The sequence below is a fragment of the Zootoca vivipara genome, chromosome 2 (assembly GCF_965207765.1).
Source record: "Zootoca vivipara chromosome 2, rZooViv2.hap1.1, whole genome shotgun sequence".
Lineage (NCBI taxonomy): Eukaryota > Metazoa > Chordata > Lepidosauria > Squamata > Lacertidae > Zootoca > Zootoca vivipara.
In genome coordinates this window covers 93,183,003-93,327,181 of record NC_142584.1, presented here as the reverse complement: position 1 = coordinate 93,327,181, position 144,179 = coordinate 93,183,003, and the positions used below count along the sequence as shown (strand labels likewise).

Sequence of the window (144,179 nt, the reverse complement as noted above, 5' to 3'; positions counted from 1 at the left end):
AAGAATGATATTAAAAAGAAAAAAAGAAACAAACCAGCAGCTCTGAAAAGTACCCTTCATAAAACATTTACAGATCCTTATAAATAGCCACTTGCAAAAGGATTGGTTCCTGGCTTGAGAGAGATGTTGATGCCTTGTCAAGACAGCCAGCATGCAGAACTCAGCTGCATACCAGTGAGAGTTCCCACCGGTGCCATAAATCATCCAGAATTGTCTATCACATTCACTGTGCAAATATTCTGCTCCTGGTTCTCCAAAACCAGTAGCCTTTTCCAAATCGCGTTGCTTCCTCAACAACGGACACAAATGCAGAGATTTGGTGCTATGACAGCATTGTGTTTGTCATCTGGTTGGTGTCTGGCAAGCCACAGCAGGCCTCCAAGGAGAGTTCAAATGAGTTTGAACTGTGGGCAAATCAGAATTAAGGAAGCTATTGGGATGATTGCCTAGAACCATATCCGAATCTATAAATGGATCACGTAAATAAGGCTTGGAGTTTTAGAAAGTCCTGTGGCAAAGGTCCCGCCATCTTTATTAAATCATTATTCATTTATTGTTCTTGTATACATGCACACACAAAAACTTGTGGAGAATGACAGGAAGTCTGTTACCTCTACAACGGAGTGCTAATGTTGTTGTTGTTTAGTTGTTTAGTCGTGTGCGACTCTTCATGACCCCATGGATCAGAGCACGCCAGGCACTCCTGTCTTCCACTGCCTCCCGCAGCTTGGTCAAACTCATGTTGGTAGCTTCGAGAACACTGTCTGACCATCTCGTCCTCTGTCGCCCCCTTCTCCTTGTGCCCTCAATCTTTCCCAACCTCAGGGTCTTTTCCTGAGATACATGCACACACAAAAACTTGTGGAGAATGACACGAAATCTGTTACCTCTACAACGGAGTGCTAATACCTGGTTGTAAATCCAAGTGGTCTGAAACCTAACCTATCTCTTCCCCATATTCTTTTCTGGCTGGATGCTAGCAGTCTCCTCTTATTGATGAAAAAAGGGACGCAGCTAGTCAGCATCTTATGCCTAACCAGCAATCTATAGTCGGTCATGCTGCAGCTTTGACTCTGCATGTGTGCTTCTTTCCACTCACTGTCGTTTCCTTTTCCCACCTCCTTTTTATTTCATAGGCACGTGGGAGCCAGCGAGTCTCTGACAAAATGTGTTGTACGCATGAATTGTTGGTTGTCACCTCTGACAAAACAGAAGTACTGTTTTTGGAGGCCAAGGGGCAGCGGGTGTGGGGGACTCCCTGGTACTGAACAGGGTAACTGTGCCCCTGAAGGACTAGGTACGCAGCCTGGGAGTCATTTTGGACCCTCAGCTGTCCATGGAGGCACAGGCGATTCTGTGTCCAGGGCAGCCGTCTACCAGCTCCACCTGGTACGCAGGCTGACACCCTACCTGTCTCGCAACAGTGGTGCATGCTCTGGTTATCTACTGCTTGGACTACTGCAATGCGCTCTACATGGGGCTACCTTTGGAGGTGACTCGGAAACTACAACTAATCCAGAATGTGGCAGCTAGACTGGTGACTGGGAGCAGCCACCGAGACCACATAACACCGGTCCTGAAAGACCTACATCGGCCCCCAGTACGTTTCTGAGCACAATTCGAAGTGTTGGTGCTGACCTTTAAAGCCCTAAATGGCCTCGGCTACCTGAAGGACGTCAGGGGACGTCAGAGGACAAGATGGTTGGACAGTGTTCTCGAAGCTACGAACATGAGTTTGACCAAACTGCGGGAGGCAGTGGAAGACAGGAGTGCCTGGCGTGCTATGGTCCATGGGGTCACGAAGAGTCGGACATGACTAAACGACTAAACAACAACACCTGAAGGAGTGTCTCCAACCCCGTCGTTCAGCCCGGACAATGAGGTCCAGCGCCGAGGGCCTTCTGGTGGTTCCCTCACTGCAAGAAGTGAGGTTACAGGGGACCAGGCAGGGGGCCTTCTTGGTAGTGGCACCCCCCCCCTGTGGAATACCCTCCCATCAGATGCCAAGGAAATAAACAACAACCTGACTTTTAGAAAACATCTGTAGGCAGACCTGTATTGGGAAATTTTTTATGTCTGATATTTTACAATTTTTGATATATGCTATAACCACCCAGGGTGGGGTATATATTATTATTATTATTATTATTATTATTATTATTATTATTATTATTATTCATGGTCATCTTCTGCTGAGATTTCTTAGGCCTTGGCACTTGGTACTAATCACTTGGTACTAGTGATGCCATGTGGTTCCAGCATTGTACTGGCATGAGATTGGGCTGTTTATGTGTGGGGTGGTCCTGTTGCCTTGGACAGTCCATGGTCCTTCTTTCTGCCCATGTACACATTCTCCCTCTGTCCACAATGTAACAGTGCAAGGTCTTGCTATGTGCAATGGGCAGTAGTCAACTATGTGTTACTCAGAGCAGAATCATTTAAATTAATTGAACGTGACTATGTTAGATCACTGGACACGGGTGGCTCTGTGGGTTAAACCACAGAGTCTAGGGCTTGCCGATCAGAAGGTCGGCGGTTTGAATCCCTGCGACGGGGTGAGCTCCCGTTGCTGGGTCCCTGCTCCTGCCCACCTAGCAGTTCGAAAGCACGTCAAAGTGCAAGTAGATAAATAGGTACCGCTCTGGCGGGAAGGTAAACGGTGTTTCCGTGTGCTGCTCTGGTTTGCCAGAAGCGGCTTAGTCATGCTGGCCACATGACCCGGAAGCTGTATGCCGGCTCCCTCGGCCAGTAAAGCGAGATGAGCGCCTCAACCCCAGAGTCGGTCGCGACTGGACCTAATGGTCAGGGGTCCCTTTACCTTTATGTTAGGTCAATTACATTCAATAGGTTTACTCTGAGTAAAACTTAGTAAAATACCAACCGTGGTCCTGAACTGGTATGATAAGTCACTAGGTCCCTCTAGTTGAGCATTGAGGATTGCTTCCAACAGCAGTCAATCAGACGTATCTGGCAGCTGAGAAACAGGGTGGGAAGGTGATGACTATATAGTACACTATTGTTATATCCAGTGGAGTAATACTGCCTCTCAGAATGGATATCTCATTTAGCAATTACGAGTAATCATCATGACGATATCTAAGTTCTTAGCTTGGACCATCAGTTTTCTAGGAGTCTGGCATTAAGGGTTTCTGTGGCACCAGCCAAGGCTTGGTTTGAAGACGCCATCGACAGCTCAGCCACACATCAGCCAGCATAACATGACATTACATGGGCATTGTGGGCAGATGTGGTGGTCTTTTCAGTGCTCGGAAATGTAAAGCCTGTCATGAGAGTCCGTTGCACAGTCATTAATAAGGCTTTCCAGACAAATCCCTTTGGGGAGATAATAGGGTTATAACAATTAGCAAAACATTTTCTACAACAGAACATTTTTCTTGTCATATTCATTGTAATTATTTCCTAAATGTGGATTGCTTTATATGACAGCAGCAACAATGTTGCAAAATTAATCAGGCCATATGTTTTTGCACTGAGAAATTAAAGCTTTCCCCCCTTTTTCTTGGTGGTGGTGGTGGGGGAAGATGTTTAAGGATGACTATTACCATCAGAGTTCTGAAGATCAGTGAAAGAATCCTCTAGGAATGTATACATTCATTGGCCTCTGTCTTCTGTTTTTGGAATTGTTCCTGGCAGAAACCTAAAGGAATATGCAAACCAGATGTAAAAGGAAATAACTTCTTCATTGCAAAGAGGAGGTAAACCTCCCTCTATGCCATTTTTTTCAAACCCTTTACATTATTTACATTCTTAGCTCGGTGTGTTTGGGGATTATGTAGGTTTTGTTCCTGTTTCTCTTGTTTTATGTTCTTCCTTTGGGGGAACTTTATCCTCACTCCCTGAGCTTACAATTAATAAATTAATTGCAGCTGTGTGCAGTGCGAGGATGGGAGGGAAACATGAGATCTACTTTCAGATAAGTGTGTGTTTGGGATTGCAAACCCAAAAGGCTTAGATTGTGACTGTGGAGAAAACAGGAGGCTGGAATGGAGGTTATGAGTTGCCGGAGGGAAGGCTGAGTGCATTTAGTGTGGACTGTACTGATGGGACATAGGGACATGTAAAGACAAAGTCAAGTTATCTAAACCAGAGGCGAGGAGCTGCCCAGGTGCTGCCCAGGAACTGTAGCTCTCATCATCCTTGACCATTGGCTGTGCTGAGGCAGATGAGAGTTTCGGATTAGGGTTGCCAGCCTCAATAGAGGACAGGACTTCTGTGCCTTTAATTGCCCTGCTCTCTTTTGAGTCCGGAAACCTTAAAGAGAAACCAGCAGACCCTTTGCTTGGAAATTAAACAATTCAATTTGCTGGTTTTCAAATGCCATAAACCCGGAAGAAGTGTGCATGCACACGAAAGCTCATACCAAAATAAAAACCTAGTTGGTCTTTAAGGTGCTACTGAAAGAATTTTTTAATTTTGCTTTGACTCAGACCAACACGGCTACCTACCTGTAAAGAGTCCTTTCTGTTGGGGATAATTCAGACCGAAATTCCCAGGTGTCAAAAAAAGTTATTTATGTATGCTACTACTGCGTCCCATGTTTTATTAGCTCAAAAAGGGAAAAAGAGAGAAGTCCCAAGAATGGCAACTTAAGTTGACAGAATATATAATTCACAGAATTAACATATAGAATAAGAGAACAAGAAGAACTTACCTTTAAAGAAGATTGGAAAACATTTATTGAATACAAGGGAAATAATTGTGTACAGCTGAAAACACTGGCAGCATTAAGATAAATTCAACAGTGTAAACAAGTTTTGTTGGATGCAATAAAGGAATACTGAATGGTATAGTTTTTGTAAAATATGCAGAGATTTATGATATGCAAAATGAACCATGGAAAGAGGAGGAGGGTAGTCATTGATATCTTAAGGATGTAAAACATATACAAAACAACAACAACATTTGGTAGTGATTTTGTTAACTGCAGTTCTATTCGTGAAAATCTGGGCTGATATCTTTCAAGGATGCTTAAGTAAAAACACCACTTCAGCCAGTAACATAGGGAAGGGGTTATATGTTGCGAGAAGGAAGCCTTTGAGCAGAAAAACTCATTGTCATGAGCTGGCCATTCATACATTTGTACTGTAGATTAAAAGAACGTGTCTTGCTTATTGTTGTTGTAAAAAGCAAATTTCTGGCTGCTCACAAGAACCTTCTTGTTTTATCTAGCAGTCCATAGGGGTCCCCCTCAGTCTCTCCCTCCTTCCTCTGAGCATCAGAGATGGCCATAATTAGTGATAAAAGAGACTGTTCTTGTGAAAACTTAGTCAACAATTAGATCTAATTTGCTCATTCAGATTCAAGAAAGATCTGTACCATGTGATGTCGCACCAGTGAGTGATAATGGAAGCCTTCCCACCTTTTTTTTTTTTTACTGTGTGCTTTATCTTGTTCATATGAGTTTCTCTTTAATGGGTGGATTTGTAGGCTTTTGCCTCAGGTTACAGGGTTTAAACTCATGGCCTTGAGCCCATTTGTCTGATTCCGTGATTGAACCCAAATCTTGATTTTACTAACACTTATCAAAACCATCTAATTATCCCTGCTTCTGGGCAACCCTGTTCTTTTTTTTTTACAGCAATTTCTTGGGGCTGTAACTAGAAGAATTACATAAGCACATTTTAAAAAACTGTCTCTTTCTCTGTGTGTGCCCCCTAATGAAATTGCAAATTAAGTATAAAATGGGAAGCAACAAATAGACAGAAGGTCACAAAGCAACAAGGAGACTTTTACAATGGGGGTCAATAAGCAGCCATTGGCTGCTCAATTACTGCCGCTTTTGTTTTGTTGTAAGCATTATGACAAAGCAGAGACAATGCAACTGCTCTTGGCCTCTTTATAATGTCCACCTCCCATGAGCAAGTGGTTGACACGGTGGAAACTGCCAAGGTACCTATTGAAAAATCAGACAGATGTCTTCTATTCCCAGCCAGCTGTTGCAGGAGATGGGAGTGAAAGGGAGGTGTGGGGAAGCAGGAAAAGATTATCTGATTGAAAAATTGGTTGTCACTAAACCTGTACATTATTGATGCTTCTTTAGTAATGGGAACAGGAGAGGTGGAGGGCCTTTTAAACCCTTCAGCAAAGAAAGAACAACCAAGTTCTGCTTAAGTCAATTAATTGAAACCAGCCACGGACTTTACAGAAGAACTTTTGGAGAAAGCAAGACAGCGCTTGCAGAATCCTTACAGTCGAGTGTGGAAATCTCCCCTGCTTACATTTACGCTTCTGTGGCAAGAGTGAAGGGATGTTTCTAACTGCAAACATAATAGAACAACTTATACCAGCCGTTGACCCAAAGGTTGGAATGCCAATGACAAACTCACTCATACACTGTGTCTGTGAGAGGATGCACAGAGGTTGCCGGCAATGGCTCTGCAGTTCATGAAATCCTTCCCTGCAAGGGAAAGTCAGAACTTGAGCATTTCCCAGAAAATCCTCCTTGATCAGGCTGGCTTTTCATTGATAAAATCACAGGCAGTGGGATGGTGATGCCATTTTACCTCTCTGAGAGTCCCTTGGATGACAAGCAGGTTTAAAATGTAAATAATGTAGCAGAGAGAAATCTCCACTCATTCCCCTCTCTTATGCAACAGTGTGAATTCTAAATCAAGTGGAGACAAAATATTTGGGCCAGTCTTCTGTTCAGCAGCCCTATGCACACACCCTCATAAAAGCTCAATCATTTACCCTTCAGTTCCCCCTCTGGTATCCTTCTACAAAATTCCATATTGTCACAAGTACTTCAGTTCCCAAAGCACTGAGAAGTTTCAGGGGCACAATGCTAACCAGGGCTTGGTTTTGTTTGACAAAGACTTTGCAGCAGAAGTATAATATATGAGTTTATTGACAAATATATAGATTGAACATTAATGGAGACACACAGCTTATACACTCCAGCAGCAAAAGAAACCCACTGCCCCATATCAGATCTCCAGAGAGAGGCAACTTTCTAGTGCTCAAACCTAGAGCTTTCCCTCCCTCTCTCTCCCAACTTGTGGGATGGGTTTTAATAGGTAGCAAAAGAGCTATTAATTGCAATTTATCCCTCCAGGCACCCACCAGTGTGGGTTGGACAGAGTTTTTAAATCCCACCCTTGGTAGCAAAATTAAAAGCATAGGAATTAGGCTATAAAACCTTGTTTTGAGCACACCCAGCTAGCAAAGGAAGCTGGCTTCCCCCTTCTTACCTCACTTTGTAAAGAATCAGGCAACAACTTGGGAAGTAAGTTTAAAAATAACATGTACTTACTTTATAATCATGTATTGGTTCATAGCAACAGTAGCAGTAAAAGCTATGCAGGCAAAATACTTATATTTACAGCTTCAGGCAGGAGCCAGCAGTTTGCATCCAGTGATGGTCAGAGGAAGAGAGAGAGAGAAATAGGAATTATGAGGACAACAGGAAGTACTATATGCTCCTTCCTCTCCAGGGAAGGAGGGAAATGACATCACATAGAGCCCTCTCTACCAATTGTATTTCTATACGGCAATATGGCTCTGTGGTATTGGGCCTTTCTCATGCCAACTAGCAAGAACATGCATTTGTTAGGTTTGGCTGCTAATCTCCCACATAACGGAGGCCTGTCTCCTTTGTTTCCTTTACCTCATCCACCTCTCTTGTCTTCTTGAAATGGGGGGGATACAAGAACTGGGAAAGAAAGGAACGTGAGTCAGGCGGCTCTGGGGTCTGCATACAGGATGGTGACTAGTAGACATGGCCAACTTTGAGGAGTTCTTCTGGCCTGTTAACATTCCCCTGCCCATTGGCGCCCATTGGGATTTGTAGAGCAGAAAACAGGGGAGCCAGCAGTAGGTGGACCCAAAGCCAATGAGAAGCAGTCAACTAATTGTAGTTTTGTCCTCAATCTCCTCACTGCTGAGTTCTGTAAGGGCAACACTGAGATTAAGGAGGAAGAAGCTGGCAAACAGTCTTCCTACCCCCTGGACTGGTTGTACGAAAGAAGGAAGGCAGGTGAGGGTTGACTGAGGGTCAACTGAGGATGATGAAACAGTGGCCCGTTTGCCTGATGGCCAAGCTTCCAGTGTGCCTGTCCACCGTGCCTTGCAACAATATTTATTCTTAGCAGTGGGACCTCCTCCCCCTGTAACTAAAGTCCTGGATTTGAACCATCTGAAAAGCTTAATCTCTGTGATGCTTCCGTTCAAGCTATATATTTCCCCCCCCATTACCTTGTGCTCTTGTTTGCTTTTGCTGGCCTCTGGGGCTGTTAAGGGAAGCGGAGGGTGCAAGAAAGACTACGGCTGCCATTTCCCAGACACCTGTCCCGTCCTTTATTGTGAGAGGTTGTAAAGGACTTTGTAGGCTGAAAGAATGCAACGGGAATATAGCATGGTGGGGTAATCCAATCACATTGCTCTTCCATTCACAGAGAAGCAGATGTGCTTTGTCTTCTTTCAAGTGGCTCGTCAACCACGTTGCCACCGTGAGCTCCACAGAAATGAATGCGTTAGTGGGGTGCTTCAAAGGTCGGGCTCTGTCCTCATGCCTCACTCCTTTTCCTACTAGAGTCTGCTTCAAGTCTTCCTCCCTCCCTCCACCTGCCTCCCTCCCCTCCAGGGGCTGCTTTTCAGTTATATCTTTATGGAATAACATTGGTTGGAGTCAAATGTTAGCTCACTGTCTTTAAATGGGTTCACACAGCTGGGCCAAGGAGTCTTCCCTCTCCCTGGAAAAAAACAGCCACAGATTAACAGAGACAGTGGGGAAAACAGGGAGGAAAGCAGCTCTCCCCAAGAGAGGTTTTTACCACTTTGGAGGGAGACAGCCAAGTACACTGGTTTCCTGTGTTTTTTAAAATAAACACACACACTCACTCACACACACAGAGTTTCTTTCCCTTTTTCTAATTTCATTTAGTGTTTAAAGCAATGCATATGGGGAGGGGGGAGCATGTTAGCTCATGCATTTTGCATAGTGATTGGCAAATTATCAGATAGCTGCTCCAAAATTTCACAAACGTTGCCTGCTGGCCAAATGTGATAAAAATGCAGGTTTTGCTCCCAGGAGCCTCGGAGAGACAGTTTAACAGGGTTCAGAATCACTAGAAGCAGCTCACTACAGCTCCGCATAAGCACTGAGGTGTTTAATTAGAATTGCACAGACGCAGCCGACTTGTCAAGTCAATCACAGGAATCAGTAAGGTTGTCATCGCAGTCAGCAAGGGATGCTTTGCTTAGGCTAGCTTAATTCTGCAAAGCATCAATTTAGTTCCTTTGGGGTCAGGCAGCATCAAGCACTACACTGAGGCCCCAGGATGGAGGGATGGAGGCTACCCAGGGCAAAGAGGGTAAAGATATGTTGAGTTGATTTGAGTGATGAACTGCTGGTGGAGCAATCATTCAAGCTGCAAGCAGCCATGTTTCAAACAGGGAGTTTGAGGCTACATGAGGAATGATGGTCTGAAAGGCCAGGAGCTGCCACTTCAGCTTGCTTGGGGTGAATTGGAGGCTTCATTTGCAAGTGAAGCCCTATCTGTGGGTAAGGTGATGTGAGGAGTAACAAGTAACCAAAGAGTTAACTGTGTTCTGTATAGCACCTGACCACTGAGGAATATCATGTTACAGAATGTACCAGAAGTGTTTCTGTATGTTGCAGTTGGTTTCGTTTCTGCCTGGGAGACGGTCGCAAGATGTCTGCGCTCTCACCAGGTTGTTTGTTATTTTCTCTCTAGAATAAACTTAAGTAGTTATTAGAACACTTTGGACTCTGTGTGTTCTTAAGAGGCTTTTTATCCAACGGCTATACAAGCTTTCGCTGTGTGAGAAGAAGAACTCTGCTGTGTGTGTTTTACTGCCAGCCCGGGTCTACGGAAGCAGAGAAGCGCTAGAGAAAGCGCGCTGGGCAGATAATGAGTGGCTCCTAATTGAGTCATAAACAACTCAACGGAGCCCTATACTCGTCACAGGTTATGGGAGATAACAGGTCATGGACTCACCTGTCACAAGTTCTGGGTGACAGGTTATGGGTCATAGAACCTAATCAATCACCAAAGCAATAAAAGGTGATTGTAGCTGTAAAAGCCGTGGAGAAAGCCGGTGTAAAGAGCTAGCTGGGAGAAACCTGTTGTTTTGCAGTCGGCAATCAACAGATGCACTCGCTAGCAGAAAGACCCTGTACCAGAAGGCTGGGATCCGCAGTCTACCCGGAGGAGCAACGTGAGCTATTCTGAGTGAGTACAAGGACACGGAGCCCGGGGGTGGACAAGATGGCGGAGCAGCTACAGGAGTCATTTGTCGTGCCGTTCCAGAGGTTGAATGGCGACAACTATGCAGAGTGGAGAGAAAGGGCCAGAATGTGGTTGCTAGGAAAGGATTTGTGGACTTGTGTGTTAAATCCTCCAAACCCTGTCGCTGATAATTCAGCAGCTGAAGCACAGAGGTTTGCAGCAGAAACCAGGAAAGACAATAAGGCTCTATGTGCCATTGCCATGAGCTGCGATGCTACGCAACTGCCCTATGTGCAAAATGCTGAAAATGCCAAGGAAGCCTGGGACAGTTTGGAAAGGGTCCATCAGAGAAAAACAGCTGGAGCTAAGCTGCATGCTATGAGGCATCTCTTTGAGTTGAGACTGAGACCAGGGCAACCCATTAAGGAGCACATTGCCAATGTGATTGATGCATTCCATAAGCTGCAGCGGCATGAGCTTGTGTTCAAAGAGAAGGAAAAAGTTTATATTTTGCTGTCTAGTTTGGGAAACGCCTATGAACATTTGTGTTTAACATTTGAGTCAATGCCTGAAGCTGAACTCACGATTGCTTACGTTTCTGGGCGTTTGGCGGATGAGGAACTGAGACGCCATAAAGAATCGGCTGAGAAGGGGGGCCATGGGCGCAGAGAAGCCAGTGGGGGTGCAGTAAAAAGCACTGAGGAATCCACTGTGAGTGCGTGCGCAACAAGGCTTTGCTATCGGTGCCAGCAGCCTGGGCACGTAGCGAGATTTTGCCCAGCTCCGGAAGCAGCCAAGGTCACTCAGCCAGGTGCCAGGCAACCCAGCGGACGTGGTCGTGGGACCAGCCAGCAGCGCCGAGGCAGAGGACGTGGGAAAACTCCAGATAAGCCTGTCAGCCGTCTTTCTGCTGCCTTAGCAACGGTTCGAAACAGAGGACAGGACAGTTTCACTTTTATTATCGACTCAGGCAGCACCCATCATCTTGTACCTCCTTCAGGACAGATCCTGAACTGCAGGCCACTTGAAGATGAAAAGAGCCTGCATCTTGCTGATGGTTCTTCTGGAACAATAAAAAGCAAGGGTGTTTTTTATATGCAATGCTTAGACACTAACCTTGATGTTTATGTTGTACCAGGCATGGAAAATGGTCTTTTAAGTGTGTCTTGCTTATTGCGTGAGGGCTTTGAAATAAGTTTTGCCAATAGTGTTTGCAAAATTGCCAGAGATGGGGCTGAGCTGGTAAGCGTTACTGTTGGGTCTGATGGTCTGTTTGTCCTAGATGGGAGGGGGCAAGCAGGTGGAAGTAACACTGGTGATGCTCAGGCTAAAAGTGCCAATACCCCAAAGGGCACAGAGGGCGCTATCCATAAGGATTGTATTCATGCTTGGCACAGAAAATATTGTCACATGTCTTTTCCTTATGTGCAAAAAGCCCCTGATTTAGTCAAAGGTTGCAGGTTCAAGCCATGTCAAAAACACCTGCAATGCCGCGCATGTGCGAAAGCGAAGACGAAGAGATGCTCTTATCCTAGGTCTGAGAGGAAGAGCACAAAACCATTTCAGTTAGTTCACATGGATATTTCTGGGCCTATGGCAACGTTAAGTTTAGGTGGTTCAAAATATGTTTTGTGTCTTCTGGATGATTTCAGTCATTTTTCCTGGGTCATAACACTGAAAGAGAAGGGGGAGGCTGCCAGAGTGATACAGGAGTGGGTAGCCGAAGTAGAACTACAGTTCTCCGTCACTGTCCAGTGTTTTCAGAGTGACAGGGCAGGAGAGTTTTTGAGTGCAGAACTACAAGGGTTTTTCCGCAGCAAGGGAATTAAGCACAGAAAAACCGCTCCTTTTAGTCCACAGGAGAATGGTTTAGCTGAAAGGAAATTTAGAACGCTGTCTGAACTGGTAGAGGCAACGTTGTTTGATGCAGGACTACCCCAGAAGTTTTGGGGGGAATGCTATAAATTTGTGAATTATTGTTCAAATCGCGCTTTTAATTCAGTTGTGGACAACACACCCTACTACATGTTGTATGGCAAAGTTCCGAAGGTGCACTATTTCAGAACTTTTGGGTGTGAGGCTTGGGTTCTAATTCCAAAGCAGAAGCGCAGAAAGGGAGGATCAAGATCCAGAAAAATGATCTTCTGTGGTTACGAACCAAACTCAAAGGCTTGGAGGTTTGTACCAGCAGAGGGGGACCAAACCCGCGTTCACATTAGCAGGAGTGCTACGTTCTGTGAACAAGAGGGCTGGAGACGCATTCATGCTAACCCCGAAGTTCTTCTTGACTGGTCTTCAGGTTTTGACCAGGAAGAGGAAACTCAGGTAGCTGATGCTGGAGTTCCAGGTGCTGCAGGACCAGATCCAGGTCAGGCAGCTGGTCCAAGTGGTGTAGCTCCTAGGGAAGTGAAGCAAGTAGTCAGAAGCGCACCGACTTCACCCCAGGTCAAGCCTGGGAAGTACAGCAAACGTGGTAGGTCACCCACTTCACCCAAAGCAAGCCCAGAGGGGGCTGCAAAGCGTAGTAGGTCTCTTGACAGTGCTGCTAGTCCGAGAGAGCCACAGTCAGAGACAAGCAGTTCGGATTTAGAGGGGGAAGATGTGGGACCAAGGCGTTCAAAACGCACCACGAAAGGTATACCACCTGAAAGGTTTTCAGCTGTCAGTGTATGGGCGAACCTAGCAGTGTGTGAGCCTGAAAGTTTTGAAGAGGTGCAACAGTTGTCAGTGGAGGAAGCTAGTAAGTGGAAAGTTGCAATGGAGAAAGAGTTGAACTCCATGCAATCTCTTGGTGTGTATAGCCTAACACAGTTGCCAGAAGGCAAGAAAGCAGTCAGTTGTAGGTGGGTCTACAGGCTGAAACCCACAGTGACTGGAGAGCCTCAGTACAAGGCTAGATTAGTGGCTAGAGGTTTTACTCAGAAGAAAGGAATCCACTACACAGATGTCTTTAGTCCGACTTCGAGAGCGGAATCTTTCAGGATGCTTTTAGCGACTGCAGCGCAGAGAGGCCTAGTGGTCAACCATTTTGATGTGGACACCGCTTATTTGAACTCTGACCTCCAGGAGGAGTTGTACATGTTGCCTCCTCCAGGGTTTGAGAGTGACGTGCCAGGTCAGGTGTGGAAGCTGCACAAGTCGATCTACGGTCTTAAGCAATCCGCTAGAAACTGGAATTCGTGTCTTGATTCTGTTTTGAAGAGCCTAGGTTTCAGGAAGAGTCTAGCTGACAGTTGTCTGTATCTCAGAGGTGAAGGAGAACAGCAAGAACTGTTGCTTGTCTATGTTGATGACCTGATCTGCTTAGCAAAGAGCCAGATGCAAGTGCAGAAGTTTGCAAAAGAGCTAGGCAAGAGGTTCAAACTCAAGAATCTAGGTGCAGTGAATGTTTATCTAGGTGTGCAGATAGACAGAACTGAGGATGGAAGTTTCTTGCTCAGTCAGAAAGGCAAGATTGAACATTTGCTTGAGAAGTTCAGAATGTCTGATTGTAAAGGGGTCAGAACACCCATGGAGACAAACTTTGTGAAAGATTCACAAGTGAAGGACAAAGTAGCGTTTGAGAGTCCTGAAGTGTTTCAGTCAGCGCTAGGGAGTCTGTTGTATTTGTCACAATGGAGCAGACCAGATATTGCTTTTGCAGTCAATTTGCTCAGTAGAGAAGCATCGAAACCTAGCGTGCATGCTTGGAATGGCATTAAGAGAGTGCTTAGGTATTTGCAGGAGACCAAAGAGTATTGTTTGGAGATGTCAGCGCAAGGTGAGCCACAACTCACTTGTTTTGCAGATGCTGATTGGGCCAATCAGGAGGACAGGAAGTCAGTGACTGGTTTGGTAGTCAAGTTTGGAAATGCCCTGATTGGTTGGCGGTCGCGCAGGCAAAGCCTAATAGCAATGTCTTCCACGGAAGCCGAATTCTGTGTGTTGTCTGCGACATGCACTGAATTGGAGTACTACAGATGTTTGGTCCAGGAAATCTGGGGTGATTGTAGCCAGCCCATCACTGTTTGGGGCGACAATCAACCATCTTTGAGACTGGCGGAGTCTGGACAGTTCAAGGCCAGAACCAAACACTTAGACATCCGCTTCCGAAACGTATGTCAGAGCATACAGGTAGGCTTGGTGAAGTTGAGGTATTGTCCAAGCCAAGAGAACCTAGCAGATGGGTTCACAAAACCCTTGAGTTTCCAACGGCATGGGGAATTCTGTGAAGGGTTGGTTTTGGGGTAAGTTTGGATACCCGCTATCCCCAGTGTTCAGGTGAGAGGGGGTGTGAGGAGTAACAAGTAACCAAAGAGTTAACTGTGTTCTGTATAGCACCTGACCACTGAGGAATATCATGTTACAGAATGTACCAGAAGTGTTTCTGTATGTTGCAGTTGGTTTCGTTTCTGCCTGGGAGACGGTCGCAAGATGTCTGCGCTCTCACCAGGTTGTTTGTTATTTTCTCTCTAGAATAAACTTAAGTAGTTATTAGAACACTTTGGACTCTGTGTGTTCTTAAGAGGCTTTTTATCCAACGGCTATACAAGCTTTCGCTGTGTGAGAAGAAGAAGAACTCTGCTGTGTGTGTTTTACTGCCAGCCCGGGTCTACGGAAGCAGAGAAGCGCTAGAGAAAGCGCGCTGGGCAGATAATGAGTGGCTCCTAATTGAGTCATAAACAACTCAACGGAGCCCTATACTCGTCACAGGTGATACTTGTGAGAAGGAACATGGGACAGGAAATGGGTGTGTCCTGAAGAGCTGCCTCTGAGGTGGAAAGGAAGAAGAAGAAGAGTTTGGATTTGATATCCCGCTTTATCACTACCCGAAGGAGTCTCAAAGCGGCTAACAATCTCCTTTCCCCTCCTCCCCGACAACAGACACCGTGAGGTGGGTGGGGCTGAGAGACTTCAGAGAACTGTGACTAGCCCAAGGTCACCCAGCAGCTGCATGTGGAGGAGCGGGGAAGCGAACCCGGTTCACCAGATTACGAGTCCACCGCTCTTAACCACTACACCACACTGGCGTAGGGGAGGAATAAAGTGAATAATCTATTTGAGCTCTTTGCAGACCAAAGATGGAGGCAAGGAAGGGAAAGTGTGTGAGTCCCCCCCCTCTCTGTGTGTCAATTCCTTCCCTGAGGCCTTAGGCAACTTACTAAGGAAGTCTAGAGAGAGAGACTCCAGTGAGGGTGCACAGGACTTCCTTTGGATGGTTTTGAACAGCAGAAAAATTGAGATGCATGAAGACCCAATGATCAATTAGCTTTCCCACCCCTAAAAGTTCACTCACTGTATATATAGTATAAGGCTTGTCCACACTGGAGTTTATCCGAGATTAGAATTTGCCTGTCTCCCCATTTGTGTAGTGTCATCTACATAACACCAATTTCACTGTTTCTTTTATCTGTAAATTTGGGTCTCTCCACCCCACCCCACCCCACCCCACAATTTGCAGATAATCTTAAAAAAGGGGTGGGGCTGCACATTCAAATCACATCTGTGTTGCCAGTGGGCATGTTGCAGCATTATTTTTACTCTCTGGGAAAAGCCACTGCCTGGATGGGTTGTAAGTAAGAAGGCAAGCAGGTGGGGGAGCTGGCTGAAAGTAGACTGCGGTTGGTGGGGCAGGTTCCCATTTGCCCAAGAGGGCCATCCATTGCTTGTAGGCCGGTCTGCTTGCTGTTGCTGAGATCTTAAAAGCATAACAGGACTGGAAAGAGCTAGCATGTGTGCTTTGTGCAGATTTGGTTTCAGGCTCTTCAGGGACTCAAGGTGCTCCTGAAAACATTGTTGGCTTTAATATTGTCATTTCCTTTCTAGCTCCTAGTCCAATATTTTAGCCGTTCGGGTTTTTTTTTTGTTTTGTTTTTGTTTACAGCCAGCCTTCTATAGCCATATAACATCCCTCAAGACATTTTTTTTTGGGGGGGGGGTTGTAGCAGGCTATCATTCTTTTCTTTTTCTAATCCCTTCACAAATTTGTTGGAGCTGTTCAAATCCACACACTTACTTTTCCTTGTTCACTTATGCAGGGATGTTTTCCAGTTTGTTCTGGGATATTAGCCCACTTCTGATTCAGGGTGAAGGCAGGAAACGTTTCCAAAGCAGGGACGCTCTTTGGAAATATCCTTGTATATAGTATAAATGTGTTCTTCTTGCACACACACACACACACACACACACACACACACACACACACACATTTTAATCAATTCTGCATGTTGATTCCATTTGAATTGCAGAAAAGCTAACTGTGGAAGGCCCTGATATGCAATTTTGCAATTATTTTCTAAAATTTGCTTGTAAAGGCCAGCTAAGAGTTGGTCTCCCTTTTATATAGCACTGCAACCCAAAATCTGAGTCTGAAGGGTGCAGAGCAAGCATCACTAGTTCACTCCTTGCTTTGTCACGCTTGCTCCTAAGGGGAATGTGGCAGCATGGTAAGAACACTTGCTCTTGCAAGCTCAATCAAGGCACAGGGTCTTCGATGGTGGTGGCATGGCAACTGGCAGAGGGAATAAGGTGGGGTGGGTTGGACTGTAAGAAGAGGGACTTCTTTCCTGGCATTGCCCCAATGAGTCGGTACTTCATAGCGCTCCCAAATGATTCCATTGCACTTTGCGGCTAGGAACATCTGGTCCGCTTGGCACCTCTGCTTTGGTAAAAAATAGCAGACCATCTTGTGCATGGGCAGGGTGCCATCTGAACAGATGGGCATGAGCAACGGCAGCCAAGAGGCCTTGTATCGGCATAAAAACGCATTTGCCGAGGGCAGGATTCGCAGCCAGAAATGTCAAAATACCTGAGCTTCCTGTCACAAGGGGGGCAGGGAGGGAGGAAAGGGAGGCCGCGTCGTCGAGCAGGATTAGCTCTGTAAAGGGGGCAATCTCATTTCTGCAGCTCTGTACGACACAGCTGCGGTCACGTAGAATTCGATTAGGTGCCTGCCGTGGAGGCTGTTAGTTACCTGCAGAATCTCTTGTTTCAATAAAGGGCTGAAACAAAGTTTGATGTTGGAAGACACACGCCCCCTCCCCCCCGCCACACACACAAAGCAACGCTTGACGATTTTTTTGGAGTTCACAATGCAAACGAGATGACACTGCCCTTATCAGCAGATCCACAGGTAGTTGAGTTTCACGGCTGTGACTTCCATGGCAAGAAAGAACCCCAGCTGCACTTTTCATCTTTCCAAACAACAGAACACAAGAGGACCAGCTGTGTACAGTACGGCTCAAAAGGATAATTCTCTGAAGTATCCGTCCCTCTTGAATGCAAGGGAAGGGACCATACAGGCATCGGCAAGCAAGTGCCGAGTTGAGGTAGAAGAACGGGGTCACTTCCTCTTTGTGATTTCTCATACTAGAAGAGCACCTGAAAGCTCAACTCATGTACTTCCTGGTATGGCAAGCCAGGGCCCCCAGAACACTTGATGGCAGAGATGGCCCTACTCTTAGGCAGAGCGGGGGCAGCGTGGGGGAATTGATGAACTGGAAGAATAAATATATGATCCTGTTTAAATCAATGGATTGATGACATGATCACACTTGCAACCTATGAATGGACTGCTATCAATGTATACTTTGTTTGAAGAAATATTTTGATACTTTGAATGAATGTACTGTACAGTGGTACCTCGGTTTAAGAAAAGTCCGGTTTGAGAACGATTTGTTTTACAAACTCCGCAAAACTGGAAATAGTGTCTTGGTTTGAGAACTTTACCTCGGTCTAAGAACAGAATCCGAACGGTGGAAGGGCACCGGTGGCGAGAGGCCTCATTAGGGAAAGCGCACCTCCGTTTAAGAACGGTTTTGGTTTAAGAACGGACTTCCGGAACGGATTAAGTTCGTAAACCGAGGTACCACTGTAGTAGGGACAATGATTCTATGAAGGCTGCCAGCCACATACGCCTGAGTTTCACATCCCAGGTGGGCTGTGGTTTCTCCCCAGCCAGGGGTGAACCTTGGGAGCAGTGGCCATCCTACGAGGGGGGCAGCCTCCTTCTCCTCCTGCGCAGGCCTTTGAGTGCCAGCAGCCAGGCATCCTTCATCATTATCAGAGGAGAGAATGCCAGCGCAGAGAGCCAATAAAAAGAGCCGGTTCTCCCAGGCCACGTACCCTGCTGAGAACAGTGTGCTATTGACTACCCGTTCCTTGTCTACACCAGCTGTAATGAGCTCTCTCTGACAAGTGATTGACTCGCCCATTATAGTCATCGGTAGCTGCAGAAACAAACACACTTCATATAAAAACTCAGCATTGTTGTCTGGAGGGTATTCCCTGTGGGAAAATTTCTACCATCATTTGGAGTGGCACTGAGTATTTACTATTCAATAATGTTAGGTGGAGCACTCGCTCACTGTTTGCCAGAAATCAGCCCAAAGACGGTAATTTCTCTTTGCAACATCCTTGTTTTGCTCCCTTTATTTATTTATTTTTAAAGGTAATGGTGGGGTGCAACCCCCCCCCGACAAGCCTAATGTAAGTCAACAGGGGAGTTGGTGGAGGCAGCACTCTTGTTTTATGTTCATATATTTATTAAGAAACTCACAGGCATTCCAGCCCCAGTTGCCTTCAAAGGGGAATAAATTAAACTTTATGTTCAGCAAAAGCAGGCAATGCAATCTGTGGTGCCACTCAACAGGAGGAGTTGGCTGGGGAATTGCAACGAAACCTACAAAATTGATATTTTAGGATGAAGGTTACCAAATTTTGAACTGTCATAAAGTTCTTCCTATTGTTTAGTTGGAATCTCCTTCCTTGTAATTGGAATCCATTGGTCCTACTATCAAGAGCAGCAAAAAAATTGATCTTGCTCCATCTTCCATGTGAAAGCCCTTCAGGTATTTGAAGATGGCTATTATATCACCTCTCAGTCTGCTCTTCTCCAGACTAAGCATACCCAACTCCTTCAACCATTCCTCATAATGCTTGGTTTCCAGACCTTTTATTTCCACACATTCCAGCCTGTCATTATCCTTCTTAAACTGCAGCGCCCAGAACTGGACACAGTATTCCAGGTATGGTCTGACCAAGGCAGACTAGAGTGGTACTATGACTTCCCTTAACTGGAACACTATACTTCTGTTGATGCAGCCTAGAATTGCATGAACTTTTTTTTGCGGCTGCATCTCACTGTTTGACAGAATACTCACTGCAGAGCCACACTATACATTTAAAGGGCATCCATTGCACAATTAAAAGTCATGATTCCCCCCTGCCCCCCCAAAAAAAATCCCTGCCACTGGTTTAGTTAGAGCTGCCATATTTCAAAAAGTGAAAATCCAGACCAACTTTTTGGCAAAGTTGTAGAGGTGGTGGTGGTGGTTGTTTTGCAAAATTGGATGTTTTTGAGCTATTTTAGAGGGAAATAGTTTAGAGGGACATTAGTTGCCAGATGTCCGGACTTCCCCAGACATTCAGCCGATTTCCCCATGGACACTGCTTTTGACTGCATGATTCCTAAGGTAGCTACACTTCCCGACTCAATTTGCTTAACAAACTACAGTGGTGCCTCGCAAGATGAATTTAATTCATTCTGGTTACAGGTAGGTAGCTGTGTTGGTCTGGGTCGAAGTAAAATAAAAAAAATCATTCAGTAGCACCTTAAAGACCAACTAAGTTTTTATTTTGGTATTGCATGCACACGAAAGCTCATACCAAAATAAAAACTTAGTTGGTCTTTAAGGTGCTACTGAAGGAATTTTTAAAAAAATTCGTTCTGTGAGTCAATTCGTTTTGCGAAAAATTCGTCTAGCGAATCCCATAGGAATGCATTGAAAAGAAATTCCCCCATAGGAATGCATTAATTGAATTTCAATGCATTCCTATGGGAAACCGCGATTTGCTAGATGAATTTTTCACAAAACGAATTCGTCTAGCGAGGCAACCTCCGCTCGAAAAATCTATTCGTTAAGCGAAAAATTAGTCTTACAGGCCATTCATCTAGTGAGGCACCACTGTACAGTACCAAGGATTATTATAATTATTTTAGGGCCAGTTAAGACATTGTGTGATCTGCAGCAACTTGGCTTAACATCGGGAGGGAAGGATACATTTCCAGGCAGGGAGGCCTGCTCTCTGCACCTCCCCCCCCCTACTATGAATTCCCAATTCTTCCAACGAAAATAAAGCACAGCCCCAAAACAGGACCCACAACACAACAGCACTTTCCCCTCCTGTGGTTTTCAGCAACTGGTATTCAGAATAATTACAGCCCCGACTGTGGCTAGTAGTCACTCATAGTAGCCTTATCCTCTGTGTTAAGCTAATTGGCACAGATGCTAATTCTGCAACGGGTCACCATAGATAATCCCTGCAGCTCAGGTTGCTTCACTTTCAGACAACTTTTAACTGCTCTATCTGAATTCAAAATCCAGAAGCTGCCTATTTCTCTTTCTGCACAGGTCCCAGCCTTCCCCCCTACAGGTAAATTGCCCTTTTAGTGGGGGGAATCCAGAGTCATTGAGAACCATTAGGCAACACTTCAGAGAAATCATCAGGATATAGACCTATTCACAGAAATCAAGATACCCAAACTTATAGTATACCTCCATTTTCTCAGTTTCTTTCTTCTATTTTCTTAGGTTGCTGGTGGTGGCAACCTAAGGTTGTGACCTACCTAAGGTTGTTTGAAGACTAATGATCTAAAGCAGTGGCTCCACAACTCCCCACTGGGCATAGCTGCCAAGTTCTCCCTTTTTTTAAGGGAAATTCCCTTATGCTGAATAGGCTTTCTCGCGAGAAAAGGGAAAACTTGGCAGCTATGACTCCCCACCCCACCCCGCCATGGACCACTTGAAAATTGGAAAAAGGATCTCGGTGGACCATTCAATGCCTTTTCTGCCTGCTGCAGATCCCATAGATTCCAAGGTGTAATGCAATTAAACACAGCATAAGAAATGAAAGAAACAACAATTAAAAATCAATATGAATGTCAAACGCAATGGGTCTCCCGTTTTTAACCACAGAATTGCCACAGACAGGCGGGGCTTGCAGACCACCATTTGGGAACCCCCTGATTGAAAGCATTAACAACCGTGTCACGTTTTCTCTCTTTGCTCTTTTGCCCAGTCCAGGGAAATATCAGCACCGTGCAATTGATTCATCACGGCTAGATGGACTTGCTCAAGCAAGCGCGGGAAAGTGTGGAGAGATCTACAGCAGCTTCCAGAAACAGCTGGCATAGACCTTGCCTCGAAACCCTGGTGTGCTGCCACAGGAAGACGGAATACACAACTGACATTCCTGCGTTTCTTTGAGTTGAACCGAAGTCACTTCATTCATGACAGAAAACTCCAAGGGAATAGTCCCTGAGACCAAGGAATCTCACAGGGTTGCTTGAAATGCATTCACATAATCTTTATTCTTTTCCCCAAACTGGAAACATCCGCCAGCCATGCTACTTAAATCCGTCTACAAAAGCAGCCAATTAGGCTCAAGCCCCTGTTCCTTTCTTGGGAACAAACCTGCATCCAACTGGCAGAGTGGTTTGGAGCACAGCCCCGTAGGCAGGGGCAGAGAGAGCAGCAGGAGCGACAATTGGAAAGGTTAATGCAGGGGTGCTGCCCAATTATCCACATGCCAACTCCTTCCTCGCCCTTTTCCCTCCCAGGCAGCTGGCAATGGTCCTTGGGAACCCCCCACAATGCTTCTTTCTTCCCTCCGGCAGCCTTGGGGAACTACCAGTCCTGGCAGCATGTAAATGGCTGGACAACTGTAGCATTTTAGCACATTTTAGTTCTTCTGGCATGCTCAATTGTAGGCAGGCTCGTGCTGGCTTGCTTGCAGCAGCAGCAGCAGCAGCAGCAGCAGCAGCAGCAGCAGCAGCAGCAGCAGCAGCTTGAGAGAGGTGAACTGGCTGGATGAGATATAAAGATGTTTCTCTTCAGTGGTGCTGATTGGAATCGGTGGGTGGCTAAAGGCGCTGGAGGAAATCAGTCTCTGATATCAAAGCCACAGAGTGATGTGGCAGAGAGAGAGAGAGAGAGAGAGAGAGAGAGAGAGAGAGAGAGAGAGAGAGAGAGAGAGAGAGAGACCCTCCTTGAAGCGCTTTGCCAAAGTGGGCTCAAGGGAAGCAGTGCAACGGTGTGCATTGAGGAACTGAAAGAAAAATGAGCAAGGAGAGGTTTAGCGTGAACAGGAAGAGAAGAGGAGATTGAAAAACGGGGCTGCCATCCTGCACTCCATGTGCACTGCCCGCCCTGGGGTAAAATGCATAGGGGGTGCTGAACCTTGCAACACGACACCTGACCGTTCTGCACGGCCCTTGCAGTTGCCTAGATTGGCAGTGAGTTATCATCAGATACCAAGAAGTCTGTGTGGCATGTGTTGTTAGACTACTGTGGTGAAGACCCTGCTGTGGCTGCAGAGACCGGTATGATAACACAAGATAAAGAACAAGGAATTGGTGGGTCCACTGAGAGGAGAAGAGGGAGAAATGCTAGCAGGTGATGGAGAGATGCTGGAACTTCTCAAATCCCACTTTGCATCAGAGGAAATTGTTCTAAACCTGGTGAAAATGGATCAAATGATCAAATGGAGGAGTTGTATCCCAAGGAAGGTAAAGTGGTGGTGTGAGAGCTCTCAGCTTCTCTACATTAATTTGAATCTTCAGATTTTGATGGAATGCATCCCAGGAAACTGCAGATGTGACCTCAGAGACTCCAGCTGTGTACATGTTGCTGTTTACTCTGGCTCAAGTGTGCTCCCACTGCTGGTGTTCGAAGCCATGCACAGTGCTATTAGCCACAATTCATACCTACCCTATAGTTTCTTGAGAACTACTGTTGTTTGGTGCGTTTTCCTTCAAACCAGCTTCCATTGAAAATTTAAGCCGCGTTTACTTCATGGTCAAACTGAGGTGTGTACATTTGAAACCACAATTACATATGTGCAGATGAGCAGGAGTTCAGAGGGTTGTGGACACAGGGAAACCAAATGGGCAATATACATCGGGTGAAGACATTCCCGCCCCTGTCTTGGCAAGGGGCAAGGGGTTCTTTTTGAATTCAGGTTGGCAATAAAAGAAACACCAAGCGTGAGCTTTAATAGATTTGGGATTTTTAGGTGAGAATACAAGGCTCAAAGCGTATGAAAGCTTTGTCTTAAGCCTCTTTCAGTTGCTGGCAAATTCCCTCCTGTGTAATGGTACCAGACTCTTGATAGTTAAGTCACATTCTCTTATGTGGTTAGTGGAGGGTTTGACCCTAAACAACTGCCCAGTGTTACCAACAATACCGTTTTTCTTCTTCTTTGCCTCTTTGAAATATTGAAATACATTGAAATACTGAAATAGAATATTGAAATACTTTTTTGTCACTTGTACAACTTGTATACAGTCTTAATTCCCCTCGTTTACTGACGCACACCCACCAAACCCAAAAGTCAGTTGCCCTGTTGTTATCTTTTCATTCAGCAGCCTAACAGCCCACGGATAGAAGCTGTTCTTTACCCTGTTGGTGCAACTAATCATGCTTCTATATCTTCTGCCCGAGGGCAGGAGATCAAAAAAGTGCCAGCCAGGGTGTGAATCATCCCTAAGAATTTCCCTCACTCTCCTGAGGCAACGGTCTCCCGCAATGTCATCCAGCGGATTCACAGGACAGCCCATAATATCTTGTGCTGTATTCACCACCCTCTGTAGGCACTTCCTATCTGTTGATGTCAAGCCAGCGTACCACACCGTGATGCAGTATGAAAGGACACTTTCTATTGTGGACCGGTAGAAGGAGATCATCAAATGTTGATTGACATCGTTCTTTCGCAATACTCTAAGGAAATGGAGTCTCTGTTGGGCTTTCTTAACCACCTGAGTTGTATTGATTTTCCAAGTAAGGTCTTCACAGAGATAAACTCCTAGGAATTTAAAGGAAGAGACTCTCTCCACACAGCCCTTCCCGATGTATAGTGGGGCTAGTTTTCCTCTCTTCCTCCATCACCATCTCCTTTGTCTTGCTGATATTAAGGTGCAAGTTGTTCCCTAGGCACCATGTAGATATTTTTTGGGACCTCCACTCTAGATGCTGATTCGTCTCCACCTGTTATTAAACCCATTATGGTGGTGTCATCTGCAAACTTAATAATTGCAGTAGATGGGTAGATGATACACAATGAATACAGGTAGGGACTTAGCACACATCCCTGTGGTGTGCCAGTGCAATTTTTTAAGGAATTAGATGAGCAGGTGAGCTAGCCTTTTAAGAACACACCGAGCCAGGAAGAAAGAGAGCATACCAATGTAAAAATAACCCATTGAAGAAATAAAACTCATGACAATTACAGTGGACGCTTGGATTGCGAACGTGATCCATGCGGGAGGCACGTTCACAACCCATGTCTGTGCATGCACAGGTCGCGATTCGGTGCTTCTGTGCATGCGCAAAGCGTGATTTAGCGCTTCTGCACATGCACATGCACCAAAACCCGGAAGTAACCCATTCTGGTACTTCTGGGTTTGGCACGGAGCAAAACCCGAAAAGACGCAACCTGAAGCGGCTGTAACCCGAGGTATGACTGTACAGGAAAACTATTTAATTCGTAGGAAAGAAGCCAATGCAAACATATACTGTTATGCTTTTAAAAACCACATTATCAAATATCATGGCATGCATTTCGTTACTTGAATGCTGCAGTCTGTCTCACGAGGGATAATCCTTTGTTCCTTGGACCTTCCCAATTCGGGTTGGGCTAAGCCCTCTTGTGCCTTTGTTTTCCCATATAGAGGGAAAGCCAGCCAAGTAAAACGAAGCCCATTCTCCAACAAAGCTTAAGCATAAAGTGTGTCTTCTCAGGCCCCCTCGGTGGGGCAAGGGTTGACTTGAATACAAAGCTTTAATCCTTATTCTCTTTAAGAATCGGGGGGGGGGCAAATGAAGGCAGGAATAGTTCTCTGAATGCCGCAGTGAGACTTTTAGAGGTCCATAGGGAGATGGAGTGAATTTTTTGTTGTTTAATCGTTTAGTCGTGTCCGACTCTTCGAGACCCCATGGACCAGAGCACACCAGGCACTCCTGTCTTCCACTGCCTCCCACAGTTTGGTCAGACTCATGCTCGTAGCTTTGAGAACATTGTCCAACCATCTCGTCCTCTTTCGTCCCCTTCTCCTTCCGCCCTCAATCTTTCCCTACATCAGGGTCTTTTCCAGGGAGTCTTCTCTTCTCATGAGGTGGCCAAAGTATTGGAGCCTCAGCTTCACAATCTGTCCTTCCAGTGAGCACTAAGGGCTGATTTCCTTCAGAATGGATAGGTTTGATCTTCTTGCAGTCCATGGGACTCTCAAGGGTCTCCTCCAGCACCAAAATTCAAAAGCATCAATTCTTTGGCAATCAGCCTTCTTTTTCGTCCAGCTCTCACTTCCATACATCACTACTGGGAAAACCATAGCTTTAACTATACGGACCTTTGTCGGCAAGGTGATGTCTCTGCTTTTTAAGATGCTGTCTAGGTTTGTCATTGCTTTTCTCCCAAGAAGCAGGCGTCTTTTAATTTCGTGGCTGCTGTCACCATCTGCAGTGATCATGGACCCCAAGAAAGTAAAATCTCTCACTGCCTCCATTTCTTCCCCTTCTATTTGCCAGAAGGTGATGGGACCAGTGGCCATGATCTTAGGTTTTTTTTAAAGTTTTTTTGATGTTGAGCTTCAGACCATAGTTTGCACTCTCCTCTTTCACCCTCATTAAAAGGTTCTCATTAAAAGTGAATTAGTGCTCCGATTTAACCAGCACCTAAATTCCTAGAATCGGAGTAATGCGCTTTCATGGGAAGAAGGGGGGGGGATATTTTGCAACCAAACAGGACCGGAACACATCTTGGCACATGGTTGGGTTCTTTCAATTTCTTCCCTTTTGAACTGCCTGTACCCTATAAATCACGATAAACCTGTTTTTTTGTTTTTTTTAATGGATGTTTGGAGGAGCCTGCCAATTTCTCAGTGACTAATCAACTAATAATTTGCTGTGAGCCCTCACAGAGAATGAATTTATGTAAAGCCCCCAGTTATTTATTAATTTTTTGTCAGAAGAGGAAGGACTGGGTGCTCCCTCCATCAAGCATGCAGCCAGTTGCTCTGCTGCTTCAGAAGGGCAGAGCATTACTATAAATTTTGGGATTAAGTACCAGGTGAAGTGCTCCCATTTAGGATTCCAGCCAGCCATGTTCTTTTCTCCGACGTTCTATGCCATTCTCCTCACTTTCCATTTTCTCCACCATCCAGCATTCTGTGCCCTGAATGTGCTCAGTCTTCATTGAATTGTTTGGGAGATTTACTTCCCCTTAGGGTTCCCTCCTAATTATTGCACTCCTGTAACCCTCGAGGTTTCCAAAGCCTGCTGGTGCCCCCCTTCCCTTGGGCACAGAGGGTCCTGTTTTGACTCCACAATCAGACTGCACAATCAGATACAGTACTGTAATGAGTTTACTATTAGTGTGTGGCAAATGGCTCCCATACTGGCCCACAAGCTTCATTCAGGTGATGACGTGGGCTAGTTGGATGCAGAAGAATGATGGAAGGAACCAGCTAGGGAACCACCAAAGGAGTTGGTGTGAGCCCTCAGAGTTCGGGGAATGGTGATGGGACAACAATGAAGTGGCCACAGGGATAAGACTGGGAATAGGAGGTGTTCAGAAGCTGGAGAGGTAACAGGGCATAGTGAGCTGGGAGAATCTCTGGCAGAATTAGAACCAGAAACTAAAGTAGGAGAGGGGCGCAGAAACAGAGATGAGTTAGGCTGGTGAGAGATAAAAAGATTGGTTTGAGCCCCATGTTGGGTGAAAGATTCCTGCATTGCGGTGGTTTGGACTAGAAGACCCTTGGGGTCATAGCTGCCAAGTTTTCCCTTTTCTCGCGAGGAAGCCTATTCAGCATAAGGGAAAATCCCTGTAAATAAGGGATAACTTGGCAGCTATGCTTGGGGTCCCTTCCAACTCTACAGATCTGTAATTCTGTGAAAGAAGCGCTCTAAACCAAAGTGCTCACCTCTTTCTGATCAAATTTCTCTTGGTTTCTGAGCTAAAACTCCTTGGGATTTTCATTTTCTTTTTAAACGACCTTGATTAGCCACCTGATCCCCACAGCAAGGGCAGATGGTTTATGATAGAATTAACACAAAGCCCTTCTGCTCCTCAGAGAAGTATTTTGACAAGCTGGGCGGTACTTTTTGCACTATTCGTACTATCTGCTCACTTGAAAACAGAAACTTTTTTTTTTGTATAGTCTGTGTGATGTGTCATTTGCAATTTTGCATTTTTTAAAAAGAACCATGTTGTGCCTTTGTTCTTAAAGAACATGGAGTTCTCTGCATATGTACAGGTTGTAAAAGGGAGTGTTGCTGTGCGAGCTCTTGCTTGGGGCATGATTGAACCATTTAGGAGCAGCAAATTTGGGACAGCGTCAGATTTTGTCCCAGCTGACATCCTCAAACCCCACCTCACCCACTGCTGATTTCTTGCTCTGCTTCTACAGGATGGGAAAGAGTCCCTGAATGGCCAAATTTGATGTATGTATACTCAGAAGAAAGTTCTCTTATGTCCATGTGGCCTCATTCTGAGGTAAGTGTGTGTGTAGGCCTGAAGCCTGAGATAGTGCTAGTCACCTAGACGAGCTAGTGACATTGTGGGAAACTGCAAAGTTAATGCTTTAGGACATCTGCCATCCCTTGCTCTAGGGCAGGGTTTCCTCAAACTTGGGTCTCCAACTGTTTTTGAAATACTACTCCCATCATCCCTAGCTAGCAGGACCAGTGGTCAGGGATGATGCAGACTGTAGTCCAAAAACAGCTGGAGGCCCAAGTTAGAGGAAAACCTGCTCTAGGGTTTCAATGTCTTCTTGGAGAATCTCCCTTAGCTCATAAAGGAATACGAAGGGCGGAGAAGCTGTGCCTATGGCCGGTGGATGGGAAGGGGACTCTCCTAAAGAGGAGACCTTTGCCTCAGATCTCAATGAAATTATTGGTGCCTCTGCCTCTCACAGGTAGGAACCTAAGAGCATCTTCACGTGTGTGTTCAAAGGAGCACTTTTATCCAGCGCAGTGCCTGGAAGCACGTTACTATGGCAACACCTGGTAATGTTGTCTGTACTTGCTTCCAGCCACACTGAGAGAAAAATAGTGGCTAGTGGCATATGGGACATGGGTCCCATAGAGGGGATGCCTTCACTTGTTTCATCGTAGTTGCCTTCTTATAGGCTGACTACACACACACACTGAGTGACCCACCATTCCAATCTGATGCTTCAGATAATAGAGGAATCTACATGCTTTTTAGGTCTGAGGAAAGGTCTGCGTGTGTTTTTAAAAAAAAGCCAAATTCCTGCAAGGCTTTATGGAAAGGGCACATTCTACATTAAATGAAAGAATCATAAATTACGGCAGTCCCAAGACAGCTGTAACTTGCTTCCCTGCCAATGACTTGTGCATGTTTATAGAGTGCTAGCTTTCTCTAGCGATTAATAAAACACTTAATGTGGCAACCTTTGCATCCTGGACCCTCCAGGCCCAAGAGGCTGGAGCAGGACAGCGCCACCGTTAGTAGTCAATAGCTCTCAAGATGAGCAAAATAAATCTTGTTGCAATTGTTCGGAGGATGGGGGTGGGAGCTCCAGAAACTGCTCCCCCCAAAAAACCCATTAAGAACACAAGGGAAGCCGTGCTCGATCAGGCCAGGGGTGCAGAATTGTGTTCTCACAGTGGCCAACCAGAGACCCATGGGAAGCTCATAAGCAGGACCTGAACGCAACTCACTCTTCCCACCTGTGACTTCCAGCAACTTGCGTTCAGAGGCACGCTGCCTTCAACGGGGAGGCGCAACATAGCCGTCATGGCTAGGAGCCACAGATAGCCTCATCCTCCAAGAATTTGTCTATTCCTCTTAGGAAGGCATCAAAGTTGGTGGCCATAACGGCCTCATGTGGGAAGGAATCCCACAGTTTAAACTGTGCGCTGCATGAAGAAGTAACTTTCTTTCTCCTGCCCTAACTCTTTCAACATCTAGCTTCATCGAAAGTCCTGGAGTTCTGGGGCTTGTCCACACTTCCACTTATTCTGTACCTAGAAAACACATGCCTGAGAAGTTTTCCACGTATCCCATGCTTTCTAGGCTGGTGGGTCTGAACTGTTTTCCCTTTGCCCCACCATTTTCCCTGGGAAAACCTGCTCTCTACCACTGAATCAGAGCAAAAGTCAATCTACAGAAACCCCGGTTGATGTTTGGTCCAATTCAGCAATAAAGAGCGGGCATTTCCTGGGGGACAGTGGCAGCACAAGCAGAAGTGCTGTGGGAAAGGAAGAAAAGCTTTTCTCTCTGCTTTCTCCATACCATACATAACTCGCTATTGTGTCTCCTCTTACTTGCATGTTCACCAAATTAAAAAGTCCCAAATGTCATACTTGCTGGAATGGAATACCAAAGATGAAGCAGTTAAAAATGTCATGATCCATTGGGCCATAGACCTGGGCCACAATATTGAGTTTCAAAAATGGCATAAACTCTGGAACACGGGAATATAATTTACGGCAAGTGTATTGTTGAAAGAGAACCTATTTAAGATGATGTATAGGTGGTATTTTACCCCGACCAAGCTTGCAAAGATGTTTAGGACAGGTGATAAAAAATGTTGGAAATGTGGTGTAAAAGATGGCGATTTTATACACCTGTGGTGGAAATGCGAAAATCTTAAAGTATTTTGGGAAGGCAAAATAATGAACTGAAAAAAATACTAAGATATACTTTTAAGAAAACACCGGAAGCATTTCTTTTGGGGATGGTAGGGGAAGATATTGAGAAGAATGACTATAATTTTTTTCTGTATGCAACAACGGGGGCAAGACTGCTTATTGCAAAGTTATGGAAACAGAAACAACTTCCAACTATAGAGGAATGGCAGCAGAAAGTGCAAGAATATGCAGAAATAGCCAGATTAACAGCAAGAATCAGATATCAGGGTGATGAAACGTTTCTGAAAGAATGGAGAAAATTTATGGAATATATTGATAAAACGAGTGGCTTACGCACTTACAAGTAGATTAGGCTAATACCTCATAACGGAAAGCAAAATTCTAAAAGAAGGAGAGTTGATACTATTTTTATTTAATATTAATTTATTGATTTTATTTATATAAAAATCTAAGAGATATACTATAGCTATAATTAAGGCCAAAATTTGGATAATATGAGAAAATTATTTGAAAGCGGAAATGAATAACGCAACCATAAGGAAGACTAAAGAAAACAGAAGAAAGAAGAAGTGAAGCTGATTGGGGGGGGATAAGAGGGGAAGGGGAAGGGTTATATCTTATTTTCAGGATGTATAAATTAGACAATACAAGTATAGATGTAACATCAGCGCTTTATTTGTTTTGACATTATTTGTAAACAAATGAGTTATAAGTTAACAACTGGGAAGTAAAATGGATTCGAATTGTTTGTTGTCATTTACGTAATAAATATAATAAAGATTATATTTTTTTAAAAAGTCCCAAATGTTGTAGCCTTTCCTCATGGGTGTGGGTGTGGGTGTGTGTTGCTCCATTATGGATCCTATAGGTGCAACGTCTGCAGCGCTGGCGAACAGTTGCATTTCTGTCTGTCTTGGGTGCAAGAGCCCCAGCACCGTGTGTTAGCCAACATCTCCACATGTCTGTAGTCAGTATCAAAATGAGTGCAAGATAGGCTGGCCCATAGTTCCTTAGAAGAATGGGCCACAAATGTAAGAAAGGAGCGAGCAGCTTAATACTGTTTGCATTTGACACTAGTGAAAGCTCACAGGTATCTGCAATGCAAGGACTTGATGTAGCAAAAAATGGGATGATGCTTTGATTCCTTTTCATGGAATTTTGCTTTGAAATAAAGTTTAAGAAAAATGCAGGCAGCAGCAACAAAAAGGAACACCCCCCCCCCTGGAACAACATGATCACTGAAGGAATAAAGAAACTCACTGACCCTAATCCTTAGAATGTGGAGCAGGCTTTGGGGGCATTATTTAATTATTGGCTAAAACGTATGGGAATGACAGTGCATCGTCTAGCTAAATCATGTTAGCTGTAACAATTGACTTTTAGTCCATTGAGGGAAAAGCCGTGGCATAAAAACATGACTTGCTTGCTTAAGAAATGTGGCTACGCCCCCTACACCCACCCACCCCCCCGGAAGATCTTGTTTTAGCCAAGAAGGGGTATGGATAATGTACAAAGGATGTGCTGATGACGAAGATTTTTTTGCATCTCTTAAGGCAGTAAAGATATCTCCCTGGTAGAATTTACTCAAATATAAACCAGGCCCAGAGGATTGCTTACTTAAATTCAGTTAGCTTTGTTTGAGGAAGGGAGCAACAGCTCTTGCTAGGTTCCAGTTACCAGCTCAGCGAATTATTTGCCTACAGTTAAATATCCATTGTACCAATTTCTCATTTCGGTTTGTAGGTAAACTATTGGTCATAAAGAAACAAAGAAAAATAAAATCAAACTGATGTAGACAATCAAGCATCTCCACAAATATATTTTACATTTGCCTTGTAAAATTTGATCCATGCCTTGGGTAGTGTAATTACAAAGGTGGCTAGTCTTCTCAGAATCTTAATATCCTTGCTAAAAGATCAGAAAATTATCTTTTGAGATATTGACCAATTGGTCCTATTTTGTAAAACAACAGAACAAATATATTCTTTTCTAATGCCTTTTGTATCAGCAAGCCACAACAATGCAGATGATCCCAAACCACATGTGGACCACAATGGCAGAAGCAAATGTTGTACGGTATCCTGGCTAATCTGACTTCAAGAACTGTGGAAGGCATTATCTGGAGGGAAAAGGCATCTCAGGGTAATAGCTTTCTCTCTGAGTATGTTTGGGCTTCTGGGGTGTGGGCGTTCCTAAGCTGGCAAACTGGTGATGCCTAGCTACTGAAGCCAAAGATCTGTCAACAGCAGGGCCCCTCCCTTTGGCGGCCACGTGGCTTCCCAAATACCTTAGGGGAGGTCACACTATTGTCTATCAGCGTAAGATCCTGGGAAAGCCTGGCACATGCCAAATCATGAAATGAGAAACCACAAAATGTCAAACTGTGGAGCCACTGCCAAACTGCTAAAAGCCTTGACTGCGCAACACACCCAGCTAGTAGCTTGATAACTTGTTCTTATAAAAGGACTATCCAATCAAGACTTGGAAGGCCCGCTGGTGTGAATGGAAGAGTTAAAACACATGCCTTCCTTTCTTCTGCTGAAATCAACAAGTGCGTTGTTACACTGGTTCGTTAGAAATAAATCCCATTGGGTTCAATGGGACCCACACCCTTGTAAGTGTGCATTAATAGAAAGGAACCTAAAGAATGCTACACTTTGACTGAATTGTGCTCTAGGTCTGCTGTAGGTTAGACATATTGTTTAGTCGTGTCCGACTCTTCGTGACCCCATGGACCATAGCACGCCAGGCACTCCTGTCTTCCACTGCCTCCCGCAGTTTGGTCAAACTCATGTTGGTAGCTTCAAAAACACTGTCCAACCATCTCGTCCTCTGTCGTCCCCTTCTCCTTGTGCCCTCAATCTTTCCCAACATCAGGGTCTTTTCCAGGGAGTCTTCTCTTCTCATGAGGTGGCCAAAGTATTAGAGCCTCAGCTTCAGGATCTGTCCTTCCAGTGAGCACTCAGGGCTGATTTCCTTCAGAATGAATAGGTTTGATCTTCTTGCAGTCCATGGGACTCTCAAGAGTCTCCTCCAGCACCAGAATTCAAAAGCATCAATTCTTCGGCGATCAGCCTTCTATATGGTCCAGCTCTCACTTCCATACATCACTACTGGGAAAACCATAGCTTTAACTATATGGACCTTTGTCGGCATTTTAAGATGCTGTCTAGGTTAGACATAATTGTCCCCATTTTACAGATTTGTCTGGATTTCTCGTACCGGTATATGTTTTCTTTAACAACTGTTTTCTAAGCCCTGAGTTTTGTGCATTTTGCATTTAAAAAATAATTCATTGCAAGAAAGAAGCATACCTCCCATGACTTTAGTGGCAAGTCATCATTAAACAACAACAGCATCTGGTGCTCCCAAGTGCCATTCCTTCTGATTCAAGTGCTTTTTGTGTTGATGTGGAGTTCTGTACTTACGCTTGCCTCCTTCACGTTTCCTCTGAGAGCTCCTGAGAGCAAACGGCTTGGCGGCAACGCTGTCTCCAGCTTCCATCAGCAGCCGGTTTTGTGGAGGTCAGGAGCAGAAATATGCCCAATTTTATCTAAATGGATCGGTAACTATGTCTGATTGAAATTGTTCCGTAATTAAGGTAACGCACAAGAGCTTGCTTTGAAAGGATTAATGGGGCTCCTTGGTCATCTATCACAGGGCTTAAATGAAAGTAAGGAACGAATAATACAAAACACATATTCATAGGCTCGGGGGCACTGGGAGGGTTTCTATCAAATGCTTTGGGGGGGGGGGAAAGCATTTAAACTGGTGACTTCCAACTCTACATTTTCCCTGCTATGGAACAAAACGCACTCCATTCAGTTGCCAGTTCAGATATACCACAAATGTACCATAATTACTATGCAAAGGGATTTGTAATGGAATGGGGATTTGACCTGTGTAATGATTTTTTAGGTATATAAAAATAATAATAACACAGTAGTCAAATGGCAACTTCCCAGGGACAGGTAAATCAGTCTGGAAAATAGTGCAATTCTGAAAGGGAAGAAATAAAGGCACTTTACTATAAATCAATATATTTATAAGTCCCTCCCGTTTAAAAGCCTTTCTCTTTCTCCTGGCCCAATAATACTTCCATTTCTCAATACACGCAGTGATAATATCCAAATACAAAATGCTAACTTTTGTTAAAAGACTGCTCTCATATTTCAGTGTATATTTAAATGATGCCTCTAGGTCTTATTAATTGCGTCATCCTTCCTTTTTTGGTCCCTGTTTACTAGGGTCCTCACCCTACCACAGCAACTCCATCATTAATGCAGTTAAAATCCTTAATTAGTGCAGACTCCTTTTCTTAATGGGTCCCCTCTATTTCCTGTCACTCTAAACTTTTGATCAAACAAGGTGTGATTGGGGCAACCACAATCCCTACACCAGTCTGCCTATGTGTTAAGGGCAGGCCCTTCTTGAGATCCCACCACTGGGTGAAGCTCACATCAAATAGGACCTTCTCTGTGGTGGCACCCTGCTTATGGATCTCCCTTCCCTCAGAGATATAACTGGCAGTGATGCTTTATGCTTTTCAGTGCTTGTGGAAGACTTGCTTTTTAACCTAGGGCAGGGGTCCCCAGACTTACCGCGCGGCGGGCCGGTGCCCGCCGCACCGACCGCGCGGTGGGCCGGAGGGCAGGGGAGTGCGCGCGCAGCGGGCCGGAGGGCGGGGGAGTGCGCGCCCGTGCGCATGCGCACACGCACACGGGCGGGAAAAAATCGCCAAAAATCGCTTGTGCGCATGCATATGGGCCTCCCCCGACCCGGAAGTGCACCAGAAATGACCTCTTCCGGGTCGGGAGAGGCCCATACGCATGCGCACAAAGGATTTTCGGCGATTTTTTGCCGATTTTTTAGATCGTCGCTGCGCCGTGCGCCGTGAGAGCGGGCGGCGGCAGCGGGCGGCGGGGGTCGTCGCGGGCCGGATTGGAAGGCCGATTGGGCCGCATCCGGCCCGGGGGCCGTAGTTTGGGGACCCCTGACCTAGGGCTTTGACAGAATGTGTGGTCAGCTGTGAAACCATGTGTCATCGTCCCCCCCCCCACCGTATTGTTATATCTGATTTAATTTATGACGTTATTTTATTGGGATTTTGAAATTGATGAAGGTCAGGTTAGAAATGGAACAATCAACATTCCCCAACACACACATCTGCCCATCTTTCCTTTTCAAGGGCTTTTATTTTAACATGAAAAGGATTAAGGGGAGGTAAGGAGAGTGGAACCTCTCTCCCTCCCCGTCTTACTTCTCAGCTTCCTGTCACTTTAGCCAGGTGAATGACTCACTTTATCAGAGCCCACCTGAGAGAAAGGTGCCTCGGACAGCAAGGCACAAGGAAGGGATATATCCGAATGGGTCCTAAGTTCAGTCCTCAGCATCACCAGGTAGTGGATAAAAGGTCCATAAAATCATGAAGCATTGTTGCCAGTCAGTGTAGAGTAGACAGCACAAAGCTAATGTCTCTTTCACTGGCCTCAGTGCTCTATGTTTTAAACGATGGGGAGCAGCAGGTCCTTTCTGAAACCTACAAGTCCCAACTCCACCCCTGGCTCCTGCCAAATTTAGCCAAATTACGCATACCCTGTAGGTTTTTATTTTAAAAAAACCAAAAGCATTACATTGAATTTCTTGACTATTACTATCGCCAGTACCCAAATCACAGAGAAACGCATTAAAAAACTTTCCCCAGATTACTTATCTCTAGATCTCACCCAGTAACATATGTGGGAGTCATTGCACCTTTCATTGTTTCATTCCGCTAAGATCTGGACAAAGTCCATTTCCTGACAAATCTATTATCCTGTTGTGTCCCTTCTCTAGCCCTGATTATCTCCTGTTAGTTTTATATCTATATTAAGTCATAGATCTAAGTCAGCCAAATTTCTAATCCAGGAGGGTCTGATTTCCCATCCCCTCATGGCCAACAGATGGCCATATGAGTGGCTGTCAAAAGATGAACAGCCATTTCTTGATCTTCCTGAAGCACCAGATATTTAACATAGCCAAATAATATTATTAGTGTCTCTCCTGGTAATTCACAACCCATACTTTCTCTTACTTTATTATCTCTTGATCCTGATTATTTAATTATTGTGTAGGAAGAAGTTGCTCCCATTCCTGTGGCCTTTTAGCAGTAGCTGAGGATGCCATCGCAGAAGGTAATGGCAGGCAGATCTCCTCCGCCTCCCTTGATAATTTGAGCTGCGCAGAGACTGTGCTGTCTTTATGACATATGGGGCTTTTATTACAGATATATACAACCTGTGCCTGAGATGGAGGGGTTCGCAGCATTAACACCCCCAAAGGGTCTTGTTTCTCTCATAGCCACAGCCTTGGATTCAAGCAGAAATCAAGCATTGCTCTCAAATTGCTCTATCTCCACCTTGGTGCGTTTATTGCCAGATCACATCACTGCAACTTTCAACTCTAAACTCGGTCTTTGTCCTTCTAACTCTGCTCAAGCTGAGGGTGGGGCCCCTGGGGGCCACCCATTTGCCATCTCACACAGAGCTCCTTTCCTTTGTTTCCCTTAATGGCCCATCACCCAGGTGATCGCCTCGACACGGGAAGCTTGCCTGCCTTATATTTACCACTTGCTGGATCCAGGGACAGCTATTATTATTACCATTTTAATCTAATAATTTGTTTATTATCCCCCCTTTCTTTTCCCCTCCCCACAAATGTATTGCAGAGTTACTGGGAAATTCTCCATGTTCAAAGCTGGATATCTGCAAGTCCTCTTACATGCTGGCTTTAGGGTCAAGCCGAGAAGAAACAAGATCTACTTCTCTCTCCCTATTTTGGCTGCACATTGCCATGGCTGTCTTTTCAATGCTGGAGTCAGGTAACTTGGGCCACACCTGCACTGCAGATGAACTTGCTTTCTTTCCAATCCCAGTGCTCTGCTGCTCTTGTATCAAAATTTTGTTGTTTAGTCATTTAGTCGTGTCCGACTCTTTGTGACCCCATGGACCATAGCACACCAGGCACTCCTGTCTTCCACTGCCTCCCACAGTTTGGTCAAACTCATGTTTGTAGCTTCAAGAACACTGTCCAGCCATCTCTTCCTCCGTTGTCCCCTTCTCCTTGTGTCCTCCATCTTTTCCAACATCAGGGTCTTTTCCAGGGAGTCTTCTCTTCTCATGAGGTGGCCAAAGTATTGTAGCCTCAGCTGAAGCTGTATCAAAATTACAATTACAAAAGGGGCTTATTTTTAGGGCAATTGGAATTATAGAATCATAGAGTTGGAAGAGACCACAAGGTCCATCCAGTCCAACCCCCTGCCAAGCAGGAAACACCACAACAATTGAAGTGTCCATAAGACGTGTGGGTATGTTTCCAGATTTCCTTCTCCATCCTCCTCTCTCTTCCCCTGCTTAGATCTCATGCATTGCAGAATCCCTGATATTTCTATCACACACTATTTATTACTGAGGGGGAAATCTGAACAGGTATGGAAATGGCAATCACAGGCTGTGGGGGGGGGGGAACAGGGGAGAGAAGAATGATAGTGCTAATCTTGAATTCCTGGGATTTGCTTTCCATCCAAATATCTTTCGCATTATGCATGTGTCACTGGTACAGGGAGATTTCTGTCCTCTCTCTGTTCTAGACAGGGCCAGCCCGAGATAATTTGGCACCTGAGGTGAAACACAAAATGGCGTTCCCCTCCACCAAGCAAGAAGGGGTGAGTAGAGATCTACATCAGGAACAAGGGGGAGGGAGGAATAAAGATTTACATCATGTTCAAGGGTGGGAAGAGGTCTCCTGTTCACCAAGAGGCTGCTGTAGAGGCAAAGCTGCCAAGGAGGTGACAGATCCAGTCTTCAAAGAGTGTGTTGCAGCCATCACTGCCAACATGGCAGCAGCAGTAGTGAGCAAAGCATTCCTTAGAGGCTAGTTTTGCTGCCCCTGTGGATCATGCCTCCTGAGGCAGTTACCTCATCTTGCCTCATGCGTGAGCCAAACCTGGTTCTAGAACATATTTGGTTTGTGTCTATACAAACACACACACACACACACACACACACACACACACACACACACAGAGGTGGTACTGTGGTCTAAACCACTGAGCCTAGGGCTTGCTGATCAGAAGGTCGGCAGTTTGAATCCCCACGACGGGGTGAGCTCCCGTTGTTCAGTCCCAGCTCCTCCCACCTAGCAGTTCAAAAGCATGTCAAAGTGCAAGTCGATAAATAGGTTGTAGCTCCAGTTGTAGACGACTCTGGGGTTCCGCGCTCATCTCGCTCTATAGGCATAGGGAGCAGGCGTTTCTTTGCAGATAGCTTCCAGGTCATGTGGCCAGCATGACTACCGTAAGCTGCTTCTGGTGAACCAGAGCAGTGAACGGAAATGGCGTTTACCTTCTCACCTGAGCGGTACCCATAGCTGCCAAGTTTTCCCTTTTCTCGCGAGGAAGCCTATTCAGCATAAGCGAATTTCCCTTTAAAAAAGGGAGGACTTGGCAGCTATGGGTACCGCTCAGGTGAGAAGGTAAACGCCATTTCCGTTCACTGCTCTGGTTCACCAGAAGCAGCTTACGGTAGTCATGCTGGCCACATGACCTGGAAGCTATCTGCAAAGAAACGCCTGCTCCCTATGCCTATAGAGCGAGATGAGTGCGGAACCCCAGAGTCGTCTACAACTGGAGCTTTAACCTATACAACAGCAGTGTTCGGGGCACCTGTGGCCCTCCAGGTGTTGTTGTCGGACTCCAATTCCCATAAGCCCCAGCTAGCATGGCTGAATGGTCAGGTTCCCTATCTCTAACTCAAGCCCCTCTTCGTCTCTTCTGAACTCACAGAACAAACAGTTTGATCTGGCAGTCATTCCTCAACAGGGCTTCCTATTAATAGTCCCGCTCGTCGCTTTGTGCTCACGCCGCAGACGCATTTGCTTAGCCTTTGTTATCTACACAGAAGGACCTCGCTCACTTCCATCCATATCTGGAGATAATTGCATTTTTGAAATGGTGTATTAATTGCGTTTTTGAAAAGGGAAACCAAAAGAGCAAGCCTCGGAAGAGGCGGCAGCTGTCGTGACACATTGCTGTGCAAAGTACAAACGAAACGCAAGATCCAAACGTGGAAATTGGATCCACGACTGTGACATCATGATGTAATTTGTGAATAATATTCTTCTGGCATTTCAGAGTGCAGGTTAGGGAAAGCAACGCTGACTGTTTCTCCACCCCAAAATGACAACCTTCCCTGGAGTACTGGGGAATAGCAGCGGTGCCATTTTGATCTCAATATGTCTCATAATTTCACACATCCCACTTAATCTGCATAGTGATTTGCAGTACCCTGTTCACTTGCTTTTTGCCCAATCACCAACATGCAAAGCTAGGTTTTATGCACGTGTCAATGCATTCCCACGGCCACCACTGTGCAAGGCAAGCGTTAGGCAACGTGTTCTAATTTGGCATTTGGCTATGTATTTGCACTCTTACAGTAAACAGGTGATCATGCTGGCACACCCCAGGTCAATCTGTTGTTCTGTTTTGAAAATGCAAGTTCTCTGAAACCTAATGTCTGCATTTGGAACTGCCAGGTTTCTGCCACCTTAATATGAACTTGAGCCGTCAAACTCGGGGAACCTTTTCCCAAATGTGTATTTGATAGTTATTTGTTTACCTGAAACATCCTGTTTGGATTTCAAGATGGTGCCTGATCAAAATTTATATCATAGTATAAAATAAAACAATTAAAAGAAGATGAGAGCAAATAACTCTTAAAGGCAGACTGCAGAACTAGAAACATCAACTGATAAAAATATGTTATAGTATGGCACCAAAAATATTGCTGAAATAAAGGTACCAGGTAAGCCTTCATGGAAAGCATTCTGCAACTGGGCTGAAAAGGCCTTCAAGTGTTCCTTACATTTAACTTGTAAGTACTGCACAAAGTTTGTTTGCACGGATAATTCAGACACAGTGAATGAAAGCTCCTTAACAGAAGGTTTGGAATAAGAGGGTTGGTTCCCCCCCCTTTTAACTCCTGGTCTTTTCAGCAAATGTGAAATATATTTACATATCATACAGTCAATAAGCTTCATGAATAATATATTGGCACAGATGTGTACAGCCCATCAATACAAAATAATCAGTGGTGCTTAGAAAGACTATTTCTAATAGTGATGCTCAGCATACTGCGCTTTTGCTATGTGGGCTTCACATAGAGCAATGTTAAGGAAGCGTAAGATCCTGCCGTTCTTGGGAAAAGAGAAAGCAAACTTCTGAGGGCTACAACAAGCAGAATTCTAAAACGGGGCCTTCCCTTTGTAGCAAAGGGCTGATTTACGCAACCCTTTTGCTGCGTCAGAGAAAACGAGGCTACCTTTATTCAGGTTACGCTTGCCATATGGGGGGATGTGCTCCTTCACAGACCCAGCAGCCCAGTCAGTGCCCCCCCCAAGCACTGTCACAAGCCCTGATCCTCCTCAGAAGAAGGTTTCCAGATAAACGGCCCTTTGTCAGAAATAGGGTGGCCACATGTCCAGGTCTACAGGGGGCAGTCCTCTTTGGAAGGCTGCCCAGTCCAGGTCCAGTTCAAAGGCAGAAAGTGTCATCCAAACACCTTAGGGACTCCACTCCAGATTTATGTAGCCTCCCCCCCCCCCACCGAAGTTGTCCTGCAAGGTAGCAGATTGGGATTTTCCTTGAGTTTTACTCCTGAAGTCTTTCTCACAAATGAATATAGGCAGTGGCAGAGGAACCCTCTCTGGCACCCGGAGCAGCGCAGCCCGTACGGACTGTGCGTGTGCTGCATCCCACGCACGTGCACTCCATACGGAATCCCACACATGCGCAGTCCGTAGGGGCTGCCGCTCATGTGCAGCAACCGTATGGACTGCGCATGCACAGCAGCACATACGGCCGCAGTGCGAGAGGCAGCCCGTACGGACACCCATGTGGACGGTGCGCAAGAGCGGCACCCCGTACAGACGCCACACGCCCTCGGCCGCTCTACAGCTGGGGGAAGGCAGGAGCCATCTTGTCACCCCTCCCAGAGTGGCACCCGGATCGGACCTCCCACTTCCGCCCCCCCCTTCCTACACCCCTGAGTATAGGCATAAGGCAGAGGAGGTTTAGGATCAGAGTTTTCCTTCTCCTAGATGGACTACCTTCCCAAAATGATGATTCCCATCTGCCCTTTTACCTGATTGTTTTTTAACAGGAACATAGGCATGGGCGTAGCCAAGGGGGGCCAGGAAGGGGAAGCTGACTCCCCCTACATAGATAAAAATCAATAAAAAATACTTTTAAAAAATTAATATTAACATATAACAAAAAATCAATAAACATACATAGCTAACTGAGGTTCTGCTCCCCCCCTCCAACAAAAGCCCTGCCCCCCCTAACAAAAATCTTGGCTTCGCCCATGAACATAGGAAACTGCCTTAATAATGATGATGATGATGATGATAATAATAATAATAATAACAATAATAACAATAATAACAACAATAATAATTTATTATTTATACCCCGCCCATCTGGCCGGGTTCCCCTGGCCACTCTGGGCGGCTTCCAACAAAACATTAAAATACAAAAATCCATCAAACATTAAAAGCTTCCCTAAACAGGGCTGCCTTAAGATGTCTTCTAAAGGTCTGATAATTGTTGTTCTCTTTGACCTCTGGTGGGAGGGCATTCCATAGGGTGGGTGCCACTACCGAGAAGGCCCTCTGCCTGGTTCCCTGTAACTTAGCTTCTCGTAGCGAGGGAACCGCCAGAAGGCCCTCCGCACTGGACCTCAGTGTCTGGGCAGAACGATGGGGGAGGAGACACTCCTTCATTGTCATTGATGACAATGACAATGATAATAATTTTATTATTTATACCCCGCCCATCTGGCTGGGTTTCCCCAGCCCCTCTGGGCGGCTCACAACATATATCAGAACATACTAAAACATCAAACGTTAAAAACCTCCCTAAAAGGGGCTGCCTTCATATGTCTTCTAAAAGTCAGAGAGTTGTTTGTTTCCTTGAAATCTGAAGGGTGTTCCACAGGAAGGCACCACTACCGAGAAGGCCCTCTGCCTGGTTCCCTATAACCTCACTTCTCACAGTGAGGGAACCAGCAGAAGACCGTCGGAGGAGGACCTCAGTGTCCAGGCTGAATGATGGGGTTAGACCAGGTTAGACCTTTGGTCCCTCTACCTCAGTGTTGTAAACACTGACTAGCAGTGTGTCTCTAGGATTTCAAGCAGGAGTGTCTCCCAACCCTGCCTGGAGATGCCTGGGTTTCCACCTATGTAGGACCTAGGTCCTAAAGCCCTGGCAGGGCCCACAGCTGATGCGCCCTCACAAAATTGCTTTGGTTCTCCTGTGTCTAGCTGCTATTTTAATTTCCTCCAATTGCAGGATCCCTCTGGGACGCTGTAGGAAACGACAACGGCAGCTCTCTGCCACTCCTGCCGAGCAAGTCCTCCACGACCCATTAAAGAACACTTTGCCTGTGGCCCCCTCAAACTCGAGGCAACTGGGGTGTTTGTGGGGAGAGGATGTAATTCCACAAGTGCACACAGGGGGCTTCCTTCGTTGGGTTTCTGCGGAAGGTTTGGCAAGTATAGTTTCCGCTGCTAAAACGTTATAACAAAAGGCACAGGGACTGCCAAGTATCTTTTTTGCTGTTAAAGACATGCGGGTCAGAACACTTACTGTGTCAAGAATTGGCAGCACTACAAGGGACCTCACTGACAATTCTCAGAAGTTAAAACAGTTTTGGAGAGGGCAGTTGGAGATGCCGCTTATCTTTCCTTTGCAATTCCTTGAACAGCTTCCTGTTAAAATGCCGAGGGAATTGTCAAGGGCAATAAACTTTTCATAAAGGGCACTGTCAGTGCTTGGAGGGCCAGAGAGCATCTTGGTGATGGGCTGTGCTTTGCGCAAGAGAATCAATCCGAATTTTATTGAGGTAAAATAAAAACAGGTGAATGGACAATAAGTGTTCCATATTCCCACACCAATAAAATTATGGGCATGAACCAGCTGGACCTAAGCCTCAGTATTGAATGGCAAGTCCATTCAAAATACTCGCCCGCCCCCCCTCAGGAAAGTGCATTGCGCTCATATTTTGGACTAACAGAATTTTTTAGACAGACACATACGAAGTGCAGACATTGCACTGCCAGTTCTCACAATTGTGACATATCTTATAATATTTGAAGCTTATCTTTTAGGCTCAGCTGCTGAGAGTTGGGCAACCACACGAGGGGAAATTGTGAGAATGGCTGCCAAGAAGAAGAAAAAACACGAGAATGTAAATTGATTTAGCTCTAAAAAGCTTCAAAACAGAGTGCAGATAAAACGAAAACAAACAACTTCTTTAAACAAACAAACAAAACTCTCTCAAATCTCATAAATGTTGAATTCAAGGAAGGAGCTTTCACAACTCCAGACTCGCCCTTGCAGAAACCCCATGTTTTCCCTTGCAGAGAGAAGAAAGAAATTGCTGCTGCAGCTTTCCCCCTTGTTCTACCGGTAGCTGCTGCTGGTGGTGGCTGCACTTGACTGCAGCTGGGAGCGGAAAGAACACAATGATTGCCAAAGAGGAAGTGCACCAGTTCCCTTGCTTTCCTTGTAAGTAAATGCCAGATACTGCTTAATGGGTGTGGAGACAGAAGCAGGGCCTCTGTCCTGCATGGGCCTCAAGCCACAATTGCCTGTGCTGGTTTTCATAAAGAGAGACCATGACAGGCACCAGGAGGCTTCCTTACAGGAGTTCCCTCCTTTGACGGGGTAACGTGAATTGGCCCTATGATATTCCAAATGTTAGTTTAAACTTTAATGCATACACTTCTAGACCTGGGTTCAAAATGACAAACTTCTCTCCTCTTTGGTATGCAAAACAGATATGGGTTGGGAAAAGACTACGCCTTTCCTAGTCAAAATCTCTCCTCAACCAGCTTGCTTCTCCCATAGGATGGCATTACTTTGCAGGCAGGGATAGGGGCCAGGCTAATTGACAGAGAATATGCGCATGGTTGCCTACATGTTCTGGATTACGGAACACCTTTCTGACTGGCTTCTAGCCTGAAGGTACACAAAAGCGAGCTTGACTACCCAAAATAACCTACCTGAGTACATACTCCTTGTATGTATAGGTTTGTGGCCTTGCAGCCTGATCCTAAGGTGTCAGAGGAGGCATTGTAAAATGGTGGATTACCCACCATTTCCAAAGTCCAACCTGCTTGTGCCTATGAGGGCAGGAGAGGGAACTTACATTTCCCTCTCCATGTAGTTTCATTTTTTATCCAGTTTCCCCTCATTGGTTCCAATGAAAGGAAGTTGATAATACTGACTCAAGGCTGGTGTAGAGAGAGGGTCCAATCCTGGCACCTCCCAGTGAATGAAGAAGACCCTACCTCTGCCCTGGCCCCAGAGTGCTCTGCTTTGTGGCCTAATGCTTGTTACCTCCAACAAAAGAGCCATAGCTTCTCCCCTGCACGGCTTTGCTGACAAAGCACTTCTCCACTGCCACAGAGACATTCTCGCTTGATCCTAACCCTTCCAGACAGCAGATCTGGGAGGTAGGACCGCTCTGTTAAACAATCTGCTACAGCATTTAATTCATCAATTTTGTTATATTTGTGATCTCACTTTTCCTCTTAAGGAGCTCAAGGTGGTGTGCATGTCTCTCCCTTTTCTCAACACAACAACCCTATGAGGTAGGTTAGACTGATGGGTCCAAGGTGAGTATCATGGCTAAATCGGGATTTAAACCGTGGTCTCCCAGGTCCTAATCCAACACATGAACCACTACATCACACTGACTATTTGTGGAGGGTTTCCTCTATTTTTTTGGGTGGGGGGGTTCGTCCGTGTGCTTGGGTTCTGATCATTTAAGAAGTCATCATTTTCCAATGGACATGTTCCCACCCATATATATATATGAGGGAGTTATTTTCTATGCTAAATACACATCTATTCCAGCTGCCATTAATGAGCTTTGGCCGGCTCATGTAAAGTGTTGACAGGCCTTGTTGAAGTAGTGCCAAGAAAAGACGAATGTTTTGCTTGGAACAGCACAATGCAGTGTTTGTTTCATTGTTATATTTGAAGTGTTAGCAAACTAATGTGACAGGATATAGAAGAATGTGCAACTGAATGATGCTTGAAAATATAGTCCCACCACATCACAATGACTTCTGATAGATTACTTTTTTATTTTTAATTCGCTTTAGGAGAATCCTCTCTTTTAGAAACATTAGAGCAGAAATAAGTTGATCTGGGGGCTGGACGGGATAATGAATTCAACAGCAACTGACATGTGATCTTTTTATACTCTCCTATTGACCCCCTTGAGATTCCTTTCTATTCAAGTGGCTATCAAATTGCTTCTCTTGCTTATTGCCTTAAGCTTTGCTTTCTTACCTGTAAGAGGTATAACTAAGGAGAGTAAAATGCAGGGAGGGACTGAGCTAACAGACCGGAGTTGGACAGACGGAAAAAAAAGTCCTCCTTCATGTAGCACATAGTTAAACTGTGGAACTCTCTGCCACAGGAGGCAGTCACGGCCACCAACCTAGATGGCTTTAAAAGAGGACTGGACAAATTAATGGCTGTCTACTAGCCATGATACTTATGCTCTGCCTCCACAGTTGGAGTCAGTAATGCTTCTGAATGCCAGTTGCTGTAAAACTGCACAAGAAGGCTCTTGTGCTCATGTTCTGCTCCCCGGTTTCCCACAGGCATCTGGTTGGTCACTGTGAGAAAAAGAATGCTGGACTAGATAGGTCATTGGCCTGATCCAGAAAGCTCTTCTTATGTTAACCCAAGCAGTTTCTTAAAGGGTCCTCCCCACCCACAAAACAAGCAGCTAAAATCATCCAGAAGTAATACAAATGGATGGGCCAAAAAATTAAATTTGGCACTATTTCAGATCTAGTCATAGTATTGTTTTTATCGCTCGTATGACTTGCCGCTTGCATTTTAAAGAACATGCAGAGTTGTTACTAAAAGACCAAAACTAGACGATATATGCACGGTTGCATTTCCTGTGTCTGTTTATTTTTTAGTTACACAGCGGCTATGAAGGGGATTGAGATTGGTGCTGTGTGGTGCAGAGGGAGCTGGAGTTTAATCCTCTCCCTCCTGGCTGCAGCCTTGCCCAAGAAGCCCCCCCCCCACTCCTCTCCTCCCCAGTGGCGGCTGGTGCCCATTGTGACTGATAGGATGGAAGGCGGGGAGCCCAACAGTAGGTGGCGCCAGAGCCAATGACAGGCAGAGGCAACTAATTCTAGTTTAGTCCGCTTCCTCCTCCCTGCTAACTTCCACAAGGGCAACACAGAGGCTGGGTCAGGAAGCTGACAGGCAGCGCAGCCTCACCCACCCCCAAGTGGTTATACTAAGAAGGCAGACAAGTAGGGTCTGGTCAAGGGCAGACCCCCTTGGTCCCCCTTCCAGCTGCTCTTTGCTGCAGGAGGAATCTGGGCCACAATCTGGAGATTTGTGAAACTAGCTTCATGCTTCTTCACGTCTATGGCTTCAAGGGAGGGAAAAGTTAAAAGCACCCCTCTAGGGAGCAGCAAGCTAAAGTAGTTATCTGGCTTCTACCCTAATGCTTGTCGCCATTATGCATTTAGCAGAGGTCAGTGCCGAACTGATGCTGATTGAACCAGCAGCCGACCTGCAGCAGCTGTAATGAAAGCATCTGGGAGTAAGTGCTGGCAGCAACAGGAGTCGCATTTGTCTGAGACGAGCTGTGTCACTTTTGAAGAAAGGCAAATATTTGACATAAGCTTGAATAGGGTGCTCAAATGTGCAAGTGACTGACAGGCAGTTTAAACCTGAGTGCTTGGCCAACGTGGACAATGGTAAGGAGCTACCACTGCTCTGAACTGGTGCCCCCCCTCCAGGCCCCCCCTTCACCATTATTACACTTTTTGGCTAACAGGAAAAGTGATCCCAAACACCACGTTCATCTGCAGCCAGCCATTAGCTACAAAAGTGTTATCTGTGAGTGGTTCCTTGCACTACTTATGTGTAGGAAATATAAGAATTGGTCAAGGATTAGTGTCCAAAGATAAGAAATATATACCGGTAATCAGGCAGCAGGAGGGGAATCATATAATCCCCCCCCTTTGCCGTTATGTTTCCAGCTGAAAATTGGCTATATGGGTGAGCAAAGTAAAGGTCACCTATGGCAGCGTTTCTCAACCACTGTTCCGCAGCACACTACTGTGCTGCGAGATGCTGGCTGGTGTGCCGCGATGTGAGGCGACGCGAAGGGCGATTTGCGGCTGCCAATAGGCAGCGCTGACCCGCCGGAAAGGAAGCCGGCCGGGTCAGTCTGGAGGGCGCAGGGGCGCGAAGGGTGTTTCTCCGTCATCTCCTGGCGCTCGCTCCCTGAGCGAGGCAGCGCTTCATGGCCGCGCGCCTGGGCTGAGGGGCCGGGCTTGGAAGCGGGAACATCGAGGGACGGGGCAGATCTCTCCGCCGCCGGACACAAAGCGCCGCCGACGCCGCTGCTTTCCGCAATCCCGGGAGGAGGAGGAGGAGGAGGAGGTGGTGGAGGCTGCCCCTCGGGTCTCTCTCTCCGGCCCTTCCTCTCTCCCTCCTTGCGTATGAGTCAGGTATTTCCCAGCCCGCCGTCGGCAGCCGAGGCCGCCTCCTCGCGCTCTCCCCGCGCGCTCCATGGAGAAGGCAGCGGCGGCAGCGGCGCAGGGCGGCGGGGACTCCGGAGCAGCAGCAGCCCCGTCCAGCGACGGCAGTAACAGCAGCAGCCTCAGCAGCAGCCGCCCCACCTCGGCGGGCTCCTCACCGTCCTCCTCCGCCAGCCGGGGAGGGCTCTCGGGCTGCCAAGGAGCAGCAGCGGCGGCGGCTACACCAACGGGGAGGCCGGAGGGAGGTGGCGGTGGCGGCAGCAGCAGCAGTCCCAGCTCAGCCGCGGCCAGCCCAGGAGGGAGCGGGGGGCTGGCGGCAGGCAGGACGACGGAGGCGATGCTCGAGGGCTCAGCAAGTACACCAACCTCATCCAGGGCTGGCAAAGCAGGTAGATGTTGTGGGAATGACCTCTCTCAGTCTCGTTTTTTGGGGTATGTGTGTGTGTGCCAGTGGGTCGACCTACTTCCTTTCCCCCCTGTCTCCCCACCCTCCCTGCACAGAATCAAAGTTAGTGTGGTGCAGTGGTTAAGAGCGGTAGTCTCATAATCTGGGGGACCGGGTTCGGGTCTCCGCTCCTCCACATGCAGCTGCTGAGTGACCTTGGGCTAGTCACACTTCTCTGAAGTCTCTCAGCCTCACTTTCCCCACACAGTGTTTGTTGTGGGGGAGGAAGGGAAAGGAGAATGTTAGCCGCTTTGAGACTCCTTCGGGTAGTGATAAAGCGGGATATCAAATCCAAACTCTTCTTCTTCTTCCAGGGGTCTACAAAGGGAAGAAGAGAGGTAGAATACGGGAAGACAAAAGAAGGAAGAGACGTGAGGCAAGCCCTGCTGGGTGAAGTCAGAAACTTACCACTGTGGTGGTAAGTTGCTTTCAGGAAGCTGAAAGCAGGGCATGAAGGCAAGAGGCCTGCCTTTCTGCAGTAAAAGGATCACTCTGGTTGAAGGAATCACAATCTGGTATTCTGATTCCTTTCTCTTTGTGCCATTGCTTAAGTAGCCAAAATGACAACAGCAGTCACACACAAGAGACAAGTGTCAGTGACCCAATGTGCATAGCAACAAAGGAAGCTGCCTACTACCGTTGGTCCATCTTGCTCAGTAGTGAAAACACTGACTGGCAGCAAAGCAGGTGTTCTTCTGCTAAGCTGCAGCCCTTCTGCTCAATATAAACTCAATGTCTGCATAAATCATCATCGTCATCATTTTGTCATGGGCCCCCACTTGTAACTGTCTAAAGTTCTTCTTGAAGAGCAGGAGGGATTTTTTAAAACTTATATGGCACAAAGGGACGTGGGTGGCACTGTGGTCTAAACCACTGAGCCTAGGGCTTGCCATTCGGAAGGTCGGCAGTTTGAATCCCCACAACAGGGTGAGCTCCCGCTGCTCAGTCCCAGCTCCTGCCCACCTAACAGTTCGAAAGCACGTCAAAGTGCAAGTAGATAAATAGGTACCACTCCGACAGGAAGGTAAATGGTGTTTCCGTGCGCTGCTCTGGTTCGCCAGAAGCAACTTAATCATGCTGGCCACATGACCCGGAAGAGGAGTTGAGTATTAAAGCACTATGGGAATTGTATCTCTGTGAGGGAATAGAGGGCTTCTAGCATCTCTCAGCACCCTTAACAAACTACAGTTCCCAGGATTCTTGTGGGGTGGGGAGTGATCCATGACTGTTTAAAGTATTATGATACTGCTTTAAATGTATAGGACAGATGGAGCCTTAACTTAACTCCTGGGGCAGGCGGAAGTTAGATTAAGATCTACTGGTAGATCTATGTGTAATTTGCAGTGGATCACCAAGGATTTCTGACTCCCAAATGTTTAACCATAGCAACAACACCTCCCCCCTACCCCACCCCAGATTAGACTGCTGAAATGAAGCAAGCCTGAGGAGAAACTAGGAATTGATTTTTGCATGAAATGACTGTAGGCTCAATTCTCACACTGAAAACAAATTCCTGGGCTGAGATGTAGTCAGGGGAGTCCTGTTCCTTCATTCAATGTCCTCCTCTCTTTCTAAGCCACTTTGGCTCCAGCCGGTGGACTTTGGGGTTCTAGGAACAAAGCAGATCCCACAAGCTCCCTTGATCTACTCTATCATTTTAGCTGCCTCTAAATTAGCCGTGGGTTGCTTTTTTCCTGAAGGTTTTGTCTTGCTGTTTTACTGTTTATATGTTGTGGTGTGGTTAATTAAAACCATGGTTATTGTACACCACCCTGGTATCTGTGTGGGTGAAGGGCAGCCTGAAAATATCTTAAATGAATGAATAGCACATGGACCTTAACATGCACAAGTTGCGCAGAGCGTAAGTCAATTAAGCAGAACTGCAGATGAGCAACAGTGGGTTGTTAGGTGACCCAGAGATAACTCTGCTGCAGGTGTTATGTATGGCAAGCAGATGTTGATTTTTGCTTTATTTCTGAAGAGCCTTTTTAAAGAGTGTTTTCAGAGTGGCAGCTGGCCAGCACGGATGGCTGCTGGAAAGAAACCTTTCTTGCAGTCCAAGAGGTCACTGATCACAGAACCCTAGATGTTTAATGAGGGAAGATATTGCTCAGTTGTCAAGGCTTCGTTTACTTTACAATTTATACCCTGCCAGACTTAGCTCCACGAAGGCCTGAGGGCCAATAACAATATTGTGCAAAAAGAATAACCATTTAAGATGACACACGTTCGGAATGAAGCTTCTGGAGCTTAGATAGGCCTAGTTCTGAATCTTGGAGAGGATGCTGCGATTGACAGTATTGAGCAAGTGGGGCTGGGCAGCAGGCAGCCCTCACCGGCTGGATTCAGGACAAACTATGCCCCCTCCCCGACTTCATGGACAAATAGCGCTGGAGGCAAGGGGGTCGTGCTGAGCAGGGCCGTCTTTAGCATATGCAGCACTGGGGTGCAAAAACTGCCTAGTGCCCCCATTTTGGGGGAGCAGGCCAAAGTTGTTGAGCTTTTTTTAGGGTGGCAGCTCAGAGTTGAATTCTCTCCCATACCACTGCAGGAGGAGAGCATTTCCTGGAGAAGCTTGGGAGGGAAGCTGCGTGCCCTTCAGCTATCTGGCACCCCGCAGAATACCCCTTGCGCTCCCGGGTAAAGAAAGCCCTGGTGCTGGGCGCGTTTCTTCTGTCTTCCTCATTTTTCCATCATCCACAACCCTGTGATGTAGGCTAGGCTGTGTGTGTGTGTGTGTGTGTGTGTGTGTGTGGCCGGTCCAGATTATCCAGTGAGCTTTATAGCGGAGCTGGCATTTGAATTCGGGTCTCCCCACCACAGACTTTTTGTACTGCCACAGACACTGTGGTGGAAAACGCAGCCGCCATGTTAGCGTGAGACACAGCCCTAGAACAGAGAGGCCTCCTGTTGCACTGAGCCTCATTGGCTGATCTGCACTAACCTTTCTCCCAAGCCCTGGAAGGTGTAGGTCTCTCCACCCAAGAAACATACACAGCAGCACATCAATGCTCTACCCACTTTTCTGATCTGCATTCTGTACCTCTGTGTGTGTCAATGAAATGGTGTATGGGAAGCTGGCAAGGAGGGGGACTTCTCTAAAATGTAAGGCTTTTATTACTCCGGGAACGTACGGAGAACAGGCTTGCAAATGGATGATGGATGGACACCATTGTAAAATGCAAATATTTTCAGCACTGCTTCCCCATGTTTTATGGAATGATAGGAAAATGCAAAGCGACAAAATGTATGTCTCGCCGCGTCCCATTGGTTTATGCATTATTCCGAAGAGATTGCCATGGCTTTGGCTGCCTGTTTTCCAAATGACTTTTTATTGAGGCAAGCCTGATCTGGAGCAGCAACATAACATCCCTATTTTGTTATCCCACCCTTTTCTTTTAATGCCTCCGTCCTGCTGATATGTTTGTGGAACTAAAAATAGGCAGAATGCACCACGTGACAATCCTCAGGGTGGGAGAAAAAGTGCATAAAAAGGTACGATGTCTCAGCCCTGGTTTCCTTGGAAATAATAGTAGTAGTAATTCTTGAATGTGATGCTGTAAAATTGGCAAGATCTAAAAATGGCCCATTGTTCTCCAAAACATTCCAGGAATATCCATGGGCAGCATAAAAATTGGCTACAAAGAAAAACTAACTGCTTTAGTTCCCCATGAGCTGGTTTAGTGTTAACAGGAATACAACGCAGCCAGAAAGGATTGCTTTTATTGGGCCAACTTGTTGATAGGAGGAAAAATGAGAGAGAGGGAGAGAAGGAGAAAGAGAAAGAGAGAATTCAGGCGCACATAATCTGCTTGAATTTGGGATGCATGAATAAAATAAGGTGGCTTTAAAAGGAAATAAAAAGGGAAAGGCTGGAATGAGCCAGAAGAAGCTGTGCAGGTGTTGTTGGCCCTGCATGCTGGAGGTAACATGTAGATGGGCAGACCATGAACATCTTTAATGTAGGCTGATTTTGAACATGACAGGTAAGGACTACTGCATCCCAACTGAGCATCATGCAAGGGGCACATATCAGTTGTGCCAGCTGCACTGGTCTGTTTCTGGGCACAGGTGAAAGTGCTGGTTATGAGCTATAAAGCCCTATATGGCTTAGGTCCATCCTATCTGAAAGGCCACCTTCAAAGGTAGCCCCATGTAGAATGCATTGCAGTAGCCCAAGGGGGAGATAACCAGAGCATGTACCACTCTGGAGAGACAGTGCGCAGGCAGGTAGGGGCTCATCTGCCCTGGAATTAGGTAGCACGTGCTGTGAAAGACCCCTTCCTAACCCCCTGGAAGGCCACTGCCAGTCAAAGTAGACAACACTGGGGGAGATGCAGCCTGACCTATGTTTCCTGCAGGGCTTTGATATCCTTATTGACTAACTGGATTTATCTGTGTATGGGGAGGGGGGCAGCTCCCTGCAGCCACCTGTAAATTGCTCTCGTTTCTCACGCTGAACACAGTTGATTCGGGGAAGGATTTATGGCCCTTCGAGGGAGCGTGCATTAAGGATACAGTCAAGCCCCTATACGTATCACACCTATGCCCTGTCAAATTGCATCTGCTTCAGTCGGAACTCAACAGAGAGCTTTCCTTTCGCCACATGCCCCGTTTATCCTCCACAGTCATTTGTCACCACTGTGCTTTGCTGCCGAACAGAGCAACTCATCTGTTTCCAGATCCCCAGTGACTTCAGCACTGTCTGCTATAGAATTAAGTTCAGAAGCAATAAGTGTTCCCCAGATATCTGGACAGCTTATACAACTGAGCCGGTTTGGTGCTGGCGTTTACAGGCCCACATCTCCTCTCCTGTCTGAAATCCATTCCAGATACGGTAGATGACCCTAAACTACCTTCTTGACACAAGGTTCTCTCATAGAAATGGAAAGGGCCCCATGGGTCATCTAGCTGAACCCTCTGTGATGCAGGAATCTCAACTAAAGCATCCATAACAGATTTGGCCATCCAACCTCTGCTTTAAAACTTCCAAGGAAGGAGACTCCACAACCTCCCGAGGGCGTCCGTTCCACTGTCCAACAGCTCTTACTGTCAGAAAGTTATTCCTGATGTTTAGTAGTCCTTTCTTGTAATCTGAAGCCACTGGTTCAGGTCCTAGCCTCTCACTTCCTCATTTTGACTTCCCATCTACCCAGGTGAATAACAGACTACCTGAAGGTTACAGCTGTTTCCCCACCGGGCTTTCTGCCCCATATGTTCTAAAAAGCAGGAGTGGAGGCCCTGTAGCCCTCCTGTTAGACTATAACTCCCATCACCCCTAGCCATTGGACGTGCCAGCGGGGGCTGATGGGAGTTGGAGTCCAACAACACCTAGAGTAGGGCAGTCCACCCTCTCAGATCAAGTGGGCCATAAGAGTACTTTGACACAGAAGCCACGGGCCACACACTAAATTAAATTCCCTCTATATTTCCGCCCACAAAAAACTATCACTTTCAAAGATGCTACAGAATTCCCAACATGTTTTGAAGATTTGCATCCTTCCTCAAGAGAGACTTGTTCTCAATAGCTGGGACTGGGCAGAGGAGGAGGAACAGTGGTGGAGACCGCCCCCCCCCATCCTGACCCTTCCAAGGAGGAGAAAGAGGGAGACAGTATAGATTTACAACAGTGGTTTGCAGGACGTCACAGCTCAGAGGCAGATGAGGGGGAAAGTTGGGGAATAATGGGAGAGGAGGAGCAGGCAGAGCCGGAGCAGCAGCTGGCTGACACATTGTCACTAGAAAGCATTCCAGACCCTCCATCTCCCAGAACCTGTCAAGCCTTAAAAGTAGGAGAGCAAAGAGCTCAAAGACAGAGGGCACTTAGCCGGCATCCATAGAGGAGATAAGGAGGAGGAGGAGGAATGAGGAAGTGGGAGAGAAAGGAGGGGTGAAGATCCACTTGGGACAATGCCATTATCCAAGAGGTTGAGTTCTATAGCCTCTCTCTGTAAAGTTTGAAATAAGAAAGGACTGTAAGAAACTTTCCCTTGTCTTTATACTTCCCTGGGCAACCAACCAGGAGCCGCTGGTAGCACCCTGACAATAGCTCTATCGCCATATTTTAGTGGGGACAATTTGATGCTTGCATACCAGTAGTTAGAGACTAACCACCAATGGAGAAGGCAACCAGACTTGAAAAGAGCGGCAGATTCCATTATTAAGTATCTAATCAGTGGCCAAGCATCAAACATGGAAACCCTCTAGTTTCAATACCCCTCTGTCAGCTGCGCCAAGGTATATTTGGATGAAATAATTGCATATATTCCCTGCTCCTGTTTACCTTGTTCTTTCTTCATTACCCCACTTATATCTTTGGCTGGATTGTAAGCCTCTCAGAGCAGGGACCTGTCATCATTCTTTGTAAAATGCCAAGTACGTGGACGCATGCACGCACACACGCGCACACACACACTCCGGTGCCACAACGAAAATGCTTTCTGGCTGTTTTACAGGAGGGATTTTGTAGGATAATAGCAATTTGGAGCGGAACCTTTCTTATCAGCTATCACATTAATCTTCATTAGCAAATCGACAGCCACCCTTCCCCCATCTTCTTCCTCGCAGCAGCATTTGTGGGCTTTGCTCGCAGACGATGCTTCGCTTCACTTCTGACATCGCCGCTGGCAGTGCAGATAGACGACGGTTCAGCTCTGCTGTTAACTGTTCTGTTCCCCATGGGTGTGGATTCGCACCAGATTCCTCATGCTGTCCTCAAAGTGGAGCCTTGGCTGCACCATGGAAAGCTGAATGAGAAGTTTCCCCATTGTTTGAAGTAATTAATTGGCACAAACAGACATCTGTCTTGGGACATAACCACCAGCCCAAAGGCGAAGGTTTTCTCCCCTTTTCTCTTCACTCAGTTGTATAAAGTAGGGGTAGGGGGAAGCTCAGGCCCGGAGTCAAGTGCGGCCCCCTCCAGATTTCTGGCTCTGGCTCTTGGGACTCTTCCCCAAGCCATGCCTCCTCCCTAGGTGATTTCCCTCCCCAGACATGTTATTGATATTGCCCGGCTGGAATGTGTCTCTGAGCTATGATCATGCCTCTCGCTTTCCTGAAGATGGAGAGGTGGGGATGCAGAAAACTCTGGCTTCTGCATGGCTGGAATGTAGAGTTCTGCATTACATAGGGAGCCCCATCCATTGCTCTGCCCCCTTTTTGCCTCTGGCTGTGCCCCCTGCTGGCATGCCAGGTTGCCCAGGCAAAAAAAGACTCCCCACGCCTGGTGTAAAGCAACAACTGCCCAGTCGATGGATGAGTTGACAGCTGCCCCACCGGTGGAGGACAGAAGAGAAGCACGTACACTCTGGCTTCTACCATCAGCCCAGAGAGCTAGGGACTCTGGGAGGCTACACCATAGCTGTCAACTTTCCCCCCCTTTTAAGGGAAATTCCCTTATTCTGAATAGGATTCCTCGTGAGGAAAGGGAAAAGTTGACAGCTATGGGCTACACTCCCTGCAAGGAGTAATTTTTCAGATCCTCTGGGTTCCCTTGCCATCTCAGGTACAATGAGTGGTTACTGGGGGAATGGCCATTTCAGTGGTGGTACCCTGGCTTAGGAAGGCTCTCTCCGGTGTTAGAAATTAGCCAGGCACCAGGCGCATTTTTGCAAGTGGCACGGGTCCACATGCAACCACGTGGAGATCTCTGGATGCCAGATTGGCCACTGTGGAAAGCAAAACACCACTTAAAGAAGCATCTGAAACATTTTCCTTGAAGCTTGAATTTGTTTTATTCTGGGTTGTTTTATTTGATGTTTTAATGTGTTGCAAAATGCTTTGAGGTTTGTTCCTTGAAATATAAAGTGGTATAGAAACGAGATGAATAATAATCACAAAGAACAACAACAAAAGCAGTGCCTAAACATTCCATTCTGCTGATAATAACCTAGGTTTAAACTGCCATTTGGCAATCAGATTATATACCGTACCTGAGTTTCTGACACTGGCTTTCTCCAGAGAGGCTCGCCTGGTACCCACTCTGGTGTCTTTCTGGCCACATGCCAATACCTTTTTTAAAAAAAATTCTCAGGCTTTTAGACTTTTTACTCTAACAATGCCTCTTACTTCTCTGGACGAAGAATTGAGAGCAGTGTATGAGTGTTTGTAGAAACTAGCCCACTGTAATAAAAGCATAGCTGCCAAGTTTTCCCTTTTCTCGCGAGGAAGCCTATTCAGCATAATGGAATTTCCCTTAAAAAAGGGGATAACTTGGCAGCTATGATAAAAGTAAACATGTAAATTGGTGGTTCTACCCACATTTGCCTCTGGTCCTGCTCACTGGCATATGGCCCTCAGAAGGTTACTCAGAGGAGAATGTGGCCCTCAAGCTAACAACAACAATGTTCCACACCCCTGGGCAAGATGGAGCAGTGATCCGACTCAGTATAAGGCAGGCCTAATAATCAAGATTGAGTTATCTCCTGCTTCATCTCTAGGTTCTTATACTTTAGTCATCAAGAAGAGGAAGGACTTCTGAAAGGTTTCACCCACATTCATGTGCTTTCAGATCATTCACAAACGATAGCTCGTTCTGATATAAAACTGAACATGGTACCCACCTCAGCCAGCGAAAGCTCTGATCCTGTTATTTCGTATCCCGGGATGCGAGAAGCACAAATTAATAATCTTGCTAGTAAGCTAGTTTTATTTGTTCACGAGCCATAACAGAACTGAAAGAGGCACAAAGCTGAACAGAAGACTGTCCTTACAAAACTGCAGGTCAAGAACCATGATTAGATAAGCAAGATGCAAGTTGTCAAAGTACACAGTTAATCATTAAAACAACCTGTCACGTATCAGGAAGGGACAACGAGGAGTGTCCTGCAGCTCATTTCCAACTCCTGTTTTACTCCCTGAAAAGTTCACTGACACAAAATCAGAGATTGAAATGAATTCAGGAGCTTTCTGGAAACATGCTTTGCATGCAGAAAGCCAATTGCTTATGGTTGCAGGTTGGAACTTAGACTAATGCAGTGTTTCTCAACCTTTTTTGGGCCACGGCACACTTGTTCCGTGAAAAAAATCACGAGGCACACCACCATTAAAAAAGTTAAAAAATTTAACTCTGTGCCGCCCTATATTATAATTATGACTGTAAGAAACACTTGCCAAATATTGCTTTCCGGTGGGTTAGTGTTGTGTATTGGCGGCCGCCAGGCTCGTTTGCACTGAGCTTTGGGAAAGAGGAGGAGAAATATTGCTTTCCAGCGAATCAGTGTAGTTTATTGGCGGCCGCCAGGCACGTGACAATGCAAATCGCCCTTCTCATCGCCACACATCGCGGCACACCAGCCAGCGTCTCGCGGCACACTAGTGTGCCGCGGAACAGTGGTTGAGAAACGCTGGACTAATGTGTCCCTGCGGACTATGTTACTTCATCCCCTGGAAGCATGGAAGAGAAATAGGCATGTGCAACACCAGGCCTGTGACCGGCAGGTATCTGACACCTCTGGATTGTGGTGGATAGATGGAAGCCCAGAATTTTATCCTCATCTGGCAGATGGAATCCTGCTCAGGTCCAGCTCAGGTCCAGCTCCAAGAACAGCAATCGACCTCAAGGACCTTGTACCCTGGACCTGATGTTCTTAAGAACATCAGAAGAACTTGCTGTATCAGGCCAATGGCCCATCTAGTCCTGGAATGGACCTTGGTAATATGGCATACTGTGCGGGGCCAAAATTTGGTGCACACAAACACTCCTGCAGCCCTCAGTTTGAGATTTCTGTTTTATAAATAAGGTCCCCTGAGAATTAACCAGCATTTTAGCACACATTTCTCTACATCTACGCATTTTTATACATAGTTTTGTCCTAATATGCATATTGCTTACAGATGAAGTTTCACAACACAATAAAGCTATGCATGTTGTTTTCACTAATGCATGCATTTTTTGCCACACTCCCCTAATATTTGCATTTTTGTACACATATTTTGGTTGGAGAAATGCATTGCAGATTTTGAAGGATAGGTGAACTGCAGTTTGCAGATTAGCTCAGGAAGTGCAAACATTAAAATATGAAGTTATAGTTGTCCTATAGCTGATAAAAATATGCCCCACAGCTTTGCCCTGGAGCAGACAGACCCATCATCACGCTAGTCCCTCCTGACACAGGAGGTGTGTGTAATGTTCTCCAATAGAAAGCCTACTTTATACATGTTATTCCTTACATGAAATATATTTTTTATGTAACAGAGGTAGGTGTGTGTGTGTGTGTGTTTGTGTGTGTGTAAACAGGGAAGTAGAACCAATATTTACATTGTTGTGCATAAAAAAATGGCAACACAAATTCTCAAGCCACTAATTTTCAGACCAAGCATTGGTTGCCTGATCTGTGATGAGCCAAAGTCTAATGTCACCCTTCATGAATGTTATTTTAACCCCCACAAAAAATTAATATATAAAGCGGCTATTTTCTTGCAGGCCAAAAGGCTGATTTCCTTGGACACTGACTTCTTATATGCTGGAGTGTTCCAAATGCACCTTGGTTTATTCTCAGGTATGGATGGCAACCCTTCAGAACACAGCTCACCGTTTTCAGTACGCTGCTCACATCGTCACTGTTCAAGTCTTCCCCTTTTGACAGCTCAGAGCAGGATTGCAAAATTAGAGAGCTCAGAATGCAGGAAAGGTTCCAAGGCATTTTGCTCCTGAGCTAGCTTATGCAGGACTCTGATTTAAGACAATCGAAGGCAAAGTTATGCATTCCCAGAGTTCCCTGTGAAGAGAGATTGGTTGTTAAACCAGTGCGGGAATTGCAGCTCTGGGAGAGGAACAGTAGTCTCCTAACAATTCTCAGCACCCTTAACAAACTGCAGCTCCCAGAATTATTTGTGGGTGGCTGTTTAAGGTTACTGTTTAAGGTGGCATCATAGTCCTTTAAATGTCTGGTTCGAATGCGGCCTCCCTCCACTCTCTCACACAAAATAGGACTGTTTCAAAGAAATAAATGCACAGTCGGCAAGAGCTTAGGAGCAGCAACAATGCAAAGAACACTTTGGAAGAGAATGTCTGTTGTGAGCAGCAGAGTTCATGAAGATCCCATTGAGACGCCCAAAGAAGCAAATGCATGCACGTACAGGCTGCTGTTTCAAACTCATGCAGAGCTGTTGTTTCTAATGGAAGAAGCAGACGTTTGCCTCTTTCCATTTAAAAGTTCACAATAAGAATGCCACCAACAAATCATTCAATAGCGAAACAAAGCATTTGCAGGACAAAATTCTCTGCATCTGTTTTAATACCACCCACCACATATGGCCACAAATCTGACACACACACACACACACACACACACACACACACACACACACACAACATAAAAGAAGCTTAAAGGCAGAAGATCCTTTAATATGGAGGAAACATTTGACATACTCCCTGGCTCGTAAGCTTTTACGGCACAGTGTGCTAGATTCTTATGATTTACCCGACTGTGAGAATTGACAGCAGCTCACGGGTAGAATTAGGCTAGGGGAAAATACACGACTGTGGAGCTAAGAGGGCAACAATAACCCACAGCAATCAGGTCGATCAAGATTACCACCTGCCTGTGTTTAAACCAGCCATGTAAAGTAGCGAGACCACACCGAGTGATGCAAAGCAAGCAGCCAGAGCCTTGGGAGGCAATGTGTAAATGCCAGCTCTAGAGCAGAATGTTTTTTGGAAGCATCTTATGTGGGGACAGAAATTCTGCTTTGTGGTGGAGGTGCGATTAGATGTGCTAAGTCTCTGTGGATGCGCAGCTGATCAGAGAAAGTTGGTGTAGTGGTTAGCAACAGTGCAGTGTGCTTTTGGTCTACTTTACAATAAGAAGTTAGGACTGGCTTGTTTCTAACTCACTGGGGGAAATTAAAATATCAACCCCCCCAATGTAAGCTTATTTGAAAGATGGAGCAGGCCAGGGTAATGAAGTTAACTTGTTACGGCTAAGTACTATGAAATGTGCAGGGGAGGAAACAAATGACACTTTCTTTCAGAGCCGTCTTTCCTATTGGGCTTACTGGTGTGTTGCACCAGGGCGCTGGCCTCTCAGAGGCACCCCAGCAAGTGGGGGAGCTGCGTGGCATTGCTGGTGGCCTCCCCTTTCCCTGCCTGCCCACCCGCCAGCTGTGCCCCATCAACCATATGGCTGGCGGGCATGCATCTTGCCCCCCAAGCCTCCGCGGGAGGAAAGCAATCCCTGCAGAGGCTTGGGAAAAGGTCGACAACTCTGGGAAAGGGGGGGCGCCGGAGGGATCTTTGCACCATGGCACCGTATATGCTTAAGACGGCCCTGCTTTCTTTGTTTCTGATATATAATATTAAAACCGGAGACCTGAAAATAATGAAAGCAGCAAGCAACTATTTAAGAGGTAGTGAGGCAATTAGCATACAATTAATATAGAGAATAATCACAGGGCATAACCTTGCCACCACCAAACACCTGAGTTTAGTGCTAGATCACCTCACATGGCTCCTGAAAAAGGTCTGAAGGCACATGATACAGCACCCTTGCTGAAGATCACGTGGATATGGGTTGGATCAGTGCCAATGAGGCAGGCTGGGACAATTGTCTCATGAGCTGGGAGCCAAGGATCAGCACCCCTCCCCAGGCCCCCTGCCTTGCCTCTTCATTAGCTTGGCCAACCAATTGCCCACCAAGAGAAGCAAGGCACTTTCCCACCCTCTCCCCTCTCTGGTCTCATCTCAGCTCAAGAAAGGGTCAAGGAGGGGCCTTCAGAGCATCGTCTTCTGGCTAAGAGATTGCCTGAGCCACCACAGAGTTTACAATGGCTAGAAAGCCTGTTTTCAACTTAGGTTTTTTTGTTTTTGTTTTTTTAGGCTTTAAAATGTGTGTGTGTTTTAAAATAAGTTTAAAACAGCTTTTTTAGCCACTGTGGCAAATTGCAGTGAGTATGCCATCAAATGCCAACAGTGCCCTTCAGCTCTCTATATTGGACAAACAGGCCAAACCCTACGCCAAAGGATAAATGGACATAAATCTGACATCAGGAACCACAAGACAGAAAAACCAGTAGGAGAACACTTCAATCTCCCAGGACATTCTATACAAGATCTCAAAGTAGCTGTCTTACTACAAAAGAATTTCAGAAATAGACTGGAAAGAGAAGTTGCTGAATTACAACTTATCACCAAGCTCAAAACCATGGAGGGACCTGGTTTGAACAGAGACATAGGATTCTTATCTCATTATACATGATAAAGCGATCTTCAGCCATCTCAACCCTTGCTTTTTCATGCAAAACCATTTGCAGTCGTTTTCAGTCATCAACAGCTATCAGTCGGTCAATCACCCACTTCCACCACCCTTCTGAGTGATACCCCCTCCCCACCCCACCCCCTCCCCACCCCTTCTCCACATAAGCGCCTGGGGACTCCTATTTCAGTGTATCTGAAGAAGTGTGCATGCACACGAAAGCTCATACCAAAATAAAAACTTAGTTGGTCTTTAAGGTGCTACTGAATGTTTTTTTTTATTTTACTTCGACCCAGACCAACACAGCTACCTACCTGCAGTGACTCAGGCTCTCTTCTGACCACCTCACACAGGAGCTCTGAAGGACTCCCCCATTCCTTCTTGAGGTCATCCCATGGCTGCATTTGCACATTACAATAAACCACGATTAATGCTTTACCCATGAACAGGCAGATCTCTCCCATGAGTGAACAGGACCAATCCTTGGCCAATCCATCATGCACAAAATGGGGAACTGCAATTGGCAGGTGAAGAACAAACCTTGACTTCGGACCGTGGTTAGTTTGGAGTGAAACCAAGCACGGTTTCCAGGACGAATGTAATACAAAGCCAATACTGTGCTTTGTTTCTCCTGTTCACAAGTAGGCAGAAGGGAAGTAGGAGTGATCTGTGTGGTTGGTAAACCATGTGTGACTGGACTGAAGCTGAATGGCAGCAGATTCAGGACACCCAATACATAATTGTTAGTGATGCCTTTGAAAGTGGCATATCTATGGAAGGTCATCTTAGCTATGGCAACTGGTTATGAAGGCTATAGGTAGCCTCCAAATTCAGAAGCAGGGTGTAACTGAATACCACTTGATGGGGGAACTATAGGTGACGGCTATTGAACATAAGAAAAGCTCTGCTGGATCAGGCCAATGCATCCAGTCCAGCATCCTGTTCTCACAATGACCATCCAGGTGCTTGTGGAAATCCACAAGCAGGAACTGAACAAAAGAATACTCTGCTGCTCTCCTGTGGCTTCCAGCAACTGGTATTCAGAAGCATGGCTGCCTCTGATCATGGAGACAGAGCACAGCCATGGTGGCTAGAAGCCATTGGCAGCATTATCCTCCATGAATTTATCCAATCCTTTTTTAAGGGAACAAATCTACACCATCAGGTGCCATAGAAAAGCACTAGACATATCAAGAGATCCAACGCACCCCTGGTCACCATTTCTTTGAGCTCCTGCCATCAGGATGGAGATATAGAACAATGCAGGCAAGAATGAGCCGTCTCAGGAACCGTTTCTTCTCTAGAGCGATTTTGGCCTTAAATGGAAAGTCTGGACTTTGAAGTCATCTCATTTTACTTGTTATTTTGTATCATATTTACTGTTTTTAATTAGGTTTTGTAGTAATTTTGGATTAGGCGGAATGCTTTATCTGAGTGGATGTATCAACCAAGTAATTTCGTTGTTCCCGCAAGGGGACAATGACAATAAAGATAACTTATCTTATCTTATCTTATCTTGACATCCCATCAGATGTCAAGGGAGTAAACAACTGTTTGGCTTTTAGAAAACATCTGATAGGCAAGTTTTTAATGTTTGATGTTTTACTGTGTTTTAAATATTTTATTGGGAGCTTCCCAGAGTGGGAACATGGACGGCATGTAAATAATAATAAAAATGGTTGTTATCATCCTCATCAAAGTTGGTGGCCATCACTGCCTCCTGTGGGAGCAAATTTCAGAGTTTATCTATGCGCTTCTTTCACAAGATGCTTGAAATATGCACTTCCCAGAGGCGTCTGGGTTTTTTTTTTTTAGCCACTGTGGGAAATGGGGAATGCGATGCTAGATGAACCTTTGGTCTGATGGAGCAGGACTCTTCTTACGTCTTCACTGTGATGTTGTGCAGGTCAGATCCGAGGCTGGTACATTTTATCTTTTGGCTACAAAATTCATGCCTCGTGTCTGGCCTTTCCAGGGTGACAATCACTTGCATTCTGGCAGTGTCTCAATTAAATGTTCACGTGCGCAGTCATTCATCATGGAATTGCTTCACCTACAACTCGGAGCCCTTCTCCACGCTGCCCTTGCTTTAAAAGCTACTAAAAATAATGCAATGATTAAGGAATGTTAATAGTCTGCCTTAAACCCACAAGCATCCCAGTAAACAGCAGGGGTTTTCTCTAATTGCAAGTAGGAGAGCAACTGCAAACGTCCTCCTCTCCACTGAAGAACAGGAAGGCGCTTGTCTCCAACACAGCTCTTAATGAGATGACATTCCCACACCGCATCAGCTCCACTACAAAACAGCCAAACCCAGTTGTTAAGGTTAATTGTGACACACTCCCAGCACCAGAGAAGCAAAGAGTTACTGCTCTGCCATATATTATAATAGCAGCAATAACTTTCTACGTTACTCAATGCCTAAGGCCTAGCTGGGTTCCTTTGAAGAAAATTACAGAAATAATTAGGGTTAAGAAAAGATGAACACAGCGACCCATCACAGTCACTAATTAGTGAATTCCCAGCTCTTTCCACATTCTCCTGGAGTTCTTTAACTCCACCTATTATGGAGATACACCTCAATTGGATTAGACCCAAAGTTGGGAAACTGTGGCCTCCCTGCACATACCGCCTGGGTCTGATGGGATCCCTGGCTTTGATAAGCCTAGACTGTAGTCTGCATGGCCCCATGGAGCCAATCTGGAAAGAAAAGTGCCCAACCTGCTCAACACAGAACTAGTCATTCCGATCTGTTGACTGATCTACATGTTTTGCTACCTTAAGGTCCTGCATTTTCAGATATATCTTTTGGCTCTCCTAAGTCACTTATATGCGCTGTGGTTAAACCACTGAGCCTAGGGCTTGCTGATCAGAAGGTCGGCTGTTTGAATCCCTGTGACGGGGTGAGCTCCCGTTGCTTGGTCCCAGCTCCTGCCAACCTAGCAGTTCGAAAGCACGTCAAAATGCAAGTAGATAAATAGGAACCGCTACAGCGGGAAGGTAAACGGCGTTTCCATGTGCTGCTCTGGTTTGCCAGAAGCGACTTTGTCATGCTGCCCACATGACCTGGAAGCTATACGCCGGCTCCCTCGGCCAATAATGCGAGATGAGCGCGCAACCCCAGAGTCGGTCACGACTGGACCTAATGGTCAGGGGTCCCTTTACCTTTACCTTTTAAGTCACTTATATGTCATAATGTCAAGTCAGAATCATTAGCTCAAGACAGAATCATATACTCAAGGCAGAATTTTACTTACCCTTGTGCTGGTTACAGGTAGGTAGCCGTGTTGGTCTGGGTCGAAGTAAAATAATAATAATAAAAAAATCCTTCAGTAGCACCTTAAAGACCAACTAAGTTTTTATTTTGGTATGAGCTTTCGTGTGCATGCACACTTCTTCAGATACAGTGAAATAGAAGTCCCCAGGCACTTATGTAGAGAAGGGGTGGGGAGGGGTGGGGATGGGGAGGGGAGGGGGGATCACTCAGAAGGGTGGTGGAAGTGGGTGATTGACTGACTGATAGCTGTTGATGACCGAAAACGACTGCAAATGGTTTTGCATGAAAAAGCAAGGGTTGAGATGGCTGAAGATCGCTTATCATGTATAATGAGATAAGAATCCGATATCTCTGTTCAAACCAGGTCCCTCCATGGTTTTGAGCTTGGTGATAAGTTGTAATTCAGCAACTTCTCTTTCCAGTCTATTTCTGAAATTCTTTTGTAGTAAGACAGCTACTTTGAGATCTTGTATAGAATGTCCTGGGAGATTGAAGTGTTCTCCTACTGGTTTTTCTGTCTTGTGGTTCCTGATGTCAGATTTATGTCCATTTATCCTTTGGCGTAGGGTTTGGCCTGTTTGTCCAATATAGAGAGCTGAAGGGCACTGTTGGCATTTGATGGCATACACAATGTTAGAAGATGAGCAATTAAATAGTCCTGAGATGGTATGTTGGATGTTGTTGGGGCCAGTAATGATGTTGTCCGGGTGTATGTGGCAGCAAAGTTGGCATCTGGGTTTATTGCAGGCTCTGGTACCAGTGTCCATGTTAAGTCTGGTGGTTGTATTATTGTGGGTGAGGAGTTGTTTAAGATTGGGTGGCTGTCTGTAGGCAATGAAAGGTCTTCCTCCCAGAGCTTGAGAAAGGGAGCTGTCATTGTCCAGGAGAGGCTGTAGATCTCTGATGATGCGTTGTACTGTTTTAACTTGGGAGCTGTATGTGATGACTAGTGGTGTTCTGTTATTTTCTTTTTTGGGTCTGTCTTGCAGTAGGTTCTCTCTAGGTATCAGTCTGGCTCTGTTGATCTGTTGTTTAACTTCATCAGGTGGATATTTTAGTTCTAAAAAGGTTTGCTGTAGATCTCTTAGGTGAAATTCTCTGTCTGTAGAGTTGGCACAGATGCGGTTGTAACGTAGGGCCTGGCTGTATACGATGGATTGTTTGGTATGTTTGGGATGGTAGCTAGAAGCATGTAGATATGTTTGTCGGTCAGTTGGTTTTCTGTATAAGGTGGTGTCTATACGTCCATCCTGTATTTTTATAGTAGTGTCCAAAAATGTATTTCTTGCATAGATTGGTTCATTGTTAGGTTGATGGTGGGGTGAAAGTCATTGAATGTCTGGTGGAAGGTTTCCAGGGTCTGTTGTCCATGTGTCCAGATAATAAAAATATCGTCAATGTATCGCAGGTACAAGAGAGGTTTGAGTGGGTAGGAGTTTAAGAAACGTTGTTCTAAATCTGCCATGAAGATGGTGGCATACTGTGGGGCCATGCGGGTGCCCATGGCTGTGCCGCTGATCTGGAGGAACAGGTCATCACCAAATTTGAAGTGGTTGTGGGTAAGGACAAAGTGGCAGAGTTTGGTAGCAAAGTCCGCTGTGGTTTTATCTGAAATGGTGTTCCTTATGGCTTGTAAACCATCATTGTGTGGGATGTTGGTATATAAAGATTCCACATCCATAGTGGCTAGTATAGTATTGTTAGGAAGATTGTTCAAAGATTGTATTTTCCTCAGAAAATCTGTGGTGTCACGTACGTAGCTGGGAGCACTGATAGCATATGGTTTCAGAACAGAGTGCTGGTTGCATTCCATCATTTGTGCTGGTTGCAATCCATCATTTCCAGGTGCCTAATGAAAATGGCCAGAAAATAGGCATGCAGGGTGCCACCTTACAGAACCATGCAAATTTGGTATTGTTCTTGGGGAACAAAGCTGTGGCCCTCCAGATGGAGGAAGAGAGCATGCAGTAGACAACTTCACGTCTTCAGTCATCATCAATAACCAGCACTATTTTTCTGGAAAAAGAGGTGCCGGAGCTCACCGTGAACTTCTCCCATGTTCTCTTAGAATGGCAAGGATGCCCACCTGAGAGGTGTCAGAGCTGAGTTCTGGTGAGCTCCAGCGGAAAAGAAGAAGAAGAAGTCCTATCAAGAACTGAAATTGATCCCATAAAAATCAGCCAGGATAGTATATTGGGACACCTCAACAGACACTGTATCAATGTCACCACTCAAGTTTCCACTCAGGTGCAATTGTGTCAATGGCCACCTCGTGGTTGTTGTTTTTTTTTAAAAAAAAGTTGTTTTGGTTGTTTTTTTAAAAAGTGAGAGATCACAAAGATGATACACATCACTTCTGTTTTGGCCTGAAAAAGCAAACTTGAAATATTGTACATGAAACTGTGTCCTGCTTGAATACTACAGCAACCCACATTGTTTTATATTCCAGATACATGATAGATAGATAGATAGGTAGATAGATAGATAGATAGATAGATGATAGATAGATAGATAGATGATAGATAGATATAGATAGATGAGAGAGAGAGAGAGAGAGAGAGAGAGAGAGAGAGAGAGAGAGAGAGAGAGAGAGAGAGAGAGAGAGATAACAGACATACATACAGACAGATAGATATAGATGGATGATAGATAGACAGATGACTACAGACTCAGAGAGAGGAGAGAGATGCACAGACAGACAGACAGAGGGAGAGAGGGAGAGAGATGGATTTGCAAAAGAATATCTGAAAACTGAATGGAGGATTGAATAAAAGGCTTGAACTAAAGCCTTCAAATCACCAACAGAATGAAAGTACTTTGGGAAGGAACCAACTTTAAATAATGGTTGTGATGATTAAACATACCCTGGAAGACGACTTAGGTGCCAGCTGGCCAGACTTGCCTTGGAAAAAGCCCTAATTTTCAAACTCATGCTTGCTGTTAGCCAATGGCCAATCTTAAATTTGAATAGAATAAAATGATTTTCCATTCAAATCAGCACTGATACATTATTATTATTATTTTAAGCCTAGGAATGAGGCGACTGATAGAGAATGAGTTCGAACAAACCAATTCTCATACAGATGCCTGGCAGTGACCAGCACTTAAGATGCAGGGGGGTTTCCACACCCTGCCCTACTGATTCTGATTATTCCCTTAAATGTTCCAAAATGATGCATGCAGCTACTACACCTTCTGCTGCACTTTTCCACTAGTCCCCTTGGGCAGCCATTTAATTTCCATAAAGAGCCCTCTTGGCCACAACAGTTGGAAGAGCAGCACTGGGCAGAAGTAGCAACAGCTTCACATGCCATGCTTGCATAACAGCATTTAAAAACTAGCAGGTAGGATGGATCTCTGAACAAGGATCAGGTGGTCCTAAGTCCAAATAATAATTTATTATTTATACCCTGGCCATCTAGCTGGGTTTCCCCAGCCACTCTGGGTGCCCCCAACATAATATTTAAAATGTGATAAAACATCAAACATTAAAAACTTCCCTAAACAGGGCTGCCTTCAGATGTCTTCTAAAGGTCAGATAATTGTTTATTTTCTTGACATCTGAAGGGTTCCGCAGGGCAGGCGCCACTACCAAGAAGGCCCTCTGCCTGGTTCCCTGTAACCTCACTTCTTGCAGTGAGGGAACCGCCAGAAGGCCCTCGGAGCTGGACCTCAGTGTTTGGGCTAAACGATGGGGGTGGAGATGCTCCTTCAGATATACTGGGCCAAGGCTGTTTAGGGCTTTAAAGGTCAGCACCAACACTTTGAATTGTGCTCGGAAACGTACTGGGAACCAATGTATGGTCTCTGCGGCCACTCCTAGTCACCAGTCTAGCTGCCGCATTCTGGATTAGTTGTTTGTTTTCGGGTCCCTTCAAAGGTAGCCCTGTGTAGAGTGCATTGCAGTAGTCCAAAGCAGTTGGCAACAAGGAAGCCATAGATCAGTCAGGGGGGGGGGGGAGCCAACCAACCACAAGACCATCTTAGGAATCCTTCACTTCAGTCTATCAGGCTATGGAATCAGGCCAATCCAGGCTGACTTTTGGGTGGTGCTGCTTGTTGAAACTCTGGCATGTGCAGAAGTCAACCCAGCTTTGGACTTTTGGCCTGCCACTGCAAAGGTTGCCTTTTCAAATCTCTGTACCCCTTCCTTCCATAATATTTGTAATGGCAGCATGCCAAGTGTCAAAGCCTGGGAGAGTCCTGTATACTGTATGCAAATTCATACCATAGTCTTGCCATGGGTTGACACAGCTGAAGATCAACACAGGTTCTTAGGAAGATTTAAAAGGGTACACAGAGCTACAGAATCGAGAGATCACGCTGCAAGGCATGTCATGAAATGAGTAATGCTCACACACAGAGGAAAGACAGAAACATGATGCTATGCTCTCTGTCTTCTGCAGACACTAAAATGTAAGGAAAGTGTCCGTATGTAATTATTCTGGTTGCAAATGGGAGCCTGCAACATTTGAGGGCTCACAACTGGGAGTCTCAAGGGGCGAGATTCTAAACCAGGCATTATTGGAGCTCAACGGAAGCTATGCAGGTGTCTTGTGGGAGTTCGCTTTGCCTTTTGAGACCCTGCCCAGACTCCAGGATCAGAGCCTCTGGGCGAGCACATGGGGCTGCAACCTTTGATCTTCAGCTTTTTCATTTTAACCACACAGAGAACAATATTGCCTCCCTTTTAGCCTCAGAGCCCTTTCCAAGCTTCATTCCAGCGGCAGGATGTAAATCAGAAAGCAGAAGTGAGCGATTGCTCCAGCCGCCACCTAGGCAATTGGAGTGCCATAAATCAAGCCAATCTAAATAAATAAATAACTGAATGAATGACGCACAGGCTCTCCAGTTGGAGCTCTCTCACGCGCCTGATTGCTATCAGTCGCAATAATTCAAATCAGATGCTTACCGGTTTTTCCTCAGCTTCTACTTACCTGGGCTGCTGAAGTCCTGTGAAGGAGGAAATTCAGGAGACGTTCTCCCTCTCTTTTTAATATTACTACTGCAGTGGAGACTCTAGCATTTGGTCTCCACATGTTCCCATTCATGTTGAGGCTATGCACAAATGAGGTGGCGGCTGACTTGGGGGTGGACAGGAGAGGGAGAGCTAGTGGTGAGTAGGCCTAGTAGAAATAAATGTATTATATTTCAATTTACTAAATAATAATATTATTCTTATTACTTCTACTACTTACATCTATAATCCAATCAGGGTACAGATACACCATGCCTTTAAAGCGCATTCAAAGTACATTTCCCCCTCAAAGAATTATGGGCTCTGTAGTTTGTTAAGGGCTGCTGGGAATTGTAATTCTGAGAGGGGTAAACTACAGTGCCCATAATTCTTTGAGAGAAAGAATGTGCTTTAAAGGTACAGCATGTCCTATAAGTCTCTCTGAAACAAATGAATGGAACAAGTCTGCCCAAGTCCCCTTGTGGCTTATCATCCCTTTCGCCTTTTTTTAAAAACATAAAACATAAATTTAGATTTAAATATGGAATATATCAAGTCACCTTGCTTCCAGTGGAGACTTGGTCATAATTAACTTCAGTTGACTTGTGGTCAACACATTAAAAGCACTTAAAATGCAACTCTTATAACCAACATTTGTAATGCACAAGAAAGTATTACCCCTCAGTTATGAGGGGAAGGGAGAAAGTAAACCAAGGGTAGAAGAAGAAGAAGAAGAAGAGTTTGGATTTGATATCCCGCTTTATCACTACCCGAAGGAGTCTCAAAGTGGCTAACAATCTCCTTTCCCTTCCTCCCCCACAACAAACACTCTGTGAGGTGAGTGGGGCTGAGAGACTTCAGAGAAGTGTGACTAGCCCAAGGTCACCCAGCAGCTGCATGTGGAGGAGTGGAGACACGAACCCGGTTCCCCAGATTACGAGTCTACCGCTCTTAACCACTACACTACACTGGCTCTCAGGGTAGTACCCTAAGTCCACCCAGTGAGTTAATGGCTGAGGTAAAACTTGAATTGGAGACTCCCTAGCACAGCATAATCTTGTGTGTGTTTTTGAGAAGAGTGTCTTAATTTCAGAAAAGTGCAAACAGAGGTTGCAGCTGGGTGGACCAGTTCGGAGAATAATCCTCCCCGCCACAGTGTTTTCACTCTTTCATCTTATTAAGCCGGGCTTGCCAAATCGTTTGATTTCCCCTCATAAACAACTCTGCGAGTTCTTCCTTTCGGCATCTTCGCCAGTGTGACTAGACTTCCCTCTGCCTCCTCTCCTAAAAGCCTATTGAAAAGAGAGATTAATGTGTGGCACTCCCGTGCTGACTCAAGGCCTCTGTGGAATTTCTACTTTTCAGAGGGGGGAAAGAAAAAGATTCAGACAGTAACAGCTGCAGGATAAGCTGCTGGCAGAGCTGGCAGTTATGGCAGGCTAAAACACACATCTGAAAGGGCCTGTCAGTCTGCATTGCTCAAAAAAGATGCCGCCTCCCTTCTAGACCAAAGGTTTCCACTGGAGAGTGAAACCTCTTAAGTAGTTCAATGGAAAATCAATAAGACTCCCCTGCATGACGTTTTTTTAAGAGGAGAGGGGGCTCTTGCTGAATTGCCATCTCCTGAATTTTTGCAGCGCTGCAGGAGAAGTTGGCTCACTAGGGCGAACCACATTTGAACTGCCCTCTTGCCCTATGCAAGCTTGGTTCAGGAGAGATGGTCCACTCTGAGATTTTTAAAAAATATATGGATCATGGATCAAGGTTTCTCATTCTTGAAAAGAGGCAGGGGACCTTTTCCAGTCCAGTGGCTACATTCCCTTCTAGACTAACTTCTGGGGTTGTACCCATCACATGCCAGTAGTGGGTGGGGTCAGAAGCAGATGGGTGGGGGGGTTACAATTTATCCCCCCCCCCAGTCCTGAGGATTCTTATCACTGCCCTTCTTTCTCTCTCTCTCAGATCCTGTTGCATTCTATTCCTTTCTCCCAACTCTCACTGCTTTCCATTCCAATGCAATTCCTGTCCCCTAATGCCCAGTGAACAAGTAAAAAGCCAGGTTAGGAGCTGTACACTAGCATCATCCCATGGACGGAAAGGTGGGCTTTTACCTAGGCAAACTGGTGGCAAAATGCACTTCCTTCATTTGCACATGGCCAAAGTAGATATGATGGAGTAGCCTATCAGGAGCTGCCGAGGCCAGAACCATACAGCTGCCCCAGGTGATTAGCTGTGTCAAGGTTGGGATAGTTCCTTGGGTCAAGACTGGCCACATGAATGCACCTATGGAAGTGAGTCATGGGCTGCTAGGATTGACGCCTCAATGCCTTCTATATGTGCTGCATCAGGAAGGTTTTGGGCATCAGATGGCAGGACAGAATCTCAAACTAAGATGTGCTCTCCCATGCCCACATTCCCAGCATGTTTGCAGTTCTGTCTCAGTGACATCTATGCTGGCTTCGCCATGTATGTAGAATGGAAAGGGCCAGGATCCTCCAGGACATGCTCTGCGGGGAGCTGGCTTCAGGCACCAGACCCATGGGCAGATCAACTCTGTGTTACAAAGATACATATCAAACAGATGTGGAAGAGTAACCCTGCTGTGTGGGAATCCCTTGCAGATGACTGCAGTGCCTGGAGACAGACAGACAGACAGGTTGTGCATCCACAGCAGTGACTAGAGGAGGAATGACCGCTGGGAGGAGTGCAGTGAGAAGAAACTCCATGGTGCATCTGTAGTAGCACAACTGGATGCCTTTATATGTCCCAGCTGCAACAAAACATGTCTCTCTCGTATCGGTCTCTACAGCCACAGCAGGTGCTGTAACTCTCCAATGGTTTGACCTCACTTCTGAAGTCTCCTGAGACAGATGGATGCCAACAGCAGACATTGGGTCCTCTTGGACAGAGGCCAGCCAAATGGCTTCGTGTTTGGGATGGGACCTTGCCTGAGCAACAAAGTTTTCCTGACTCTGGTGTGTTTCTTGGCTCAGCCTCAACACAGCCAGGGGTGCTCTACCCTTCTCATGAAATGGAGTCCGTGATGAAGGGGAGACGTTCCTGTCCCTCTTCTCCATCTTACTTTGCTGTGCTTGGCCCTTTAAAACATTTTTCTCCCAACCTAGAGTGACTTCTGGTTTCAGAGATGGGGGTGGGAGAAAATTGCTTAAATATTATTATTATTATCATTTATTCATCATTTTCTACCAAAACAAAGGCTCCAGAGCAACTCGCAAATATTTTAAAAAATAAGCAGTATTTTACTCTTTGTTTTTCAACAAATCCAAAATCCAACCATATGTGAGGGAATGGGCAGAATAATACGACTAAGCTTTAACCTTATTAAAGAGGTGTAAGGCAGAAATCTTACACCATTGCAGCCACCGTCTCCCCTTCCCCCTTCTTTCTTTATACTAGCAGTGGGGGAGGCAGGGGCATGAATAAAATGGAAACAAAGCGAGAATGCTAGACGTACAGTTAGGAGTCCTTGGTCCTGATTTGGCTTCAGCAATGCCAGATGTGCTAGGTCTGTTTAGCAACCCTTCCTTGATGGCTCCAGATGCTGAGCTGACCCCCACACTAGCGTCACTCTGACAGTCTCTCATTTGCTTTGTAACATTCTCAGGGGCATATTACTTGAAAACCGATCCACACAGAATTGAATTCCATTTCACTAAGGAATCGGCTTTCCTTTCTCTTCCATTTTATTGGTGCTCAGCCTGAGTCACGCCATTAATCTTAATGGACTGTCATTTAGCTATGGGAGAGAGGGAGCTGCCCCTTGCTGCTTGCGACATTTTGTCAACTTGAGGATGGACAGAAAGCTGCTCTTGAATCTTCCTGAGAAGCAGTTGATACTCAGCATGAGCTTATCACAGGTCAATTCAGAAAAGTCCTATTAAGCTCCATAGGACTTACTCCCCAGGTAAAGTGTGTATAGCAGGGATGACTCACTTTCTTTTGACCCAAGGGATGCAGTCACTCCTTCACCAATCCTCCCAGTGAAGCATGCCAGTGGTTGGTATAAGCATCTCTCTCTCTCTCTCTCTCTCTCTCTCTCTCTCTCTCTCTCTCTCTCTCTCTCTCTCTCTCTCTCTCTCTCTCTCACACACACACACACACACACACACACCCCTCTTCATCCGTCCCACTTTTCTCACCACTTCCCAAACTTCAGGAAGCCAGGGGAAAAATTGTGTTGGGGCCTGGGTCCATTGCAGTTTGCCACCTGTGGTGTAAAGGATTGCACCTTTAGTTTGCTGGAGCAAGATGACCAAAATGCAGTGGCATTTTTAGATACTATGATCCCTTGTAAGAATAAGGCAGCCCCATGCTGATTGACAGCTGTGCAGGATGGCTGTTGTGGACATCTGCTGACATCTGCAAGAGGCAGCTGGGATTTTACTCCTGTCGTGGTGCTACAAATGTCTACCAAAGCAAGTAGCAACAATGCTTGAAAAGATAAGTTTGCAGGCAGCAGCAAAGTCCAGTCCCACATTGATTTCTATATCATCATCATCATCATCATTTATTTATACCCCACATATCTGGCTGGGTTTCCCCAGCCACTCTGGGTGGCTTCCAACAAAAGATTAAAACATCAGTCATTAAAAACTTCCCTAAACAGGGCTGCCTTCAGATATCTTCTAAATGTTAGATTTTCTTGACATCTGATGGGAGGGCATTCCACAGGGTAGGTGCCACTACCGAGAAGGCCCTCTGCCTGGTTCCCTGTAACTTCTCTTCTTGCAGTGAGGGAACTGCCAGAAGGTCCTCGGTGCCAGACCTCAGTGTTTGGGTTGAACAATGGGGTGGAGACACTCCTTCAGGTATACTGGACCGAGGCTGTTTAGGGCTTTAAAGGTCAACACCAACACTTTGAATTGTGCTCAGAAACGTACTGGGAGCCAATGTAGGTCTCTTAGGACCGGTGTTATGTGGCCTCGGCAGCCACTCCCAATCACCACTCTAGCTGCTTCATTCTGGATGAGTTGTAGTTTCCGGGTCACCTTCAAAGGTAGCTGTTTAGGGCTTTGTTAAAGGTCAGCACAAACACTTTGAATTGTGCTCAGAAACATACTGGAAGCCAAAGATGACCAACCATTGGGGATCACCCTGCACTCAGCTCTCAGCTGTGGTTCCTAGAAGCTGTCGGCATGCAACGGCGGCCACACCCTGGGAATGGCTTTGACTGGCTGGCTAAACCAGGCGAGGGTAGCTGATGGGTCTCAAACCCTTGGTTAGTTAGGGACTTCCACTGCACATGAAGACAGGCTCCAGCGGATTGATCAGATAAGACCAATAGTAGGTTCAATGGTCAAGAAGGCCGTTTCTGCATGTACTGTAGAGGGAGGTGAGGGGAACATGGGGCTCCTCAACTTGGGAAGGTACCCCATCTAGAAGAAGGAACACTCTGATCCTAAACCACCTCAGCATTTCATGATATCTTTAAGGAGAAGAAAAGCCTGCACAAATCCACAGTGGAGTCCCTAAGACTGTTGGCTGGTGCTTGAATGCCTCCTTCTGGCAACTCCTGCAGCCAAGCGTGTGCCAAACAGCTTGGCTGCAGGAGTTGCCAGAAGGAGGAGTGGAATAGGAGTGGAAAAAACTGAGAAATTTGGAAATTGTTTTAATTGTCACACAACAATGGCTATCACTCATGTGTATGTAGATAGAATGATAGCTGATAGATTTTGCATGTAGTCTTGTTCCGCCTATTCATAAGTCACCCATACTCATTTGATTATGAGTTGTGTTGTTTTTGGTTCCTGCAACCTTGTCTGTTGCTTTGAGACATACACAATAAATGTAACACTAAAAGGTAAAGGTAAAGGGACCCCTGACCATTAGGTCCAGTTGTGACCGACTCTGGGGTTACGCGCTCATCTCGCATTATTCGCCGAGGGAGCCGGCGTATAGCTTTCAGGTCATGTGGCCAGCATGACAAAGCTGCTTCTGGCAAACCAGAGCAGCACATGGAAACGCCGTTTACCTTCCCGCTGTAGCGGTTCCTATTTATCTACTTGCACTTTGACGTGCTTTCGAACTGCTAGGTTGGCAGGAGCTGGGACCGAGCAACGGGAGCTCACCCCGTCACAGGGATTCGAACCGCCGACCTTCTGATCAGCAAGCCCTAGGCTCAGTGGTTTAACCACAGCGCCATCTGGGTCCCTTAAAAATCACTTATCTCTTATCAATCACAATGTAACACTAAACCCATTTAAAACATCTGTTTCCTTCAAAATACTGTTAAAGGCCAGCATCAACCATGCAAAAATAATAGAGCAGCCTAACTCTTAATATTTAGGAGCCAGACCACAGTTTGCTCAACTCAAGAGAACAGCTCTGTCCGGAACCGACTCATTAAAGGATGGTTTCTAAGGAGGGGGTCTTGGAAGCATGTTCTTCACACAACAGCATGTGTCAGTTAGCGTGGGGCTTTGAAACCTCCCATGCATAACAGAAGTGAAGAATCCCCGACTATTGCTTAATGCTTATCTAGCACCAGAGGAGTGCTAAACGCGCCATCGAAAAAGCCCTCCAGCACAAGAGAACTCCTTTTGCTGGTTAAGATAATTTCCTGTTTTCTTCTGTGGCCTGAACATAAGAGAAAAGATAGGCTCACTCCAGCCCCTCCCCCCTTTTGGCAAAGCAATGCACACAAAACACATTATCACAGAGAAGCTGATAGTGCTCTGTAGTGCTGTAGGCTACTGACAACATTCACCATTATAATATACTTCAACAGGTCCTGGGGATCCCGTTTCCTGCTGAGGCTGAACCAGATCTTTTTTCCTCATAAGAATGTCTGGATGTTTTTCTATGACAGCCAGAATCCAGAACAGAACCATTCTGAACTGGATGCACATTCTAGTACGTGAAGAATTTTCATTTTGTTTTCGGACACAAGAAATGCAACAATTTAAGGACCCCGAACTCCTTTTCCTTTTTGTTTGATATCAGAGGTATCCATGTGCGGTGCCTGGATCTTTTTTTGGAAGGGCGAAAAATAATTCAGAGCAACAGCTTTGCTATTGTCGCTGATGAAAATAAAACCCAGATCTTCCAAATGATATAGTAATTACTGCCATTTGGTATTTGTGTTTTAACGGTCACTTAATGAGTGTGGAAGTTTGTGGGTTAACAGGCAAACCTGTGGGGAAAGAAAACCTGTGCTGTTAGAACTGTTTCTGAGCCTGCTTCCATATTTAAAAGATCTACATTTGTGGATTGTGATTTTTTTTGGCTAAACATGTTAATATTTTGTTCTAGGTAGGAAAGAAACAAATAGAACCTTAACAGCAAACCTAGGTGCCCAGGATTTTCTCTACTACCAATCGGTCAACGTGGGACTACTGCGGTTCACTCCCATGCTGTAAGGATCCCACCCACACTCAATTGTAATAAAACTAAGATTGATGCTCTACATACAGCCATAGAAATGTTTTTTTAAGCATCCAGAAAAGAGCATGCTTTGCCGATCGTAATCTTGCTATCTGTGTCTTACCTGCCTATCTTTTTCTTTCCCCAAATGCCACAATTTCAGGATCATTTGCTAACACGAACATTTCACATCAGTAATTCCCCACTTTCCTTGCTATTGTACTCCAATGTCTGCAAATTACATTATTGTCACAGCATGCATGTCAGGCACCCATCACACTTGACATCTCTATGACTATGAAACCCACCCTTTGGATTGGCAAGCACAGCACAGCAGTTATTTCTAAAGCCTATCCTTGTTTCACACAAAGCACATTTTAGACTCCAACTCTGCTCCTTGCTTGCAAATTCATAGTAACATGTGGGTTTTCCATGGAATGAATGGAATCCAGCAGCAAATAATGAATGAGGCATCAGAGCATCTGACTTTCTGCAGTGAGCCCCATCGATATTATTGTGTTCGTCAAAGTTATATATACACCAGGGGTTCTTATTGCTATCACTTATCAATCACAGCTCTCACTTCACTTAATGGTTGAAAACACTAAATGGTGGGAGTAGCCAGGATGGCTCATTGCAAAGAAATCTTTGTGTCATGGATCTGTGCCCCGAGTCTTGTAAGAACCTAGCTGTCCTATTGGACTACTCCCCAAGTTCTACTTCAGGCACCCCCAAACTCGGCCCTCCAGCTGTTTTTGGACTACAACTCCCATCATCCCTAGCTAACAGGACCAGTGGTCAGGGATGATGGGAATTGTAGTCCCAAAACATCTGGAGAGCAGAGTTTGGGGATGCCTGTTCTACTTCATTGTAGCTGTAAACCCTGAGGCTGCATGTACAACATACATTAAAAGCATGTCTTCTAAAGAATCCTTGAAAGTAGTTTGTTAGGATGCTGGGAACTGCAGCTTTGTGAGGGGTTGGCTGCAGGATTAATGGGGGGAAGTCATGTGCTTTAAATCCATGGTGTGTATACAGCCTTAGTGCACGCACGCACGCACGCACACACGCACCCTCCCTCCCTCCCTTTCTTTCTTTCTTTTCTTACAACTCCTCTTTGCCATTTCACTCTAGCTTCCTCCTCTCAGCTGGAGGAGTGTTATCCTTTCAAGGCTCTGAAGGGTCTCTCATTCCAAACACTTGAGCGAGATTCCCCACTTATCAAGGGGCAACCTCCTTCTCATTATCTCCCACTGGCGAAACATCAATCAATACCCCCTAGGCGGGTTGCCAGCAAAGAAATGGTAAGGCAGCAGCCATAATACTCTGTGCAAAATGAACCTTCAAAACCTGAACTCTTCGCCAAGAAAAACACAGGTCCCACAATCCCAATAAATGGTGCACACTTGCAAAGATATGCACTATTCTCCTGCTTTCTTCGGAGCCCCCCGTGTGTGAGGTTTTGCATAATTTGGACTGTACATCTTCCATAACTGCAAGGATCCCAAATTCGTTTTTTTGGGTACAGGGCTGCACATTGAATTTTACTTTTCCTCTATAATAATTTTTATTAAAATTTCCAAATAAACAAAACAAATTACATTCAAACATATATTCATCCTTCTCAATCCCATTCGCTCTGCCGAGCTTGTGACTTCCCTCCCTCCCGCCATTTAGCTTTGTATCTCAATCTGAGTATCACAGTTCCTTATTATACATCAAGTTCACATCGTAGGATTTATTTCAATCCCGCAAGTGTCTTCAAACCTCTACAGTTACTACCTATATAATCAATAAATTTACTCCATTCTCTCTGGAACTTTGTCTCGCCCTGATTTCGGATCCCGCAGGTCAGCTTTGCCAGTTCAGCATAGTCCATCATCTTCGTTTGCCACTCCTCAATCGTCGGTATCTCCTGTAATTTCCATTTGGGGGCTAGTAAAGTCCTTGCCGCAGCCGTTGCATACATGTATGCACATTGAATTTTACATGCATGGAATGAACAAATACAGTCATACCTCAGTTTAAGTACGCCTCGGTTTGAGTATTTTCAGTTTAAGTACTCCGCGGACCTGTCTGGAATGGATTAATCCACTTTCCATTACTTTCAATGGGAAAGTTCGCTTCAGGTTAAGTATGCTTCAGGTTAAGTACAGACCTCCGGAACCAATTGTGTTTGTAAACTGAGGTACCACTGTATGACTAACCCTGTGTATAAACAGATGATCAGTATTGGAACTGAAGAGTATGAGTCCAAATCTCTCCGCAGCCATGATGCTCAGTATGTGACCTTGGGCAGTTTAATATAATTCAGTCCTGCCAGATTTAAAGTGTTGAAAGGACAAAATGGGACCATCCCTTCCAGGGATGCCAAATTAGATAAAATATTGGGGGAGCTCGAGTAAGCGCCATCCCACATAATCGACCACAAGACACATGGAAACCATTTGAATGGCAGTGCCCATCAACTTTAGGAGGCCCTGACCCCCTCAAACATTTTAGGGCCCCCCACAAAAGGATCCCAGCCCCTAGGAGTTGGCCCCTATTATCCCTTCTTAACTAGGGTTGCCATATTTCAAAGTGAAGATCCATACAGAAAAGTTGAGCTTTTCTCTATTTTTTTGACCAAGTTGTTGAGCTTTTAAAGCTATTTTTATTGGGGGGGGGCAGCACTGCTGACAGCCCAATACTAAATGTGGCAATGGTCACTCCCTGGAGCAGAAGTCTCTTTGCAAATGCAGTTTAGTAAAATGCAAAGGCCTTGTACTCTCTTCCTGATAGAGATCAGGAACAGAAACAGCTGTTCAGTGAACTTTGAAAACACGTGACTTTTTGTTTGTTTCAACAATGCTTCAATATGGCAACACCCCATGCTATGTGAGGGCCTCACCTGAGGAAGAGCTGATGAAAGAAATATTGCAACAAGGAGCTGGTACAAACACAGCTCCAGGCTCTGTTAACAAACAAACTTCCTCATCCACACACCCAGCTGTGAGCATGTGCAACAGCTCTTTAGACGTTGGCTAATGGCATGTCCCACCAGCTGCATTCATAAAACAGGCAATTTGAGCAGCATTCTCATAACCCACTTACCTAAGAATAAACCCCCTTGAACGCAGTGGGACTTGCTTCTCAGTAGACAAGGACAGGATCACAATGTATATTATTATTATTATTTATTATTTATACCCCGCCCATCTGGCTGGGTTTCCCCGGCCACTCTGGGCGGCTTCCAACAAATATAAAAATACATTAAAATATCACAGATTAAAAACTTCCCTAAACAGGGCTGCCTTTAGGTGTTTTCTAAATGTCAGGTAGTTGTTCATCTCCCTGACCTCCGATGGAAGGGCGTTCCACAGGGCGGGCGCCACCACCGAGAAGGCCCTCTGCCTGGTTTCCTGTAGCTTTGCTTCTCGCAGTGAGGGAACCGCCAGAAGGCTCTTGGCGCTGGATCTCAGTGTCCGGGTTGAACAATGGGGGTGGAGACGCTCCTTCAGGTATATAGGACCGAGGCCGTTTAGGGCTTTAAAGGTCAGCACCAACACTTTGAATTGTGCTCGGAAATGTACTGGGAGCCAATGTAGGTCTCTTAGGACCGGTGTTATGTGGTCTCAGCGGCCGCTCAAAGTCACCAGTCTAGCTGCCGCATTCTGGGTTAGTTGTAGTTTCCGGGTCACCTTCAAAGGTAGCCCCACGTAGAGCGCATTGCAGTAGTCCAAGCGGGAGATAACTAGAGCATGCACCACTCTGGCGAGACAGTCTGCAGGCAGGTAGGGTCTCAGCCTGCGTACCAGATGGAGCTGGTAGGCAGCCGCCCTGGACACAGAATTAACCTGCGCCTCCATAGACAGCTGTGAGTCCAAAATGACTCCCAGGCTGCGCACCTGGTCCTTCAAGGGCAGTTATCCCATTCAGGACCAGGGAGTCCCCCACACCCGCCCGCCCCCTGTCCCCCCAAAACAGTACTTCTGCCGACCCCGGATTTAAAGAATTGCACTTGCCAGGAAACTGCTTTTTTAAAATCTTGTTTTACAGTTCAGTTACAAATGAAGAAGTGTAACCTTTTCATGCAAACAAGTGCCTAAGTTCTCTCTTCTGAAGGAAGTTCTGGATCCAACCAACCCACAAATTATTCACTCAGTGGGACCTGGGATTATGCTTGTGTGAGTAGCCAAGTAAGAAGCCTTTCCTGTACTAGCATTAGGCTTCACACATTACATGAGTGGCGTGTGAGGAGACCACACTAAACTAGCATTGATGCCAACTGGGTGACATCAGAAGAGTCCATTGGCAGAGCATGCTGAACTGGAACGATGAGCACACCAATGCTATGGCTGCAGGTAACGGCCAGGTGAAAAAGAAACCAGGTCTCACAAGCTTCCTTCAGAGCTGCAGCTCACAAAATGTCAGCTTCATGCCTCCAGATTGAGCATAACCAACCCCATCTAGAGAAGCAGTTCTGGCAATCTCTTACCACCATTTAAAGCAGGGGTCGGCAAACTACTGCCCCCGGGGCCGGATCAGGCCCACCTGGGTCCTAAATCTGGCCACACCGCGAAGCCGGAATCCGCCGCGAAGCTGAGACTTCCGGCGATGGCAACGGGAGGAAGAGGCTGAGCGACGGCGGCTCTGCCACTCAAATGCCACACCTGGTTTACCTCAGCGGTGTCTGATTGGCAGAGACGTCCCCACACTGTGTTGAGGTAAAGCAGATGCAGCGTTTGATTGGCAGAGCTGCCACCGCTTGGCCTCTTCCTCCCGTCGCCGGCAGAGCAGTTGCCACTCAGCCTCTTCCTCCTGTCCCCATCCCTGGTGCTCCTGTGGGCCAGAGAGCGGAGCGGACAAGCTTGTTCTGCCTACGCACAAGCAGCAGCAGCAGCGGCAGCGGCGGTGGTGGCAGCCCCTGGGAAGGTAAACGCAGTGGCTGGGGCTGGAGAGGACTACTTGCCCCCTCCCCCCGTGTCACTTCTCCAGCCCGCCACAAGATCTGAGGGACAGTGGACCGCCCCGCTGCTAAGAAGATTTGCTGGCCCCGGATTTAAAGAATTGCACTTGCCAGGAAACTGCTTTTTTTAAATCTTGTTTTACAGTTCAGGTACATAATTGTGAAATAAGGAACAATGTAACTCCCCAACAACGCAGAACATGAGACCATGGCCTTTTCACAGCTTCCCTTTCCTATCATGGGGGCCAACCACCTCCAACTCTCCCACATTCTCTCATTCAGCCAAGGGTGGGATGAAATCTTATCTGCTCCCAATTATTCTGAAATCCAAATGGGTTTTTTTGGGGGGAGGGGCATGTTGCCATCTTGACAGTGACTCCTCTTTCAAGTTCTACAAGTCAGATGACCAGTTCTTGGATTACAACATCCAAGCACAGTCCTGTGGGGTTATGTTTTGCGCAAAACATCCCTGAAATGAACAGACGTTTGGCATGGCCCCCTGAACAGAGTTTGTAAAGACCCTCAGTTGTCTGCGCCCTTTCAGCAGAGTTCTGCTGTCTTGACTTCCACAGTGCCTTATGAGCTCAGAGTGCAGGACTAGGTGGGTCACTGGCCTGATCCAGCAGGCTCTCCTTATGTCCTTCCCTTGGTGTTTAGGAATAAAACAGCGACAGAGGCTACGCACCTCTTTACAGGAAACAATGCCAGCAGAAAATGGAAAAACGTACGGAAAAACAGCAGAACACCATTCGCCTTAAGTTATTCAACTTGCCCATGAAAACAAGTAAGGCAAAATGATACTTACAGTGGGGTAAGTAGAAATGAAGTGCTAAAAACAGCTATAGAAAAAAAACACTGGGATTGCTTACAGGTGCTTAAACGCAGCTAAACACCACTTCTTTACTCATGGTTTCTTTAGTGTTGGATTCCAGTGTTGGAGAGAAAGCAGGTGCTACAATGGTCAGAACCCCATCGAATGCTATATAACTTTTAAGGCACACCAGCACAGCCAGTTTAAACTTGATAGCAGCTCCACTGGCACAGAGTCTCAGTCCTGAAAACCTCTTCTACCTTTCTACTTTCTTCATAAGCCTATTCCTGTAACTCTTGCAAACTTTTGGAGCGATTTACTTATCTTGCTTTTCTTCGTGACTCTACAAAGTACTTGTTTCCTGAAATCCCAAGGGTGTCTGGAAGTTTTGCTCCCTTTAAAACCAGGTACTCCTGCTCACCCATCTTGGTTCTGAGGCTTCTAGCATCAATATATCAGCGTTCTCTCTCTCTCTCAGATTTCTTCCTTGGCATCCCCTCCCCACAATGCTACTTCTGTCCCTAGGGCTCAGATAAATGGCAATCTAGCTTCTGTGAAGGAGCCGTTGTCAAACATTCCTTATCCGAGTCATTGAAATGTTTGTGAACATCCTTCCGCCGTCACCCCAGCTCAGTGAACAGAGGTTACAAACTTCACTGTTACGTGCAGTGCAATACAGATATTTCTCCCACCCCCAGCATTGGACAGTTGTAAAATTAAGAAGGGAAGTTGTTTCAGCCACGTTTACATGGAGCCAATTGAGTGCACTCCTCTAAAGGAATTAAAATGGTTGACCGCACAACCATCTCTCTCAGTAGGCAATGTGAAGAACATGGAACAACAGCAACACATTTTAAATTAACCCCACCCTTCAATAAGGGTATGGGCATTTTCAGCTCTGTAACAGGAACTTTTCTTCAGAATGAACTGCATTTTCAAAGTCAAATAAAAAACTAACCACTTTTTTTGCCTTCTAGCTTTGTCTGGCGTAAACTTGGGATTCCACGAGTTTGCAGTTTTCCTGTCTCAACATCCCAGCCAGCTCCGGTAGCTGCAGCCAATTAATACTTCCCAAATGCTACCGGTTGTGTGGCACACAAATGTGTATTACACAGGGAATTTCATAGTACTTTAGTGAAATCTGTCACATTACACGCTTCAGATATTTGTGACTCACCTGCCTGCAGGAGGAAATGAAGGCCAAGCAAGCATGGCACTTGCAGAATGATCAGGATTTTCTGTTCCTTGGCTATGCTGACCGGATCATTTTGTTAAGCATCTCTTGGGAGTGTTTTCATTTTCAGGAAATCTATGGGCATGCTTCTTCAAAATACAGTTGGGGGCTGCATTTATAATCCTTTGAATGAACAGACGAGCAAGTTGTTCACGGCAAGAAGCTAAACTGGAAATCTATGGTGACTCTGTGGGTCACAGCCCATCCACACAATTTTCAATACCTAACTTTAATGGACATATAGGAGATCTGTAAATATCAACAGATACCGTAATCAAAATCACCAAGTTCATCCAAAATGTAGTTGCCCATTTTTGAAGGGATTGTAGGACTAGTTAGAATTGTTCCATTTAGAAGAATTTATGGGGCAATAATTTTAGAAAACTGGCTATTTTAGTGCCCTGCCCCAAAAATATGTCTGTAGGGTTGGAAAGGCAAAACATTGCATATACACACAGTTATGAAGTCACAGAGAATAACTGGGGTTGTGACCCTCTTAGTTTGGAGAGCAATTCCAAAGCCTGCAGTTCCTACAGAAACCAATCTTCCACTAAGAAGCTAGACTGGGAGTGGGGAACCTCTGGCTCTCCGAATGCTGCTGGACTCCAACTCCAATCAGTCCCAGTCAGCAAGGCGAACTGTGAAGGATGATGGGAACTGTAACATCTGGAGGGCCATAGGTTTCCTATCCCTTTCTAGGCAGTCCATGTGACACACAAATATGAACACACATTTGCTGCAATGGGAGCAATAACTTTCATCTAGAAGTCACTTTGCCTGCCATTGCTTCCCAGCTAAAAAATATACAGTGGTACCTCGGGTTACAGACGCTTCAGGTTACAGACACTTCAGGTTACAGACTCTGCTAACCCAGAAATAGTACCTCGGGTTAAGAACTTTGCTTCAGAATGAGAACAGAAATCGCGTGGTGGCAGCAGGAGGCCCCATTAGCTAAAGTGGTACCTCAGGTTATGAACAGTTTCAGGTTAAAAACGGACCTCCAGAACGAATTAAGTTCTTAACCCGAGGTACCACTGTATAACAAAGCCAGGTGGGAGTTACCATGTGTGCAATAAAAGTTTGCGAGAACCTATGATCTCAAGAAAAAACGTATTACTAAGATCTTGCTCATTTAATACAAATTGTTCCCTTTCTTTCCTGTCATCTGTGTAAGGCGTGTTCCAGGATGTGTCTAACATGTGCTTTGGGCTCCCTAGAGGAATAGCTAGCTCCTTATTCTTGGCACAAATTTTGACAAGCTTCCAACTGAGATTAAAGCATGTAATGGCTTACACTGCTCCTTTAAGCATTGCCTCTACAGCTCTTTGAAGCAATTTCTATGTACGCTGGTTCTCACCCACTGTAGAATCTTGAGTTAGTAGTTTTATGGATATTATCAGCTGAAGCTTTATAACAGATTGTGAACTTTTTGACAATTGTCCTTTCCTATAAATGAGGCAAAGACTAATTAGTTAACATTGGCTCCTTGCTCCTGACTCAAAGTCACACTTGATAACCAGTTGTAATGATTAAAGTCTGCCTGGGTTATGTAGCCTGGGAGAGCAGCCCTGGTTCCGTGGCTTTTCTCTATAAAAAAGCAGGTTCAGGTTGGATTCAGACAACCATTTTTACCCAGCAGTAATTTACATGTAACTGGTTACCTTAGCCCAGGCATAGGCAAACTCTGCCCTCCAGATGTTTTGGGACTACATCTCCTATGATCTCTAGCTAACAGGACCAGTGGTCAGGGATGATGGGAATTGTAGTCCCAAAACTTCTGGAGAGCCAAGTTTGCCTATGCCTGCCTTAGCCCATATAGAAAGACCGAACTATGGGTGATTCCTCTTAAATAGGAGCATGTTCCTCAATGGGATAGCTCAGTCAGTAGAGCATGAGCCCCACGTTGGGCAAAAGATTGCTGCACTGCAGGGAGCTGGGCTAGATGGCCCTTGTAACCCCTTCCAGCTCTACAATTCTATGATACACTTGTATAGGATTGTGCTGCTGGTCACTTTCATAAACTTGCCACATGACATGGAGAGTTGTATTGCATGTCAGATTCAGATATATCATATTAGTACTCTATACCCACACTCAAACTCTGGTTGCTGAAAAGATAACACAACTCTATTACTGAATGGAGACATAGCAATTCCCTTTCAACAGAAAGGTTGAATTGCCACCCTTGACAGGTACTAAAGGGCAGGAAAAATTTGCCTAACCAATATGTGGCTTTGCTCTTCCAGTCACTAGTGTTTAAAGCTACCTTTTACTGCTGCTCTTTAAACCCGTTTCCACTACTTGAAAGAGCCAGAAAAGCACAAAGAATTAAAAACAAACAAACTGATGAACTACATGGTCACAAAGCAGTATTTCAGAGAACGAAACTGTCAGTGTATCATGATGCCACCTTAAAACGTTTCTAATAATAATAATAATAATAATAATAATAAATTATTATTTATACTCCGCCCATCTGGCTGGGTTTCCCCAGCCACTCTGGGCGGCTTCCAACAAGACATTAAAATACAATGATCTATTAAACATTAAAAGCTTCCCTAAACAGGGCTGCCTTCAGATGTCTCTTAAAAGTCTGGTAGTTGTTTTTCTCCTTGACATCTGGTGGGAGGGCGTTCCACAGGGCGGGTGCCACTACCGAGAAGGCCCTCTGCCTTGTTCCCTGTAACCTAAGCTTCTTGTAGCGAGGGAACCGCCAGAAGGCCCTTGGCACTGGACCTGATCAGCTATCTAACTGTCTTTGGGATTCTGAAGACAGACTGTCACTCGTAGGATTAAGTACAAAAAACAAAGTCACCTGGTTTGGACATCAGGCTAAGCTAAACCAAGGCTTAGCACAAACATGTGAACTCACAGGACAGAGAGCACAACCATCTTGCTTCTCTTCTCCTGGGTCCTTTTGCCATTGCATCATACTAAGCCGCACTTGGCTTAGCAAATAAGACTGAACCAGGGCTCATGGTGTAGCTCTTTCCAGACTAAGAATGGGCCAAAAATCATAAATAATCCTTCCATCACAACTTGTGGTAAGTCTGGAGAGTGCAGAACCATGAGCCTTGGTTGGCATAACAGCCATCATCCAGCAAACTAAGCCCAGCTGTGGCTTAATTCAGTACAGTGCAGGAAACCTTCTACACCCTAGTACAGGGGTCAGCAACCTTTTTCAGCCATGGGCCGGTCCACCGTCCCTCACACCATGTGGTGGGCCGGACTATATTTTTTGGGGGGGGGGATTAACGAATTCCTATGCCCCGTAAATAACCCAGAGATGCATTTTTAATAAAAGCACACATTCTACTCATGTAAAAACATGCTGATTCCTGGACCATCCGCGGGCCAGATTTAGAAGACGGTTGGGCCGCATCCGGCCCACGGGCCTTAGGTTGCCTACCCCTGCCCTAGTAGTTCACAAGCTTATGTGTTCACACTAAAACATAGTTTCACTAAGCATGACACACGATCCAGTCTAACAAGATCAGCTGTCTACACAGATTTGCTTAATTGAAATATCAATAAATATACACTTTTTTTGCAAGCAAACAAAGTCAATTAAGCAATACCAAAAATCAAACATGGTCTAGAAAAATGCTAGCCCAGCAAACTGACTAGTCCTTTCCTCAACACCAAAGAATAGAAATGCAGGTTTAATTAAATGTTACTATTTTATTTGTGAAAAAACTACAAGCAGAATTCATAAATAGACATTTCTATTTAAAGCAGGAAAATGATAAAGTGGCTTCTAATAACAGTCGTGCACATGCCGGTAACAGGAATATATTAACATCTTTTATTTGCTAGACAAAGAGCAGTGTCCAATATAAATTTTCCGAAAACATTTAAGACCTGTGAATTTTTCTGACCAGTTCACAAAACCACCATTGACACTTTTAGCATGAAGATTAAACAAACTTAACAGGACTGTCAGCTCTAAAGACTTTACAGAGCAGAAAACTTTCAAAAGCGTTATACAAGCTGTCTTTCTGGGCAAATGAAAAATATAGCTCGTATAATACATTAACGTAAAAATCCACAAGATAAAATTATGTATTGACATACTTAAACAAGCATTCTCTATTTGTCTCCAAACAAACAAAGCTAAAGAAATAATGTAACCATCTTTACACAGTAAATTAAGGTTACAAGTCATACACAAGAACAGAACTGCTTGCGCATTAAAAACTGTTCAGCTCCATTGTCATATTCTAAATGTTGGCTCTTAAAACCATTTTTTTTCGGTTACATACAAGCAAAGGTTATTATAGTCAGCAAGTAATAAATTTTCAATAATTTACGTTTACGGTTGTTGTCGTTTTTTTAAAAAAGTAGACTGAAAATGGTACTGATAAGGCAGATGGAAGTGTCTCAATGAATACAACTACTGCCCAATTTTTAAATCTAACTGATTTTTTAACAATCAAAAGATTTTCAATTAAAACTGTCTATCCAATTGGTTTTCTTCTTATTCTAATTGTTCTCTTTGCATGACTATTTCAAACTGAGCAAGCCAAGCAAGCTGTTGTGCGTGTGGTGTGCACGTACGTGTGTGTGTGTGTGTGTGTGTGTGTGTGTGTGTGTGTCTGTGTGTATATATAAAGTGTAAAAATTGAAACTTGCAAATGTTAACACTGTGCTTTGTCCTCGCCTGCTTTCTGTGCCACTTGCTACCAAGCGTTTCTGGCCTTTCTTCTACACTAGTATTTTAAAAACATGCTCTCAAAACTACTGTATGGTTAACTGAAATGCAGAAAAGTGAAGGAAATTCCATTTTTAAACATGCTTTTCTTTAAAAGAAAAGGGAGGGGTTGTTGTTATCTGTTGCAGAGTTCGCAACGCAACAGCTAAAAATGCGGCCCCCAAAAAAGTTTGAATGCTTAAGCTGACAATTTCAGCCAAATGCAGTTTCAGTCACACCACTTGTGCCAAAGATAGATTTGCATACTTTATTCTAACAGGCTAATATGCCAGAGGCACATTATTTTATTTTATTTTATTTTTAAAAGGGAGAAAACTAAAGAAAACCCAAAGAGGATTTAATTGAATTGGTAAGCCAATAAGCAGTTTGTTACTGTTAAAGCTTTTGTTACCTAACCTAAAGGGCATATTCCACCAGGCAGAACCCACCAACTCCTGCTGCTATGGACTATTTGAATGACGGCCCACAAAAAGCCGCACTAAAATGACTGGAGTAGCAGCACTTGGTGGGTGGTGCTCACCATATTAAGCAATTTTATTCAACACACACAGTTTTTTTCTACTCCAAAGGCCTTATTCTAGGAAGCCACTGAAGATGCACTCCCATTGCCCATAGATCAGGTTTATGCTGGGAAGGGGCCAAATGCATATAGGCCTAATTCTTTCTGGTTTGTTCATTTTTAAAAAAGCTGTGCAAAATACACACATCTGGGACTTAAGTTCAAAACATCTCTTTAAAAATTATTATTTTTTCTTTCTCCAAAAATAAATTATGGCTGACCAATTTACCTCCCTGAGATCCTTTAAAGGAATAGGAAAACTTGGAAAAGGAATGTCTTTACAATATCATACCAATACTAAAAAATGTGGATCGATGTGGACTATTAAAAACTACACCTATTGTATTTCAGAGCTTACGAGAATCATCTGGTTTTCCTTTGGTTCTTGTTTCTTTTTTTCTTTTTAATAAATACTTTTAAGAGTAAGAGTTCAAAAAAGAATAATTCGATATATGAACAGTGAGAAACCCACCATGTTCAGAATTGAACTGCAGCTGCAAAGGCACTGCTCTGCTAATCTTACCTCTTTTGAGCAGAGCGGCTTTTATTCAGTTAAGCATAGGTTAAACTTTAAGATTGATATGAGAGGAGCTTGTGTTTGTTGGTACTTAAAACTAATCTGATAAAAATGCAACTCTATACAACAGAAATAATTTATATATTTCAAGCAAGAAATTAGCACAGCAATTTTTCTAGCACCAAGTTCTGCCAAGTGGCCCACCGGATATCCATTTTGATAATTGGAAAAGGGGCTACTGAAATTACAGCAAAGCACTCCGGGTCGCCTAAAAAAGCACACACACAATGAATTTTCTAAAACAGTGTTCCATCACTTCATTCTAGTGTTTTAAGCAGGGTAACATGTGAGCAAGGAAAAAACGGCAACACAATCTGAAACTGGAAAGCAGCTTACACACAGAAAAACCTTTCTAGAAAGAATAAGAAGCTATTTGGCCATTCTGCTCCTAGCTTGCCAATATTGCAAGTTCTTCTCAACTTTAGCTCCCATAGCAGTTTATTTTATCTAGACATGTTTAAACACCAATAAACCCAACGACTGTTGTTGTTGTTTTTAAAAAGAGATCTCTCAGGATACACAATGAATTAATTAGAAATGAAAGAGCAGAGTCAGACATAAAATATTTGCATCGAGAATAAGCTGTGTGGCATAGTGGCCTGGTTATGATAGCAGGGGCAAGGGTGGCACCCTCAATATTAGGCTGTTGGCTGCCTTAAATCACAAATGCTAGCAGATATCCCCTGCCCCGTAGATATTCAATGTTACCCCCCATAACCGATACAGATCTGGACAATGGCTAGATAAAAAGTTGTGAAACAGTTAAAGTGAGATCAGTTATGCAAGAACTAGGCAACGTTAATGTGCAGCCATCATGTACATTAATACTAGGTATTCTGAAAACAGTGTAGACTGCAGTTTTTAAAATTTGTACGCTACTGTAGGAAAAGGCTGGAATTTTATTGTTTTGTAGACATCCTACTGGGAATGCAAGTTACCTGGAGCACCGTTTGGATTTTTAAAAAAGGAACAGAAAATAAGAAAATAGACATCTATCTTTGTCCAGTACTCTTCAGCCAAAGCACAAGAAGAAAGCCAGGTCCTACCTCCATTTGAACCTCCAGGAACACTCTGTTAATCTAAAACTGGTTCCGGTTTTGTTTCAGCACTTTCCAAAGGGCACTCACCGTCCCAGATCTTAAATTGTTTCACTTCACAGTGTTTCCAAGCACCAGCGTTTCCATGTATTGGTTTCAAATAACCCTATATATATTTTTTATTTATATATATATATATATTTATTTATATATATATTTATATATAATTTATATCAAAACTGATAGTACACAGTATAACTGGAAGAATAGGGAGAACTGAACTCAACAAGATATGCTGGGGTGGGGGTGGGGGAGAAGAATGAGAGGATGTAGTTTGTGAATAAAATAAATAAAAATCCTCCTGCAGCCCTCCCTTCCCACCTGCATCACATCCCCTCACCCAAAACAAAAACAAACAAAAAAAAGCTTGCAATGTTCATGGGGGAGGGGGGGACTGTGCACAGCAGATTTATAAAAAAGTAGAGTCAGGAGCACATCCAATTATAAATGATTGTTAGGAAAATCATATAAAACAATGGAATACGTAAGTGTCAAAAAGTAATTGTCAGGGTGCGAAATTCATCGGTGGCCAGATGCCCCATAGCCTTCTCAAACAATCCTGGTATCATCAGTTTAAGGGGACGGTGTCCATAAAGTACGTTGAAGCACAGGAAGAGGAAGAGAAAAAGTGGCATTGGCAGCTTTCCCAGGACCATAGCCTAGTGGACAGATGGAATATTAGAATTTCATACCCTGATTTCATTGAGTTCCCCACAATTCCATGTGCAATTCTCAGAAGGTTTCATCGTTGACTACGGACAGGTCGCCCTTTGGCGTGGAGGAGCGGGACGAGCCCTTGTCTGTGCTCTCTGAGCCTGAGCTGCTCTGATTCTGCTGTTCTGATCCTGCACTGGAGGTCACTGTCGATGAAGATGTGGAGGAGGAACGAGTCTTTTCTTTAAAGTCTGTGATAATTACTGTGACGTTTCCCACTGTGACTGCCAGCTGCTGAGCGGTACTTCTGTCCACATTTTTCAGTCTGGGCCTTAAAAATAATAAAGAATAATCGTAAAAAAGAATACCAATTATAGACAACAGATGAGCCTTCTGTTAAAATGTGTTGTTTTTTCTCAGCTAACTTACAAGGAACAGGTCTAAAGACAGCAAAGGTATCAGCCCACTGATGAATGGCTATGCATTAAACGAATCAACTGCTGCCCCTCCTCCCACTCAACACCTGACCTTTTGCTCTCTCTAAATCAGGCATCCCCAAACTGCGGCCCTCCAGATGTTTTGGCCTACAACTCCCATGATCCCTAGCTAACAGGACCAGTGGTCGGGGAAGGTGGGAATTGTAGTCCAAAACATCTGGAGGGCCGGAGGTTTGGGGATGCCTGCTCTAAATGATGAGTCCAGAAAGGCCTTGCCAAAGCATGCTCAATCCCCAGTGAGCACACATAGCTGGGGAATCAATTTTGGGAGCTTGGCCAGAAAGAACGGAAATATGACAAGAGCAATCTAGGTATCAAGAAAGCCTCACGGCTCCCTTCCGGAATACAAGGATTCTGTGCTTAGAATTTGTTATCTTGTAAAGTGCCCCAAAGCCGTGATTTTGCAATACAAAACCACAAGAAAGCACCTGTGAGTGGTGAAGTCATTTGCAAAGGGGATCTCTCCCGCTACAAACACCACAGGCACCAGCACAACTTGGCATTCCTTTCCACCTGCTGGGAATTTATACAGAGAAGCAACCCAAATAAGCCATGTAGAAAATTGCTCAATAGTCCCCTCTGAATATGCCTGGAGAAAACAAGGTTTGAAAAATTCACAATCATCATGCAAATCGTTAGTTCTGTCCTGTCTAGAAATAGAAAGTTGGCAGTTTATAGCTCATGAACCTTAGCAAGTTCACGCTATCATGCAATCAACATGCCAACTCATAAGGCATCCGCTTACATTACATGTGGCTGCAGTGCATTCATCCTGTAACAACAACACAGTACAAAGAAGTGGATTCATTTGAAGGCAGTCCTGCATTTTTAACTTCTGTAATTAAGATCTTAAGAAACCGTGAGTGGCTGCTTTGCAGCAGCTAAAAAATGTACTCTATGGGGAGATTTGGGAGGAGTTCAAATCTTAAATAGCTGACTCAAGGTAAGAAGAGTTAATACAACTAGAACCAGTAGCAGTTTTAAAGGAGTTATTTTTATAGGGATGCCAAATTTAGTCCAATGCAGACTCTTCTCCTAGTTTGGTGATTTTGCAACACCCAGACCTTAATTTAAATATATGACCATTTAAGCTAAAGATATGAGGTCAATCTCCTGCTGGGAAGTATGGGTTGTGGACAATAATCCTTACACATAGGAACACAGTCAGCACCACAAAACTTTAATCTGCAAATGAGGGTTTGTATACAACCAAGTTCTACTCAGAGTAGACCCTTTGAAATTAATTGATCTAACCCATGGCCAAGAATTTCAATGTATCTACTCCAAGTAGCCCACAGTTTGGAGTACCTTATCTAACTATGCCAGCAACAATAAGGATATTGACCCTGAACCTCCTTTTACCCTTATCAATTCTTAGTATTCCCAGTTCATATCTGTATTGGATTTGAAATTGTTTTTATATATGCAATTGCTCTAAATTTCTTTTTATTGTACTGCTAAATTGCTTTGAGGTGCTTCATAGGAAGTGATTCAAAAATGAGTATCTTATTATATAATAAAATTAATAATACAAAGAAGTCACTGAGATGATGGGGGAAATATGTCATCTTCAAATAAGCCTATCTCCTAGTGCCAAGGGAACAAAAGCTTGCTTTTTGTGCCAAGGTAACTAAGTGGTCGCTTCCCCCTTCCTGAAATTCTCAACTCTACAGAAAACCATCTCCTAGACCCACAGTCTCCAACAATAAAGCAAATGCATATGGAAATAGTTCTGTCTCCTCTCTGCTGGCCTGCTCTGGAGGTTCTTCTCACCTGCCCACCCCAAGTCAATGGGGTGCCGGGGGAAAGCCCTGCTGCTCAAGCAGAAGTCCTTGCACAGAGCTTCCACTGGTGGGACTCAGCCGGTTGCCAAGCAAACCAAAGCATCAAGCATAGGGCTTGCAAAGCCCCTTGCACAGCATTTGCAAACCACCCAGAAATCAGCTAGTTGTTGGATGCTTGGGAAGTGCTGCAAAAGGGGCTTTGCAGACGCTGCTAATTAGGAGTGTCTGCTAAGCCCCTTTTAGCCAAGACCCACTCTTACTTGCCACCTGTAGGTGGGTGTGGCTTGCCCCGAACAGCCTAGCAGGCAAAATGAGGCCTGGCGAGCCACATTTGACTCGCAGGTAGGATGTTCCCCACCCTGCCATATAACTTTAGGCAGGCTGGGATGCTTTAATAAAGCAGAGCGCCACATAACATCTTTCCACAGCCCATCTTTCCTAATTCCAATGTGCTTATGCTTGATGACGCACCATGCTGAGGAACACCCTCGTGGCGCCCTACTTTTACTCATGCAGAGGAAAAGGAATTTCAGGTCAGGGTTTGAATGGCTCAAATCTAGGTTTAACATCTCTCAGTAATTTTGCTTGCTACCTGCTTGTTTGTGTACTTTAAGCACATAGGGTATTTAAAAAGTCAAAGTTAAAAATATGCCATCAAGTAGTAGCCACAACCCTAAACAAGGAAACAAAATATTGTGAAAAAAATGCAAATACCGTTTCTAGATGAGTAGAGCTTGAAGTTCTTGCGGGAGCTACTCAGTTTTTAAAGGATTTAAAACAAAAAGGAATATCCAGTGCTGCATAGCACTAAAAACATTTTCATCCTATTACTCTACAACTGCCAACACAGTAGCTTTCCATTAAAGGCAAACTTGACGGTAGTTGCCCCTCCACCCAAAGAACAAATCAGAGAAAGGAAAACTCAATTTACCAACTGAAATAAAGCTTTAAATGGTTCAAATCACATCAGCTAAGGTGCTACAACTGTCTGGAAGATATTCTGTCTGCATGTTTTATAATGAAAGAAACAACATTTAGATGGCATTAATGGTCATTTCACATGTTATCTTAACAAGATAACTCATAATACTGCCAGAAAAAGAAGTAGCCATAGAATCTGGATTTGCTACCTTGTTCTCTCCGGCAAAGATTCCCCCCGCTCTCAACTGCATTCAAGAACAATTAAAAGAAAACTAGACATTGTGGTATTTTTCTTATTTTTTTCTGGGAAAAAGCAGGTATTATGATAGTAAGTATAAGTAGTGGGTTGGGAGGGGGGCTTTGGTAGAAGGCAAAGGAAGGACTGAAAAACGGATTGACATTCCGAGTCACCTGTGGCAGCTCTTTTAAGAAGGAATGGTGTTTGGCTTCCACATGTGCATTTTGTTCTGGGGTACTGACACCCAAGCCTCAAAGGAACTACCCTTTCCTTCCCATTTTGATGAGAGCCCTATTGATGGGCAATGGAATCAGACCTCGCAAAGAAGGCCGCAGTCTCTACTGTGGGGGTGATCTTGTGAAAGGGACACTGCTATTACCAGTATATAGGTTTTAGCCTGCCCGACAACCTGCAGGTCCCAGCACACACAAGTTATAGAATGACCCAACATTCAGTGTCCACAATCTAGTATACAGTATCTGAATTGGTGAGCTGAAGTTATCCCTAATTATAACGCCACAACTATCAGAAAATGGCAGTGCAAAGTAATAATAATAATAATTTGAGGTACAATTCAAGGAAGTAAGCTAATGCATGGGTTGCAAGGAAAAATTACACACACACACCCCCAATTCAGTAGCATGGAACCTAAATATTTTCCCACTCCAAATAGAAACGCTAATTCAGCAAGCCTATAATCATGCAGTTCTTTACTTTAAAACAGTTACCTTGAGGTATGATTTGAGTCACTGGTCTTTGTTGTCATATTCCCAGACTGTATACTGTTTGCTTCACTTGGGGGATCTTTCACAATATCGGACTTTGGCCTGAAAGAAGGAGACAAGAAGAAATGCTAAAGGGCTTTATCCTGTAATAATATCAACTTTGAAACTTTGACAACTTGTGCCAGAGTGCGCCTTCACACCCCCAGCCACAACGCAATGAACGCATGCAACTCTCCCACTAGTCAATAAAGCTACAGGCTACAGTTACAGAAGATAATAATATACTTTCCTCTCCACCTACCCTGGAAAAGGACAAAACATGTCAAGTGAATCAAGAGATTGTGGTGACACGGGCAAGGGAAGAATGACTGAATAAAATCATCTGAGCGTCAGAGGAAATGTGCCTGGAAATTAAAGGTACTCTGGATCTGAGTGGGATTTCAAGGCTGAGAGAACAAAAGTGTACATTTCTAGGAATTAAGGATACATATTTGATGAGATCATTTGCATGAGGATACAGAGAGGGGGGGGGGGAAGGTCCAGAAACATACTTGGTCTTCTTGCTGGTACTCTTCTTTATAACACTTTGACTAATTTCTTTTTCTTTTTCTTTTTCTGGTTTTTTCTCTTCCTGCTTTTCCACCTTCTCTTTCTTCTCCTTTTTAGGAGGTGGTGGTGTAGCATATTGCTGAGCAACTTGTTGTGCCACAAGCTGAGAATTTATCCTAGGTTTCCTAAGAGGTGAGATATTGGGGGGGGGGAGTCAGTGACTTTATTTATAAAAAGGGTGAGTTAGACTGTAACCAAACATCAATAAAAACAAACATATCAAAACAAACAGTATTTCTAAGTGGTACATTCACATGTTAAAGGTATGGTTCATGGTACTTAACTTTCTGAATATTCCCTGTAAGTCATACCTTGGTTAAAGTATGTCTCGGTTTGACTATTTTCAGTTTAAGTACTCCATGCACCTGTCTGGAACGGATTAATCCACTTTCCATTACTTTCAATGGGAAAGTTCGCTTCAGGTTAAGTATGCTTCAGGTTAAGTACGGACTTCCGGAACCAATTACACTCATACCTCGGGTTAAGTATGCTTCAGGTTGAGTACTCCACGGACCCGTCTGGAATAGATTACAGTGGAACCTTGGTTTACGAACGCAATCTGTTCCAGGGAGGCGTTCGTAAATGGAGGCATTCGCTCCCCGAAGGCACGCTTCTGCGCGTGCGTGAAACACCGATAGAGCTTCTGCGCACACACACGCTGCACTGATCGCTTCTGCACATGCGCTATCTGCGCATCCTACACCGCGGAACCCGGATGTAAACACTTCCGGGTCTGCAGCGTTCGTAAACGGAGGCGTTCATAAACAGAGGTAGTTGTAAACCGAGGTTCCACTGTACAGACTTCCGGAACCAATTGTGTTTGTAAACCGAGGTACCACTGTATATAAAATTGAGGATCCTTGTCATCATTGATTTTAGTGAAAATCCCTCTACAGAATATAAGTGAATGAAACCCTGCACATTATGTGCCCAAACAGAAGCAGCCCTGGAACCTGAACCCCCCCCCCCACTGTCTTCCTTCTTTAGGAAATTTCTTGCCATCATGGTTTCTGAAAATCTGCCACTTCAGAAGTTTGGTGAAGTGCTATGCCAACAGACAGCTTTCAGACTGCTTGTATTGTTTCATTAAATGGACACTAGCAATTTGTTAAACATATAAAGCAGAGTTAGTAATGTCTCACTCAACAGTAATTATTCAGAATAAATCCTTCTTCCCTAAAGCTACAAGCCTGACAACCACAACACAGTGATTGTCAATCAGAGCAAATCTAAAACAAATGGTAAATTGAGTGTGCCATTAGCAGTCTTGTCTCTGCCAGCCTCCAACTGGCACTGTGTCTTAACACTATTTCTTGCAAACTTCCATGATCATTATAACATATTGACATGTAAACCTGCATGGCCAACAAGAAAGCAACAAATATGAAAGGCATTTTTAGCAGGTTCTGCACATAAAAGATGTCCTGAAGTTGATAGAAGCCTGTTGTTGTATAGTTGTAGACTAATAAGTAGCTGCTGTAATAACAGCTAGCAATCTTTCAGTCTATAGATCCAACATACTTTCAAGCCAAAATACTTGGAGGTGATGGTGTGGTTTTTATTTACAACCACAGGCATCTACAGACTCCAGTAGGTGAAGCAGTGTGAGATATCATTCTGGCAGTGTGTAATGGAAATGGATCTGGTGAATTGCATAAAACTTTGCCTTTGTATGTAAAAAAAAGAAAAAGAATGGGTTAAAATCCACCTCAGATGCCCGTTTCATTGCAAGATTTACATAGAAATAGGTATTCTTCCTCATTGTTAACATAATGTGTGTTTGGGGGGGGGGGGGAATCCCATGTGTTTTTTCAACCAAAACCCAGCCAAAAGGCCCTCCTTCTGATATTCTATACATGGCTTTATATTGGAACATTTTACTAGACCCGTGACACATTTGAATTATGCTTGGGTAGAAAAATATCTCTGAAATTGATCCAGGGGAGGAGATTAAAGTGCTATTCTCCTGACACAACACACATAGCTCTGTTTGGCGCATTCTACTAGAGAGCCAGCGTGATGTAGTGGTTAAGAGTGGTGGACTTGTAATCTGGTGAACCGGGTTCCCGCCCCCGCTCCTCCACATGCAGCTGCTGGGTGACATTGGGCTAGTCATGCTTCTCTGAAGTCTTGTTGTGCGGGAGGAAGGGAAAAGGAAATTGTTAGCCACTTTGAGACTCCTTAGGGTAGTGATAAAGCGGGATATCAAATCCAAACTTTTCTTCTCCTTCTTCTTCTACTACTACTTCAAGATACACTGGAAGGTATCTTGGGGTAGAAAACTATCCCTAGAACTGTCTTCATCAGTTTTTTTTAGTTTTCCTGGATGAAAATGAAGATTGCATGACATGGCACATGTCCTTTAGGGGATTTATCAGATTTATACATAATTTAATACCTTCTTTTCTTCTTTTGGCAATCACTTGTAGCTGAGTAAGATTGTCTTCCATAAACACGGATTTAACAATGAGTCCGTAAGTGACTGTGGAGGCTAATTCTGGATCATTAAGTAACTAAAATAGGGTATCTAAATCTCAAAACTTAGCTGTGATGAGAGGGCTGCAAAGAAGCTTGCAGCAGCAAAGTAAGCAGTCATTTTAACCCATTCCCAAATTCCTCAGTGCAGCCTCTCTCCAGAGCAACACTGCATTAAGGACATTGGGGAGGATTAAAATGGGCTCTAGCACTCCTCTTAGGCACCAGGCAGCAAGGGCAAAGCATCCAGAGGAGCTCCGACGCCTGAGTAAGCAATGCCTCTGAGAAGAGTCACTGAAGAACAACACTACAAGGGTGGGAGCATTGGTGAAGGCTCCCTTGCTTGCAGCAGTGCCTCATAGCTATTTTCACAGTGCGAAGCCTATGAAGGCAGCTGCACTACACTGGATGGCCCCTTTCAGAATGTTTTTTTTCCTGTTTAATCCTTTTCAGTGAGGGAGACTGAGGGAATTGAAGTAGCATCTTCCTCACCTATATCAGCACTTCTCCTTCTGCTCTTCTTCTGATATGTCTACTAGGGGCATGGTCATTTGGAGAGGGTGTATCCTCAAACCTGGAGTGACCTCTCCCCCCCCCAATTAAATAAGTAAATTCCACTTAAATAAACAGTAAAAAAGTTACTCTTCTAAGTATAAAGAAGAAGATGGGTCCGCGGAGTACTCAACCTGAAGCGTACTTAACCTGAAGCAGGGTGTAATTGAAGAAGAGTTTGGATTTGATATCCTGCTCTATCAGTACCCTAAGGAGTCTCAAAGCGGCTAACAATCTCCTTTCCCTTCCTCCCCCACAACAAACACTCTGTGAGGTGAAAGAGGCTGAGAGACTTCAGAGAAGTGTGGAACAAGAGCTAATAATAAGCCACTTCATTTGCTTGATATTCAAAAATGACAGGGCCAATTACAATTAAGAGAAGACTATTGCTACTGATTTCCTGAGTCCTGGATGAGGTTTCACTTGCCACTGTGTTAGGAGCCTTGCTAAACATTTATCACCTGAAGTGCCATGTATATACAAAGCATATAGATTTCCACTGTCAAAGAAATAGCAGTATGCAAATATCTCATTTGCTCTCAGCATTTGCAACATCCCTCATATTTTGCAAAATGGATTACCTGGACATTACTAGTTTGATCTTTCACAGCCTTGTTCTTTACAATAAAGTATTGTATAATAAAGGAGAAATCACCCACAAAACACTATATCCTTGCAAAGCTGACACCACATTTTTTAGATTATCCTACCCAAACTTACAGAGCCTTGGCTATTTTTAGTACTGTACTTATTTAAAATGGGAGCTTCCAGTAAAGGACGCAGATATGAACTGTGAAAGTATCAGCAGAAAAGTAAGGTGTGAATCTTCCACTCCTTTGCTGACCAAAACAATTTTCATCACTTCACAGGACCTTGATTTCCTTTTGCTGGTGTTACCCAGTTTGCAATGCTTTTGCTATATAATTTGAAACCAGTCTAATCTGCTTAGGTGTACAGAATGCCTAGCACAACATGTGCTTTCTTTTTAAACATCAAAACGTGACAGAAACAATATGCAACAACAATATGAGGCCAATGCTTACTGGAGAAAACACCGAAAATAAATATTTACTTAGCATGGAAAACCGTTATTGACAAATGTTTTCACGGGGTAATAACATCTGTGGACTTTGAAAACTACTTCAGTACTGAGGAATCATAGAATTGTAGAGCTCGAAGGAACCATGAGGGTCATCTAGCCCAATCCCCTGCAATGCAGGAATCTTTTGCCCAATGTGAGGCTCAAACCCATGATCCTGAGATGAAGAGTCTCATGGTCTACCAAAGGATAGAGTCAGGCTATGGTCTCCCCTACTTCTGCTTTGTGCACCATGATTCTGCTAGGGCACTTTACTAGAAAAGTAGATTTTAAAATGAAATGGCAGTACTATGACCCCCTCTAGAAAACTAAGTAAAGGTTTAAAAACCTAACCCAAATTTCTAGCAAAGTTCCAAAGAAGAAATTAATTCCAAGTGAATACACTGCATAAAAATCCTTATTATCCAAAGTAAATGTAAATTCAAGTTTTAGCCAAAAATTGTAAAAAAAAGTCATGTGATAAAAAATTTATGGTAGATGGCTGCAGTTCTTAGAAAACATAACAAATGTACAACTTTCAAAACTGCACTGATTTTATTTACCAATTTCAAACTGTATTCCTTGGTGTCTTGCAATTTCTAAACACCAGTTACAAGGCCACTAGTTATTGTATATATTGAATTAGATAGATGGGATACATTGGGGATAGGGAACCTTTCCGGCTCCATAGGCCAGATCCTTATCATAATCTGTCTCACGGGCCAAATTTGACAGGGGGTGGGTCACAAATGAATTCAGGGGATTTGGTGCTTTGAAGTCCCAAAGTCAGGACTTCAAGGCAGGTAGCAGGCAGCAAGGTGCTACTAATGGGAACCCTCCCCCCACTTCCTTTCAAAGGAAGAAGCCTTACTGTCTGTTTACATGCTCTTCCAAACTGGCCAGGTTCATGTGCGTGAGAGAGAACTCCCTGTAGAGAGAACTCTCTTGTACACTTGCACCAAGCAGGATCCTTGTCACATCAGCTGGTGCCCAGGGGGACATGGTATGATCCTGCTGAGTGCTGGGTTTGGGTGTGCCAGAGACCTCCATGCAGTAAGCTCAGGCACGTGCCCAGAACAAGCTGGCTCCCCCTTCCATTGCATTGGCCAATTGGGGTGTGTGTTTGTGTCCTGCTTAGTGCTGGAGGCTGCCTTAATGTGCTTTGCAAAAGTCTAGTCTGAAGCAGCTTATACTTGTCCTTTAAGTGAAGAGGCAGAGGCAGTGGAGGAGTGCAGGAGAGTTCTCTCCCCAACCCTGGTGCCACTAGCTTGAGGCTGAAAGGAGAATAGTGAGCAGCTTCAAAGGGCTTTCATCCCCACTCTGTCTACCAGGTTTTCATTATCCCCACTGTATCTGTGCAGTCCTCTAAGACCAAAAATCCATCTTGACTCAGAAGCTTCTAGCATTAGCATATAGATAACTTGTATATGTTGTATCTCTTCAAATGTCTTTGGCACATGTTTTACCCTATGGTGCTATGACCTCTCTGAATTACTATTATGTGTCCCTGAACTCTCAATGCCTAATTCTATCCTCCTCATTTGAGCAATAATATACATTTCCCCTGCATCCCCAGGGGATAATTTGTTCCAAACCAGATGCTCCTAATAATGGGGCAGGACACCATCTCATAATAACCCTCTATTATATTCCACCCTATACAATGCAGGCATACTTTCAACCTATACAATTTACCAGGTCTTTTGCCTCTTTCCCCATACATTTAATTTTAGAATAACTCCTGCCATATTTTGAACATTATGCACACACTTCCCCAAGTTCATTAAGCTGTCCTCACATTAAACAGGTAGGCTTTATCAATTTAGTTGCCTTATGTAAAAATGTGTGTCTACTACTTGAAATCTGTTTGGAGGTTTGTTTTGGCATTGAACATTATATAAATAATAGTGCTGATTAATGATAATGAATTAATTATAAAGAGCATTTTGTTTGAGGGCTGTTGATGCCTCTTTCCTGGAGTGGCTATTAGATTGCAAAGCCTTAGAAGGGAATCCCTCCTGCTGCTGCTGCTGCTGCTGCCCAACCCATTTCAGACCATAGGACAATCTCCTCTAGGAAAGGTTAACCTGGTACCTTCCAGGTGTTGTTGGGCTGCAACTGCCATAATCCCTATTTGCCATGCTGGCTGCGACTGATATGGGTTGGAGTCCAGCAGCATCTCCTAGGTATGTTATAAAGAACATCACAGAGAATCCTAGGAGCCATTTCTGAGAGTCAGAGGAAAATCCTCTGGTTTCTGCTTAGCTTCGTCTAAAGGGGATTTGTTTTAGTATTTTAACTTCTGTACCTGTATGTTTTAAAGTATGGTTATAAACTTTTCTTTTCACAGATCTGGATAGTTCCAGCACTCATCTAAGAGTTCAAAAGCCACCAAACAGGGTATAACCAGACAGAATGGCAATGTTACAGATATAACCTTTCTCGGAGATGAAGCAACAAAACATGAAAACACAGAGCTGCCAAACTACTACTTATTAACAAATTTTAGTAAGAAGGGTCCCTAAACATTTATGAACGCGATTCACTTCCTGTAAAGCAAAGCACAAGGCAAATCAAAAGGTTACCTATTGGCATTGGAAAATTGAACGACATTGTTCAACTTTGTGCTCCACATGAAGAACTGTTTCAATGCAATTGTGTACTACACAACCAGATAAACTTTTGCCCTGTGCTTGAAAAGTAAACTTTATTTCTTATTTGTAATTATGAATGGCCTAATAAAAATTACCAGACAAAGCATGTTCAATAAAATACTCTGTAAAAGCCAAACCAGAAAGAAACAAACCAATTTTGAGAGTTCCCTCCCCGCCCTAACATAAAGACACTCATCTACCATAAGAAATACAATATTTTGTTTATCTTTCAATTGCTGCAGTCAAAATGGATCTGTTGCTCAGAAAAAAGTCGGTGTAATTTTTTTAATGCTGCTTGTTTCAAAACTGTACAGCACATTAGATAATATAAATTAGCATTAATTTCAACACCTAGGGATACAATCATGTTTTGATATGAGACTCTAAACTTCACTTCATTCTATCTTTGATGCAAGTGATGTGCCACTGAAGAATCCCTAGCAGGTGCTACTTTAAATACTACTGTACAATACGGGCATTTCTTGTCAAAATTTTGTCTTCACCTGCCATTTCATGCAAAACCCTGTTTTTAAAACAAAACCCAGAAAAATCATGATATGCAGAAATTCGCATATATCTGACAGAACGGAATGAGTATCAGCAATAATTTAGCATTATTCAAATGCTCAAAAAAGTTGATAGTATCTGTTATTTCTTAATGCTTTTAGACTAACAGAAAGACATACCCCCTACAGGATCTCTACAGTTAAATGTGTACCAGTCTGCAGGTTTCAACTTCCTTCCCATGTCAATGAAAATTTGACAGAATTACTAGCCGCATTAAGTAGTGAGAATGATAAACATGATCTGTATTGGATTATTTAAAGCCCAATTAATGATCTATATTATATTATTTAGAGCCCAATTAATCATGTCATCTCCTTGAAACAACTGAGCTGAACTCACAAAATCTAAATTGATACACATTAAACACAGAAAAATACTTAATTCAACAAATAGGATTCTAAACCTTTTAAAAAAGCAAACTGATTCCACTCAAAAGAGTTTAATTACTGTACACCTAACCAAATAGTATGCTATTCTCCTATGCGAGTTCTCTGACCCAGCCAGCCTTTTCCAGTACATCATAAGAGCGCAGAAAAACTTAGCACTGCTCACACAGGAAAATCTCAGCCAAAAATAGTTATTCTTTCTAGGAAATTGCTTTCTTGTATAAAGGGCCTTTGCTTTCTCTCAGGTGTGATTTGGATAAAACTGGGCAAATGAGTTGGACGCGGGTGACGCTGTGGTCTAAACCACTGAGCCTCTTGGGCTTGCTGATCAGAAGGTTGGCGGTTCGAATCCCCGCAACGGGGTGAGCTCCCATTGCTCGGTCCCTGCTCCTGCCCACCTAGCAGTTTGAAAGTACGTCAAAGTGCAAGTAGATAAATAGGTACTGCTCCAGCGAGAAGGTCAACAGCGTTTCCGTGCGCTGCTCTGGTTCACCAGAAGTGGCTTTGTCATGCTAGCCACATGACCCGGAAGCTATCTGCGGACAAACGTCGGCTCCCTCGGCCAGTAAAGCGAGATGAGCGCCGCAACCCCAGAGTCGTCCGTGACTGGACCTAACGGTCAGGGGTCCCTTTACCTTTTATTATGAAGTATGCACTTGGGTCTTGCTTACTTTGGTCTCAAAACTGTTAGGACATTTTGCACAATAGAGAAAAAGCTAATATTTGTCATATATGCCAATTAAACACATAATATTTTATATATATTTTACAAAGGAGAAAACACAAAGGCTGCTTAGTAATAGTGGACAGAGCTCCAGCAAACACTGATTTATGTTTGAGAAAAGAACTGTGCATTCTACAGCTCTAGCACAATCTTGAAAACTGAAATTCTACATTAACTTCTCATCTTAGGACACAAAATAGATTAGCCCAGTGTTTCCGAACTTTTTCCCAACCGTGGCCCCCTTCCTTCCCCCCCCAAGTAAAAATCAATACAAATCTGAGATTCTGCCCCCCCAAAAGCCTATCCCCCCCGAACAAAAATCCTGGCTACACCCATGCCCCCATCCTACCAGTAGAAAGGTAGTCATTTGAATGTTTTGTTTGCAAATAAAACATGTTTTATTTATATTTTTTGTAATTTATCCAAAATTACCCTACTGGTCAAAATGGGAGCGTCAGCGATCACCCTCTCCCACCAGAAACAAACCAGGGTTGCTCCAAGAAAATGCACGTGGCAAAAAGGAGTGCTAGGCCCTGGTGAGCCACCCCTTACCTGCTTGTGATTGGCCAAGCATCTTGTATTACAAATACCCTGTACAAAAAGTACATTTCCCTCACAGCTGTGTTATTCAAAAAAGGAAGATGACCAAAAGTTTCAAAAATGCATGAATCCTGACTTATATGCTGCTATTATTATACCTATAGTCCAGTCTGCATATTGAGAAAATATGCAGGTCAAAATGACCTTAACAGAATGAATTTCAAAAGGGACAAATGTAAGGTTCTGCACTTAGGCAGGAAGAACCAGATGCACAAATATAGGATGGGGGACATCTGGCTTACTAGCAGTACATGTGAAAAGGATCTAGGGGTATTGGTGGACCACATGAGTCAACAGTGTGATGCAGCAGCAACAAAAGCTAATGCTATTCTAGCTGCATCAACAGAAGTCTAGTGTCCAGATCAAGGGAAGTAATAGTACCACTCTATTCTGCCTTAGTCAGACCACACTTTGAATGATGTGTCCAATTCTGGGCACCAAGAAGATAAAGGGTCTGGAAACTAAGCCTTATGAGGCGGCTTGAAGAAGCTGGGTATGTTAAGCCTGGAAAAGAGGAGACTGAGAGGAGATATGACAGCCATCTTCAAATATCTTAAGGGCTGTCACATGGAAGAAGGAACATGCTTGTTTTCTCTTGCTCTGGAGGGTAGGACTCGAACCAATGGCTTCAAGTTACAAGAAACGAGATTCCAACTGAACATTCGGAAAAACTTTCTGACAGTAAGAGCTGTTCAGCAGTGGAACAGACTCCCATGAGAGGTGGTGGACTCTCCTTCCTTGGAGGTTTTTAAACAGAGGTTGGATGATCATCTATCATGGATGCTTTAGCTGAGAGTCCTGCATTGCAGGGGGTTGGAATAGATGACCCTTGGGGGACCTTCCAACTCTAAGATGTTATGATTCTATGTCAATTCTTGGAGCCTTGCAGGGTGTGCCTTTGCCCGCAGAGTTTGATTTGAGACCATGTTGGGTGGGTGGGGCAGTTTACCTGGCATCATTGTGAAATTCTCTTTCTCCTACGGTGCTTATTCCAGCTTCTACTTCTCATCTCTTAAGTCCTAATGCAGGGGTCAGCAAACATTTTCAGCAGGGGGCCGGTCCACTGTCTCTCAGACCTTGGGGGGGGGGGGGCGGACTATATTTTGAAAAAAATAAATAAATGATGCAAGAGCACCACAAGCCCCAGTGGCTGGTTACCTGTGTCTTGCAAGCAGCAGGGGCTAGTGGTGGCAGCGGGACGATAAGCAACAAGTGAAAGGGTTCCAGAGAGGGGCGGCTTAAAAAGGCAGCCGCTTGAGCACTGCTGCTGCTGGCACCAACAAAGCCCAGCCCCCTTCCTCCTCTAGGCAGGGTGGGGAGAAGCCAGGAGGAGGGAGGTAGGAGGCGCTGCCGCCACCGCTATGTGAGGAAGAGGGAGGGGGAAAGAACGTGCATGCTGGCGATCAACCTGATTCCCAGACTGTCCGCGGGCCAGATCCAGAAGGAAATTGGGCCTGATCCGGCCTGCGGACCTTAGTTTGCCTACCCATGTCCTAATGCTTCATCTTTCTCTGGAATTACCATAAGAGCGTGGGTCCTTTTTCAGCTCCTTATCCCACAACACTTCCACTTCTTTCTACGACAAGAGCTTGATTAGTACTTCACCAAGTGTTTGCAGTATATGAGCAGTATATGGTGTGAACATTCTGTAATGAATCTTGAGGCTTAGGGTTTGAGCATATTTGGGAGTAGGTAAAGAAACACGGAAAATTGTAGCTGTGGAAATAATCAAATGCCCTTTCCCTTGCTACTCCAAATTACCCACTCTCAAACTGGTCATGTTTGTCTCACTTTTTTTCTTAAAGTTATTGGGAGTGCTGTTAATTATGTACCTAGCCCCACTTAGCTGTATGCCTCTTTCCCCAAGCTTCTTCCATCTACAGTGGTACCTCTGTTTGCGAACGGGATCGGTTCTGCAGCTCCATTTGCAACATGAGCAGTACGCAACCTGCATCAGTGCTTCTGTGCACACGGGGGTTGCGATTCGGCGCTTCTGCACATGACGTTATTCGACGCTTCTGCGCATGTGTGAACCTCCAAACCCGGAAGTAACCAGTTCCGTTACTTCCGGGTTCAGCAAGTTTATAACCCGTGTTGTACGCAACCCGCAGCATTCGTATCCAGAGGTATGACTGTACTGCCTACTCTGCACACTTTTTAGCCTCATTTTCTTTGGGCTCTCTGATCCTCAGAAACCCTATTCTCTCTTTCCAGACCCCACCTCATGTGTTTTAATTGAACTCTTCCTTCTTTCCCAGATGCTGAACTGCTTTATCAACTCATCAAATGAACATTTCATGACATTACACCAGCTCAGCCAATCCGTAACAGAAGTCACTGCTACAAGCAAATACAGATGTGTTCAATAGCACCTCACATTTCTATCAGCTAAAAATTAGTGAAAAATAAGTAATTCCATCTGTAGGCTAATTCTAGCTCTGCAGCTATAGCTCCCATGCAGAATGAAAGCTACAGGTAGAGCTGATTCAGAGACTGTGTATATGCCACAATCAATGAAATAATTACTGGTAGCTCTATTACCACAATTCGGACAATAATTTCTATGATGAGAATTCAGAGCTTGAAAACGCATCAAGTTAAAAGAAATAGCTTTAATTGGATTGTCGCCTATTTTTCTTTTGAACAGTCATCTTCTGAAGGCATGTCACAAAAATTCTAGCCATTTCTATAAGAAAACTAAGTCCATTTTATTAACCGCATTACTTTGCTTTAGGTTCCTCAAGTGTTCCAAGGGTGCTTCAAGGGGCTTCGATAGATCAGGAAAGAGATGTTTAGAAACAGGAGGGAGACATTGCAGGGGGTAGGAGTAGCATGTTGCCTTATTTATCCCCTCTGTAAATGGGCTCCCACGGCTGAGGGTTAAGTGGTGAATGGCTGTTTCCAAGCTGTCTGGCTTCTCTCCATGATTTCACAGCTGCTCCAATAGAGACTGCTGCTGGAGAATTTCACATGTGCGCCACAGGCTCTGACAGCAGCCTGCCAAGCTTTTCTTCTCTGCTCCCACAGCATTCATCACAGTCATTACAGCACATGCAGCCCTGCCCAAACTGCCACCAATGAACACTGCCAGTTCTCTGCAACCGAGCAGTAAGTGGCTGTCTCTGTCTAGCTAGACACGGCGGTAGCAGGTGTAAGAGGAGAGAAAGGAGTAAACAGTCAATGGCAACTAAACCAGAACATAAAAAGAGGGAACCTTGAGAACTGTTTGCTTTATCCTGCATCTTTTGCCCTCTCATTCCTTTGCTTAGGGGGTTCCAAATCATTCTGGGAAACCCTTTTCATTGCCAAGCAGAGCAAAAATATAGGAAGACCTATATAAGGGCTCCAAAAGCCCTTCTAGTCCAGTACCCTGTTCTCACAATGGCCAACCAGCCACAGGCAGGACCTGAGAACAAGAGAACTCTCCCCACCTGCAATTCCCAGCAACTGGTATTGAGAAGCATACTGCATTTGGAGGTAAGAACACAGCCATCATGGCTAGCAGCCATTCATAGCTTCATGCTTCATGAATGTGTCTAATCCTATGTTAAATCCGTCCAAGTTGGTGGTCATCAGCACCTTTTGCAGGAACTAATCCCATGATTTAACCATGCACTGTGTAAAGAAATACTTTTAGCCTGACTCTTCCAACACTCACATTCATTTAGTATTTCAGACTAAGTGTATTTCTGTGCTACTTTCCATTCAAGTGAATCCCAAAGTGGTTTACAAGTGGTAGCTGGTAACATTTTGACTTGGTAGGGTGAGATGTTTTTAACCTGCTGCTACCGCCTGAGTGTTGGAAGAAAGACTGCTCACTTTTTACCTGGCTGAGGGGCCAGGGCCCACACTGACTTTGAACAGCTAAAAGTCCTGGGAGGCCATTGGGACGTTGCTGGAACAACTCTTGGGTTGGGGCAACTGGCTAAAATGTTTAAAAATATTTTAAATGGTTCTAATTTTGGTTCTTTTTTATTTTTGTCAGGTTGGTGTTGGATAAATGTTTAATTGGGGTTGGCAGTTATTGTAATTTGGGTATAACTGTAAACTGTTGGTGGTGGTGGTGGTTTATTGATTTATTGGTTTGTTTGTTGCTTGTAGAGGATTTTTTTTGAAATGTTTGATGTGTTGTAAGCCGCCCAGAGTGGCTAGAGATGGGCGGGATATAAACAAAAAACAAAAACAGAAACCTTATTGTTTTCATCACAATATGATTTGCATGGCACATGTGCAAAGTGTCATTGTCTCCTCCTCTCTAAAGAACAAACAACACAATTGTTCTCATCTGTGGGCAGGGAAAAAGCTTCCATTTACAGAGGGCCTAAGTATGATTTTCAGACAAAACCGACTCCATACCTCTAATTTAGAAATTAAGTCATACCACATGACGTAAATTTCTGAATTCATGTATTGTTTACATCTACACATCCATTGCAAAAAAACTGAAAACTTTTAAAATGTGAGTAAAACTTGCTTCCAGTTACATACAATTTTCCTCCCCCCCCAAAAAAAAAATCAATTGAGCTATTCATTATCCTGAACAAATTTTCTCTAAATTAAAAGAACTGAGTATTCCAATCAACGGACAAAAAATGTTTGCTTTTTCATTTGAGGCAGGGTACACCAGAGCATAGCAGAACATATCTGCAATGCATGGTTCAGTCCTGAAAATGTGAAATAATAATCTCTGCTCATGTGCAGAGTTCATCACACCAGACTAAGCATAGTCAACCTCTATTATGTCTGAGTTTTGGGAGACTATCTTCCAGATTTGGTGAAAGAAGTGGAGACATATTGGGCCAGGTAAAGAAAACGAACTTCTTTGCGATAGCCATACTACTGCATTAGGATCTGCTGAGTGATCCACAGTTATAAGTTTGTAGGACAGGAAAGACTGTATGGCTTGGAGATTCTGAGGAGGAAATGTTTAGAAATTACTTGACATTTCCAGTGGGAGGGCTGTGCCCCAGAGGACCAGCCTCCACTGCGAACGATGAAAACAAAATAATAAAGGAATAGGGTAAAGGGACCCCTGATCATTAGGTCCAGTCGTGACCGACTCTGGGGTTGCGGCGCTCATCTCGCGTTATTGGCCGAGGGAGCTGGCGTGGCCAGCATGACAAAGCCGCTTCTGGCAAACCAGAGCAGCACACAGAAACGCCGTTTACCTTCCCGCTGTAGCGGTACCTATTTATCTACTTACACTTTTGATGTGCTTCCTAACTGCTAGGTTGGCAGGAGCTGGGACCAAGCAACGGGAGCTCACCCCATTGCGGGGATTCGAACCACCAACCTTTTGATTGGCAAGCCCTGGGCTCTGTGGTTTAACCCACAGCACCACCCATAGATCATAATAATTGCAGGTTAAACAACACAATTCCTAAATCTTCAATAAAAGAATACTAACAAAATGCCAGCTAAACATTATTACATTCACTCTCCCCCAACCCACAAGTTCAATAATTATTCACTCTCCTCAATTCATAAAAGCAAACAGAGAGTCCTGATCCAAAAGAAATGCCTACAAACTGTAGTGTAAGGCACCCAGTCGCCTACACAGCCCTACTCCCAAGCAGGCTGCTGTCTTCCAAAGCCAGGTTTTCATTGAGAGAATAGGGTAAAATTCATTCACTCTTCCTTAGGTATCCACACGCTCACTGAGTACTGCCACCGTTGTTCCCGGGCAAACAGTACCAGCAAATCAGCCATCTGTCAGGAATGCTTTGATGGTGTTTCCTGCTTGGCAGGGGGTTGGACTGGATGGCCCTTGTGGTCTCTTCCAACTCTATGCTTCTATGATTCTAAGAAAGGTTGTGATAGCCTTTAATCGATTTATGAATTGGGTTGCAAACAACTGGCAGCACTACATACTCCATCATTCTTACCAACAGTTTTGCTATAACTCGAGGCAAAGAGAGCTTCCACAGAATGCCATTCTAATGCAAGTGGTTAAACGGGTCATTAACTAGGTTTTCTTGATGGCCCACTTTGTGGAGATTGTGGTGGGGCTGTGCTTCAGCCTAAATCTCTTAAAGTGATCTGCCAGAAAAGTTCTGTTTCATCACAAGGGTAGCAACGGTTGGTGGGCAGGGGAAAGAACGTCATCTCTCGAGTCCAAGAGCCTCCAGTTGTTTTATGAGCAACAAAATTACCGGACGCCAAAGTAAAGAGGAAAGTCAGTATCTGCACAGCATTTGGGGGGGGGGGAAGGACCACCCACCTGGCCTCCTGTCAGCAGAGCTGTTGCCACTTACTGACAGGGCAGGGGCCAGGTGGCCAGAAGGCCTGTGCCAATCTTCCCACTGGCTCACCTCTCTGTCTCTTAGTAACTGTAGAAACTTTGCTGGCAGAAGACAAGGTGTGCAGCACCTGCTCTCCTCACTGGCCACTACTGCTTCACATACGTTCTGGGAATTCCCCCCAAGCTAGGCTACTGAATTACCGGTACCATTTATTTGCCACTAAAATCTTCTCCTTGAACATTTCACATACCAGTGTTGCTACATACAGCAAACATGTTATGTCACTACAAGCACACCTCCTTGCTTTACCTGACTAATAAATGAAACCTGCAGATTGATTCATACTGTAATACATAGGCGGATCCCACCAGTATTATTGTGATTACAAAACATGAGGACAATGCCTGCAGAGATATGCAGAGACAATGCTTGCCTTTCCTCTGTTATTCATTGTTGGTGGCTAAATTTATTAAGATGAAAGACTGAGGAGCCTACCTTTTCAGAAAAGACAATGTCTAAATCTCTTGGGACGCCACTTGCAAATCATGCTACAAAGACATTTCTTTTCAAGCAATTTAGGTAATGCAATTCACGACCAATTATAATCAGTAGCATGATCCTTAAATATAAAAGCAAAGCTTCAACAATTGCCAAATAGAAGGGAAACAAGCATAAACAAGTAGTGTAACATTCAATTTCTCCTGTATTCTTTGAATCTCAAGTTTTCTATAGTAGGTTTTTAAAAAATAAGTCTTAAATTTATACATATTGCTTCTTAAGAAGATTCTCAAATCAATTTGTGAGAATGCTGATATAAATATATTCAGCAACAAGACCTGTCAACCCCCAATCCACACTTCATATGGATTATTCATAGGAGAAACCTGGGAACAGGCCTTGCCCTCATGTTTTTCCTCAGTTAAGGGATTGGGTTGAAAATGAGCAGAAAGGGAATGCAATTCTGGTCCACGGCAGTTGGGGGTAGGTCAATGGGGAGACTTTAGGGGGGTGATATTCAAACAGGGTCAAATATAAAACACAACATAGTCATAGACTACAGAGCACATGCTAGGAAAAGTTAACAGAACAGAAAGTTGCAATATGTTCTCAAAATGTGCAAGTCTAGAAGACTTCTGACTCAATTTTTTTTGCAGATTTAATCTCTTAATTTCACTGCAACTGTATGAGCATAGTCATTGTGAAGGGTGAGTTAGCTGAATTTGCATACTGCCACTATCATGAGAAATGGGAGAGGACTAGTTTCTGCAGCTCATAGTTAGAAATCAGTTCAATAGTCCAATCTGAATTTTGGCAGAGTAGGCAAGGGTACTCTCGACGATGGCATTGTCATGCCAAATTTGGGGCAGAAAGGGTAAGAAATGGCTTGTTTTGAATGAGTTATATGTTTGATGAGAGACTTTGGAAGCTGACAGGTGGTGCGCCTTCGCAAAACTTTGTTACGAGTGGTTTTTTCTGGATAGACTTCTCCATTTGTGCTGCATGCGGTGAGAACTAAGTTGTTGTGTTAGGTCAAAAAAATATCTAGTATGCACTTTTGTCTAACATGTTTGGAGTTTTTACTGAAAATGGATTTTTATGATTGATAATCAGCGACAATTCATAAGGGTGTCCCCTGCACACGCTCAGTATGAACCTATTTTGTGATAAGGTTAAGTAGGGGAAGAAGGGAAACGAAAGGAACTTTCTGGCTAAGCAGTAGCCTATTGGTTCTGACCCAGTGCCATGAACAGCAATTCGGCATGGTGAGCAAAGGTGGCCAAGAGATATACCGTAAGAGGTTGTGGAGGGGGGTGGCTCCCTCCCTCTGAGGGAAAGTCACCAGGGGAGGTGTTGAAGGGAATTAGACTGATAAATAAAATGTTGGGGTTTTTTAAGTACTGTAAACTGAAGTGAATGTAATAGGAGGGATGATAGAAAATTGCAATTTAGGGGAAGATAAGCATAAAATGAAAAGGGTAAGGGAAATTGCAGGAGAAGAGGCACAGGGTAAGAGAAAAATATAAAACAAAATGCCCTCTTTGTTTATGACCACGAATTCTTTCTAAAATGAGGAGCTGAATCAGAATACCCGTACAACTAAAATGTGTATTTAACAGGAAACCCATAATTCTACAGGTACAGCTTTCAGAAACATTCGAAATGTAAACAACTAAGGATTTCTGCCTGACATGCCAATAAAATACACTATTTTCACTAAAAATGTCAGTCTGATGCATCTGAAGAACATTGTGCTCCTTTCACCACAGCAACATGTAATGGTAACCCAGGCAGAAATTCTACAAATTGTTTATGTAATATGGATATGACACAACATCCTGTGTTGTGGTTAGTTCAAGCTTCACCACTACTTTGGGGGTAGATGCCTGTCAGTGTCAAAGAGGTCTAGACTTAAGTCCTAAATTGGTCCGAATAGACTTATGGAGTCTACACAACAAAAACTACAATTCCACACTAAAAGTACCCAACTGGCAAACAATATTATCCACAGAGATTGGCAAGAATGGGAAGGTCCTTCAAGATCACCTAGCACAACCCCCTGCCTAGTGCAGGGCTACAAGTAAAACATTCCTCTTAACTCCATCTGTACATCTCACACAGGGTAAAATCCTGTACTGTCAGCTACTTTTAAGTACAGTGGTACCTCTGGTTAAGAACTTAATTCGTTCCGGAGGTCCGTTCTTAACCTGAAGCACCACTTTAGCTAATGGAGCCCCTTGCTGCCGCCGCACCACTGACATACAATTTCTGTTCTCATCCTAAGGTAAAGTTCTTAACCCGAGGTACTACTTCTGGGTTAGTGGAGTCTGTAACCAGAAGCATTTGTAACCCAAGGTACCACTGTACTATGTTTATGCCACAGGAAGGATTTAAGTTTTAGGTTACTGAATTGCACTGTAACTATATGCAAACTTAGTAAAATGCAAGCTATGTGTAAGGACTGGGGTTAGAATTCTGAACAACTGCACAAACTTAGTAGTATATTAGTAGTAAGCATTTCTCTTTCCGTAACTTTTGTTGTAAACCTGAACTCCCATCAAAATGTTGCCCTCATTGGGGGAAGGAAAAAGCCTGAGGAAGGGGCAAGAGAGTTCAGAGAGGAACAATTTCTATGACAAGCTATGAGAAATGAACAGTGGTCCATCAGAATTGATTCTCTATAATTACTTAGCATATCTGCTCTCTAAAAACAGCAGGCACTTTTGGGGACTGGGAACCTTGCAAGGAGGTACAAAGCTTTAAAATGAAAACTTACTCCACTGAGTGTTCTGGTGACACATTTAGGAGAAAATACACAGCAATTCCATTGAGGCATTAAAGCATCCTTATTTTTTTAAAAAAATAATAATACAGGCAATAAAACAATTAAAAATCATTATAGTTAAAACAATAAAACCAGAAGTTCAGTGCTTTATCAGGGGGTTGAACTATTTGACCTTCAAGGTCCCTTCTATTTCCCATTATTTTGTGTGGGTGGTTTGATTGTCATTTGGGCACTGGTCATACAGAATGGTAGTTTCAGTTGCATAGACTCCATGTTTCTATTCCAGTAGACAGACCAATTTATCCTTCTGCCAGTGACATCCATCAAGCTCTTGAGGCAACAGTGAAGACTGAACTACCTTCAATGTAAGATACCATATTTTACACATACTGCCTGAATAATGCATCTATTAGGGGCATGGGCACTTAACAGTTGCAAATCTCCCAGCATTTTGGAGCTCAAGTGAACACAAAAAGCCATTAACACAACATCAACTGAATTTCCTTCTTCTTAATTGAATATATCATCTGGAACTTCTCAGTTTCTGTCCTCTAATTATGAATCTGCAGCACAGCTTAGCACATAAGATGCTTTATTTCTGTTACATTAGCACTTTTTGAAACCCTTTTTCAACAAGGTACAATATATGTATAAACCTAATGGAAAACCATACCACTCTTCCGTTCTAACAATACGAGTGTTAGAAACCAAGTTGACGATTTCTCGCTAAGAACTCGCAGTTCTGCTGTGAGGCTGTGCCAACTGTAAATTCATGCCAACCATCCTGGCACCATCAGTTAGAGACATTTTCTATTTAAAGAATCTCACATCAATGCCAGTGTAGCCTTTCATTATCCAACCCACTTAATACCCACAATCTCTCCGCAGTTCACTTGCTCTGCCTGACCAAGGAATAAAGCACAGGCTGATGTGTGGATTATTGGGATTCCTATTTTTTCCTCTCCTGCTGGCTAAGTGCTAAGCACTTGGCAGTGTGCCTGACCCACAACACGTGTGGAATTGTCAGCCTAAATATGTCATCTGGAGAGCCTTGATGGGAAGCGTAACTAAATGTTGCCGTCTTAGCAAGAGCTCCAGGCTTACAAAACTTGCAGTTTTTGTAAGTTCCATTAAAATTAGTTTGTTTGGGTTTTTAAAAAAATGTGAGCAAACATGAATTTTCCCTCCTGTGTTATGCAACAGATGAAAAGTCAGGAAGAATGTGATATCTTACTATTTGCAAAAGGCACGTTAAAAATAATGCAAAAGAACTGAAGTCCCCCTTATACTGTGTGGGCTTATTGAAACGACTGCTTTAATATCACATTACTCATTATGTTTTCATTGTTTGTAAAGAAAGGAAGGTAAAGGAGAAGTTTTCATGATAAACAAAATCTAGGCCATACTGTTCTATACAACAAATAAAAGATCCACCAGATGTTTCTTCCATTCAGGCCACGCATAAAATGTCTTCTTGCACCGAGAAGAACCTGAGAGAAACCTTGCTGGATCAAGCCAAAGGCCCTTTTAGTCCAGCATCCTATTCTCACAGTGGCCAACCAGATGTCTAAATCTAAGGCTCTCTAAATCATCACTGTATTCCTAACTGTTCATGTATCAGAAACCAAATAGACTATCTTTTATTAAAGTTCGGGGCTTTATAAACTAGCTGTAACCTTTCCATCAAAGGGGAGTTGCTCAAATCCCTCAATCGTTTATGGTTTCCCATTTCTGAATTTTCCCCAGCTCTACAATGCCCTTTTTGCAGGGAGGTGACCAGAACTGTATACAGTATCCAACCATGCAATCACACTCAATAGGCATAATGGCATTATATTGGCAGTTGTTTTCAATCCAACCCTTAAGGTTCCCTAACATGAAATTCATCTTTTTCACAGCTATCCCACACTGGGTCAACATATTCATTGAACTATCCACTATGAGCCTAAGGTCTTCTTCCTTGTTCCAGGAGCTCAATGCCATGAACACACACTCACAACTTCTGTCCGACTGGTAGATAATTGTACGAGTGACATTCCATGAAGTACACTGAATAGTGCCCACACCCCTTCTAGCTTGCTCCATGCATCTCTGTAGTTTATTGAAGTGGTGACCTAACAAATTCCAAGGTCCAAAATAAACTAAGGGGAGGGGCAGAGCAGTTTGCCCTGGCATCCCACTGAACTCACTCCATTCCTTGTTACCTTGACTCTTTGTCAGTGGGCCAGAAACACTTCATCAGCTGGGCCTTGCCTCTTGCTTGTTCATGGCACATTACTGCCTATATATCTCACCCAAAGGTAGAATCAAACAAGCTCAGCAGAGAAGAAGTTGCAACGGCATCCAGTAGTTGTTGTTTAGATTGTACCACAGAGATTGACCTTATTTGGGGGGGGGGGCAGTATGACAGTAATTTACTTCATGTTCAAAATTACTAGGAGCCAGAAGAGAAAGCTGGTAGGATTTTAGCCTATAGACATAAGCAGGCTAAAAATAGCACGGTTCTCTCTGGAATTAAGCTAAGTGATGGTGCAATAGCTCATAGTTCAAGATTCAAAATGATTTTATTAAGTTCTATAGATTACTTCTGTTGGCTTTTCAGCATTTTGAGTAATCAAGCCTTCTAACAGTAACAAATGTTCAGATCATAATCCAAGGGAAACTTGTAAATTACACATCAGAAGAAATTACGCATTATATTAATACAACTGACTGAAGCCTTAGCTCCAACTGCTTCATGTGGATTAATATAAAGATACTGAAATCTAATACTGTAAAACAGATTCAAGTTTGGAAATTATCGTAGTTTCATTGATTAGATATTAAAACCCTATCAGACACATTAAGCAAAGTTTTTTAAATGCAATGCCATCTTTAGTCTTACAAAGCATGACAGCAGTGGTCAATGCTGTTTATTATGTTTTTGTAGCCAGCCCAAAAGCTATTTAGAATCGCAAATTATATACTAATCAAGTATCATGACCTTGTATTATCCAGTAAAGGATCTGCATACATACTTGGGAGCTATTTTGCGAAGGATTCTTAAGACATCCAACTTACCTGTGTGAATAGCACACGTTTAACTTTCTACCACTGTTGGCAAAGAGTGGTCCACAAAAATTTGGCTTGACTTACTTACTAGGTAGTAACAGTTTTGTGGTTGCTGTCAAGACCTTCCTTCCTCTAAACCTTTGTGGATACCTAGCGGGGTGTGTGGGTGTGGGTGTGTGTCTGTCTGTCTGTCTGTCTGTCCTGTTGCTCTGAACTTTGAAGCAAGAACATGCCTGCTTCAAAGTCTAGTTCAATATGAAATTCCCCTCTTTGAGTGGGTGGGAGGAGAGAAAAGCAGAATGAGCCAGGAAGCCTGCACAAAAAGTGCAGTGTGACATAGGAAACCCTCCAGCACTCTCTAAAATAAACAAAAAAGAGGGTTTCATGGGTATTAAGCGGTGGGGGGGGGAGAGGCTTGTACCTCATGAGCAAATATTTAGAAATCTCTTTTCAAGTATTACAAGGAAGAAATAGATGTCAAGAGCTTTAGCCGATATTGTACTGTAATAGATTAGCTATAGAAGGTGCCATACTGTGACACGATTGTTTCACATCACACTATATGACATGACATGATGTTTTCCTATCATGCAACAAGGACACTTTTGACAAGAACTGAAAACCCCACACCTATCCTGACATAATGGTTACAGAATGTATCACAACTGCAATAGTGACTTGGCTGCAACTCTGAGAACCAGCCATGAGAAGCACAGTAATTCCGTGCATGATATTCTCCAGCATTTGTTGGGGGAAGGGGACCAATGAATTACGCTATGCCACAATCTGTCACTGTAAGTTTCTCTACCGCTGAACTGTTAGACTTGAGTAGCAATTATAATATAAATCAACACCAGCTGACTGCATCGTTTCTCACAGAACAATTGTCCTAATACTTTGAAGAAGTTTCCACAGACAATGAAAGTAGATGTGCTAAAGCTTTGTGCCAAAATAAATAATTAAATCAATGCTTGAAGCAATACGCTTACCACCTTCTTGTATATATTTTTAGCTGCCCCATGAATGCCAACTGGCACTGAATATACATTTTATAAAATGAAAAATTAATAAAGCTAACAAAGCAAGGGGGGAAAAAACAACACCTTGCACTGGGGAGGGGTGCTTGTTTGAGCAGACGCCTCCTTCCACTCAACTCCACCGGCTAAGCAGCCTCCTGCTGGCTGCAAAAATGAAGGAAGCATCACTGCATTGGCATGACACCCCCACCCCTTCTGCACAGGCCTACTCTGATACACAGGCAGGGCCACTAACCTGTCAACCTTTGGGCATCATAACGTTTTGACACTGATAGGTGTGCAGGGGATCCCACCCACCTGTGAAATTTGAGATGTGGGGAAGGTGGTAATAGTGGTAACTGACAAAGCAGCACTGAGCTGGATTGAACTGTTGAGTTCAATTGTGCTACTTTGGCTGCATGTACCAGTTCCCCATGGGGAGGGCACAGCCAACAACAAAAATTAACCCTACCCATCAGCTAATATCACTTAACCATTGTTCTGACAACAGCTGGTTGCAAGGTGAGCAGGGTTTAGGAGAATTTCATCACAGGCTAGACTGCACCTCCTGGCAGGCCAAAATTAACCTGCAGACTGGAAGCTCACCACCCTTGCTTTATATTAAGAACACAAGAGGAACCCTACAGGACCAGGCCAAAGGTCCATCTAGTCCAACATCCTGTTCTCACAGTGGCCAAACAAGTGCCTATAGGAAAGGGATAGGTTATATCTGTCACCTATGCTCTGGCCACCTCTAGGTTAAATTTCCAGTACTGCTACGCACTATATATGTGGGGCTGCCTCTGAAGAAACTTCAGCAGGTGAAGAATTCAGCGGCCAGGTTTCTCACTGGTGTAAGATAATTTGCACATATAATACCAATTCTGTCATTGGCTGCCAATTACTTCAAGGACCTCCTCTTCCCATATGAACTGTCCCAGACCCTGCAATGATAATTTGAGAGCCTTCTTCATGCGCCTCCTCTGGAAGAGGCCCAGAAGACAGCAACTTGAGAATGGGCCTTTTCTGTGGTGGCTCTCTGCTTACAAAATGCTCTCCCCGTGGATGCTCACCTAGCTCCTTTGTTACATACCTTTAGGCACCAGGCAAAAACATTCCTCTTCTCCCAGCCCTTTGGTTAATTAAACAACCAATAGCCTTTTAAACTGGGGTGTGTGTGTGTTTGTTACAGTGGAACCTCGGTTTACGAACACCTCAGTTTACAAATTTTCAGTTTACGAATGCTGCAGACCCATCTGGAACGGATTAATTCACTTTCCATTACTTTCAATGGGAAAGTTCGCTTCAGTTTATGAACGCTTCAGTTTAAGTACTCCGCGGACTGTCTGGAACAGATTAATCCACTTTCCATTACTTTCAATGGGAAAGTTCGCTTCAGTTTATGAATGCTTCAGTTTATGAACAGACTTCCGGAACCAATTGTGTTCATAAACCAAGGTACCACTGTACTATGTTATGTATTTTTGGGTTTTATATTGGTAACTCACCCTGTGATCCTCAGATGAATGGCAGTATACAAATTCAAATGAAAACAATAATGATAATGATAATGACAATGACAATAATAATTCCACAAGCAGAACTTGAGTGCAACAGCACTTTCCCCACTTGTGATTCCCAACAACTTATTTTCAGAGGTACATTGATACCAACAACGGAGGCAGAACTGGCTAGCACAGCTGGAGCCATTAATTATCTTTTCCCAAAAGGGAAAGCTAATTAGCCCTAGTTTGGGACCTTAGTATTTTCAAGAAAAATTAAAAGCATCATATACTAATTATGAAAAGTAGTACAAAATAAAGTGAGAGAGACATATTCAAGCCCCACATCTTCAAATGACTCACTGCATAGCTCTAAACAAGTCACTGTCTCAAGTCCCACTTCCTATATATAAAAATGGGATTATCAGTCACTCACATGTTTATTATTTTTTAAATAATATATGGTTTATAATTATTTATAAACCATTTCCCCCCAGAGTTCCCAGGGAAGGAAATACCAAAATATTCAAATCAACTGCTGAACAATATTCAAAACTAGGAGCATATGAATACACATATTTGCTGTCAATGAAGTTAACTTGGTAGCAGGACACAACACAAGTGTCTCAATCTACAGTGTGCTTGCCTGAAATGAAAGTAAGGATAAAGCATGTCACACATCTGAAGGGGGGTCAGGCCTGGTGCCATAGCAGAGAAGACCCTCTCGCAGACATACACACCCCTTTTATTACAGTGGGACAACCACAAAAAGGGTCCCTTCGGCAGATCTTAATGCATGGGCAAGTTGTTCCAGGAAGAGGCATTCTTTCAGATATTTGGAGCCCCATGGCTTTATCTATCACTATAAGCACCTTGAATTAAGGCTGGAAGGTAACAGGTAACCTGTGCAATTCGTTCAGATTTATGGTTATAAGCAGTATATATAAGCACCCTAGGCACAATGTGAACTGCAGCCTCCAGACTGTACTCAAAAGGCAATCTACCCCAAGGAGCCAAAATGGCTTCCCCCCCCCCCCCCGATGTTGAACTAGCCAGAGTTGGGAATAAGCTCTCCCATACACTCCAGAAGTATTTGGAGAGCCATGGATTCTCGCATCCCAGATAAAGAATGATTTTTACTGTTCTGAACTATTTTTTGAAATGCAACCCAAATACTGAGGCATTTTAAAATGTAGTATTAAGTCACACAACAAATAGTAATTCCTTCAGTAGCACCTTAAAGACCAACTAAGTTTTTATTTTGGTATGAGCTTTCATGTGCATGCACTCATACCAAAATAAAAACTTAGTTGGTCTTTAAGGTGCTACTGAAGGAATTTTTTTTTATTTTGCTTCGACTCAGACCAACACGGCTACCTACCTGTAACTAGAACAAATAGTAATCTTTATGATGGTTTTGCTTGCTGCTCTCTGAAGTGTGAAGGAGCTCACTTTTACATGTTCCTGCCACAGAGGTACATTAAACCAGCTCCCCATAGCCCTAGTCAGCATGTTCAGTCATCAGGGATTATGAGTGCTGCAGTCCCAACTGTGACCAGAAGGTCACAGATTCACAACAGCTGCTTTAGATTAATGTATTTTTAAATGTTTTGCTTTTTAGAAACCCAGGTTTAAAAAATAATAATGAGGAAAAAGTTGCATGTATTATCTGAAACTAAGTTTTCCTCAGGATAAATGCTAAATCTGTCATCAGCCTGGTCCGGCAAGTTCATCCACAACCAAACAGCTACGAGCTAAGCAGCATTTGTTCTCAAGCAACTGTTTTCTCATTAAATGAATGACTGAATTCCTATCCACCAAACCCCCTTGCTGTTACCACTCACCAAACTGGTTTATTCTGTTGCTGTCTACACACACCTGGAAGGTATACGTACTGAAATTTTGTAGTGGGCAGTGTTAGGAACTCAGGTATATATGCTAGGCACCAAATGATTCCTTGGTGCTAGGTTGCCACACTGGAATTCAAGGGGTTGGACTAAATGACCCCCAGGATACCTTTCAAAGCTACAATTCTATGATCTCAACTACACTGCTTGACTGTAGCTTGCTCTTACAACAATTCACATGTCCCAGTATGCAGGGAGGAGAAACCCACATAGTGGAAATGGAAATGCTACTAACTATGGAGTAAGGCAGACATTTTTGAACTGTGGTCACTAACCTGGTGCCCAGAAACCTCCATGTGCAATTGGACTGCACCAGTAGCAAAACATGAATGGCACCTGGATAATTTCAAACTCTGGTAGTGGGCACATGGTATTTATCCCATTTTGGAAGATAAACTGATTTAATACATTCATACAAGGTCAATTTGAATCCTTAATCTATGGCCATTTCAACAAGTTAGATAATAGAAAAACCTATCATCTTATGCAATACTTTAAAACCTATTTACTTATGAGGCTGTCAACTGGTTCTAAATAATCAGGATATTTACTCTCTTGCTCTTAAATGAATTAGGTAGGGTTTTTTTAAAAAAAATTCATTGTCTTGAAATAGATATTTTGAGTATAAAAAATTAAAAGGCAGTGGTTACTCTTAAAAAACAGCCCAGTCGAGTCTTGCAGCTAGCTAGCACCTTGCCAACTTAATTAATGTATAACAAGTCCTTCCAGGCAAATAGCTTGCCAGTCTCGCCTCTCAAGACAACATTCAATGCACACAAGTGTGCTGGCAACATTTCTCTTCCTTGGCTTACACTTTTATTTTATCCTGCAACATTTGGACAAATAAAATATTGCTCAAAATGCCACTGAAACATGCAAATGTTGCCTACCACGCAACAACATCTCTGATCAATTTAATTTAAGTTTTTCACTTTGTTCCATTCTGCTTAAAGAGTCTGGAAGATAACAGCAACTTATATAAGGTTTGCTGATGTACAGTTAAATAAAACACTAAAAATAATCATGACACCAGATGAAGTTATGTACTTGCTCTCCTTCCCTGTCCCCAATGGAGCTGCAATGGCTCTGTAATAGTAGCACAGGGACAAGAGAGCTAATACACGGCATTAACATTACAGAGGAAAGCCTCCCCTTCTTCAGCTAATGATGTACTCCATACAAGTGTGCCCAAGGGACAAGAGACTGTGCCGGCTGATTGACTCCATCACAGGGCCATCGTCCATCAATGTATTGCCCCTTCTATTGAAATCTTAGGAAGAGAAAGTCCTCAGCTAGGCAAGCACTTTCAAAATTAATAATGTCACAATGCAGCTGGCCAGACAACATAAGCAGTATAAACAGAATAAGTGAATAAACAGAAAACTTACCTTTGGCAGCCATGCACAGAAGTCATATACAGTTGTACGTCAGAAGTCGAACGGAATCCGTTTGACTTCCAAAACGTTCAGAAACCAAAGTGTGGCTTCTGATTGGCTGCAGGAAGCTCCCGCAGCCAATCTGAAGCCACAGAAGCCCCGTCGGACGTATGGCTTCCAAAAGAACGTTCGAAAACAAGAACACTCACTTCCAGTTTTCGATCGTTTGGGAGACAGAACGTTTCGACTCCCAAGGCATTCGGGAGCCAAGGTACAACTGTACATTCAATCTAAGAAAAATGTGTCTAAGTTTTTGGACCCCTGAGCTTTACAGAATTATAAGCAGCCCTCAAACGAACAACACAAAGGGTGACACCCAATGTTTCATCACATTTACTCACTGAAATATCGATATGACCATCAATGGCTATCACTCAAACTATTCAATCTATACTGCACTATGTTCCAAGTTAACAGCATAACTTGGAGAAATCCCTGGAACAGATTCAGAGGACCTGCAAGGGGAAGAGGGGAAGCTCTGTTGGGCAAGCAGAATTACATGGTTAGCACTATGCTGAATACAACTCAAAAGTATTTGGGAGGGGGCAATGCAGATATATCTTTAAAAGGTAACGTCAGTCTAATGAAGCACTTTCCATTCTGTACAATGGAAAGGAAGATGCCAATAAGAGTTGCATCAAGCCTGTAAAAATCTAAATCACACAGTTGAGAAGGCTGCCAAGAACTGAGACATTGTCAGCCCAAAGTACGCAGAAACATGGAGTTCTAAGAAGGGAGCCAGGTTCAATGAAGCCATGCAAGGACTTCCACTAGCGCAACAAGGCTTTCCACCAAGTGGGTCAGGAAAACCCCTAGAGCAGCGTGCAGGAGGGAAGGAAGGAAGACTGTCCCATTGAATTTCTCAGACTGAATCCATGGCACTAAATTCCACTAAAACCTATTACATGCTTGTCAACAAAAATCTGAGAACTGAGCTGTTCTAGAACACATGAGGAGAGGAGCAAGATGTGATCCATGTAGTTAGGAGTCAGATGCCAAACGGTCTGTTAACAACAGATGAGGAGACTGTTGGGGTGAACCAAAACCAATAACCATAGGTTCATTTGGGATGTGAAGCAGGAATCAAAAAATGAAAGCATAGATAAAGAATCTGTCAAAAAGAAGGATGAAGCAAGGAATTGGAGGTAGGCATAGATAAGCCAAAAACACAAACAGAAGATGGACTGAGATTGGTGCAAAAAGGCAATAAACAGTGGCAGCCAGAATCCAAGTTACTGTACTGTTTAGGCAAGGATCTCCAAACTGCTGTTGCTGAAGTTTATATCTAGCAAGAGTAATAGCAAGGACCGGCGGCTTGCTTTGGCGGCAGAGCCATGCCAATTATAAAAGTCACCACATCAGACCCTCTTGCTAGAGTCAAACCTAACCTGCAATCGAGCTGCCAAATCCAGCAAACACTGCCAAGGTTAAGTTTTCCAGTTCAGGTCCTGGTGTCTCTTACATGAAACCTATGACTATAGTAAGCAAAATCAAGGCCTAATGATTAGGACTTCTCCAGGTCTTATCAAATATTATACAGGAACTTATGAAACTTAGCCCAGAAACACAGCATACAAATATACTGGGGGGGGGGGTTCCAGTCAAATAAGAACTACAGCAAAGTTCAACAGGAGCTTTTCTTTGATAACTAAACTATACTGTGCTTACATTCATGTCCTGGGCTTCTTCACCTGACTTATAGGGTATAATTCCAGATCCATAAAGGATGAAGACACCAAATAATCATAAAGAAACAATATCATATTTCTTCAACTTTTTTAAACCACTAGAAAGGGTGGTAGGTGTTAATTTTTTCCAATACAAAATAAGCTCATCAAGAAGCTGAACTAAAGAGCCTGCCTATATACTATGATTTTGGTGCCCTCCCTTTAGATATCAGATATGAGACTTGAAGGAAGAAACCTTTTCCGATGTGGTGCTCTGTTTTTGGCCTTTCAGTGAGGCCAATTCTGCATCTTTTCAGCACGAAGGAAAACTTTTTTTTTCAGGCATTCCTAAATCTCGTTAGAAGCTGGTTATCTATTCCTTGATTATTTATATTTTTACTGCTCTGAGGTTTTATTGTTAATTTTTATTGATGTTTTACCGATCAGGTTTTGTTTAAACTGAATTAACATTTTTATGCTTTCTTGAAAACTGCTTTGAAGATTATAATAAATTTGATTCAATGTTTATTTGTTCAGGAAGTTTGAAAACCTAACAATACAAACATCATAGGACACCCCCCCTTTCTCAGATACATTGGGCATTTGCTTAGGATATTGTATAACAGACACTATATCGTTTATGTTTATTATTGAGCAAAATATACACACACAAAGGTTCTCTTGGTTTGTCTAAAACATGCCACCTTTTAAAAATACATTTGATTACATCCCAGCTATTTGCTATACAGCAGAGTAACATGTCAGGACCAGATAGTAAAAAAAACAAATCTATGGGGAGGGGTGGGGGAGGAGAGAACCCTGAAGCTGCACATGTAACCTGTGTAAATTTCACGGCAGGTCAAAAGCTACTTGTTATGGAAGGAACACACACCTTTCCAAATGACCTACATTCTGCAAAGAGACCCACTGACCTACAGAACCATATGAAAGCTCATAAAGTAGGTCACTGGGTTTCACTGTTTTTAAGCATTACACTTTGAAAGAGACACACAGTGACTAAATCTAAAGACAAATGCACATCACAGGGGATCTCCACATGCAGTGATATAGCAGTTTTTTTAAACCAAATTGCATAGCAAAAAGCTATTATCTTCTAAGTCACATGACCGGCTTCCATTTTTCTTTTCTTTTTTTTTTAAAAAAAGGATTGAAGTGAAAGACTATTTAGACCTAAGTTCTCCACAGGTGAATTTTATGGCTTTCTGAGTAGCCTACTGAACAATGAAACTGTCAGAACAGTGAAAGGAAGAAACACACAGGAGCTCGTTTTCATTTATTTCCAAAGCTATCTGAAGGGGCAAAATGTCAAACACACACCCCTTTATAACTTCCAAGAGAGCTATGTAGTTCTGGATACTCATTCTGCCAACCTCCTGCACACAACAGTGCAGCCTCTCGGGACACCAAGGTGTTGTTTGAGGTAGTTCCCCCTCCCCTTTCCAGCACTGCCCCATCTAAGGCAGTGTTCGGAAAGGGGATATGAAAGCTAGGAGCTAAATGGCACCTTAAACCTAGGTAACAGGCGCAACAACACTTTTTAATAACAAGAATACAAAGCTGAAAATGAATGAACTGCAGCTAAACTATTATATTCATTTTTCACATGGTCTAGTCCTTCCCCTGCCCACCCCCATAATATTCTTCAGAAGGTCTATTCTCCAGTCTTCAGACAGTAGCTAGAAGTGGGGAGGCAGAAAAAGGTGCTCCTTTTCCTTTCCACTCTGCAGTTTTAACCTGAAATCTTAGGCGCAGTACTGCGCCCAGAGCTCAAAAACTGCTCACGCTAATTAAATTCTCTGCCACAAAATGCACCTAGAATAATGGAAGTTTCTAATACTGAACTATTCTAAGGTGTAGGGAAATTCATTAGAAAAAGAAATACATAAAAGAGGCATAAGGATTCTAGAAACAGGCAGAAGGTTTCCTGCCTACTTTCCCTAAGTCAAGTTATGGACCAATTCTAAAAATTATTTTATTCATAGAGGAATGCTCTTACATTTTACTAAAGTAAAAAAAAGCATGCAAGCTTTGCAGAGATAGGCTGTAAACAAAAAGGACATTCTTGCCTACTAATTATTAAGAATATAGAAGGAATATTATAAAAGGAATATTATTCCTTTTAAATAAATCCACATGCTTAAAAATCCATTTCTTTGCTTTTCCATGCTTTTCCACCTTTGAATTTTTATTTCCAAGATAGTTGTTCACACAGCTAGCTTATGTGCACATAAGATAATCAGAAAGTCTTGATTATAGAGATAAAAAAAATGCAAGATACACCAAGAACTTGGGAATAACTTGAGTTCTCTGCTTTCAACTGTACAGGCAACTGTGCCGCAATCAATTATCGGTATATATCCATTTTTATGTTCTACCTCTTCATCCTCTTTTTCCTGCTAGCTCTAACCTAACTACTGGCACATGAATTGGAACTTCTTTGGGGGAGTGAACTTTCTTTTTTCCAAATATTATTCTTTGCAATGCTAAGTATATTGATAGCACTATATAAAAAGGACAGGATTGTTAAAGCAGCACTGTACCTTACTTTTACTTACATTGTGCTTATCAAGGAAGTTGGTCACAACCATTTTAAGGTCAGGTTCCTTAGCATATTTGATCAGCTTCAATAAAAATCTTAATTCACTCAATGGAAATTAATGCCTGACCATTCCAGTTCAAAGACAAAAGGTGGTTAAGATGTAGGAGAAGGAAAATGGAAAATAGGTCTCATTTGTTACAAACTGGAATGTGCGCTCGAATTTTTATTCTGTCTCTTTGCTTCTCTTTTAAGAAAGATGGAAAAATGGAGGGGGTGTATAGAAACTTGTAGCTTCTGCATGGCTGGAATGTAAAAGGTAAGAATCACATCTGTTGCTCTGTCCAGTTTTGCAGGCTAGGCCAAAGCACTTCAGGCAAGTGCAGAATGATATGGGGCATTGCCTGGGGAGAATCCTAAGGAACAAACAGTTAGCAATTTGCCAGCAGACTAGAGGTCCCTTACTCCTGCTTTAGTTAAACTATCTGCTTCAATCATGGGCAATGCAAGGGGGTGGGAAATCTGACTTCTGGATCAAAACTATGACACAGATGAGTGGAGGTGACCCCTTCTAAAGTACACTGCTCACCTATTCACAGCCACCTCTCTTCCCCCAAGCACTTTTGTCTGTCCTGAAATAACACTTGGAATTGAAATTCAGTTTTGGTATTGGGGGGGAAAGTATGATGAGAAAGAGAAGACTGTGGAAAGGCAAGCTGCAGACAGCAGATGGATAAGCACACATACTGTCTGTCTCTCTCTCAATCACACCATTTTTCAAAGAATTTGGGCTCTTGCCCCTTGTTTTTTTATATGACTGGGGCAGACCTGGATTTAAATCAGGGGTAGCAAACCAGCCCAGGCAAGGTGCCTACCCCTGGTTTGAATAAACATGTCCACTGATGTTGCATCTGGATGGGCTACAGAGTTAAAAACAACTGCAAAGTGCCACTTTTCCTGGTATAGTTATAGCAACATGAAACTAATTATGAACACAAGAATCCCATTCAGTTTACTGATTGTGTCAACAGAGAACCACTAAGCTGGATTTACAAACAAGATAGCTCAAAAGATAAGATTGCAAGGAAAAAGACAAGCTGACAGCAAGAACACGCACATCACACAAAAAGCAAGAACATACACACTGCACAAAAAGCAAGCCGACACTATTAAAACTAATCACAGAAAACAATTTGCAGTTCTCGATAACAATAGGAATGTGGTCAATAAAGGAGTTTAAAGAAAACAAGAACTGGATGCTGAAAAAATAGAAGCAAAGGTTTAGCCACAAATAGCACTCCTGTATGTGTTTACTCAGAAATAAGTTCCACTGAGATCAGTAGAGCTTCTTTCCAGATCTGTGGTATAGAACTGCAGTAGAACTTTTCTGGACTGCATGCAGCTGTACAGAAAATACTGTACGAAAAGGCAAAACAAAATACATGAAAAACAATAAAAATTATTGGGGTAACTCCATAGAGAGCCTACCTTTCCTTGAATGATGTGAACTATTGTTAAAACTGACTGAGTTGTTGAGTTTACGCAAGTCACACCTTTAATGTTGCTTGTTTTAGTTTTTTACGAATTTGCTCCTTGACTCAGCTATTCAGAGCCTTCCATGCCACTGTAACTGGTTCTATTGTTCGAAATGTTCTTACCATCACAAAGTTTCTCCCAAAGTTGAACCAAAATCTACCCCCCTGCAACTTGAGCCTGTTATGATACAGTCCTGCCCTCTGGAACAGCAGAGTAAAAGTTTTTGTCCTGTTCTATGGGACAGACCATTAAGTATTTGAAAAGTTCTTTGTATCACCTTTCAGTTCCTTTAATTTTGCCTCATAGGACTTACTTTCCATACCACTGACCATCTTGATTTCCTCTTTACTCATTCCTATTTGCCTAGACAGTATGCAGAAATGGGCAGCACTCTATATGAGATCTGACTAGTGCAAAATAATGTTACTTTTGATTTCATGGGGTTTTTGTATATAATTTGTTTTTATTCTTAATTATTGTAAACGGCCATGATCTCTTTATGTTATGGGTTAGCATTAGGGTTGCCAGACTCAATAGAGGACAGGATTTCTGTGCCTTTAATTTCCCTGCTCTCTTTTGAGTCTGGAAACCTTAAAGAGAAACCAGCAGACCGTTTATTTAATTTCCAAGCAAGGGGTCTGCTGGTTTCTCTTTAAGGTTTCCACACTCAAAAGAGAGCAGGGCAATTAAAGGCACAGAAGTCCTGTCCTCTATTGAGTCTGGCAACGCTAGTTAGCATACAAGTGTAATTAATAAACAAAATGGAACTATTTCTTCCCATGACTTGAAAACTGCGAGTCTATTAATGCAGACTAAAATTGCATTAGCTTTTATTGCAGCTGCACCACACTGCTGACTCATGTTCAGGTTGTGCTTGACTACAATCCCAAGATCCTTTTCACATGGCAAGCCATGCTTCTGAAATTTAAAGTGCATCAGGTACATTCAGTAAACTATTCCCAGGTGCAGCTTCAAGTAAATTTTACTCCTCTGCCACATCATTCATTATTTCATGTGAAAATAACTCAGAAACAGCAGAATCATTTCTTGAGTGAGAAAACCAAGTGAGACTTTCACTTTCGGTCATGACCACCTACCTCCTTCCCCAAAACACAATATCTCAAAAATTAATCAGCTCACAATCCACAGTAACCTTTATAACTGAATCCAAAATCTATTAGCTGGTGCACAAAAGACATATTCTGAACCCCAGATCAAAAATAAACCTAGCCACCAAGGCTACTGCTACCATCCTATCCTAACAATTTCATATGGTTAGCTTAGAAAATAATGCAGAATGAGCGCTTAAATCCTTCAATACTCTTAGAATATTTAGATGCCCTGGACTATAGAAGGTGGTGCAAATCATCTTTTTTTCAGAGCGCTTACCTTCCCTATTCAAGTATTTAGATAAATAATAAATGATTTCCGTTGTTGGACATTCCAGCTCATGTCTCTATCCCTAGCAGTATCACTCAAAAACAGGTATCTTGCTGCTGATATTCTGGAGGAATGACTTACTGGTCCTTAAGCAAGCCTAGTAGATATTTGCAACTGAGATTTTCTACAATACAAGCATGCACACAGATTGTATCATCAGATACAAATATTCTGAGTAATAGCAAACCATAAACCATAGCATTGTTGTACATTAAGTGTCAATGAAAAAAAAGCAGTTTCCTGAAACACCAACATGCGTCATATACAGTAACTCCCAAGCCACAACCAAAACTCACTGCAGAGATAGTGTTCAGTTACTAGCATTTGAGTTATTTACAAATTTATGTCCAATATTGAGTTGGTTTATAAATAATACTTAAATATGCATTTTTATTATACATTTATTATAAAATATCATAAATATCATTGATAAACACTTACTTTAAAAGCATATAGTGACATACTGAAAGCGTACTTTAAATATGGCGTGGGGAACTAGTAGCCCTCCATATGTTGTTGAATTTAAACTCCCGTCTCCCTGGCTGGCCTTGATGAGAGCTATGGTCCAACATACAGTATTGGAGAGCAACAAGTTTCCCATCCATATCTTAAGTGCATGCAATCATACTGACTTTGGTGAAACCGCACTCATACAGGCAGAAATATAGCTAGAAACCTAACAAGAAGTCATAGAATCATAGAATCGTAGAGTTGGAAGAGACCACAAGGGCCATCCAGTCCAACCCCCTGCCAAGCAGGAAACACCATCAAAGCATTCTTGACATATGCCTGTCAAGCCTCTGCTTAAAGACCTCCAAAGAAGGAGACTCCACCACACTCTTTGGCAGCAAATTCCACTGCCAAACAGCTCTTACTGTCAGGAAGTTCTTCCTAATGTTTAGGTGGAATCTTCTTTCTTGTAGTTTGAATCCATTGCTCCGTGTCCGCTTCTCTGGAGTAGCAGAAAACAACCTTTCTCCCTCCTCTATATGACATCCTTTTATATATTTGAACATGGCTATCATATCCCCCCTTAACCTTCTCTTCTCCAGGCTCCCTAAGCCGTTCAACATACCCAGCTCCCTAAGCCGTTCAACATAAGTCAACATAAGCTTTCTGCTGCAGAGAACACATAAAGAGAAAGTACCGAAACATTTTTCTAATTCTAATGCTCACTTGACAACTATGCCTAAGTTGAAAGTTTTACATTATTAATTGAATAATTTAATTTAATATGTAATTGAATGGGATAAGGTTTCCATATTAAAATTATTGTCTCTTCCCCTCCCCAGGCATGTTACAGGACAGGTTGTTTTTCCTTAAGAGACAAAAATATGCTTTTTAACAAATAAGGATACTATTCAAATTACGCTACACAAAAGGGGATGCACAACGTCTGTATCCATTGTGAGGATTGTTCTGCAAACTGTACAATGAAGGCTTGGAGTAAATTTTGCCTCACAAAACTGACTCCCACATGAGCACTACAACAGCTCCCCAATAAAGTCTACTCTTAACAGTCAGGCCTTCCCAATTACAGATCTCAAGCACTATATACAACATAAATGTTATATATACACAAATCAGAAAGAGATCTAATATTGACGTTCAAAGCTTATTTCATACAACTTAAAAACATTGCTCTAGTCTGCAAGAATGAAACTGGTGGGAAACTTTTTACTACACCTTAAAATTAAATTCGACACAGGAAGTACATCTAGCTCACAAACTTCCAGTTGCCCAGCCTTATAAAACACAATCTACAATATGCTGATGCTGCAAGTACCCTGGTAGGTACAGAACAATACAACCCCAAAAGAAATCAACAGGTTTGTATGCAAGAGCCACAAGTGGATTCACTGACAATACTAAAGCCTAAATGAACATGACTGAAGTCTACATACATACATACACACACACACACACACACACACACATATGTTCTAGACCGTGATATATATTAGACTTAAAATCAGTGTCCTTCAAAACAGTACAAAGTGTAGAAATACTCAAAAGACATGCACGTTATGTACACGAGTGGATGTTTGACACCTACCTAACTCACCTATGCCACAAGAAGCCTCAATGATCCAGAAAGGTTTTCTTATTGAAAGCATGCATTTTCAGCTTTAACTCTGCCATGCTCAAAATACTAAAGGAATACATTACCAACTGCTCCCAATCAACAACACAACCTGCTGTCTGCCATTCTGCAGTCTTCACATTAGAAAGTCTATTCATGGTAAAATTTTGTGATTTTTCTAACATAAAAAGCAGGCAACACATGACAAAGCTGATTAACTTTCCAAAAGTACTAAGGAGAGCATACAAAATAGAACACCCAATTCAGTTAAGATTATTTGTCAGCCTAAAACTTTGAAAGAATTACCTAACTCATACTTAACACTTTCAACATTTTGGGGGGGAAAATCCATCACTAATACATACAAGTTACCGTAATCAAAAAAGCTATCTCAATATCTCATAAATCTGCATTATTGTTATGTTTCTGTGACATAAATGCCTTTGTTAGATGTCATATGGCAGCACTCCTACACATAACTTGAATGTCTCTGCAAGTATGCATAACCATAGTATTATTCTGCAGGAAAATGGTTTTCCAAAGTTCCTTTATTTTACATAAAATAAGTCATTATTATTAGAACAAAGCAGAACTTTCAAGTTGTACTTCGGTTGTGTCTCTTCAGAAAACAAAAAAGGCACTCCTCAGACTACAGCCAAAAGGCTATGACATAGAAAAATACCCAGCTTCCAATCAAACCTGAAGGATCTTAAAGTCCCAGAGCCCTCTTTTTACCTACAAACATGACATACAGCAAATAGCATCAAATAATTCTTATACAGTACCTACAAACACTTGTTTTTAATGTGTACATAAACACTTGTAACACAAAACACAGGTTTAAACATTCTTTCAAAGGGAGTCATTTCTCGTTCCCACCGCCATGGTAAATCAACAAGTCAGCAGCATTACAGTTAGTTACAGGAGGAGAAGGGACGACTAGCATATTAGAATATGAACAATGTACCTTGTAGAGGTGCCTTTCCTGACATCACATATGCTGCATTTAAAGGCTTCAGCACTGTTCCTAAAGGTGCAGACACTACAATCCCAAAAACCTTCATCCGCTGCAGGTTTTGCTTGCCTTTTTGGCCTTGAGAAGTATGTGTAGGAAGAAAGGGGAGGGGGGAGAGGAGAAGGAGGAGGAGGAAAGTAAAGAATAAAACATGTTAGAAACGAGATCATAAAGCAAAGCTGTTTCATACTATGCTCCGCTTTGCTTTGCCTGCCTGATTTTTTTATATATATTTTTTGCTCCTTGCCTAAAAAGTAATCAAATTTTCGATGGAGCAGTGAGGAAAGCGTACAAAGCACCCATCAAGCCAAAAATCCCACTTTGTTCTCTCTTCTCACCACACACGTTTCTCATGCCTTCCCCCCCAACCTTCCCCAACACCATACCATACCATACCATACCATACCCCCTGTAGTAGTAAGAGAGGAAAGGGGAACATTTCCCCCTCCAACCTTCAATCTCAAGGCAATCAATTTTCACACAACAACAACTACCCACTGAATCTGGAAGGGCAGGGAAAAGGAGATGGTGGAAGGTATCTGAGCTTGTTACCCTCCCTCTTGGGGTGTGCTTGTGTGAGTGAGGGGTGTGTGTGTGTGTGCTTGATTGTACTTTAAAGGATTGTAGGCGTGTCCCTCCCTGCGCCCCCTTCGTCTGTCTGTCTGTCTCCTTTACCTTGTTAAATCTCCCTTTGTCTGGAAGAAGTCAGTGTGAGGAGACGAGGAGCTGTATGTGTGTGTGCGAGAGAGAAGCAGCCGCCATAGCTGCTCCAACACCAGATTAGCCCTGGCACCAACAGAGAGAGAAACACAAACACTTCGCCCTCCTCCTCCTCTTTGCTTCTACACACTCCCTCCATCTTAAGAGCCACCCTGGGCACAAAACAGAGCAAGCCCCTCCAAACACACACACACACACCTCCCGTCCGTCCGTCCCCCCCTCCTTCCAGCAGTTAGCCACACAAGGAGCTCTCTCTGGCTTTCCTGCCCCTATAGCTTCGCCTCCCAGCACAATTGGAAAAACAAGGAGTTTTCTGTACCTGGCTGGGAGGCAGGCAAGGCAAACAAGCTCTCTCTCTCCCCTTCTTTACCTACTTCCTCCATCTTAAAAAGCCCCCTCCCTCCACCACGACTCCCACCACTACTACTACAACCACCACCACCTCCGCCACCCCGGGGCCTAGCCGTCCCCACCCCCCACCCCACTCCGAGCGCCTCCCCTGAGCCTAAGAAAGCGGGGTGGGTGGTGGGTGCTTTCGGCTGGCACCCGCGCGGCGCGCTCCTTCCTGTCCCCACCGCCACGCTCGTCTCCATCTTAGGGAAGGGAGCCTTCCCCCCCCCCCGACCTCCTCTGCCGACTCCCCCCCCCCCTTTCGCTGGCCCCGCTTTCTCCTACCTGGTCGGGCTCTTCTTGTCGCCCATGGTCATGGATCGGTTGGGGCGCCGGCGGGGGGGGTGGCCCCCTCTTCTGCCTCGCGCGCAAGGAGCAGAGGGTTCGCAGGGCTGGCTCCTCCTCAAGACCAGCAGGATCCGGGCTGCTCCTGCTGCTGCTGCTGCTGCCGCCGCTGCTCCTGAACCGCCGCCGCTCCTGACGCTGCCAGGCTCCCCCGCTCCAGACTAGGCAGCGCGCGGAGCGCAGCCTCGGCTCCTCGGCCTCTCTTCCCCCCGCCGCTGCTGCCACTGCTCCTCCTCCTCCCAGCCAAGGCGAGCACGGCTACAGCGGGCGGAGCTGGCGGCCCTCCGCGGCCAATCCGGGCAGCCCGGCCTTGGGCTCCGCTGGGGCGAGGGAAGGGGAACGTGCAGCTTCTCTTCTCTCCCCACACCCCCCCACACCCCACAACCCAAACACGCACACACTCCTCCAAGCACCCACCACCCACCCACCGAGCCCCTCGGTGCACACAGCGCACGCACACCCCGCTCCGTCCCGGGAGGAGGAACGGCTCCCTCGGCGACGAGGGCAAGGCTGCGGGGACGCCGCTCCCTCCCAAGGCTTGGCGGTGGAAGAAGCCAGCGAGCGAGGGAAGCGTGTCGCCGTCGCTGGGCGGCGCCTGGCCACCCACAAGGCCAGCGTGTGACCCCGCCTCGGTCGCAGCCGCTCGCGTCGAGCGCGGCCCCCCTTTCAGACGTGTGCGTGTATACACGCACACGCATATAAGTGGATTAGTCACGCGGGGGTGGGGTGCGGTGGGCGAGCGAGAAGCATGACGCGCCGCCCGAGTTGCCGCTCGCCCACTCGCGTGGAGTGCGAAATCTGGCCCCGTGTCTGCTTCGCCCTTGTCAACCGCAGAGTGTGTCACCCCCTGGTTGGTTTTTTTTCTGGGGGGGATAAACTCGCCCCCTGAACAGCGAGGCGGCTTGGGGGGGGGGGTCCAATAAAGAGAATAACGTCACCCACACTGCAGTAGGAAATGGCCCGTGTACATTTGAGTCCCCCCCTCTCCCAGCTCCCCTTCGGAGAGGGAAAGAGAACACAGACTACGGGGAGGGTGTGCGATGTGAAACTTGGGTCCGCCTGCAGGCCTCTTGCTTCCTCCCCTAAGACAGTCGCCCACAAAGAAGTGGGAGAGAGGTCGCGATGCTCAGGTGTAGGGGGGTCTATTAGCCACCCAAAGGGGCAGCCTATGTCTCTTCAGCCACTTATCAAGTGCAAGAAGAATGTGTCAACATTTGCCCTTCTGTGTGTCACTCTCAGGAGGCTGCACACTCAAGGTTACTTGGGCTGCAATCCTGAACACACTTTGGGAGCAAACACTATTGAATGTACTGCGGAACTCGCTTCTAAATAAACCCTCTCAGGATTGTGTGCCAGACATGTGGAATAATTACCACTGAAGCATCTTGTCGGAAGTGGTTAAAGGGTTATAAATCTCTACCCTGCCCGACTTCAGTTTGTATGATCACTGCACTTAACAGGAATATTTTCTCCATTCTGCCTGCAAAACCTGTGGACATCATCCTGAGCAAAACCTGCACTTTAACACACCACTGCAAGCTGCTTCAGATGAAGGTTGTGTGGTGGCGTTCAAAATTACAAGCCCTATTCTGGACAAACAAGTCAAACAACCTTGTCGTCATGACCAGGGAGCTATTTTGGGCCCCCAAAATAGGATTGCCCCAAGCAAGGAGATCACATGTGCCTACTCAGACTAATGCCTATAGGTGAAGAGTGGATTCTAACCATGACTAGTGATTTTGAAGATGGTACCAGGGTGCAGTAATTATTATAGATTTGTTAACACAAGATGATGATACTTTGGACATAGGAAATGTCTCTTTACACCAAGTAGGTGTAAGTGAGAGACTTGCCCCATGCCCAAAATATAATCTTGTAGAACCCCTTCAGTCTGCCACCTACTGCAGGAGGAATGTGCCACTTACATGCATTCCTTAATTAACCCTCATAAAATAACACATGAAATAAAAAAAGAGTGTCATCAAGCTAGCATCTCACATGAACAGCATGCTTCTCCATTTCCCAGAGCATTTGGGCCACATCTCTTAAATATATATATGGGTATTTATTTACATTTATATACAGTGGTACCTCGGGTTACAGACACTTCAGGTTACAGACGCTTCAGGTTACAGACTCCTGAAGAACTTTGCTTCAGGATGAGAACAGAATTCACGCTGCTGTGGCAGCGGGAGGCCCCATTAGCTAAAGTGGTACCTCAGGTTAAGAACAGTTTCAGGTTAAGAACGGACCTCTAGAACGAATTAAGTTCTTAACACGAGGTACCACTGTACTGCCTTTCTGCCAGTACATGCAAGTAGAGAATGTGATATACTCACTGGGTATATTTCATACCTAACAGGAAATGAGCATTATCACCAAGTGTCATGTTTTCTTAGTGAGCTACACATCCCCAGAAGAAAATACTATTCCAGACATTCTCCCGGTGCAGATACCCACTCCCCCAGTGCACTTCCTTTTTACATCCTAAAATTGTTTTTCCCTTCAGCAAAAGACAGTGAAAGGTGTAGCACATGATTGCTCTGCTAGCCTGTGTTCCTTTTAGTTGTGTAGGTTGATTCAATCACCAGAAGCTGAAATAATGAACATCACTGCTCATTCCATGTTTTGAAAATAAACCATTCAGAGAAGTTGTGACCACCACCACCCCAAAAATAAACTCATCACAAGCAGAGGGAAAGTAGACACTACAGAAAATGGCAGCAGAGTGCATTCATCCTCTGAAAGTCCCAGTGACAGGAATACGCTTCCCATTCCAATGTTAATACAGTTTTCATTATTCTCCTCTAGAAGAAGAGAAGCACAGGCCCACTGGAGACATATTGAAGCACCCTGGAGACAATCCTCTTCCTGTGGAGAAGAAAATATGTCTTGTTGGTACGCAACTTACACAAAGCAATGGTTGATACTCTGCCACAAATCAAGAGGAGGTAGGAGGAACCACATGGCTCCATACCCCTGCTGCACAAAGGCTTGATTAATCCAAAGGGCACCTGTAAGGCCACCAAACGTCAGAGTTTCACCAGCAACATATCCAGAAATTGCCAGATCCCACTGTGTTCCAGGAGCTCTGGACACTATTCACTGCTGTAGACTGCCCACAGCCTCTTGAGCCAGCGTGACATGTTATCTTTATCATTCCAGTATATGTGGCTTCTGTGCATATCTGATGTGGCCTACACCATGGTAACCTTTTGAGGCTGCCAAAGAACCCATTGGCTTTGGTTTGAGTGGCTAGTTCAAGTTTCAGTCTGCTTCTGCTGCAGGCTGAGACCACTGATCCACAGCCAAATGTTGCTTTAAGTGGGATTCAGTAGCAGATATGTACAGGCAGACATGTCTCCCTCACTGACTCGCATCTTTTGGGAAGAAAAAGAAAAATTGTTACTTGGATGGCCAAGGGAGAAATAACCATTTTATTATTTTTACAGGTCTATCTTCTGTATACCTTCTACCTGCTCCCCTCAAGTAAAACAAAAATGCAATAGAATCTCCCTCCCTCTCAAATAACTCATTGCACCCCAATGCTAAATATGATCTCACAGAATTCAGTGGGACTTACTACAAAACAGTTGTGTGTGTAGGACTCCAAACTAAGAAACTTTATTTATGAAAGAAGCCTAAAATGGGCTTCTCAACCAGGTCAAAAAAATAGTAGTGAATTAGGGTTGCCACCTTTGGTCGGGCAAAATACAGGATAGGTCAAAGGGGGTGGAGATTGGAGGGCACACACACACTCATGACACCAAATCCCCACCTCTCCCTTTGTGGAGGGGGGTTCCCCACATTCAGCATCCCTCACCACCCCAGCCCTACTCTTCTCCTTGACTCACATAGATGGGCCGGGTTGCCCATGCTGGCGGCAGAAGAGTCTCAAGCGTGGAGGAGGAGGGAGGAGAGGTCAGGTCAGGGTAGCGGAGGGGGTCAAGCAGTGGTGGACCTATGCCATGCTAGACCAGCACCAGTGGTGGCTGAGGAGGAACTAGCGAGAGAGAAGGAAGGAGATGGCGAGGGAAGGAGAGGAAGTTGCTTCTTCCCCTTTCTCTCTATTGTCACTCACACTTGGCTGGGCTCCTCGTCAGTCACACCAACAGTGACCCACCCACCATTTGGAGCTGACTGCCTCCTTCTCACGCCCAATTGTGTCAAGGAATGGAGGGGCTGCTCCTGGGGTTGGGGAGGATAATACAGTAGTGATGAGGACAGTGACAGGGAGCGAGGGGAAGGGAGGCAGGTGACACCTACCAATGAACTCTCGCTCTCCACGGGACCCACCCTCTACCTGCAGAATTTTGAGGAGAATGAGCATATGGGGGGGGGAAGGCATCCTGTTTGAAGTGCTAACAGGACAGGAGCCACTTTTGTCCCAAAACTGGATGATCCCATTTTTCAAAGGATGTTTCAAGAACTTCTTTAAGAAGAAGCTTGAATCATTTCCTCCCCTTCCTGAACCTCTTGAAATAATTAATGTAACCAGTCAGGAAGAAAGGCAGACCCAAACTCAGATGTTACAGCTGTAGTATCTTGCTTTTCCTATTTTTTAAAGTGAAAGTATGGAAGAAATAAGGTAGTTAGCTTCATTGCATTTATCCCTTTCCATCCTAAGATGCCCAGGTTGCCTTGAGCACTCTTGGAAAAGATTTGGAAAATGTGACTCAGAAATGTAATAAATAAGTACTGTATAGGGCAGTTGCTGGCTAACAAGCTCAGTCTATACCTCCCTTCAAAAACAAGCTCGCATCTGAATCTGAAATGACTCAGTTTGTGCATTTACATTTCTCAAAAGCCACATGCACTTTCCTAGCACAGAGAAAGAGTAAACAATTATGCCTCATATTAGAAGTACCTTCCTGATTCAAATTTAATAATAGGCCTCATGATGCAAAGAAATGGAACAAACCACACACTAACCTATCTGATCTGTGAAAAATTTTATTCCTACCCACAAAAATGAGAACTAGCTAGAGTACAAAACAAAGCCTCTCTTCTGAGCCTCCCGTGATGAAATTTTATTTGGTTTCTAGCACAGTTCTAAAGGCTGCTTGGCTTGCTACAGCCCTGGCATGCAATAACACAAGTGTCTTCATGGTGATGAGTAAGGAGGAAAGAGAGAAGAGAGGTATAGTAAGATGGGGGGAGGGAGAGAAAGTGCACATGAGGAACAGCAGAACCTGTTTACTCATTCACCGCACCTGCTTGTAAGAAACATTCTAGGCAACCCTTGGCCTGCTTGCTCACTTATGCTGCAGACGAGTGCAGGCAAGTCAAAGTCCTAGATTCACACCATTTTAGAGTTGGGACACTGGAGGTCACCTGGTCCAATCACCTGCTCTCAGTGCAGGAATCTTGCAACTGCAGCATTCTTGATAGGTGGACATCCAGTTTCTGCTTAAGTACCTACAGCAAAGAAAAGCCCACCACCTCCCAAAGCACTGTGTTTCCCTTTCCCTGTCAAGCAGTTCTTGGGAAGTTAGGAAGTTTCTCCTAAAATTCAACCCCAAAGCTTTCCCCTTGCAATTTCTACCCACTCATTTTAGTTCTGCCCCTCTGGGGCAACAAAGAGCCCTTAATCTTCCTTTCTCCAGGCTAAATATAGCTAGTTCTTCTGACTGATCCTCAGAGGACCTGGTTTCTCACATGGGCTCCTGGAGTCTAGGAACATTATAGTGGTGGAAAAAAGTAAAGGTGGCAGACCTATCAAAGAGTAGATGGTGTGGGGCAAGAAAAGGGAAGACAGGGGTAAGAGAGGGGTTGGGTCATCCAAGACAAGAGATGGAGCCGGGAGGGGAGAACAGAACAATTCTGGTGGATTGGCCCAGCAGAAAAAACTTGTTGGAGACCTCTACTAGAAACACTGCAAGTAGTTTGCACTGTAAATCAATCAAATGTTTTAAATCATTTGGAAGCACAATGTTCCTGCTATGTATATGAAGCTGAGTTATTATCCATATCTATGCAGCTAATTAGGGATGTGGGTGGCGCTGTGGCCTAAACCACAAAGCCTAGGGCTTGCCAATCAGAAGGTTGGTGGTTCGAATCCCTGCGACGGGGTGAGCTCCTGTTGCTCGGTCCCTGCTCCTGCCAACCTAGCAGTTCGAAAGCATGTCAAAGTGCAAGTAGATAAATAGGTACCGCTCCGGTGGGAAGGTAAATGGTGTTTCTGTGTGCTGCTCTGGTTTCGCCAGAAGCAGCTTAGTCATGCTGGTCACATGACCCGGAAGCTGTACGCCGGCTCCCTCAGCCAGTGAAGCGAGATGAGCACCGCACCCCCAGAGTCGTCCGCAATTGGACCTAACAGTCAGGGTGAGGGTTGTTTGCCAGAGCAGTCGGGAAGGAGAGGCAGAGAAAGTGCTAGAAGTGGAAAAGATGAAGATGAACCTTGAAAGAGAGCTTTTGTCTGGGTAGTACTGCAGCAGTGGTTGCCATAAATGAGCAAATAGAAGGCATCACTTGCAACAGATGGTTTGCACTGAGTCTAGCACTTCTATTCTCCCCCCCCCCAATACAAATTCTGGAGTTAGGACAAATAGTGCGTTAGAACAAACATGCAGAAATTCTAGCAAACTATTCAAGCCACATTTGGAGGCAGGACACTTCAGCTAGATACTTGCAACCAATAACAGGAGACGGTTGATCGTGTCCTGCTTATAAGATTTTCATGGGCATTTGGGTGGCCAAGCCACTGTATGAAACAGAATTTGGAGTTTGAAATAAACAGACCTTGGAACTATCCGAGGCATGTACTAATTGTGCTTTGGAGATAGTACTTTGGCTGCTACCCCAATGTTATTTTCAGTGGCCCATAAAGATGTAAAAAACAAACAAACATATTTTCACAAGATACCACAGGTCTGTCTTCTAAAGAATACTGACCCCCGATAAGGTCCACTGACTTTCTCACCAGAAGAAAGAAATTCCCTAAATAATACAGAGAAAAACAGCAATGAGAATGCACAGCCAGTAATTGATCTGGATAGAATCACTCTAACAATAAAAATGTCAAGTTGTTTGTTCAAATGAGGGGGTGGAAGCTAGCTAAAAAAGTAACTCACACTCTCCTTTATATTCAATGACAGTCTGTACAAAAACAATGCAACTGTAATAAGCTCTAAGATGCCCTACATGCTCTTTGAAGAAAAAATTATTCTCTCAAAAGTTGATGTTTTCTCCTACAAAATTCAGCTTTCTTTTTCCTCTCCTGAATCTGCAAGTTGAATTATGTAGTTTCCCTGGACCTCTTGGTTTCTTAGCAAATACTGTAATGTCGCACACAGAAAGCTTGCCAAGCCATCCCACCAGTCTGATTTCGTGTAATGTTAAAACATGCGCATAATACGGCAATTTTCCTGTTTATGTAATGCTCTTTTTAAATGTGGAATTAGCACATTCCATCTGAGTATTGTTTTCTTAACTGGTAGCTTGATCAGGTAAGTTTAAGTCCAGCAATCGTAGAACAGACGTTAGACTGGTATAAGGTGGTCTGTTGTGATCTCATGTGGCTGTTATCAAAGGTCACACTTCTGCATCAGTGGTTTTCAGTTACTACAGGATACTATAAAGTGCTGCCATTCCTGTTGATTTATGCTGACCTTTTAAACCCTTCCCCTATTCTGCCAAAGTTCATGCAATTGCTTTTCCTTACTTGCTGGGGGTAATCTTAACGTAAAAAATAAATACAAGGATACTAACAGGGTGTGATGGAATCATACAAGCATGAAAAAGGACCGACAAGATCTTGGTTGGGCACCTAACTCCTAAAGATATGCTTAATGGAATAGCTTGCACTGATATGGATACTAGCATCTATGTTTAGTGCAAGTCCATCCATACATGATGTCAGATATTGCAGTATTGGGCACATAGATTGCACCCTCCTCGCAGATTCCTGGCAGTCACCAAAATGCTTTCAGAATGTATCAGAAGTGAGCTATCTCCAGGCTTAACTCCACAACAGCTTCTTTTTTGTCTGTCCCATTTCAAATCGTGCAACAGCATTATGCAATATTATTTCTGGAAGTGGTGACGGTGGCCCATGAGCAGCGCTAACCGTGCAGCTGCACTTCTGGGTCAGTTCACAACACCACTGACAAAATAATCATAGAATTGTAGAGTTGGAAGGGACCCCGGGGTCATCTAGTCCAACCCCCTGAAATATGGATATCTCAACTAAAGAACACATGACAGTTGACCATCCAAACTCCACTTAAAAACCTCCCATGAAGGAGAGTCCACCATTTTCCGAGGGAGTCTGTTTCACTGTTGAACAGCTCTTTCCATCAGAAAGTTATTCCTGATGTTCAGTCGGAATCTCCTTTCTTGTCTTCCTAGCCAAAGAGGAACTCCTTGTTTCAGCATGTATTGTTCAATGCACAAGTGTTCAATGCACATATGATCCGCTATGACTGATATAGAACAGTTGCTTAAGTTTATTATTTTTGTACCTAGTCAGGACAAGCGGAGAACAGAGTGGCATTCTTAATCGCTACCCTCCAACCCTTACACTCTGAGAGCAGTGTAATATGTTTATATTTGGCTTTCAGTGGCCAGAGATACAGCACTATAGGAGAAGCTGGGCATAATCAGTGTAATGGAAGGTTTTAACATTCAGCTATAGTTAGGGTTGCCAGACTCAATAGAGGACAGGACTTCTGTGCCTTTAATTGTCCTGCTCTCTTTTGAGTCTGGAAACCTTAAAGAGAAACCAGCAGACCCTTTGCTTGGAAATTAAACAAAGGGTCTGCTGGTTTCTCTTTAAGGTTTCCAGACTCAAAAGAGAGCAGGGCAATTAAAGGCACAGAAGTCCTGTCCTCTATTGAGT

At 44.2% G+C, this 144,179-nt stretch overlaps 1 protein-coding gene and 1 long non-coding RNA gene across 4 annotated transcripts; one reads left to right on the top strand and one right to left on the bottom strand.

Moving 5' to 3' along the window:
• The first annotated feature begins 27,622 nt into the window (after nucleotides 1-27,622).
• On the top strand, nucleotides 27,623-50,011 carry LOC148686970 (uncharacterized). Of its 3 annotated transcripts, XR_015948281.1 has the most exons (6): nucleotides 27,623-27,743; nucleotides 31,875-32,008; nucleotides 36,573-36,725; nucleotides 37,494-37,568; nucleotides 43,325-43,469; nucleotides 48,254-50,011. It is a non-coding gene; the product is annotated as an uncharacterized LOC148686970 (long non-coding RNA). The 3 variants fall into 3 exon arrangements; XR_015948279.1 differs by lacking the exon at nucleotides 31,875-32,008 and having other exon boundaries at nucleotides 27,653-27,743; XR_015948280.1 differs by lacking the exons at nucleotides 31,875-32,008; nucleotides 43,325-43,469; nucleotides 48,254-50,011 and adding an exon at nucleotides 42,252-42,810 and having other exon boundaries at nucleotides 27,653-27,743.
• Nucleotides 50,012-87,403: 37,392 nt separating this feature from the next.
• RYBP (RING1 and YY1 binding protein) lies at nucleotides 87,404-135,549 on the bottom strand. Its single transcript, XM_035106631.3, has 5 exons — nucleotides 135,281-135,549; nucleotides 133,838-133,963; nucleotides 96,057-96,239; nucleotides 95,509-95,607; nucleotides 87,404-91,671 (listed from the first exon to the last, which is right to left on the bottom strand). The coding sequence occupies exons 1-5, from the start codon at nucleotides 135,310-135,312 to the stop codon at nucleotides 91,419-91,421; spliced, it is 693 nt and encodes a 230-aa protein (XP_034962522.1). The 5' UTR covers nucleotides 135,313-135,549; the 3' UTR covers nucleotides 87,404-91,418.
• Between the last annotated feature and the right edge of the window lie 8,630 nt (nucleotides 135,550-144,179).

Bases quoted from the DNA above. Each gene is read 5' to 3' on its own strand.
- RYBP (XM_035106631.3), bottom strand. From the start codon at position 135,312: ATGACCATGGGCGACAAGAAGAGCCCGACCAG. The intron at 96,240-133,837 runs GTACATTGTTCA...CTCACCTCTTAG, and splicing joins AGGAAAGGCACCTCTACAAG to GAAACCTAGGATAAATTCTC. The intron at 91,672-95,508 runs GTAACTGTTTTA...ATTATTTTTAAG, and splicing joins GACTCAAATCATACCTCAAG to GCCCAGACTGAAAAATGTGG.